This window comes from Neoarius graeffei, chromosome 15, assembly GCF_027579695.1.
Source record: "Neoarius graeffei isolate fNeoGra1 chromosome 15, fNeoGra1.pri, whole genome shotgun sequence".
Classification (NCBI taxonomy): domain Eukaryota; kingdom Metazoa; phylum Chordata; class Actinopteri; order Siluriformes; family Ariidae; genus Neoarius; species Neoarius graeffei.
Genome location: NC_083583.1, coordinates 23,116,759 through 23,253,460, shown reverse-complemented (window position 1 = coordinate 23,253,460; position 136,702 = coordinate 23,116,759). Strand labels below are relative to the sequence as shown.

The 136,702-nt window shown below is 41.5% G+C and overlaps 1 protein-coding gene across 1 annotated transcript; it reads left to right on the top strand.

Moving 5' to 3' along the window:
- The first annotated feature begins 36,020 nt into the window (after window positions 1-36,020).
- On the top strand, window positions 36,021-135,118 carry nid1a (nidogen 1a). Its single transcript, XM_060941042.1, has 20 exons — window positions 36,021-36,274; window positions 63,007-63,309; window positions 63,513-63,742; window positions 63,865-64,280; window positions 66,599-66,736; window positions 66,827-67,078; window positions 71,803-72,003; window positions 72,124-72,354; window positions 80,773-80,910; window positions 90,272-90,400; window positions 90,562-90,705; window positions 93,308-93,433; window positions 105,073-105,306; window positions 110,218-110,378; window positions 115,472-115,598; window positions 122,040-122,211; window positions 122,424-122,581; window positions 122,701-122,824; window positions 127,810-127,922; window positions 131,745-135,118. Exons 1-20 carry the CDS (start codon window positions 36,062-36,064, stop codon window positions 131,873-131,875), a joined length of 3,741 nt encoding a protein of 1,246 aa, XP_060797025.1. The 5' UTR covers window positions 36,021-36,061; the 3' UTR covers window positions 131,876-135,118.
- The last annotated feature ends 1,584 nt before the right edge of the window (window positions 135,119-136,702 follow it).

The window sequence follows — 136,702 nt, the reverse complement described above, 5'->3', positions numbered from 1 at the left end:
TAATGTGACCTATAACCTGTACAATTCAATTGAAAAACAAACAAATCTGTTCGGGGAAAAACATTTTAAAAAATGTACAATAAGCTGGTTGCATAAGTGTGCACACCCTTAAACTAATACTTTGTTGAAGCACCTTTTGATTTAATTACAGCATTCAGTCTTTTTGGGTTCACACCTGCCATCAATTAAAATGACTCTGATTAACCCCAAATAAAGTTCAGACATTTACTCAGTTGCATCCTCCAGCAAAAGCCAGGGTTCACAGAGAGCTTACAAAGCGTCAAAGGGATCTCATTGTTGAAAGGTATCAGTCAGGAGAAGGGTAGAAAAAATTCCATGGCATTAGATATACCATGGAGCAGAGTGAAGACCGTCATCAAGAAGTGGAGAAAATATGGGACAACAGTGACGTTACCGAGAACTGGATGCCCCTCCAAAATTGATGAAAAGACAAGACGAAAACTGGTCAGGGAGGCTGCCGAGAGGCCTACAGCAACACTGAAGGAGTTGCAGGAATTTCTGGCAAGTACTGGTTGTGTACTACATGTGACAACAATCTCCCGTATTCTCCATATGTCTGGACTACGGGGTAGCGTCGCAAAACAGAAGCCTTTTCTTACAAAGAAAACATCCAGGCCTGGCTAAATTTTGCAAAAAAAAAAATTCTCCCAAAAGCATGTGGGAAAATGTGTTATGGTCTGATGAAACCAAGGTTGAACTTTTTGGCCACAATTCCAAAAGGTGTACCGTATTTGGCGAAAAAACACTGCACATCACCAAAAGAACACCATACCCAGGGTGAAGCATGGTGGTGGCAGCATTGTGATTTGGGGTTGTTTTTCTTCAGCTGGAACAGGGGCTTTAGTCAAGGTGGAGGGAATAATGAACAGTTCTAAATACCAGTCAATTTTGGCCCCAAACCTTCAGGTGTCTGCTAGAAAGCTGAAGGTGAAGAGGAACTTCATCTTTCAGCATGACAATGACCCCAAAAAAGTTTTGGAATGGCCTAGCCAGAGCCCAGACCTACAGTAGTGCTTGAAAGTTTGTGAATCCATTAGAATTTTCTATATTTCTGCATAAATATGACCTAAAACATCACCAGATTTTTATACAAGTCCTAAAAGTAGACAAAGAGAACCCAGTTAAACAAATGAGACAAAAATATTAAACTTGGTCATTTATTTATTGAGGAAAATGATTCAATATTACATATCTGTGACTGGCAAAAGTATGTGAACCTTTGCTTTCAGTATCTGGTGTGACCCCCTTGTGCAGCAATAACTGGAACTAAACAATTCTGGTAACTGCTGTTCTTTCCTGCACACTAGCTTGGAGGAATTTTATCCCATTCCTCCGTACAGAACAGCTTCAACTCTGGGATGTTGGTGGGTTTCCTCACATGAACTGCTCTCTTCAGGTCCTTCCACAACATTTTGATTGGATTAAGGCCAGGACTTTGACTTGGCCATTCCAAAACATTAACTTTATTCTTCTTTAACCATTCTTTGGTAGAACAACTTGTGTGCTTAGGGTCGTTGTCTTGCTGCATGACCCACCTTCTTTTGAGATTCAGTTCATGGACAGATGTCCTGACATTTTCCTTTAGAATTTGTTGGTATAATTCAGAATTCATTGTTCCATCAATGATGGCAAGCCGTCCTGGCCCAGATGCAGCAAAACAGGCCCAAACTATGATACTACCACCACCACCATGTTTCACAGATGGGATAAGGTTCTTCTGCTGGAATGCAGTGTTTTCCTTTCTCCAAATTGGCGAAGATGTAGATATCCCTGTCGTCACAGAGTGCCAAGTGTGGAATGCTCTTCAAGGAATTAAAAAGACAGCCACAGGTCCCAACTCAATTCCTTACCCCATCTGGAAGGATCATGCTCTGTACTTGAGTTGAGGGGGGATGGGGGGGATGCCATCCCCCCTGGAATAAAAAATGGTCAAAATCATCCCCCCTCTAAAACGGGCATCCCCCCTCCCTTCCCTTGAGCAATTTTATCAATAAATGTGGACATTACTTCTATTTAACATTGGAATTAGAAATGCCATTCCACGTAGCTTTGCTGAAACTGAGCATACAATAAGCTACCGCGAGAGAGGGCACGCGCAAGCAAAGCGTTTGAGGAGGTGACATTCAGTTGTGGTTCCGTTATTTTTTATTTAATTCAGCGTCAGTGACAGCAGCGGATTGCAGCATCATGGCCAAGCGGAGTGGACAGCAAGACCTAAGCAAGTTCGGATTTAAAATCACAAGAAAAAACATTTCAGGAGGTAAGTCAAGTTACGAATATCAGTCACACTTTCTGTGAGCCCACTATCATGCTGTAAAGTTACCGATATGTAGCCTAATTTGTGGGCGGCGGATAACAACACAGCTATCATAATGAACGTTAGTTTGTAGTCTAGCCAGCTATCGATAGCTTACTCAGGTTCATGTTAACTTTGATTTCTTGTATAAGGCCATTAATTTAATCAGCCTGGACGTTCGTTTGTTATTCTTCAGGCAACAAAAAGTGTTATTCAAGACAGGAAGACTAAAATAAATGACACTAGCAGTTTTGAAGGCTTCATTGCCTCATTAGAGAGCCGGTCACAACATGTAAGGCAGAGCAGGATTGGTGTAGGACTTGACAAAGTGTCTGCTAAAATGCAGCTTTCTTTTTCTTCGTCATAGGCTCTTCTTCTGTCTCCTCAATGGGCCTTTTCCCCTTTCTAAAGAAACTTTCCAAAGATGCCTGCTTTTAACTCATTTTGCTCGCTTGTATCCAGTATGTATCAAAGTGCTGGTATGTATTGAAGCAAAGTATCAAAGTATCCAAGGCAGCTCCTTGGTAACCGTCAACGTTAAGGTGTCACGTGACCTAGATAACAGCGGGAATCAACGTTACAGAAAGAATCCGGTCATTTTTCAAAGCTCAAATCCTCATTCAGATAATAAATAAATCAGAAATAACATTATAAGTACTTTTCTTTTCTTTCCATTAAAATAATAACCGGTATGGACATGTATAATTTGCATTACTCATAAGAATAAACACAATAATAACAAAAAGGAAAAAAAAAAAAAAATGCATAATGCCTCAAACATCTTTTAGGAAGTTTAATCTGATTTACAATTTACTGTTGCTTGTTTTAGCTTATTGGTTCCCTACCTACCTCTGTATTTAACTCAATGTTCCCAATGTTGAGCTTTGAATAAAAATTCTATTGACTTGATATGAAAAGATTCAGTTGTTCATTTACATTGCCTGCTAAGGTTTTAATAAATTATTTACCAAACGATTTAAAAGGAGCCTACCATGACTATGAAGTTACACTTCAAATTTGTCATCTGCATTTCACCCTAATATGGAGAATGTGGTAGGTATGTCAGCCAGGAGAATGAGTAAATATGACACATGACATCCACACTGTGCATGTTTTACAGTAAAATACCAGTGTATTATGTTTTTTTTACAACAATAAAAAGGGTACACAGTGTATACTACACACTTTATCAGCACAAAATACTGTATGTCTGGTAAATGAACAAGGTCCACAGACCTACGTTGTGTGCAAACCCTCCTAAAAGCAAACCAGTTTCCCACCGATGGACCGACCGATGGGTCGACACGTGACTAAAAATTTCACCATCCCCCCGGTTTGATTTTACAACTCGACCACTGATCACGCTGAACTATTAACTCCGGTGATCACGAGGGTCTGGAACTTGTCTTTAAAAACACATACTTGGCCATAATCATGGAAGAGATCTAACATCAATCCACTGCCAAAAGTTGAAGTACCACTGGAGAACAATGATTATCAAGGTATTAACGTGACACCCATTATAGCTAGAGCATTTGAGAAAGTAGTCTTGCTTGCTCATGCGCGGGATGTAATGGAAGAACATCTCAGTGCTTCCCAATTTGCATATAGGCATGGGGATAGCTGCACAGATGCCTTGATCGCTATCCAAAATATGGTTAATCAATTCCTCGATAATCCGAAGTGTAAGGCTGTTTGCCTGTTTGCAATGGATTTTAGTATGGCCTTTGACACTGTTAAACATGATTTGTTGTTGGTAAAGCGATAGCAGTTCAGCCTCAATCCATATATTGTTAACTGGCATTTAAGTTTTTTTTGGAAGGTAGACAGCAGAGAATTGTTTACAATGATTTTGTGGGAAAATGGAAAGACGTTAATAAGGGGACCACACAAGGTAGCGTTAGTGTCCCGCATTTGTTCATAAATTTTCTCAATGATCTGGAGATAAGCATAGATAGTAAGCCTGTATTGTTTAAATATGCAGATGATACCAGTATTGTATCACCTGTGTGGAAAGGTAGAGACAATTCTGAGGCCTTAGTGAATCAGTTTAAGGAGTGGTCTAGTTATAATAGTATGTCTAACAACCCGACTAAGTGTAAGGAATTGATTTTTCGGAAGAGAGGTTGTACAGAGGAATTCCCAATGGTATCAGTTATACCGCAGACCAGTGAGCTTTCCATCTTGGGTGTAACGTTTAAAAATAATAGTAGATTTGATATTCATATTCATGAAAAGCTTGTTAAGGCCAACAAGTGCCTTTTTATCTTAAGATCATTACATAAGGAAGGCTATAATCAGTTAGAGATTGGTCACTTGTTCACTAGTATCATCCTTCCCAATATCACTTATGGCCTTCCTATTTATGATGCATCCAATGCTGAATTAACAACTGTCCAATGTTTCTTGGACAGATGCTATAAATGTAAATATACATCAAGAGCTTTTAATGTGCATGAATTATTAGAAAGGCAGGACAAGAGAATTTTTAAGAAAGTAATGTATTTAAGCCAAAACCCTCTAAGGGAATTGATGCCAAAGAAAAAGAGAATAAAGTACAATTGTAGAAAGAACTTCAGCTGCCACCCAAAAGTTAACACTGATCGTTTTAAGAAGCCTTATATAAACTGTGTAGTTTTTAGATATGACCTTGCACTATAAGATTAATTTTCTACTTTCAATTTTATCATTTGATATACAGTACATTGTATTCATATTTTTATTGTAGTTATATTATTTTTTGTAACATAAGATATGTATATTTTATCTTGTGGTGAAATAATAAAGAAGATAAAGATAAAGAAACATAACACTTCTCATTTAAACCAAAAAGTTCTATTTTGGTCTCATCCATCCACAAAACATTTTTCCAATAGCCTTCTGGCTTGTCCACATTATCTTTAGCAAACTGCAGACGAGCAGCAATGTTCTTTTTGGAGCGCAGTGGCTTTCTCCTTGCAACTCTGCCATGCACACCATTGTTGTTCAGTGTTCTCCTGATGGTGGACTTATGAACATTAACATTAGCCAATGTGAAAGAGGCCTTCAGTTGCTTAGAAGTTACCATGGGGTCCTTTGTGACCTCGCCGACTATTACACACCTTGCTCTTGGAGTGATCTTTGTTGGTCGACCACTCCTGGGGAGGGTAACAATGGTCTTGAATTTCCTCCATTTGTACACAATCTGTCTGACTGTGGATTGGTGGAGTCCAAACTCTTTAGAGATGGTTTTGTAACCTTTTCCAGCCTGATGAGCATCAACAACGCTTTTTCTGAGGTCCTCAGAAATCTCCTTTGTTCGTGCCATGATACATTTCCACAAACATGTGTTGTGAAGCTCAGACTTTGATAGATCCCTGTTCTTTAAATAAAACAGGGTGCCCACTCACACCTGATTGTCATCCCATTGATTGAAAACACCTGACTCTAATTACATCTTCAAAGTAACTGCTAATCCTAGAGGTTCACATACTTTTGCCACTCACAGATATGTAATATTGGATAATTTTCCTCAATAAATAAATGACCAAGTATAATATTTTTGTCTCATTTGTTTAACTGGGTTCTCTTTATCTACTTTTAGGACTTGTGTGACGATCTGATGATGTTTTAGGTCATATTTATGCAGAAATATAGAAAATTCTAAAGGGTTCACAAACTTTCAAGCACCACTGTAGTTCCTCCTCCTCCTGTTATATCACACCACTACTTTTGTCCTAATTGAATGGCTAGACATTTGTTTTAAATGTACTGACTGCAAACTCATCTGAATTAAATTTTTTTTTTTTTTATTGCGCATGGCATTTTCCTATGTCTCGCAAGAACAATATCATGCAGACAATATATGATCATTTTGATGTCCTGAGGGTCACTTTTGTCAGTTTTGGGAACATTTTCCTCCCTCTTGAGGTAAACAGTACGACTCAACGGAAATAGGAAACAGCTGAATGTGAGGAGCTTTAACTAATTAGCATAACTATGGAACTGCATTACACCAAGATGGCGATGCGTTACCAGGCTTGTAGTACTCAAGTCCGATTCGTGCCCTAATTTTAAGGACTCGTGACTCGACTTGGACTTGAGCACTGATGACTCGGACTTGGACTCATGCATTAACTGCATTAGAACTCGGAAAATGAAGACGAGGAGTCAGATTTTTTTCTTTATTTTCTTTGTAACATGCCATAATAATTTGGCAGAAGATATTTATATCTACATTAATTTTGTACTAATTTCATGTAAGAGTGTCACACCTGTGCGCCTTGGCGCATGCATCAGATAGACTCTCAGGTGTGCTCTGGACAGCGTGCGCACCAAGTGGACTCTCGCATGCGAACCATAAACGACTCACACCTGCACAGGATTAAGGTGTAATCAGTGTGCCGTTATAAAAACTGTGAAAACACACTTACTTTGTGAAGTATTGAGCTGTGTTGCTGACACATTACCAAGCCTTATTTCCTTGTTTGGTTTCCTGATCCCTGATTTCCTGTTCCTTGTCTTTGATTCTGCTGAGTCCACGATAGCCTGTTTGTGCCTCGCTTGACCTATTGCCTGTTTCACCGTTTTATGATTTTGCCTGCCGTTCTGGATTGTTTACTGTCCTCACTTGGATTAATAAACACACCTTCTGCACTTACATCCATCTCCCAACTATCTCTGATGGAATACTTCACACTCCCTGATAAAGAGAAGCACATTCACCTGTTCATACGGCATGTTCAAAAACAAACTAATGTTAATGGTGCTGAAACAGACACCATCAAATGGTGCAGTTGGAGTGTTGGACTCAACTCGGATCAATAGTGGAGTGGACTCGACTTGGACTCGACTCAAAAGTTTTTTAATGACTTGGACTTGACTCAGACTTGAACACTGGGGACTCAAGACTGGACTCGGACTCAAGGTTTAGTGACTCAACTACAACACTGCGCGTTACATTGCATTACAGGCATTTAGCAGAGGCTTTTACCCAGAGCAGCCTGGGGAGAAGTCGGGGGTTAGGTGCCTTGCTCAAGGGCACTTCAGCCATTCTTGCTGGTCCAGGGAATCAATCTTTTGGTCCAAAAGCTGCTTCTTTAACCATTAGTTCGTGACTTCCCTCATGTGTGGAAAACATTGTGACTCTGCATCGACCTCAGAGATTTTTGAGTTGCAGGGATGTAATTTGTGGTTGGCATTCACAAATAGATCTGTGAAACAGAAGATGAATATATTTTTCTCTGTTGCTGCTTTTGTGTTCTCGTTTCTTTCTGTGTAAGATCAAAACATTGGGTGTATAATTCCATACTCAGACTCACCAATCCAAGACAAGCGCTGCAAATTCTTCATCAGATTTCGTGCTTGTTTCATCCTTCAGTTGATTCCAGCAGTCAATCTGTCCCTTCATGAAAATTCTTATAGATAACTTTTGGTTTCCATCACTTTTCTGGCACACTTTCTACCTGACTGGCTTTCATATTTTCCTTTTCTTTTCTGTTGGTGGGAGAGCCGAGTCCACCATGTTTGCCCATGCTGACTTGTTTTGGTTAAAAGTAGGTCACACACACCCCACGATGGTCACATGATATTGTTACTTGCTTCAGCAATCTCTGGAATCGTAAAATGTGGGACACTTTTTATCTTGGCAAAATATTTACACACAGGATACACAGTGTGTGCAGCAGTGCAGCTCCTCAGTTTCAACTCAAATCAATTTCAAATCAATGCAAAATATCTCTAAACTCCAACAGCAATAGAAATAGAACATTTTTGCCCAGAATTCAACTTTGCAGTCAGAATCTTTCTGCCGTGCAATATTTTGTCATTGGCAAAAGACGGTCCAATAGCAAATAAGTGATGCTACTGGACCGTCTTTTGTCACTGACACAATATGCAGGTACTGCAGTTTGCCTTTGCACAGCAGCTTTAATTTATAGATTTGTTTTGGAATCACTTCATATGAAACGACTGATTTTTCACAAAAGTGTTTCCGCCTCTTGATCAGGAAATCATGAGTTCTACTTTGGTCATACCAAAGACCATCATAAAAATGGTACCTGCTGCCATCTGATAAGGCTGTAATACAGATGTGAGTAGGGAGTCAAACTCTCACAGTTACCAGAGGACCCACCCCCCACTGTAACCCTAGTTATGTAATAGGTGAGGGGCTGAGGACTATAGAAACGGATATCGGCACCGCCCGATGTGCCTGAAAGACTTGGTTAGTACTGTGGGAGACTTCCTGGGAAGACCAGGTCCTGGCACGGGAGGGGCTTTGACTTTGGCTTTCACAAAATGCTCATTCAATTTGATCAAGGTTCACATTAGTGAGTCTCTTTAGACACACATTTCCACAAACTTGAGAGAGAAAAGCAGGACACAAACAATTTTTCAAAATAGTTGGATTTTTACAAACACTGGATTTCTTGTGTAAACACTCCTGTAAATGATTTACGGATATTACGTTTTCATATTCAGTGTGATAAGTGTGACGAGGCTTTGTTTGTGGTTTAAGTGTGCTCATGAGCGCCCTCTATCTATGTGCTCGTAATGCACTGCTCAATCACTGTGGAGAACTGTAGAATACAATTTACAGATGAATGAAAGAGACTTTCAAGGACATTTTCAGCCTTACACACCCCCCAGACAGGATGTTTTTTACTATCTGGTTTGTTTAATTAAGCACCCGGAGAAAGCATTTACCCGAATCTCAAACAAATCAGAAGTGTTTATTTTTGTTCTGATTTTTAATGAAATATTAAGAAGTGTGTTACATTCCAGAAAATATCAAATCCATTGAACAAAGTCTGATTTTAGTCTCTGTGCCAGAGGGATTTCCCACAATGCACAGAGAATGTGTGTTAATTTTAGCACTAAAAAACAGTGAGTTGTTTGTCAAATGTCACAGGCAAATCCTCAGCTAGCATGAAACATTTCCATCTCCAGACATGCTGAGCTTTTCTTTTCTCCTCAATTTAACTATTCCTCTATCTCCTCTTTTAAATCCAGACTCAAAACTCACCTCTACTCACTGGCTTTTGCATCGTCTTAGCTACCCATTCCCTAGTTCTTTTTGCAGTGGGTGTTATTCAGTGTTGTTGGTCATTTGTTATTTGTGTAATTCTGGCCTCTTTGTCTATCTGTCAATCTCTGTGTTTGTAATGTGTATTTTGTTGCAGCTATTAATGCATCTTTTCTTTTGTGTTGTGTTTGTGCATTTTACTTCTGATTTCCTAGCTACCCTATGTACAGCACTTTGGTCAGTGAAAACTATTTTAAATGTGATTTATAAATTAAACTTACTTACTTACTTACTTACTCCTCTCTCAATCCTCTGCTGATTTGAGGTTAGCGTAAAGGAGTGGTCAGAATAAACACGAATAAAATTTGCCTGGCAAAAAAAAAGGACCAATTTGCAAGCCAGGCATGGACACAAGGAAGGAATTTGCTTCTGGAAGCAGTTCATTTCACTTCATATTGAGGTCATGGAAGTCATCGAGGTGATCTTTAACCTCGAAAAAGTGACAAACTTGGAAATGTGAGTGGAAACTTTGTCCTGAAAATCCAAACTAACTCGCTATCTTCTTCTTTATTATGTTTTGTACATCAGAAATATCTACATTTGTTTTTCTTTCCTGTCTCTGCAGATGTTGGATTTATCATCCCTAATCGCTTAGTTGTTGGTTACGCTCTGGATTACAATGAATACTTTCGAGACCTGAATGTGAGTTGTGTGAGATGTTTAGTGAGTCTCTGATTCAGAGAGAAAGGCAGGAAAGCTCCACTCCCACAGTGCTTTCCATAGTCAAAATTCCCACATCTCTGGTTTCTACAGGCAGATTAAACACACACACAGTGACAGCTCAGTCTCATGTGATGACTTGGTTGAAGGTCTCGGCTTGAGAGGATATCCTGGTGTTAGACTCCTCCCCTGATGCCTAGAATGAGTGAAATAGAGCAATAGTTTTCTTCTTCCCTAGTTTCCAGGCATTCCATAGTTTTCTTTTTCTTCCCTAGTTTCCAGACATCCCCTATTTTTCTTCTCTTTCCCTAGTGTCCGGACATTCCCTAGTTTTCTTCTTCCCCACCTTCCAGGCGTTCCTTAGTTTTCTTCTTCCTCTTCTTCCCTAGTGTCTGGACATTCCTAACCAGCTACCAAGCCTGCCCTCGTTTCATCTTCCCAAGTTTCCAGGCATTCCCTAGTTGTCTTCTTCCCTACTTTTCAGTCATTCTCTAGCCTTCTTCCCGAGTTTCCAGACATTCCCTAGTTGTCTTTGTCCCTACCTTCCAGGCATTCCCTAGTTTTCATCTTCCTGTCTTTCCAGGTATTTTCTAGTCTTCTTCCCTACCTTCCAGGTGCATTCCCTAGTTTTCTAGTCTTCCCTATTGTCTAGACATTCCCTAGTTTTCATCTTCCCTAGTGTCCAGGCATTCCTGAGTTTTCTTCTTCTTCCCTAGTGTCTGGACATTCCTAACCAGTTACCAGGCCTGCCCTAGTTTTCATCTTCCTGAGTTTCCAGGTATTCCCTAGTTGTCTTCTTCCCTACATTCCAGATGTTCCCTAGTTTTCATCTTCCCTACCTTCCAAGTATTCCCTACTTTTCTTTTTCTTCACTTGTGTCCAGACATTCAATACTTTTTTTTTCTTCCCTAATTTCCAGGTGTTCCCTAGTTTTCATCTTCCATACTTTCCAGGCATTCCCAAGTTTCCTTCTTCCCTGCCTTCCAGTCATTACCTAGTTTTCTTCTTCTTCCCTAGTGTCCAGACATTTCCTAGTTTTCTTCTTCCCTAGTGTCCAGATGTTCCCCATTTTTCTTCTTCCCTTGCTACCAGGCCCGCCCAAGTTTACATCTTCCCTACCTCCGAGGCATTCCTTAGTTATCTTATTCCCTAGTTTCCGGGTAATTAGCTCCCAGTCATTTCCTAGTTTTCTTCTTCCCTACATTCCAGGCATTCCCTAGTTTACATCGTTGCTTCCTTCCAGTGGTTCCCTTGTTTTCTTCTTCCCCAGTATCCAGACATTCCCTAGTTTTCTTCTTCTTCTTTAGCTCCCAGAGGTTCACAGGTTTCCCTAGTGCTTCCTGGAGCATCCACTGTACGAGTCCCTATAATTGAGCTGTTACTATGGAAACAACAATGTATTAGATTGAGTTCATTAACATATATTTGAGCTTTGCAGCTGCACTACCATCAGAGCTGCTGCTATATTACAGAAAACTAGTAGAAAATATAGTGAACTGTCATCTCTCTCTTTCTCTCTCTGCAGCACATCTGTGTGATCAGTGAAATGGGGAAGCTGAAGTATAAGTTGTGAGAAACAGACATGTAACCAGGGTTTGTTCTTACCATATCTCCTACTGACATGGTGCTTCAAACTAACAACATCTCACAGTGGAGGATCTGTGATGAGTTTATGGAATTTAGGGGGGAAAGGTGATTCACTATGGACTGTACTCAGAGTCGACTTCAGTGCATGTAATACTGAAATTACACACACTGATAATCAGACTTGGCTATAACTGCAAACTTTAGTGCTATTCAGAGGGTACGCATGCAGGGGGCGGAGTTTGTCTAAAATGGAGGCGTGTCCCAGTTTCATGTGATATCATCTTGACTGAGGAACAGGTTTAAGTCAAGCACCGCTGTTTGATTGTTTGATCTATCTTCAATATGTCACACTGTAAATTATGTTTTGGCTAAAAATACACCAAGAAACACTATGATGTCATTCAAGAACAAAATTAATACAGTAATGAAAAATATCATCCCTTTAAAGTCACTCCACAGAGCTGGAGGAGGAGACGCAGTTGAATCAGACACTGTCTATCCTGAGGACTGAATTATCTACAGTGGCTATAAAAAGTGTACACATCCTGTTAAAATGATAGTTTTTTCTGATGTAAAAAATGAGACCACGATAAATAATTGCAAAACTTTTCCCACCTTTAATGTGACCTATAACCTGTACAATTCAATTGAAAAACAAACAAATCTGTTCGGGGAAAAACATTTTAAAAAATGTACAATAAGCTGGTTGCATAAGTGTGCACACCCTTAAACTAATACTTTGTTGAAGCACCTTTTGATTTAATTACAGCATTCAGTCTTTTTGGGTTCTCACCTGCCATCAATTAAAATGACTCTGATTAACCCCAAATAAAGTTCAGACATTTACTCAGTTGCATCCTCCAGCAAAAGCCAGGGTTCACAGAGAGCTTACAAAGCATCAAAGGGATCTCATTGTTGAAAGGTATCAGTCAGGAGAAGGGTAGAAAAAATTCCATGGCATTAGATATACCATGGAGCAGAGTGAAGACCGTCATCAAGAAGTGGAGAAAATATGGGACAACAGTGACGTTACCGAGAACTGGATGCCCCTCCAAAATTGATGAAAAGACAAGACGAAAACTGGTCAGGGAGGCTGCCGAGAGGCCTACAGCAACACTGAAGGGGTTGCAGGAATTTCTGGCAAGTACTGGTTGTGTACTACATGTGACAACAATCTCCCGTATTCTCCATATGTCTGGACTACGGGGTAGCGTCGCAAAACAGAAGCCTTTTCTTACAAAGAAAACATCCAGGCCTGGCTAAATTTTGCAAAAAAACATCAATTCTCCCAAAAGCATGTGGGAAAATGTGTTATGGTCTGATGAAACCAAGGTTGAACTTTTTGGCCACAATTCCAAAAGGTGTACCGTATTTGGCGAAAAAACACTGCACATCACCAAAAGAACACCATACCCAGGGTGAAGCATGGTGGTGGCAGCATTGTGATTTGGGGTTGTTTTTCTTCAGCTGGAACAGGGGCTTTAGTCAAGGTGGAGGGAATAATGAACAGTTCTAAATACCAGTCAATTTTGGCCCCAAACCTTCAGGTGTCTGCTAGAAAGCTGAAGGTGAAGAGGAACTTCATCTTTCAGCATGACAATGACCCCAAAAAAGTTTTGGAATGGCCTAGCCAGAGCCCAGACCTACAGTAGTGCTTGAAAGTTTGTGAATCCATTAGAATTTTCTATATTTCTGCATAAATATGACCTAAAACATCACCAGATTTTCACACAAGTCCTCAAAGTAGATAAAGAGAACCCAGTTAAACAAATGAGACAAAAATATTAAACTTGGTCATTTACTTATTGAGGAAAATGATCCAATATTACATATCTGTGAGTGGCAAAAGTATGTGAACCTTTGCTTTCAGTATCTGGTGTGGTAGCTTGGAGGAATTTTATCCCATTCCTCTGTACAGAACAGCTTCAACTCTGGGATGTTGGTGGGTTTCCTCACATGAACTGCTCTCTTCAGGTCCTTCCACAACATTTTGATTGGATTAAGGTCAGGACTTTGACTTGGCCATTCCAAAACATTAACTTTATTCTTCTTTAACCATTCTTTGGTAGAACAACTTGTGTGCTTAGGGTCGTTGTCTTGCTGCATGACCCACCTTCTCTTGAGATTCAGTTCATGGACAGATGTCCTGACATTTTCATTTAGAATTTGTTGGTATAATTCAGAATTCATTGTTCCATCAATGATGGCAAGCTGTCCTGGCCCAGATGCAGCAAAACAGGCCCAAACCATGATACTACCACCACCACCATGTTTCACAGATGGGATAAGGTTCTTATGCTGGAATGCAGTGTTTTCCTTTCTCCAAATTGGCGAAGATGTACTGTAGATATCCCTGTCGTCACAGAGTGCCAAGTGTGGAATGCTCTTCAAGGGATAAAAAAGACAGCCACAGGTCCCAACTCAATTCCTTACACCATCTGGAAGGATCACGCTGAACTATTAACTCCGGTGATCACGAGGGTCTGGAACTTATCTTTAAAAACGCATACTTGGCCATAATCATGGAAGAGATCTAACATCAATCCACTGCCGAAAGTTGAAGTACCACTGGAGAACAATGATTATCGAGGTATTAACGTGACACCCGTTATAGCTAGAGCATTTGAGAAAGTAGTCTTGCTTGCTCATGCATGGGATGTAATGGAAGAACATCTCAGTGCTTCCCAATTTGCATATAGGCATGGGGGTAGCTGCACAGATGCCTTGATCGCCATCCAAAATATGGTTAATCAATTCCTCGATAATCCAAAGTGTAAGGCTGTTTGCCTGTTTGCAATGGATTTTAGTATGGCCTTTGACACTGTTAAACATGATTTGTTGTTGGTAAAGCTATAGCAACTCAGCCTCAATCCATATATTGTTAACTGGCATTTAAGTTTTTTTGGAAGGTAGCAGAGAATTGTTTACAATGATTTTGTGGGAAAATGGAAAGACGTTAATAAGGGGACCACACAAGGTAGCATTAGTGTCCCACATTTGCTCATAAATTCTCTCAATGATCTGGAGATAAGCATAGATAGTAAGCCTGTATTGTTTAAATATGCAGATGATACCAGTATTGTATCACCTGTGTGGAAAGGTAGAGACAATTCTGAGGCCTTAGTGAATCAGTTTAAGGAGTGGTCTAGTTATAATAGTATGTCTAACAACCCGACTAAGTGTAAGGAATTTATTTTTCGGAAGAGAGATTGTACGGAGGAATTCCTAATGGTATCAGTTATACCGCAGACCAGTGAGCTTTCCATCTTGGGTGTAACGTTTCAAAATAATAGTAGATTTGATATTCATATTCATGAAAAGCTTGTTAAGGCCAACAAGTGCCTTTTTATCTTAAGATCATTACATAAGGAAGGCTATAATCAGTTAGAGATTGATCACCTGTTCACTAGTATCATCCTTCCCAATATCATTTATGGCCTTCCTATTTATGATGCATCCAATGCTGAATTAACAACTGTCCAATGTTTCTTGGACAGATGCTATAAATGTAAATATACATCAAGAGCTTTTAATGTGCATGAATTATTAGAAAGGCAGGACAAGAGAATTTTTAAGAAAGTAATGTATTTAAGCCAAAACCCTCTAAGGGAATTGATGCCAAAGAAAAAGAGAATAAAGTACAATTGTAGAAAGAACTTCAGCTGCCACCCAAAAGTTAACACTGATCGTTTTAAGAACCCTTATATAAATTGTGTAGTTTTTAGATATGACCTTGCACTATAAGATTAATTTTCTACTTTCAATTTTATCATTTGATATACAGTACATTGTATTCATATTTTTATTGTAGTTATATTATTTTTTTTGTAACATAAGATATGTATATTTTATCTTGTGATGAAATAATAAAGAAGATAAAGATAAAGAAACATAACGCTTCTCATTTAAACCAAAAAGTTCTATTTTGGTCTCATCCATCCACAAAACATTTTTTCAATTGCCTTCTGGCTTGTCCACGTGATCTTTAGCAAACTGCAGATGAGCAGCAATGTTCTTTTTGGAAAGCAGTGGCTTTCTCCTTGCAACCCTGCCATGCACACCATTGTTGTTCAGTGTTCTCCTGATGGTGGACTTATGAACATTAACATTAGCCAATCTGAGATAGGCCTTCAGTTGCTTAGAAGTTACCATGGGGTCCTTTGTGACCTCGCCGACTATTACACGCCTTGCTCTTGGAGTGATCTTTGTTGGTCGACCACTCCTGGGGAGGGTAACAATGGTCTTGAATTTCCTCCATTTGTACACAATCTGTCTGACTGTGGATTGGTGGAGTCCAAACTCTTTAGAGATGGTTTTGTAACCTTTTCCAGCCTGATGAGCATCAACAACGCTTTTTCTGAGGTCCTCAGAAATCTCCTTTGTTCGTGCCATGATACACTTCCACAAACGTGTTGTGAAGATCAGACTTTGAAAGATATTTAAATAAAACAGGGTGCCCACTCACACCTGATTGTCATCCCATTGATTGAAAACACCTGACTCTAATTTCACCTTCAAAGTAACTGCTAATTCTAGAGGTTTGCATACTTTTGCCACTCACAGATATGTAATATTGGATAATTTTCCTCAATAAATAAATGATCAAGTATAATATTTTTGTCTCATTTGTTTAACTGGGTTCTCTTTATCTACTTTTAGGACTTGTGTGACAATCTGATGATGTTTTAGGTCATATTTATGCAGAAATATAGAAAATTCTAAAGGGTTCACAAACTTTCAAGCACCACTGTAGTTCCTCCTCCTGTTATATGGCACCATTACTTTTGTCCTAATTGAAGGGCTAGACATTTGTTTTAAAAGTACTGATTGCAAACTCATCTGAATTTAAATTTTTTTTTTTTTATTGCGCATGGCATTTTCCTATGTCTCGCAAGAACAATATCATGCAGACCCCTCCCAACACTTTACATCAGAAGCAAACAGGGCCGGAGTGGGCCCTGTTTTCAGTCCAGGAGTTTAATTCACATTCAGGCCACTTCGAAATGGAGGAGGAATTTGAGTACATTAAAAAAGATAAAACAAATAACTGTTCTTTCACAATGCTTTTTATTTGGTTTAAATTCAGGTAAACTTCACTTCACTTCACTTTAACAATATAGGTTATAATTCAAATTAACATAAAACGAAAGATAAAAATTAAGAATAAAAGTTGTTTGTACCGACGAACGATTTCATCTAGTATGAGACAGGGCTCCACTTAAAATTGGATGGTGTGTGGCCGCGTGTCTAATCCACATATACATTTATCTGTGTCACCAACATGTCCCAAAGTTCCTTAGTGAAAATATTTGAAAACACATCCAAAGGACATGCATCTTCAGAAATCGGCATCTTCGGCCCGGGTGTGGGAATGAACTTTTACGTCGGGGGCGAAATCCAGCTGACTGCCACTCCAAATAGCAAAGCAGCGAGTATGGCTGATTGTTTCGCGTTATTTAAGACGAATTACACAACACATTTTTAGTCACATAGTCTTAAAATAACGAAAGCACCCATCTCGCGTGCATTTGAACCAATGCTTGTGCATTACATGCCGCATACGCCTCAAAAATAATGGCAAATCAACAATGCTGGGTACTCAGCAACCGGCAGATAAAGCGTGAGGGCGCATTAGGCAACTCAAAAATGGTTAAATGAAATGTAGGCTAAAGCAAGTGTTCGATTCTGCTTAGAATATTGGCATACGCATACACCTCTTCTAAGTTATATATTTAACAACAATTATTTAACATCAAATATGACTTCTAGGCCTATGTGTTCATAACCACAATGTGTGCACGCCTGTGGAAATGCATGGTGTGACAGCGAGATGAAATAGGCTGGATGAGGAAATAACGCGCAACAGCACATTTGGGACCTGTTCATCTAAAATTGTTAATAACTGGGATGTAAAGCAATGTCCGGTTCTTCTTAGAATTAAGACATACACCACATCTATACCGTGTAAATTGCGAGATTTCACATGACATCAAAAAGCTGAATTGACATCGCAAACTATCGACACATTATAGGCCTAGCATAGACTGATAAAATCGACAAACAGGGTTATCATACTCCATATCTTTCGTAACCTACCAGCTGGTCTTGAGAACATATCTGTCAATTTGGCACATTTTGCTGCCACCTCCTTCCTTTTTTTAAGCTTCGCCCTTTCGGTTCCACCTGGCCTCTTTCTGTCCTCCATCACTGATGCACGCTGTTTCGCGCCAATGTTGTTTAAGTTCCCCGCAATACAGAGGAGGAGTCTTGGACCAAACCAACTGCAATAGAGGGGAGGGGAGAATTTCCTTATTTGGTAGCGCCTATTTAATCTGCTGCGATGCTGTCGGCGTCTGGGCTGCCATGTGAAAATGCAGAGTGCAGTTGAATTGATGATTAATGCAAGAATAAGATCAGTGACCAAAATTAGTGAAAATTATTATCCCCATGCTCCAAGCAGGCCACCATTGATGGTTTGGGCCGGGGATGGTCCTGGCTAAATATAGGGCCACCCCGGCATTGGAAGCAAAACCCCTCCCGACACTTTATATCATAACCCAACCCCTCCCAACACTTTACATCAGAACCAAAACCCCTCCCAACACTTCACATCATAACCAAAACCCCTCCCGACACTTTACATCATAACCCAACCCCTCCCAACACTTTACATCAGAACCAAAACCTCTCCCAACACTTCACATCATAACCAAAACTCCTCCCGACACTTTCCATCATAACCCAACCCCTCCTGACACTTTATATCAGAAGCAAAACCCCTCCCGACACTTTACATCAGAACCCAACCCCTCCCGACACTTTACATCAGAACCAAAACCCCTCCCAACACTTTACATCAGAACCAAACCCCTCCTAACACTTTACATTATAACCCAACCCCGACCGACACTATAGATCAGAACTAAAACCCCTCCCAACACTTTACATCAGAACCAAACCCCTCCCAACACTTTCCATCAGATCCCAACCCCTCCTGACACTTTACATCAGAACCAAAACCCCTCCCAACACTTTACATCAGAACCAAAACCCCTCCCAACACTTTACATCAGAACCAAAACCCCTCCCAACACTTTACATCACAACCCAACCCCTCCTGACACTTTACATCAGAACCAAAACCCCTCCCGACACTTTACATCAGAACCAAAACCCCTCTTAACACTTTACATCAGAACCAAAACCCCTCCCAACACTTTACATCATAACCAGAACCCCTCCCAACACTTTACATCATAAAACAACCCCTCCTGACACTTTATATCAGAAGCAAAACCCCTCCCGACACTTTACATCATAACCCAACCCCTCCCGACACTTTACATCAGAACCAAAACCCCTCCCAACACTTTACATCAGAACCAAACCCCTCCTAACACTTTACATTATAACCAAACCCCTCCTGACACTTTACATCATAACCCAACCCCTCCTGACACTTTATATCAGAAGCAAAACCCCTCCCGACACTTTACATCAGAACCCAACCCCTCCCGACACTTTACATCAGAACCAAAACCCCTCCCAACACTTTACATCAGAACCAAACCCCTCCTAACACTTTACATTATAACCCAACCCCGACCAACACTATAGATCAGAACTAAAACCCCTCCCAACACTTTACATCAGAACCAAACCCCTCCCAACACTTTCCATCAGAACCCAACCCCTCCTGACACTTTACATCAGAACCAAAACCCCTCCCAACACTTTACATCAGAACCAAAACCCCTCCCAACACTTTACATCAGAACCAAAACCCCTCCCAACACTTTCCATCAGAACCAAAACCCCTCCCAACACTTTACATCATAACCAAAACCCCTCCCAACACTTTACATCATAAAACAACCCCTCCTGACACTTTATATCAGAAGCAAAACCCCTCCCGACACTTTACATCATAACCCAACCCCTCCCGACACTTTACATCAGAACCAAAACCCCTCCCAACACTTTACATCAGAACCAAACCCCTCCTAACACTTTACATTATAACCAAACCCCTCCTGACACTTTACATCATAACCCAACCCCTCCTGACACTTTATATCAGAAGCAAAACCCCTCCCGACACTTTACATCATAACCCAACCCCTCCCGACACTTTACATCAGAACCAAAACCCCTCCCAACACTTTACATCAGAACCAAAACCCCTCCTAACACTTTACATTATAACCCAACCCCGACCGACACTATAGATCAGAACTAAAACCCCTCCCAACACTTTACATCAGAACCAAACCCCTCCCAACACTTTACATCAGAACCAAACCCCTCCCGACACTTTACATCATAACCCAACCCCTCCCGACACTTTACATCATAACCCAACCCCTCCCAACACTTTACATCAGAACCAAAACCCCTCCTAACACTTTACATTATAACCCAACCCCGACCGACACTATAGATCAGAACTAAAACCCCTCCCAACACTTTACATCAGAACCAAAACCCCTCCCAACACTTTACATCAGAACCAAACCCCTCCCGACACTTTACATCATAACCCAACCCCTCCCAACACTTTACATCAGAACCAAAACCCCTCCCGACACTTTACATCACAACCCAACCCCCGACACTTTACATCACAACCCAACCCCTCCCAACACTTTACATTATAACCCAACCCCGACTGACACTATAGATCAGAACAAAAACCCCTCCCAACACTTGACATCAGAACCAAAACCGCTCCTAACATTTTACATCAGAACCCAACCCCTCCTAACACTTTACATCATAGCCCAACCCCTCCCAGCACAAGCCCCTTCCAACACATCATAACCCAACCCCCCTTATACATGACATGATAAACCAAGCCCCCAACAGCATCATAACTTCCAAGTTGGATCTCCTGTATTAATTTATTGGATTTCTGTTCATAATGCCATTTTGAGTTTGCATACTTTACTGTAAAGATGTTTCTTTCCTGGAGGTCATTGTTAATGTGTATCACTTTCAGGATGTCTGATGAACTCCCCTGTGGAATGTTTGGGATGTATAACCCCCCGGCAGTGGCTGAAAGCCTAACTGATAACACATCACTAACACACACACACACACACACAAAAAAAAATCCTGTCCAGGTGGTCAGTTAAGGAGGAAGGAGGGACCTTGGAGTCCTGGAATTTCATGAATCTGTCTTTAGAAACTCCTCCTTGCGTTAATTATTGTAACTCACTTCCGGTAGCTATCACTTATTGCACGTTGTCTTAATTTCATGCACTTTTACAAATATGTTATTCCAAAACATTTGTCCTTTTCCTTATAAAGCACAATACATAAACTGTTCAAAATGGTGAAGGACACATGATCACTGTAGAAAACTCCATCCAAACAATGTGAAACAAATGAATATTTCCAGAAACAGTTTACATTCCAGCTGGAATGTAACAGTTCCAGCTTGCCTGCGACCCTGTAGAACAGGATAAAGCGGCTAGAGATAATGAGATGAGTTTATTTGTATCGCACTCTTAACAGCAGACATTGTCGCAAAGCATCTTTACAGAAAATTAAAGACTTTCAACATGAGGAATTGTTATCCCTAATAAATTTATTTATCCCTGATGATCAAGCCTGTGGCGATGGTAGTGAGGAAAAACTCCCTCAGACGACATGAGGAAGAAACCTTGAGAGGAACCAGACTCTAAAGGGAACCCATCCTCATCTGGGTGATAACAGATAGTGTGATTATGAATAACTCACTTCTATAACTGTGCCCTATATAGTCACAAAGTACAACTGTGTCACCAGGAAATTCATTATAGTTTTAACATGAAGTCAATTTTGCTGAAGTTATCAACTGTTCCTTGATGGAGACTTGAGTGCAAAACTGTTCATCACAACTGCAGTCCTAAAGTTATCATGCCAATTGTAGTCCTCAGCCATCATAGCAGAACCGTAAGTGTCCAGAGCATCTCCTAAGTGTGACTTTCGACTGTCCATGTGGGGCCGTCCTCCACAGGAGCAATGTGATGACACTCCAGCCAGAAGTAAGGCATTAGGATGGATCAGGCAGGTCTGAGGAGCAGAAGAGGTCATCATCTTACCAGTGTTTCAGGATCAACATGTAACTTGAGAGAGAGAGAGAGAGAGAGCACAGGTTGTTAGGTATGCCTGATGTCATCTAATGAATAAGAACAGTATATGTTTTGTGCTGAGTGCAAGCAGGGACTCCGGCAAGACTAACTATGACAGCCTAATTAAAAGGGGAGAGCCAGAAGGTAAGACAGACATGACGGAGCCCTGGGACATAACGCAGCAGCCACTCCACTGTCAACAAACCTGAGTGAGTGACTGAGTGTGTGTGGGTGACAGCATCCATACATCCCAGTTTACCAAAATACTCTATGCCTGAGGACCCTCCAGATCTACTCCTTTACCTCATAAAAACTATTAACAAAAGGCTTGACTAAACAGATATGTTTTCAGCTAAGACTTAAACACTGAGAGTATGTTTGAGTCCCAAACACTACTTGGAAGGCTGTTCCATAACTGTGGGGCTTTGTAAGAAAGGCTCCACTATTGTGGGAGAATAGCTCCACTATGTACAACCCCGATTCCAAAAAAGTTGGGAATTGTACAAATTGTAAATAAAAACGGAATGCAATGATGTGGAAGTTACAAAATTCCATATTTTATTCAGAATAGAACATAGATGACATATCAAATGTTTAAACTGAGAAAATGTATCATTTAAAGAGAAAAATTAGGTGATTTTAAATTTCATGACAACAACACATCTCAAAAAAGTTGGGACAAGGCCATGTTTACCACTGTGAGACATCCCCTTTTCTCTTTACAACAGTCTGTAAACGTCTGGGGACTGAGGAGACAAGTTGCTCAAGTTTAGGGATAGGAATGTTAACCCATTCTTGTCTAATGTAAGATTCTAGTTGCTCAACTGTCTTAGGTCTTTTTTGTCGTATCTTCCTTTTTATGATGCGCCAAATGTTTTCTATGGGTGAAAGATCTGGACTGCAGGCTGGCCAGTTCAGTACCCGGACCCTTCTTCTACGCAGCCATGATGCTGTAATTGATGCAGTATGTGGTTTGGCATGGTCATGTTAGAAAATGCAAGGTCTTTCCTGAAAGAGACGTCTTCTGGATGGGAGCATATGTTGCTCTAGAACCTGGATATACCTTTCAGCATTGATGGTGTCTTTCCAGATGTGTAAGCTGCCCATGCCACACGCACTAATGCAACCCCATACCATCAGAGATGCAGGCTTCTGAACTGAGCGCTGATAACAACTTGGGTCGTCCTTCTCCTCTTTAGTCCGAATGACACGGCGTCCCTGAGTTCCATAAAGAACTTCAAATTTTGATTCGTCTGACCACAGAACAGTTTTCCACTTTGCCACAGTCCATTTTAAATGAGCCTTGGCCCAGAGAAGACGTCTGCGCTTCTGGATCATGTTTAGATACGGCTTCTTCTTTGAACTATAGAGTTTTAGCTGGCAACGGCGGATGGCATGGTGAATTGTGTTCACAGATAATGTTCTCTGGAAATATTCTGGAAATATAAATATATGAGCCCATTTTGTGATTTCCAATACAGAAGCATGCCTGTATGTGATGCAGTGCCGTCTAAGGGCCCGAAGATCACGGGCACCCAGTATGGTTTTCTGGCCTTGACCCTTACGCACAGAGATTCTTCCAGATTCTCTGAATCTTTTGATGATATTAAGCACTGTAGATGATGATATGTTCAAACTGTTTGCAATTTTACACTGTCGGACTCCTTTCTGATATTGCTCCACTATTTGTCGGCGCAGAATTAGGGGGATTGGTGATCCTCTTCCCATCTTTACTTCTGAGAGCTGCTGCCACTCCAAGATGCTCTTTTTATACCCAGTCATGTTAATGACCTATTGCCAGTTGACCTAATGAGTTGCAATTTGGTCCTCCAGCTGTTCCTTTTTTGTACCTTTAACTTTTCCAGCCTCTTATTGCCCCTGTCCCAACTTTTTTGAGATGTGTTGCTGTCATGAAATTTCAAATGAGCCAATATTTGGCATGAAATTTCAAAATGTCTCACTTTCGACATTTGATATGTTGTCTATGTTCTATTGTGAATACAATATCAGTTTTTGAGATTTGTAAATTGTTGCATTCCGTTTTTATTTACAATTTGTACTTTGTCCCAACTTTTTTGGAATCGGGGTTGTAAGAATAGCCTTCACTATTCGAGGTACCAGCAGATAGCCTGCACCTTTTCATCCAAGTAGACGTGGTGGGTCATAAAGGACCAGAAGTTCGCTCAGGTACTGTGGTGTGAGACCATTCAGTGCTTTAAAGGCCAATAGTAGTATTTTATAATCAATACAAAATTTGATTTTAATTTGAAATTTGATTTAATTTACTCGTGTTTTATTTACAGGAAAGTCAAGTGTACTTACTGATGTGCAGAATTCCAACATGTCCAAAATACTGCAGTGTAAAAAATACTGAGGTGTAAAAAATACTAAGGTGTATGGAATACTGAAGTTACATTACATTACAGTCATTTAGCAGATGCTCTTATCCACATTGACACCCAACATACTCAGAGCAGCCTGGGGAGCAGTTGGAGGTTAGGTGCGTTGAATATTGCTGAATATAAAATCTGGAATACTGCTGGTCCAGGGAAATGAGCCGGCAACCATTTAATCCCCAAGGTGTGTCTGTAAACATTAAACCATGGCTTCTCCAAGTGTAGGGAAAACTGAAGTGCTTGGAAAATTGAAGTGTATGGAAACTAGAAGTGGCGGCATGGTGGTGTAGTGGTTAGTGTTGCTGCCTCACAGCAAGAAGGTCCTGGGTTCGAACCCAGCGGCCGGCGGGGGCCTTTCTGTGTGGAGTTTGCATGTTCTCCCCGTGTCCGCGTGGGTTTCCTCCGGGTGCAATGGTTTCCCCCACAGTCCAAAGACATGCAGGTTAGGTTAACTGGTGACTCTAAATTGACCGTAGGTGTGAGTGTGAATGGTTGTCTGTGTCTATGTGTCAGCCCTGTGATGACCTGGCAACTTGTCCAGGGTGTACCCCGCCTTTCGCCCGTAGTCAGCTGGGATAGGCTCCAACTTTGCGACCCTGTAGAACACGATAAGTGGCTACAGATAATGGATGGATGGATGAAAACCGGAAGTGTGGTGATTACTGAAGTGTATGGAATACTGAAGGGTACAGAATCCTGCACCATATGGAATACTGAAGTATAATACTGCAGTGTAGGGAATAATTCAGTTCTCATAGTAATTCCTTGTCTGTCTGAGTTCCACCTAAATCATCTCATCTCATTTCATTTTCTTCCGCTTATCCGGGGCCAGGTCGTGGAGGCAGCAGTTTGAGCATGGATGCCCGAACTTCCCTCTCCCCAGACACCTCGGCCAGCTCCTCGGGAAGAAAACTGAGGTGTTCCCAGGCCAGCCGAGAGACATAGTCCCTCCAGCATGGCCTCCTCCCGGGGGGACATGCACTGAAAAAAATGGCCTGTTAAATTAACACAAAAAAATCTTGTACATCGGTTGCACTTATTAAAATCATATCCACTAAGACCAATTAAGTCATGTTCAGTCAACAGAACATGACTTAATTGGTCTTAGTGGATATGATTTTAATAAGTGCAACCCATGTACAAGATTTTTTTGTGTTAATTTAACAGGCCATTTTTTTCAGTGTGCCTGGAACACCTCCCCAGGGAGGCATCTGAAAGAGATGCCCGAGCCACCTCAGCTGATTCCTCTCGATGTGGAGGAGCAGCGGCTCTACTCCGAGCTCCCCCCGAGTGACTGTGCTTCTCACCCTATCTCTAAGGGAGCGCCCAGCCACCCTGCGAAGGAAACTCATTTGGGCCGCTTGTATCCGCAATCTTGTTCTTTCGGTCATTACCCAAAGCTCATGACCATAGGTGAGAGTCGGAACACAGATCGACTGGTAAATCAAGAGCTTTGTCTTTTGGCTCAGCTCCTTCTTCACCACGACGGACCTTTGCAATAAATTAATTCCATCATTCAGTATTCAAGGTATTCCTCAATTAACTTGTTTTTGATCATCATACATCGTTATTTTATTTTTTCCTTTCTTACTTTCTGAATAGGGTGGCATGGTGGTGTAGTGGTTAGCGCTGTCACCTCACAGCAAGAAGGTCCGGGTTCGAGCCCCGTGGCCGGCGAGGGCCTTTCTGTGCAGAGTTTGCATGTTCTCCCCGTGTCCACGTGGGTTTCCTCCGGGTGCTCCGGTTTTCCCCACAGTCCAAAGACATGCAGGTTAGGTTAACTGGTGACTCTAAATTGAGCGTAGGTGTGAATGTGAGTGTGAATGGTTGTCTGTGTCTATGTGTCAGCCCTGTGATGACCTGGTGACTTGTCCAGGGTGTACCCTGCCTTTCGCCCGTAGTCAGCTGGGATAGGCTCCAGCTTGCCTGCGACCCTGTAGAACAGGATAAAGCAGCTAGAGATAATGAGATGAGATGAGACTTTTTGAATAAAACCCCTTTTTGTATCACTACCCTTCTAATGCACAACATGGGTCAAAAACAACCTGCATTCATTTTCCAGGTTATTTCATGTATGGCTGAGTGTTTCTATGATATACTTTTGAAATAAATTCATTTTGTCATTTACTTTTCCAAATATGCAGTAAATATCTTGTTTTTGTTTAGCACAAATCATCATTTTTATTTTTTCCTTTCTTAAGTTATGAACAAGCACAGCTTTTGTAATTCTACATCAAGTTTACACACATGGGTCAGAACCGACCCGCATGCATTTACTACAGCGTTTGGTGGGAACTGTGAATTGTGCTTGTGTCAGACATTTCACAGCTCAGCACAGCGCCCTTTGCCCATCTAATACATGGAAGTAATGTTTTTCAATTGTTCGAACATTACCTTAGAAAAAAATTGATTAGGTTTAGGTTACCTTGAGAGTGAGTAGATTACTTGTCAGAAAGTTACAAGTAATTACTATTAGCTACCGAGCTGTTGACATATTCTACTTTAGTTAGCTAATTTTATTGTAGTTGGCTTAGCTAACTACATAGTTAATAAATAAATAACTGGCCCCATTCACTGCTAAAGTAATTACTTGAAACAAATTATTATTATAGGATTAAGATATTTAATTTTAAATCACACTTGGATGACCCATGTGTAGTAATATAAAAAGTATTTTTGTTCATAAAGTAGGAAAGAAAAAATTAAATTAATGATTTGTGGTAATTAAAGACAAGATATATAAAGAATATTTGGAATATTCAATCATAAAATAAATTGATTTCAAAAGATAGAGCAAAGAATAACTCAGTCAGCATGAAATAACCTGGAAAATGAATGCGGGTCATTTTTGACCCATGTGCATTAGAAGGGGTGTGCATATGTTTTGCATCAAAGGGTTAATCCCTTTTGAGTGAGAATGCCCTGCATGCATGGTTTTATGTTGGCTTCTGGCACATCCATACAGTTTTAGATGCAATACCTACAATTAAAAACAGTTTGTTTTTATTGCACTTATTTAATTCCTGGGCTCCCATCTGTAACAGGGAGTGATGTCGCATCCCATTAATACACATTACAATAGATTATCAGATTCTAATAGAATATATGAGCCAAAATAATTGTGGATCTTTTGTAATGGGCCTTGACTCGTTACAAGTATGAATAGGTGGCCCTTAAAGTAGAAAAGGTTGAAAACCGCTGATCTTGGTGAATATTGAACATAGCAATACCAGTTACAACCGCTAGATGGCAGTCAATTACAAGCAATGGGTGAATCAGCGCGCATGCGCATGCATAAACATAAGTTGTGCAATAAACACCCGTACTGATGTAAAATGAAGAATCATGCTAATTATGATGATGGATTCTCATCTCATTTCATCTCATTATCTCTAGCTGCTTTATCCTGTTCTACAGGGTCGCAGGCAAGCTGGAGCCTATCCCAGCTGACTACGGGCGAAAGGCGGGGTACACCCTGGACAAGTCGCCAGGTCATCACAGGGCTGACACATAGACATAGACAACCATTCACACTCACATTCACACCTACGGTCAATTTAGAGTCACCAGTTAACCTAATCTGCATGTCTTTGGACTGTGGGGGAAACCGGAGCACCCGGAGGAAACCCACGCGGACACGGGGAGAACATGCAAACTCCTCACAGAAAGGCCCTCGCTGGCCATGGGGCTCGAACCCGGACCTTCTTGCTGTGAGGTGACAGCGCTAACCACTACACCACCGTGCTGCCCATGATGGATTCTACTCCTGCAAATATATAAAATATAAACTCATTATTAAACTTCAAGTACAGTACAATTACTTAGATGAATGTAAATTAATTAGCAAGATAAATAGAATAAAGTACTTACATATTGTCTCACACAGACATAGAGTACCGGTCAAAAGTTTGGACACACCTTCTAATTCAATGGTCTGTCTTTCCATCCATCCATTATCTGTAGCCGCTTATCCTGTTCTACAGGGTCGCAGGCAAGCTGGAGCCTATCCCAGCTGACTACGGGCGAAAGGCGGGGTACACCCTGGACAAGTCGCCAGGTCATCACAGGGCTGACACATAGACACAGACAACCATTCACACTCACATTCACATCTACGGTCAATTTAGAGCCACCAATTAGCCTAACCTGCATGTCTTTGGACTGTGGGGGAAACCGGAGCACCCGGAGGAAACCCACGTGGACACAGGGAGAACATGCAAACTCCACACAGAAAGGCCCTCGCTGGCTGCTGAGCTAGAACCCAGAACCTTCTTGCTGTGAGGCGACAGCGCTAACCACTACACCACTGTGCCGCCTGGTCTGTCTTTATTTTTATTAGTTAAAAGTCACTTCATGTCTTAAAGTAATGATGGATGTTGTTTCTCTTTACTTAGTTGAGTGATTCTTGACATAATAGGGATTACTACAGTTGTGGAATAGGGCTATTTACTGTATTATTATTATTATTATTATTATTATTATTGTTGTTGTTGTTGTTGTTGTTGTTGTTGTTTACTATTTACTGTTTGATCTCAAACACATTAAGAAGGCAAGAAATTGCACTAATTACAGTGCCTTGCAAAAGTATTCATACCCCTTGAACTTTTTCACATTTTTCCACCTTACAACCACGAACTTAAAAGTTTTTTATTGAGATTTTATGTGATAGACCAACACAGAGTAGCACATAATTGTGAAGTGAAAGAAAATGATAAATGGTCTTCAAAATTTTAAACAAATCAAAATCTGAAAAATGTGTCTTGCATTAGTATTCAGCCCCCTGTCCTCTGATACCTCTAAATACAATCCAGTGCAATCAATTGCCTTCAGAAGTCATCTAATTAGTTAATAGAGTACTACTGTGTGTAATTTACTCTCAGCATAAATACACTTGTTCTGTGAAGGCCTCAGTGGTTTGTTAGAGAACACTGAAGAACAAACAGTATCATGAAGACCAAAGAGCTCACCAGACAGGTCAGGGATAAAGTTCTGGAGAAGTTTAAAGCAGGGTTAGGTTATAAAAAAAAACCCAAGCTCTGAACATCTCAAGAAGCACTGTTCAATCCATCATTCAAAAATGGAAAAAGTATGGCATAACTGCAAACCTACCAAGACATGGCTGTCTACCTAAACTGACAGAGCGAGCAAGGAGAGCACTGGTCAGAGAAGCAGCCAAGAGGCCCATGATCACTCTGGAGGAGCTGCAGAAATCCACAGCTCAGGTGGGAGAATCTGTGCACAGGACGACTATAAGTCGTACACTCCACAAATCTGGCCTTTTTGGAAGAGTGGCAAGAAGAAAGCCATTGTTGAAAGACAGGCATAAGAAATGTAGGGGACACAGCAAACATGTGGAAGAAGGTGCTTTGGTCAGATGAGACCAAAGTTGAACTTTTTGGCCTAAATGCAAAGCGCTATGTGTGGCGGAAAACTAACATTGCTCATCACCCTGCACACACCATCCCCACTGTGAAACATGGTGGTGGCAGCATCATGCTATGGGGATGCTTTTCTTCAGCAGGGACAGGGAAGCTGGTCAGAGTTGATGGGAAGATGGATGGAGCTAAATACAGGGCAATCCTGGAAGAAAACCTGTTGGAGGCTGCAAAAGACTTGAGACTGGGAAGGAGATCCACCTTCCAGCAAGACAATGACCCTAAACATACAGCCAGAGCTACAATGGAACGGTTTAGATCAAAGAATATTCATGTGTTAGAATGGCCCAGTCAAAGTCCAGACCTAAATCCCATTGAGCATCTGTGGCAAGACTTGAAAATTGCTGTTCACAGATGCTCTCCATCCAATCTGGCTGAGCTTGAGCTATTTTGCAAAGAAGAATGGGCAAAAATTTCAGTGTCTAGATGTGCAAAGCTGGTAGAAACATACCACAAAAGACTTGCAGCTGTAATTGCAGCAAAAGGTGGCTCTACAAAGTATTGACGCAGGGGGGCTGAATACTAATGCACACCACATTTTTCAGATTTTTATTTGTTTAAAATTTTGAAGACCATTTATCATTTTCGTTTCACTTCACAATTATGTGCTACTCTGTGTTGGTCTATCAAATAAAATCTCAATAAAAAAAACTTTTAAGTTCGTGGTTGTAAGGTGGAAAAATGTGAAAAAGTTCAAGGGGTATGAATACTTTTGCAAGGCACTGTACGTCTTCTGCAATATTTGGGGTTCATGGATTGGGCACCTCTGCCAGTCATGCTGACAAGTGACAAATGAAATCAAGTTTTTTCATTCACACCAGTCTGGTTACTCAACCACTTCCGAAACTGTTTTTTGGCATTTCACATGCCGAGATTTTTTGATTGCTTCTTTGACAGGGCCCATAAGTTTACAAGCCTACAAACATATGACAGCTGCTGTCACCGCATGCATGTACATACTGTATGTAAGTTAATTTATAATTATTGATCTCTACCTTATGTAACATATCTTGCATGCACGATTGGTGATTTGTGTAATCATGTCAGATTATGATATACCAATGACAAGTACGCCAAAGAAAAGAAAGCATGTGCCTTCTAAAATGAAGTTTAATAAAGGGTGGTCTTTTGCATTTCTGTGTATACAGCCTGTGAAAGCAGGCAAAGCTTTCTGTACAGTGAGTATATATTATTTTTAATCAGTTATTTACAAGATCTAGGCCTAATGATTAAATTTCCCTTTATATTACAAGCTTGTAAAAGGTGGTATGGTGGTGTAGTGGTTAGCACTGTCACCTCACAGCAAGAAGGTTCTGGATTCAAGTCCAGCAGCCGGCGGGGGCATTTCTGTGTAGAGTTTGCATGTTCTCCCCGTATCTGTGTGGGTGCTCTGGTTTCCCCAAAGACATGCAGTTAGGTTAACTGGCTACTCTGAATTGCCCATAGATGGGAATGCATCTGTGAATGGTTGTTTCCCGAGCCCAGAAATGGAAAGGTTGAAGTGCATCCAGTATAAAATTATGCTCCCATTAATATGATATGTGGATCAGTAAGGTCCACATGGCCATGACCCTGCACACATAAGTGGGACGAGCTGGAAGAAGTGAGTGATTACAGGTTTGTAAAGAGATCCATATGTTAGAAATATCCCAGTGTTTTAATGTATCTAAAATCTAGATCTGCATCTGATAGACTAAGGTGGGGTATACATTAGACCGTATCAGCGGATCATCAGATTAACGTTTTTAAAACGATTCGCGTGCACACAGCAACGCCAATACACGATTCGCGTGCACACAGCAACGCCAATACACGGATACGCTCGGCTCCGCAGGCATCCTGCGCTCCAAATCACTCCGCCCTGAACAGCGAGTGCCCTCTGGAGGGTGCGCACTCCGGCCCTGCGCAGCTCACAGAGCGCGCGAGTGAAGCGCACAAGCAGTGATTCAGGACTGAGCCGCTGTGTGTGTGATCCTAGTGCATATCGGGCATGCGCGTCACTTACCACTTGCAAGTGGAAGGATGGCAAGCCTAAAGACAATCATAACTACACAATGGGCAGTATTTGCATCAGTATTTGCAGTATTTTCATACTTTTATACTCTTTAATGAAAGGTGATACAAGGCGGAAGTCCGCGCCGTTTTTCAGCAGTCGCGTCACATGACCAACGCCAGCGAATCAGGAAGGTGGATGTCACAGTGACGTTGTCCAATGACGACGCCAGCTAGAGCTCAGCACAGCGTATCCGCATATTCTCAATGTTTACACAGCACCGGACCAGACACGATCTGGATTGAATACGTGGACCCTGGCGGATTCCCGTTTCCCGGCGTTTCCAGGCGTTTTAATGTAAACGGACAGTGCATCCGCGAAGAAAACGAGACAGATACGGTCTAATGTAAACTTGGCCTCAAGTGTAGGCCTATAATAGCTTAATGTCTGTAATGATCTAAGACTAATGTGAGATTTATCAAATGTCAAGGTCATTGCCTCATCAAAATAAACACTGCTTTGTGCTGTCAGACACTAAACATGTGCTGTTATAAACTGTCAGCAGATACATGATCCACTTGCAAGTTTTGATTTTTTTAAACATTTATCTGGGGGATACCCCCTCCTGCACCCTCCCCACTTGGTGGCTTCACCACCATCGATCAGCCGCTGCACTACCTCAGCCTCCAGTATCACTTCAGAAATGGAAAGTTGGAAGATGGAAACTTGTGACCTATGCATCTGGAGTGGGGTGCAAGGCATATCGCACTATACTGATTCCTTCAAACAAAGTTGTTGTTGTTTTTTTCTCTCCTGGAGAGTTGCTTAACATGTGTTGGTCATCCCAAGCATTCAGCAGAGTCACACCATAATAAATGTCATGATGTTTTTTCTGATGCATGGCGCGTGGTGCCAAAGAAAGGAATATTTGGTGTAACTGTCACAAGACAATGCAGCAATTTATTGATGTGAAATACACTAAACTACACAATTTGATGGTTCATATGCTGTATTATTATTCTATTCTGGTTGATTTTGTGCCCTTACAAATATTTTGCTCATACACTCATCAGGAGTTCCGCTTTTACAAACTCCATTTCCAGAAAAGTTGGGATATTTTCCAAAAGGCCATAAAAACAGAAATCTTTGATTTGTTAATTCACATTTTCAGTAGTTTTACCGACCAACTTTTTAGTATTTTGTAAATATAAATGAAGTTAGAATTTGATGCCTGCAACACACTCAAAAAATGTTAGGACAGAGGCATTATTACCATTGTATTACACCACCTTTCCTTTTAATAACACTTGTATTGGATCTGAGGATACTAATTCTTGCAGTTTTGCAATCAGAATTTTTATCCATTCTTGCTTGATACAGGACTTCAGCTGCTCAACAGTCTGTGGTCACCGTTGTCTGATTCTCCTCTTCATGATGCACCATACATTCTCAATAAGAGACAGATCTGGACTGGCAGCAGGCCAGTCAAGCACATGCACTCTGTGTCTATGAAGCCATCCTGTTGTAGCCTAAGTAGAATGAGGCCTGGCAGTGTCCTGCTGAAATAAGCATGGACTTCCTGGGAATAGATGTTGCCTTGATGAACAGGTCTCTCTAAAATCCCAATATATGCCCCAATATATCAATGATACCTTCAGACACATGCAACTCACCCATGCTGTGGGCACTGATGCCCTCCATACCGTCACATATGTTGGCTTTTGCACATTTATCTGATAACAAACTGGATGGTCGTGTTCACCTTTGGCACTGAGAACTCGACGTCTGGTTTTCTTGAAAACAAGCTGAAATGTGGACTCATCTGACCACAGCACACGTTTCCATTGTCTTTCGGTTCATCTGAGATGAGTTTGGGCCCCAGAGAAAGCAGTGGCATTTCTGCATAGAATTGATGAATGGCTTCCTCCATGCGTGATACAGTTTCAGGTTGCATTTCTGGATGCAGCAGCAGACCATGTTAAGTGACAACAGTTTACTGAAGTACACCTGAGCCCATGTGGCTATATTTGTCACATTAGCATGATGGTTCCTCAGGCAGTGCTGCCTGAGGGCTCGAAGGTCATGCACATTCAACAGTGTTTTCCAACCTTGCCCTTTACACACTGAGACCAAGTTTACATTAGACCGTATCTGTCTCGTTTTCTTCGCGGATGCACTGTCCGTTTACATTAAACCACCTGGAAACGCCGGGAAACGGGAATCCACCAGGGTCCACGTATTCAATCCAGATCGTGTCAGCTCCGGTGCTGTGTAAACATTGAGATACGCGGATACGCTGTGCTGAGCTCTAGCTGGCGTCGTCATTGGACAACGTCACTGTGACATCCACCTTCCTGATTCGCTGGCATTGGTCATGTGACGCGACTGCTGAAAAACGGCGCGGACTTCCGCCTTGTATCACCTTTCATTAAAGAGTATAAAAGTATGAAAATACTGATGCAAATACTGCCCATTGTGTAGTTATGACTGTCTTTAGGCTTGCCATCCTTCCACTTGCAAGTGGTAAGTGATATGCGCTGGGATCACACACACAGCGGCTCAGTCCCGAATCACAGCTTGTGCACTTCACTCGCGCGCTCTGTGAGCTGCGCAAGGCCGGAGTGCGCACCCTCCAGAGGGCACTCGCTGTTCAGGGCGGAGTGATTTGGAGCACAGGATGCCTGCGGAGCCGAGCGTATCCGTGTATTGGTGTTGCTGTGTGCACACTAATCGTTTTAAAAATGTTAATCTGATGATCCGCTGATACGGTCTAATGTAAACATGGGCTGAGATGTCTCTGTATTTCCTGAATCTTTTCACAATATTATCTACTGTAGATTTTGAAAGACCTAAAATCTTTCGTTGAGAAATGTTCCTTTTGAATTGACTAACAATTCTTTCGCAAATTTTGGCACAAAGGAGTGAGCCATGACTCATCCTTACTGGCAACGACTGAGGCTTTGGTGCTGCTCCTTTTATACCTAATCATGATAGTAATTAACCTGCTCATTGTGGAATGTTCCGAAATGGTGTTACTTGAATATTCTATAAACTTTTCAGTCTTATTTTGCGTCTGTCCTAACTTTTGTGAGTGTGTTACAGGCATCAAATTCCAACTTTGTTTATATTTACAAAATACATTAAGTTGGTCAGTAAAACTATTGAAAATATTTCCTTTGTACTTTTGTCAGTTAAATAAAGGGTCACATGAATTAACAAATCATAGATTTTTATTGCATTTTTTAAAATATGCCAACTTTTCTGGAAACGGGGCTAGTCAACAGTGCCTGCCTATCTATCTATCTATCTATCTATCTATCTATCTATCTATCTATCTATCTATCTATCTATCTATCTATCTATCTATCTATCTATCTGTATATAGGGTGGCACAGTGATGTAGTGGTTAGCACTATCGCCTCACAGCAAGAAGGTTCTAGGTTCAAGCCCAGTGGCTGATGGGGGCCTTTCTGTGTGGAGTTTGCATGTTCTCCCTGTGTCTATGTGGGTTTCCTCCGGATGCTCTGGTTTCCCCTACAGTCCAAAGACATGCAGGTTAGGCTAATTGGTGGCTCTAGATTGACTGTAGGTGTGAATGTTTTTTGTCTCTACGGTATGTGTCAGCCCTGCAATGATCTGGTGACTTGTCCAGGGTGTACCCCACCTCTTGCCCATAGTCAGCTGGGATTGGCTCCAGCTTGCCTGTGACCCTGTAGAACAGGATAAGCGGTGGTGTAGTGGTTAGCACTGTCGCCTCACAGCAAGAAGGTTCTGGGTTCGAGCCCAGTGGCCAACAAGGGCCTTTCTGTGTGGAGTTTGCATGTGTCAGCATGGGTTTCCTCCGGGTGCTCCGGTTTCCCCTACAGTCCAAAGACATGCAGGTTAGTGAATGTGAATGGTTGTTTGTCTCTATGTGTCAGCCCTGTGATGACTTGTCCAGGGTGTACCCCACCTCTTGCCCATAATCAGCTGGGATAGTCTCCAGCTTGCCTGTGACCCTGTACAGCAGGGGTCTTCAATCCTATCCGTAAAGGGCCGGTGTAGCTGCAGGCTTTCATTACAGCCAAATTGGAGGCTCACTTGATTGTTGACTGGAGACGAGGGTGAAATGATTAAACAAGTGAAATCAGGTGTAGCTCCTGCTTGGTTGGAATGAAAGCCTGCAGCCACACTGGCCCTTTGTGGATAGGATTGAAGACCCCTGCCGTACAGGATAAGCGGTTACAGATAATGGATGGATGGAGATATATAGTAAATGCCTATGGTAAAGTAAGTTGGGGTTAATTAAAAAGGTATCTTGATGAAGCCATAAATCAGTCTGGTATTACGTCATTCCCGAGTTCTCCTCCTCAGACCCCGCCCTGTTACAATGCTAATACTCGTGACCACGCCCACCTATTAGCACCGCCCACTCTGGTGGTGAAGTTTTCTCCGCCCCAGAGTCCATTCGGGAATAAACGGAGCGCGCGCGTCTCTCTGCGTGTGTGAGGTTGTAATGATGGCGTCCTGCGCGCGCGCTGTGTGCCTCGGATTGAAGCTGCTGTTGATCGCGAGCTCGGTGTCGGTTCAGTGCGCGAGCCGGAGCGACCTGTCCGACTACGGGCTTCAGTTCGGAGATCAGACTCTGCAGTCCGGAACCGACCAGACTCACCGAGTCCGACTGGACCGAGCTGTGCTCTTCTTCGATCAGAACTTTGAAGAAGTTTATGTGAGTTTATTTTATAATTTTTTTTATTGCATTCATGAATCCACAAATTCACTTTCATATATTAAATAAAAATATTTATGCATCAAATATAGACTATTAAATATAAAATCTTAAATTATGCACTGAAAAAAAATAAACATACAATTAACCAAAAAAAGTATTTCTCTTTTAATGACGTCATGAGATCATGATCAACTCCCACCACCACTATTATAATCACTTGTATTAATTACTGAATTATTATTATTATTATTATTCATCTCATCTCATTATCTGTAGCCGCTTTATCCTGTTCTACAGGGTCGCAGGCAAGCTGGAGCCTATCCCAGCTGACTACGGGTGAAAGGCGGGGTACACCCTGGACAAGTCGCCAGGTCATCACAGGGCTGACACATAGACACAGACAACCATTCACACTCACATTCACACCTACGGTCAATTTAGAGTCACCAGTTAACCTAATCTGCATGTCTTTGGACTGTGGGGGAAACCGGAGCACCCGGAGGAAACCCACGCGGACACGGGGAGAACATGCAAACTCCGCACAGAAAGGCCCTTGCCAGCCACAGGGCTCGAACCCGGACCTTCTTGCTGTGAGGCGACAGCGCTAACCACTACACCACCGTGCCGCCATTATTATTATTATTATTATTATTATTATCATTATTATTATTATTAAGGGCGGCACGGTGGTGTAGTGGTTAGCGCTGTCGCCTCACAGCAAGAAGGTCCAGGTTCGAGCCCCGTGGCCGGCGAGGGCCTTTCTGTGCGGAGTTTGCATGTTCTCCGCGTTGGTTTCCTCCGGGTGCTCCGGTTTCCCCCACAGTCCAAAGACATGCAGGTTAGGTTAACTGGTGACTCTAAATTGACCGTAGGTGTGAATGTGAGTGTGAATGGTTGTCTGTGTCTATGTGTCAGCCCTGTGATGACCTGGCGACTTGTCCAGGGTGTACCCCGCCTTTCGCCTGTAGTCAGCTGGGATAGGCTCCAGCTTGCCTGCGACCCTGTAGAACAGGATAAAGCGGCTACAGATAATGAGATGAGATTATTATTATTATTAATAATAATTATTCTTTAAGTGGCTACTGACAGTTAAGTGAGGTTTAAAAATCTCCAGCCACACCACAAATTCCTACAGGAAGTTCTTCTTTTCTGCTCTAAAGCTCAAGAATTACCTGCAATTTTAACTAGAAGGACACTCCTCTGCCAAGCCACATATCCGGATTTGCATCAAAATCTAGTCAATTGTTCCTTGGCCCATGGCCCAGCTTTCCTCCAAATATCATCAAAATCTGTTCACTACTTTTTGAGTTACGTTAGGAACAGACAAACGAACTGAGGTGAAAACATAACCTCGTCCAGCGAAGTTGATGAAGGTACTGTAATAAAGCAAGGAAAATGTGTGTGTGTGTGTTGGGTATAAAATCTTAAACAGGCTGTAACTGTTTGAGGTTCTGCAGGTAAAATGTTCAATTTAGGGGGAAAATATGTTGAGACCAAGTGGCGCAGGGAAATAACGTTGTGTACACTTCTTGGTAAACCAAAAGTTAGAGTTCAATGGTCAATGTAGCATTTGGCAAACTTTAGACAAGAGCCAAAACAAATGTTTTGTATACTCTGACCTGGTCATGTTGTGCAATTTTTGATAATTGATTCAAAACTGGCGTAAGATCCATGTGTTCGTTCTGGGTAGATGTAGGAGCTTTTCTTTTATATCTCACTCATAATATCACTTCACACATTAATCATTCCAAGCAGAAAATCTCAACAGTGTCAGAGAGAGAGAGAGAGAGAGAGAAAGTGAGAGAGTCTGTTCCCAAAGCCTAATAGCCAACATACCAGGTCAGAATTGGGACGGACTGATTATGGTCCTGTGAGGCCCCTGGGTCCAGGCCTCGCACGCACGCACACACACACACACACACACGTATACACAAAGGCTATAACACATGCTTCAGTGGCCAGAGAGCTCAGAGAACTGAGGACATGCAGAAAGATTATTTGTTACACACAGTTACTATGAATGTTTAAGAGCTTTATGTCTTTATTAGGACTTTTCTGCACTGTTACTCATCTAAAATTAAAAATAAAAAATCCAGAATCTCTGCACAGATTTGCTGCTTTATGGAATGGATGGTCTTGTGAAGCCGACCCGAGGAACTGATCTGTTGTGTCACCGTTAAGAAAACACCACTGAGAGCTCTGTTGGCTTTCTGATATCCATGCAGGAATCTGCTGCTCTTAAACCCTTTCACATGTGTATTGATCAAAGGCATGAATGTGCTTTATGATTACATCCAGGGTCTTTCAGATCACTTCTTTCTTGGGGTGTTCTCAGCTCCAGATGTTCAGGGATCAGTTATTGTTCGCTGTATGTACCGTAAGACCTCTGTAATCTCTCGGTTTTGTGGAATGACGCATTTGTATACCACTTGTTTATTGTGCAACATTAAATTCTCTCTCTCTCTCTCTCTCTCTCTCTCTCTCTCTCTGTGTGGGTTTTCCTCTCATGAAAATGTAAATAGTGCAACAAAAAAGGGAATAAATATTTATTCTCTGTGCCAGTCCTTTCCATAGACAAAGTTATTACTCAGTGCAGCGATTTCAACACAGCTGAAGCTGTTCGTTCTGGATTCCGAGGATTTCACGGGACTAGGCTTTCTTCCTCGCCTTCCTTTTTCCTGTGTTCATTGTGTGCACTGCAAATGTTCAACCCATCACTTAGAAAGCCTTTTAAAGCGTCATTTCCTTTTCAGACAATTTGGGCTCAATCATATTATATTACAGTAATAGCCAAAGTAAACATAATTCACGACAGTATTTATAATGATTTTTTGGGCTCTGGTATGGTCCCAATTCCTGTTTTGTGTTGTTACATACTTATATTTGAAGAATGCTTTATTTTATTTTTTTATAATGCATAAAACAGCAGCACCAGTTATTCCCTCTTGGATGAGTTTTTATTGGTGGCTTAGAACCCATTCAGAACTTCAAACAGATCACCGTGGCACTCTGGAACAAACACAACATTTATTTCTGTCTCGTCAACCTACAAAATAACGAGGAATGCACAGCAGAACCAGTAACGTTCCCATTAAAAAATGGTCAGTGCAACCTGTTAATGTTTTTGAGAATCATTTCCACATTGCAGCAGTTAGAATGTGGGTTGTGACTGAGGTTTAGAAATCCTTCACAGTCTCAGGAAAACTTCAGAATGAACAAGCCACACATAGAGGCTTATATATATAGTTAGGTCCATATATATTTGGACACTGACACAAATTTTGTTTTTTTACCTGTTTACTGAAACATATTCAGGTTATACTGTAGTTATATAATGGACATGGACATAAAGTCCAGACTTTCAGCTTTCATTTGAGGGTATCCACATTAAAATTGGATGAAGGGTTTAGGAGTTTCAGCTCCTTAACATGTGCCACCCTGTTTTTAAAGGGACCAAAAGTAATTGGACAATTGACTCAAAGGCTATTTCATGGGCAGGTGTGGGCAATTCCTTCGTTATGTCATTCTCAATTAAGCAGATAAAAGGCCTGGAGTTGATTTGAGGTGTGGTGCTTGCATTTGGAAGATTTTGCTGTGAAGAAAACATGCAGTCAAAGGAGCTCTCCATGCAGGTGAAACAAGCCATCCTTAAGCTGCAAAAACAGAAAAAACCCATCCGATAAATTGCTACAATATTAGGAGTGGCAAAATCTACAGTTTGGTACATCCTGAGAAAGAAAGAAAGCACTGGTGAACTCATCAATGCAAAAAGACCTGGACGCCCACAGAAGACAACAGTGGTGGATGATCGCAGAATAATTTCCATGGTGAAGAGAAACCCCTTCACAACAGCCAACCAAGTGAACAACACTCTCCAGGAGGTAGGCGTATCAATATCCAAATCTACCATAAAGAGAAGACTGCATGAAAGTAAATACAGAGGGTTCACTGCACGGTGCAAGCCACTCATAAGCCTCAAGAATAAAAAGGCTAGATTGGACTTTGCTAAAAAAGCATCTAAAAAAGCCAGCACAGTTCTGGAAGAACATTCTTTGGACAGATGAAACCAAGATCAACCTCTACCAGAATGATGGAAAGAAAAAAGTATGGTGAAGGCGTGGTACAGCTCATGATCCAAAGCATACCACATCATCTGTAAAACATGGTGGAGGCAGTGTGATGGCTTGGGCATGCATGGCTGCCAGTGGCACTGGATCACTAGTGTTTATTGATGATGTGACACAGGACAGAAGCAGCCGGATGAATTCTGAGGTATTCAGAGACATACTGTGTGCTCAAATCCAGCCAAATGCAGCCAAACTGATTGATCTATGTTTCATAATACAGATGGACAATGACCCGAAACATAAAGCCAATGGATCAAGCCTTTGGATCATGAGCCAAAGCAACCCAGGAGTTTATTAAAGCAAAGAAGTGGAATATTCTTGAATGGCCAAGTCAGTCACCTGATCTCAACCCAATTGAGCATGCATTTCACTTGTTAAAGACTAAACTTCAGACAGAAAGTCCCACAAACAAATAGCAACTGAAAACCGCTGCAGTAAAGGCCTGGCAGAGCATTAAAAAGGAGGAAACCCAGCGTCTGGGTGATGTCCATGAGTTCAAGACTTCAGGCAGTCATTGCCAACAAAGGGTTTTCAACCAAGTATTAGAAATGAACATTTTATTTACAATTATTTAATTTGTCCAATTACTTTTGAGCCCCTGAAATGAAGGGATTGTGTTTAAAAAATGCTTTAGTTCCTCACATTTTTATGCAATCATTTTGTTCAACCCACTGAATTAAAGCTGAAAGTCTGAACTTCAACTGCATCTCAATTGTTTTGTTCAAAATTCATTGTGGTAATGTACAGAACCAAAATTAGAAAAATGTTGTCTCTGTCCAAATATTTATGGACCTAACTGTAGAACATACAGCGTACTACAAAATGTAACAGTAACAGTTATGTGGTTGTTGGTTTACCCCATCAGTTTTTCTAGTGCATTACTGACCAACACTATTGTACATTTTCATTCATAAAAATCAAAAGCTTCAGTGTTTAGAGGAAGCCTTCGATTAACATGAAGCACAACAGGAAGGATAAAGATTGGTTTGTTTATAGTCTCACTCCTGCAGATCATTTATCTAAACAGAGAGTTCCTGTCTCGCTCCCAACCTGAGGCAATTTGGAGATAAAAACCAGCCTTAAACATTGTCATCATATTGTGTTACAGATTTTAACTATTATCCTTCTTCTGGTTTAAAATGGTGTCATGTTTGCCTCATTTTCTTTCGATTTGGGCTTCCCATCCACTGGCTAGTTTGGCTATATTTACGCAACAGCTACCACGTAGTGAGGGTGAATCCTACAGTGGAAAAAATGGCATATGTGGTCAGTCAGAAATAACAGGACATTTAAGAGTTATTCCATGAAATCGAGTCGTACATGAGCTGGTAGCACTGAGTTGGCTATAAGCCGTGTACGACGAGATTGAGTGGAATGACTGTTTTATTCTATCCACATTCACTGGATTTTGAGAAACAGAGCATTTTTATTTTTATTTTTTTGCAAATTCGATAAATAAAAACTTTATACAAAACGTCCAACAAAATCATTTCCACTTAGGCGGACTTCTTATAAACCTATCTATGGCTGCACAAGTTGACTTTCATGGTTTTTTTTTTGTATAAAGTACCATCTTGCTGTCATTGTCTTGGTGGCACGGTGGTGTAGTGGTTAGCACGGTTGCCTCACAGCAAGAAGGTTCCGGGTTTGAACCCAGAAAGGCCGGCGAGGGCCTTTCTGTGTGGATTTTGCATGTTCTCCCCGTGTCTGTGTGGGTTTCCTCCGGGTGCTCCGGTTTCCCCCACAATCCCAAGACATGCAGTTAGGTTGATGTGGGGTGGCCTTGGGCTGAGGTGCCCTTGAGCAAGGTACCTGACCCCTGACTGCTCCCCGGGTGCTCTGGTGTGGCTGCCCACTGCTCTGTGTGGGTGTTCACTGCTTCAGATGGGTTAAATGCAGAGGATGAATTTCACTTTGCTTGAAGTGTGCATGTGACAAAGGTTTCTTCTTCATGCTGAGGTATAGAATAGCTTTAGACATTTATTTAATTCTTCCTTGGACATTTCAATGATGTAATTTTCAAACTTCTTTGAGCTTTTGAACCAGTCTAAAAAAATTCAACAATTTTAAAGGGGAACTGAAGGCAAATTTTTTATTATCAAAATTCTATTTATCTCATATTATTAAATACAGGAATGCATTTTTGAGAGCTATTTTGTCACTGCTATAGCAAATTATGAGTGTTTGAAATATGCTCTGTAATACATCAGTCCATATGTCAAAGCAATGGCCATAAACCAGATTCGTTGAGACCTGTGCTAGACATCGTAGGACGGAAGTAAAACGTACTGCGGAAATCAAAGTGACCGACATCTGCCAACGAATGCTGACGTAATCAAGCCGGAAGTTTTGTTTGTTTTGAGAGCGATCAGGAAAGTTTGAAAAAAGTAGGCAGTAATCGTCATTTAAACTTGTTTTTGTGCAATATTTCGTTTGGAAAACAGTTTTCAAAATGGCAGCACTGACACCTGGCTGACACTTCACGTTTCGAAGTCTCGCACAAGTCTTGTGAAGATCGCGCGGATAAGCGACGCCTGCCATGGACCAAACTAACTAAATTCAACATGGCTAAAAACCAAATAGGCCCATCTCATCTCATCTCATCTCATCTCATTATCTCTAGCCGCTTTATCCTTCTACAGGGTCGCAGGCAAGCTGGAGCCTATCCCAGCTGACTACGGGCGAAAGGCGGGGTACACCCTGGACAAGTCGCCAGGTCATCACAGGGCTGACACATAGGCCCAATCCCAATTCTAATTTCTACCCCTACCCCTCCCCCTTCCCCTTGGCCCTTCCCCTTGAAACTGAGCTACAAGGGATAGGGCTTGAAATTCAACCCTTACGTATTGGGATAGCCCTTCAACGATCGCATACGTCATCGCGTACCTCCGTCAGCGTTTACGTTAGCAAAACGCGACCAAATGCGTCATTGGCTGCGACCAGCCGCTACAGTCAGAGCCAGAGGCAGAACCAGAAATCTCTGCTGGCAGGGTGTGATTTGTTAACTAACACCACTGAATGGGATATCTTTGGCGCTTCGTGCACCACATCCGACAGAATGAGGTGTCAGAACACTCATGTAAACAATAAAAGCGAGAATAACAGAACAAAACGTACGCAGTCAAGCAACCGAAAACAATACTCACTCCCAAAGCTTTTTAGCAGCAGCTTGGATTTCAGAAATCGCTGCTCATTCTCAGCTCGAAAGCGAATCAAGCGGCGTGTTTCCTCTGGATAACAACTTAAAACACGTAAATAATGGAGAAAATACATTTATGACAATCTTTCGCCGCGGGAACCGCCATCTTTCTGAAATCCGCATGAAATCTCGCTGAAATCCGCATGGCATTGTGGGAAATCACTCAAACCCCTTCGTTCGGAGTCAGCTCCAGGAAAATCTCCATTTGGAGGGGTACAGAAGCCCTTCCCCTACCCCTCCGCGTTAACTGGGATTGGGATACCCCTACCCCTTCACGTGAACGCGCAAAATGGAGGGGAAGGGCCAAGGGGTTGGTCCAAGGGGTGAAATGGGATTCGGCCATAGACACAGACAACCATACACACTCTCATTCACACCTACGGTCAATTTAGAGTCGCCAGTTAACCTAACCTGCATGTCTTTGGACTGTGGGGGAAACCGGAGCACCCGGAGGAAACCCACGCAGACACGGGGAGAACATGCAAACTCCGCACAGAAAGGCCCTCGCTGGCCACGGGGCTCGAACCCGGAACTTCTTGCTGTGAGGCGAATAGGCCGATAAATATAATATTTAATTGCAATTAGTTGCCAATACGAGTCACGATATAAGGTTACTAAAACCGAAAACATAATTGAATAACACGTTAATTAAGAAATAAAGCAAGTTTAAAAATGACTTCAGTTCTCCTTTAATGCTTAAAGATGAAGACTGTGAACAAACCAGCGAAATGACAGTAGCAATTTGTGAAAAGTGCGATAATAATAATAATTCTTGAAAAATAAAAAAGAGAGGTTCTTACCATCATATACTTTCATTCCATATTTTGTTGATTTCTTTTGTATTTTTTTGGGTTTTGTTTTTGGGTTTGGTTTTGTTAGTCGAGTTTTTATTACATCCTCGGTTGGTTCAGCAACACGCTCCGCCATTGTTTTTCTCTACTCACGGTATATGAGCTGATAGCCTAGTAGTAGAGTAGCCAATCAGAGCGCACAATTACTCATATCGAGTGACTGTGGATAGAATAACATCATTATACTGTATAGTTTACATTAAAAAAGTTTTGCATCCAAATATGATTTCATTGCTTGTACTGAACTTAATTTAAACAAGTTTCAATTAGGTTAACTAATGTAGCATGAGTGTGATGAAGTCACAGTGTTACTATAAACTAATTACATACTGAACTCTTGCGAGGATGTCGGCACTGACAGGAACTATAACTATAGTATTAAATTAACGTAATTAAAGTGTGCAGTAGAGTTGTGCAGCTGTTGCAGAAGGCCAGTGACCTGGGTTCGATCCTCACTTCGAGTGAAAGCGAGGTGTTTGGATTTTTTTTTTTGGTGGGGGGGTGTCTTTGAAAATATACCCTCAAATTGTGTTTATGTAACTCAATTAAATCACATGGAACCACGCAGATGTACACACTTGAATGAAGGAAATTCAAGCAGCTTCATTCAATATGGCACATACTACCTCCAAGCCACGTGAAGCCACCAAATACGTTGAGCCTACTGCACTTTGAATAGAGCGCTGACTACCCTCTTCCTCATCCATGAGATGATTTTGCTGTCGTTTTTTGGATTTGTTGTTTTGTTTTTGGGTTTGTTACATTTTCTGATTTGCTGTTGCCTTTTTGCGCTTTTTTTTTTTTAAATGTCTTTTGTCCTTATGATGCCAACATGCCATGGCAGTGTTTCTCATGATCCTGTGAATGATAGAGCAAACATTCGTCTGTCGTAGCCCTCAGGAGCCTGAATCCTATAAGGAATATTGTTCTTGCTTTGATTTATTACTGTATTAGTTGTATTATGTTTCATGTGTTTTAAATTTTCAAAGATTGTGCTCATATTCTTTTATCTTTTAATTTTATATCAGGGCTCCTGCAGGTCATGGAATTTCTGGAATAATATGCATTTGTAAAAAACCTATTCCAGACATGGAAAGTCAGTGATCTGATGTGCTATTTATTTATTTATTTATTTATTTTGGGCCAAGTCATGGACTATCAAGGAATTTTGTTAGTAGCATGTTTAAATTTTAATTGCTGTTTATCAAAATGTAATACTGTTCATCCATCCATTATTTGTAGCTGCTTATCCTGTGCAGGGTCGCTGAAGCCTATCCCAGCTGGCTATGGGCAAGAGGCGGGGTACACCCTGGACAAGTCGACACACAAAGACAAACAACCATTCACACTCACATTCACACCTACGGTCAATTTAGAGCCACCAATTAGCCTAACCTGCATGTCTTTGGACTGTGGGGAAAACCGGAGGAAACCCACGCAGACACGGGGAAAACATGCAAACTCCACACAGAAAGGCCCTCGCCGGCCGCTGGGCTTGAACCCAGGACCCTCTTGTGTGAGGCGACAATGCTAACGACTACACCACTGTGCCGCCCCAATACTGTTCATGTAGTATTTAAATAATATTGGCTGGCTTTAAGTGGTATATCAGATATTCAAGCTTCAAGATTCCTTTATTGTCACTGTACCGTACAGTACAGTAAAACTGAAGCACACAATCCAGTCGGTGTATTCAAACAAACACTTAGTATTCAGGGGAGAAAAAAAAGAGTCAGATCTGTACAAGATAAACATTCAAGTAAAAAGATAGATAAGTCAATAAAAAAAGATGAAAATGTCTTTTCAAGAACTGCTTAAAAAAAGTAGTTTTATGTATCTAGGGTGTGACTTATGATACAGCGGGTTATTGCACAGTAATAAGTGAATGTATTGCACAATTAGGCATGATAATTGCACATTTGCCCATGTTGACAGAGTGCGGTTGAGCAGGAACAAGATAAATATAGGTGGCCGAGAGAATAAGGTGCATGTGGTTGTAAAAACTTATACTATTCAGGTAAGAGGTAGGCATGTAGAGGTGTAGACAGTTTGTGTTACTGTTCAGTCCTGTTTTTGTCCGTACTGCTGGCATCTGTGTAGGTGACTGGCTTTATTCAGTTCATGTATGGCACTCGGGTAAAAGCTGTTCTTTAGTCTATTTGTCCGCGATGCAATGGACCTGAACCGTCTACCAGAGGGCAGTGGTTCAAGAAGCTGGTGTCCAGGGTGGGAAGGGTCTTTTAAGATGTTGGTGGCTCTGCTGAGGCAACGGGTGGTGTAGAGTTGCTCTAGAGAGGGCAGTGGGCAGCCAGTGATCTTCTGTGCAGAGTCGATGACTATTTGAAGGGCTTTCTTCAAAATATCAGCTATATATATAGCATGATATTGAACAAGTCGAAGATGAGTTCACTATCATGCTAGCTGAATGGAATATAACTAATATACCACGAAAACAAGCCATTATTATTATTATTATTATTATTATTATTATAATACGCTCCTTTCGGATGTTCAACACATCTTTATCTTTCAAAATTCTTTCAAAATCTTCCGTATTTAATGAAGCAAACTTGGCGGCCGTGTTTGTTTACAAATTGTCACAGTCACTCGCTAGCGTGGAAGGTTTACGTCTCCGACGTGCCTCTTTTCCAGTTTTTCGATGTCCGTTGGTAGGTTTTTCTCTTGTAAATATGCGTGAAGAATATCTAATGAAGTTTTGGTAGCCTTTCAGATGTTCAGCACGTCTTTCTCTTTCCCGGCAAAAAAAGAAAAGCTTCTGCACGTGTGCAACAGAGAACTTTCTCATTGGATATTCGCATCAGCTCCGACATGTGACGTCATGTTGTCTTGACAACCATGCAATATCGTAAACCATATTCAACGCTCGTTCTCCATTGGGTAAAGTGACTTACAGTAATACATGTAGGATAAGCGATATTGCATGCTGTCAAACCGAATGAACGAAACCTGCTAGAAGGGAATAGAATACATGTTTTTATTCCATTGAAAAAAAGTGTCCTGTATGTATATTAATTCCCGATATTTCACTCTGATGACGTCACTCCCAGTGTTTTCCCGCTGACTAGATGCGCTTCTTCAAAATGGCGAACCAGTTCAAAATTAGTCTTTTGATTAACTTGTGGTTTTTCTTTGTTTGTGGATGTGTCCAGATAATAAAAAGAATGTTGCATGTTGGCTTGAAGATATGACGTTTATCTTCTCGTGTTGAAAAATATTTCACTCGTTCTCTTCAGTCACTCGTGAAATATGCTCACCACTCAAAGGTAAACTTCATATCTTTGCACCACCCTGTACTATCCTCTATTTATTGAGTTATTTCATTATGTTTAAGCAGTGAAAGTTTTTAAGTATTGTACTGAAAATGTCTGTGAATTACACAAATAAGGCTTGCAATTGATTGGTTTAAAATACCGTGGCTGGTTTTTTGTCTGCTCAGGACAAAGGCAGCCATGTTTTTCAGGGAATTTGGCATTTGACAACCATGCAATATCATAAACCATATTCAACACTCATTCTCCAATGGGTATGTATATTCTCCCTGTATATGTTTCGTTTATTCATCCATCCATTATCTGTAGTCGCTTATCGTGTTCTACAGGGTCGCACACAAGCTGGAGCCTATCCCAGCTGACTATGGGCGAAAGGTGGGGTACACCCTGGACAAGTCGCCAGGTCATCACAGGGCTGACACACAGACACAGACAACCATTCACACTCACGGTCAATTTAGAACCACAAATTAACCTAACCTGCATGCCTTTGGACTGTGGGGGAAACCCACGCGGACACGGAGAGAACATGCAAACTCCGCACAGAAAGGCCCTCACCGGCTGCTGGGCTTGAACCCAGAACCTTCTTGCTGTGAGGCGATAGTGCTAACCACTACACCACTATGTTTCGTTTACTTTTTATCTTATGTAAAGTTACCTTGTGACATTTTACAAAATGTGCTATATGAATTAAGTTGAAGATGGAGGAGTTGAGCTGAGAGACTCTCGCCGTGACCTTCTGAGTAAATGGAATGAAGAGTTTAGATTGTTGCTCTGTCTTGAAGCCTCAAGTGCTTTCATTGTTGGCAGGAAGGTGACACGATGCTCTTGCAGCCTCTTTAAGGCAGTGTTTAGTTTGCTATGAGTACTTCTTCCTGTTCAGTTGAGGAGTACTTACTTTCTTCAAAGAGTGTTTGCATTGTTGAGGCCATGTTGAGGTGTCCAATCAGAATGAAAAATCCATGTTAAAATCCCTTCTATAAGAGGATTACGTCCATGATACCTGCGTGAGTTTGGAACTCAGAGTGATTACACAAAGCACTGGGCAGCGTGATTGTCAGTGGGAAGTGTTTATTGCGGATTAAGCAGGAGGGTTTGAGTTAGCTCTGTGTTAGTGGTTTGTTGACTCGGCTTCATTTCCCCCCATAGTTCACGCAGCCGTGCTCCCTCAGCCCAAATCCTCTCCACTCTTTTCTCAATGCTGTTCTCTGCTTGCTCAGGTCGAGGTCATGTTGCTTTAGCGAGTTCCTGTGCACTCGACCTCTTCAGCTGGCTTTTGATATCGGCCTGCAGGTTCACGGGTCCACCTCCCCCACAGGGCAGAGAGGGGTGGGGGTTCGATGAAGCAGCTCAGGGTTGAATTCCTCTTATTGGGAGAGGAACAACAGAGCTAAGCATTCAGAGTGGTTATGGAGGTAAAACATGATGGGACGAGCTTATCAACAACAGGGTTAACGTATCACCCTGAAGTTGGTTATTTTCCAATAAGAGCATGTCCTGAAGTGTTTTGTTCTTCTTATACCACAGCATCTATTGATTTATTTTGAATATCAGTAAATGGTAAATAATAGAAACACAGTAAATAGCCCTATTCAACCACTGTAGTAATCCATATTATGTCATGAACCGGTCAACTAAGGCCCTGTCCACACGGCAACGGATTCAGGTGACTCCGATACAATTGCTTATCGTTTAGGCCTGGCGTCCACGCGGCACCGGCGTTTTGGGTGCCCAAAACGCAATCTTTTTGAGAACGGGTTCCAGAGTGGAAAGATCTGGCAACGTTGCCGTTGTGAAGTCGTCTGGATGAGTAGAACGGATTTGTTTACGATGACGTCACAACCACATGACTGTGAGTGCTTCACGCCGGGTAGAAGTGTAACAAACTCGATGCGAGTTGTCAACAAATCCTATAACTTGGTTTTGCCCTTACAAAATATTTTCACTGTGAATATTTATTGTGTAATGGTGCAAAGTGAGAGAGAGAGAGAGAGAGAGAGAGAGAGAGAGACTCTGCCTTTAGGGCAGAGTCAATCCCGCCAGCAAAAATAGGGGAAAAAAAAGGAGCGATCTCACCTCTTCAGATGTTGGTTTAAGTCCTACAATACATTCCTCAAAAAGGGCATAGAAGAAATTAATCCATCAACGTGTATCATTCAATTTATTCCGGACCATTAAAGACGCTGCCTTCCGCGTAGAATCATACATCATCCTCGTCGCCATATTGGATAGGTCAAAGCGGAGAATAAAGATTCATGTGCTGCGTTTAACTGTACCAACAGGTTTACCGTCCAAACGAGATCATATGGGATTACCTTTCACAGGTGAGAAACAACAAATTAATCCATCAACGTGTATCATTCAATTTATTCCGCACCATTAAAGATGCCGCCTTCCGCGTAGAATCATACGTCATCCTCGCCGCCATTTTGGAGAGGTCAAAGCGGAGAATAAAGATTAGCTGCGTTTAACTGTACCAACAGGTTTGCCGTCCAAACGAGATCACATGGGATTACCTTTCACAGGTGAGACTGGAAAAATACTTTTCATTGTATTTGGTCATTATAATGTAATTTTACAAACAGATTTTCCTGACTTTGTGGCTAATATGAAGTCTCACGCATAATAGTTTATGCGCATCCGTCCTTACTTCTTCTATTGTTCTGGTGTCTCTGAAGGGACCGTCTTACAGCGCCCCTAGAGGTGTGGCATGTGTATTGCATCGTTTTCAGCAAGCGTTGCGTTGCCATATGGACCTGATATTTTACTGATTGTTGCCCATTTGGACGCGATATATTTTTAAATAACATCTCGTTGCCGTTGTCGTGTGGATGTAGCCTAAGTAAAGAGAAACGACTTCCATCATTACTTTAAGACGCCATGGCCTAATGGTTGGAAAAGCAGCTTTAGGACCAAAAGGTCACTGGTTCAGTTCCCTCGACCAGCAGGAATGGTTGAAGTGCCCTTGAGCAAGGCACCTCACCCCCAACTGCTCCCCAGACTACTCTGCGTATGTTGGACGTCGCTATGGATAAGAGCGTCTGCTAAATGTAATTAATGTAACGTAAAAGACATGAAGTATCTTTTAATTCATAATAATAATAATAATAAAAAGAAAAAACATTGAATTAGAAGATATGTCCATACTTTTGACTGGTAATGTTATTATCAGCTACAAACAGTCATGTTTTGACGTTTATAAGACAAACCAATCCAGCTTGTCATATTACTGAGACACCAAAAGCCCTCTGTCCTGAAAACATTCTCATTATAGAAGACGTACACTAATGCACTCACACTGGAGACTCCTTCCATCAATGTTGAATGAAGGTCTCAATACATATTTCTTTTTTATTAAAGTTTATTATTAGGTGAGGGGCGGCACAATGGTGTAGTGGTTAGCACTGTCGCCTCACAGCAAGAAGGTTCTGGGTTCGAGCCCAGTGGCTGACGAGGGCCTTTCTGTGTGGAGTTTGCATGTTCTCCCCATGTCTGCGTGGGTTTCCTCCGGGTGCTCCGGTTTCCCCCACAGTCCAAAGACATGCAGGTTAGGTTAACTGGTGACTCTAAATTGACCGTGAGTGTGAATGTGTGAGGTGGGGTTTACATTAGACCGTATCAGCGGATCATCAGATTAACGTTTTTAAAACGATTAGTGTGCACACAGCAACACCAATACACGATTCGCGTGCACACAGCAACACCAATACGCGGATACGCTCAGCTCCGCAGGCATCCTGCGCTCCAAATCACTCCGCCCTGAACAGCGAGTGCCCTCTGGAGGGTGCGCACTCCGGCCCTGCGCAGCTCACAGAGCGCACGAGCAGTGATTCGGGACTGAGCCGCTGTGTGTGTGATCCCAGCGCATATCACTTACCACTTGCAAGTGGAAGGATGGCAAGCCTAAAGACAATCATAACTACACAATGGGCAGTATTTGCATCAGTATTTGCAGTATTTTCATACTTTTATACTCTTTAATGAAAGGTGATACAAGGCGGAAGTCCGCGACGTTTTTCAGCAGTCGCGTCACATGACCAACGCCAGCGAATCAGGAAGGTGGATGTCACAGTGACGTTGTCCAATGATGACGCCAGCTAGAGCTCAGCACAGCGTATCCGCGTATTCTCAATGTTTACACAGCACCGGACCAGACACGATCTGGATTGAATATGTGGACCCTGGCGGATTCCCGTTTCCCGGCGTTTTAATGTAAACGGACAGTGCATCCGCGAAGAAAACGAGACAGATACGGTCTAATGTAAACTTGGCCTGAATGTGAATGGTTGTTTGTGTCTGTGTATCAGCCCTGTGATGATTTGGTGACTTGTCCAGGGTGTACCCCGCCTCTCGCCCATAGTCAGCTGGGATAGGCTCCAACTTGCCCGCGACCCTGCACAGGATAAGCGGTTCTGGATAATGGATGGATTATTAGGTTAACATTATGTTGAGTATCTCCTATACAAGTCCCTGAATGCACTGTTACTACAGAAACAATAGCACATTATGGTGAGTACATTAAAGATAAAACTGAGATTTGCTTTATAGTCAACGCCACATGGATAATGCCTTGTGCAGTGTGTGACCATTATATATTACTTGCATGCAGGTGAGTTGTTGGAATGTCAGAGGAACCCTGAAGAACTGACACTAGCTGACACTAATCTTTTCTACTCCATAATATATAAAGATTTTTCGAATTCTTACATATTTTTCCCTTTCATGTTTAGAGCTCAGCAAGGACCAACATGCCTCAGATCAGTTCCACTTCACAAGACTGATCTGAGCAGAATATCTCCCCCTTCTTTCCGTTTAAAAGTGTGTTAAGCCTTTAATAAGAGTCGGTTTCATCATTTGCTTTCCTAAGATTGCACAAAACATGGTTTCCTCAACATGCTTCATTGTCCAAGTGACCCAGATCCACTCTGGAGGTGGCTCTTAAGTCAGATGCGCTTGTCTTTCATTAGTTGTTATTGTCGTTCAGGCATGTCATAGACATGAAAGACCTCCTGAAGACAGAAGACCTCTGTCATGCCAAGGTTTTTAGTCCTTCAGTCTATAATCACAATCACTTCAGAGCCTTCAGGTTATTAGAGCAGCAGGAACCAAGACTGTGCTGAATTTGAGATTTTTGCACATTATATTTAAGTTATTCCACGAAATCGAGTCGTACATGAGCTGATAGTCGACAAAGTGCGTAGTGCTGAGTTGGCTATAAGCCATGTACGACAAGATTGAGTGGAATAACTGTTTTATTCTATACACGGTCACTGGATTTTGAGAAACAGAGCATTTGGATTTTTATTTTTTGCAAATTCAATAAATAAAAACTTTATACAAAATGTTCGGCAAAATCATTTCTGCTTCAAATGTAAACAAACCAGTGAAATGACAGTAGCAATTTGTGAAAAATGCTATAATAATAATTCTTGAAAAAAAGATACGTTCTTACCATCAAATACTTTTATTCCATATTTTGTTGTTGTTGTTGTTTTCATTTTTTTTGGTGTTTTCTTTGTTTTAGGGTTTTTTTGGCAGTTGGCAAACCAACTTAAAAGTGCATTACTGCCACTGACTGGGCTGGAGTGTGGAGCAGGAGATATTAGGGGAGGGGGGGAACTATATTCTTTTAGCTATTTCTGTTAAATACTTGATAACAATTTTTGGGGTTTTGTTTTTGAGTACAGTTTGTATTTTATCCTCGGTTAGTTCAGCAACACCTTCCGCCATTTTGTTTTTCTCTACTCACGGTATATGAGCTGATAGCCTAGTAGTAGAGTAGCCAATCAGAGCGCGCGATTGTTCATATCCAGTGAATGTGGATAGAATAATTGTGGTTATCAGTCAGTAGTCCAAAGACTGGGTGTGTTTTTATGGACACTGTGTTGTGAAAGTCTTGTCACAGGGAGGGAAAGTAATCTCATCGCCCCCTACTGGATGTGTTCCAACCTCTATGGCAAAATGAATGGGAATATCTTTTCAAAAAATTACATTTTGGGTTAGTGGGTGGCACGGTGGTGTAGTGGTTAGCGCTGTCGCCTCACAGCAAGAAGGTCCGGGTTCGAGCCCCGTGGCCGGCGAGGGCCTTTCTGTGCGGAGTTTGCATGTTCTCCCCGTGTCCGCGTGGGTTTCCTCCGGGTGCTCCGGTTTCCCCCACAGTCCAAAGACATGCAGGTTAGGTTAACTGGTGACTCTAAATTGAGCGTAGGTGTGAATGTGAGTGTGAATGGTTGTCTGTGTCTATGTGTCAGCCCTGTGATGACCTGGCGACTTGTCCAGGGTGTACCCCGCCTTTCACCCGTAGTCAGCTGGGATAGGCTCCAGCTCGCCTGCGACCCTGTAGAACAGGATAAAGCGGCTAGAGATAATGAGATGAGATGAGACATTTCGGGTTACACTTCAAAGTTAAGACAATGGCTTCCATGTGTTGTGCATGTCGAGCAGCTCTATCGATCCTGGTGATCATACTTTATTTTTTCCACCGATTTGAATTGTTTTGAATGTTTTTTAATAAGCTGATCAAAGACTACACGGACCCGACGTCGTGTATGTGACGTCACCGCAAGTCTAGCGCCTTTCCAAATCTGTGTACATGCAACTCACCTGATTATTTCAATCCAAATCCGACATTGTTTGGGATCCTTTGGGAAAGTAAAAAATTTGCAACCATTTGTCTCTGACCGGTGGTTGCAGTCTGGCGCAAAACATAGCATGATCAAAATACACAGATCTTCCCGGTCGTGGGATCGCTAAGCCTACTGCTGACGTAATATGAGCGACTCTGACTAGACAGTTTGGTTGTAGTCCGTTTCTGACAGGTTAGGCGCAATTTCGATCTTTTAAAAGACAGCAAAATTTCACCTGATACTTTCACAGTTAGTAGATAATCCCAACATATACAACATATTTATGGGATTTTCAATAGTATGGCTCTCGGCTTAGGAACTCTACCACTAGGATCGCTGTGTTTCACTTTCCCTCCCTATTGTTTTTGTGAACCGTTCTATTCCTCTTCTATATTCCTTTTCTGTTTTATTCCTCTTCTGTTTCTTCTAAGCAATTTGCCAGTTCATTTTTATTCATTAAAGAACGACACATTATCAATTTATAGTTACATTTAATGTTGCAAAAGGGCAGCACGGTGGTGTTGTGGTTAGCGCTGTCGCCTCACAGTGAAAAGGTTCTGGGTTCGAGCCCAGTGGCCGATGGGGGGGTTTTCTGTATGGAGTTTGCATGTTCTCCCTGTGTCTTTGTGGGTTTCCCCCACAGTCCAAAGACATGCAGTTAGGTTAACATGGAGTGGCGTTGGGCTGAAGTGCCCTTGAGCGAGGCACCTAACCCCCAACTGCTCCCCGGGTGCTGTCGCATGGCTTCCCGCTGCTCTGGGTATGTATGCATATGTGTGTGCTCATTGCTCACATGTGTGTGTTCACTGCTTCAGATGGGTTAAATGCAGAGAGGAATTTCACAAGTGTATGTGTGGTGAATAAAGTTGTTGTTCTTCTCCTTAAAAGGAAAGAACTTGGTTCTGGTAATCATTTGTGTTATAGCAAATATAAACGTTCACTCTTGAAGTAAGACACACAGCATGTTACCAAGTAATGATAAAACGCCCTGTACTCCATCTAAAGAAAATAAAGACTCCCTTATGGTGAAAAGCTTTCGAGGAACAGACTGTTCCAAAACTCTGACACTGGCGATTCCTTCCAGAAGTGTTAAATAAACTACTTATTTAAAAAAATGTCAGCATATCAAAGGATATATGGATATATGTATTTTCTTTGTTAAATAGCAGCATATTTTAATCCATTTATATTAGCTAGAGTGCCTGTGCTAGAAATATGCTGTTATAAAAAAAAAAACTCCTAGAGACCAATCAGTGGTAGATTTCCCAAAAGCCTCTTAACACTAAGAGCATCTTAACTAGGAGAGAGAGTGTTCATTGTGCTGCTTGCTCTACCATTTAATGGTGATCTTTGTGCTACGATGCTTTTGGGAAACTCAGCACAGATTTGTGGATTCAAAAGTGCTGTGTTTACAAAGCTTGAGTGTATTTTTTTCCTTCATCATTCCGTTCATGCACTTATAAATAACCATTACAGTCATTTTATCCCTGAGGATGTGTATTAAAGGAACAAACATCTCATCCCTTTTATAATGTTTGTCCTATGATCTGCAATAATAAACCGAAATGCCAGAGTTTAACAGAGTTCCCTGTGGTGTTCCTCAACATGCACTATATTGCCAAAAGTATTTGCTTACCCATCCAAATTATCGGAATCAGGTGTTCCAATCACTTCCATGGCCACAGGTGTATAAAATCAAGCACCTAGGCATGCAGACTGTTTTTACAGTTTGGAGCCGGCCCCTTCCTCTTCCAACATGACTGTGCACCAGTGCACAAAGCAAGGTCTATAAAGACATGGGTGACAGAGTCTGGTGTGGATGAACTTGACTGGCCTGCACAGAGTCCTGACCTCAACCCGATAGAACCCCTTTGGGATGAATTAGAGCGGAGACTGAGAGCCAGGCCTTCTCGTCCAACATCAGTGTGTGACCTCACAAATGCACTTCTGGAAGAATGGTCAAAAATTCCCATAAACACACTCCTAAACCTTGTGGACAGCCTTCCCAGAAGAGTTGAAGCTGTTCTAGCTGAAAAGGGTGGACCGACATCATATTGAACCCCATGGATTAGGAATGGGATGTCACTTAAGCTCATATGTGAGTCAAGGCAGGTGAGCAAATACTTTTGGCAATATAGTGTATGTGCACAGTGTACGTATTTCACACAAGCTGTAAGGTAAATAAGAAAATTGTAAAACGCCCTGTAAGGCCGTAGTACAACCCCGATTCCAAAAAAGTTGGGACAAAGTACAAATTGTAAATAAAAATGGAATGCAATAATTTACAAATCTCAAAAACTGATATTGTATTCACAATTGAACATAGACAACATATCAAATGTCGAAAGTGAGACATTTTGAAATTTCATGCCAAATATTGGCTCATTTGAAATTTCATGACAGCAACACATCTCAAAAAAGTTGGGACAGGGGCAATAAGAGGCTGGAAAAGTTAAAGGTACAAAAAAGGAACAGCTGGAGGACCAAATTGCAACTCATTAGGTCAATTGGCAATAGGGCATTAACATGACTGGGTATAAAAAGAGCATCTTGGAGTGGCAGCGGCTCTCAGAAGTAAAGATGGGAAGAGGATCACCAATCCCCCTAATTCTGCGCCGACAAATAGTGGAGCAATATCAGAAAGGAGTTCGACAGCGTAAAATTGCAAAGAGTTTTATACATATCATCATCTACAGTGCATAATATCATCAAAAGATTCAGAGAATCTGGAAGAATCTCTGTGCGTAAGGGTCAAGGCCGGAAAACCATACTGGGTGCCCGTGATCTTCGGGCCCTTAGACGGCACTGCATCACATACAGGCATGCTTCTGTATTGGAAATCACAAAATGGGCTCAGGAATATTTCCAGAGAACATTATCTGTGAACACAATTCACCGTGCCATCCGCCGTTGCCAGCTAAAACTCTATAGTTCAAAGAAGAAGCCGTATCTGAACATGATCCAGAAGCGCAGACATCTTCTCTGGGCCAAGGCTCATTTAAAATGGACTGTGGCAAAGTGGAAAACTGTTCTGTGGTCAGACGAATCAAAATGTGAAGTTCTTTATGGAAATCAGGGACGCCGTGTCATTCGGACTAAAGAGGAGAAGGACGACCCAAGTTGTTATCAGCACTCGGTTCAGAAGCCTGCATCTCTGATGGTATGGGGTTGCATTAGTGCGTGTGGCATGGGTAGCTTACACATCTGGAAAGACACCATCAATGCTGAAAGGTATATCCAGGTTCTAGAGCAACATATGCTCCCATCCAGACGACGTCTCTTTCAGGGAAGACCTTGCATTTTCCAACATGACCATGCCAAACCACATACTGCATCAATTACAACATCATGGCTGCGTAGAAGAAGGGTCCGGGTACTGAACTGGCCAGCCTGCAGTCCAGATCTTTCACCCATAGAAAACATTTGGCGCATCATAAAACGGAAGATACGACAAAAAAGACCTAAGACAGTTGAGCAACTAGAATCCTACGTTAGACAAGAATGGGTTAACATTCCTATCCCTAAACTTGAGCAACTTGTCTTCTCAGTCTCCAGATGTTTACAGACTGTTGTAAAGAGAAAAGGGAATGTCTCACAGTGGTAAACATGGCCTTGTCCCAACTTTTTTGAGATGTGTTGTTGTCATGAAATTTAAAATCACCTAATTTTTCTCTTTAAATGATACATTTTCTCAGTTTAAACATTTGATATGTCATCTATGTTCTATTCTGAATAAAATATAGAATTTTGAATCTTCCACATCATTGCATTCCGTTTTTATTTACAATTTGTACTTTGTCCCAACTTTTTTGGAATCGGGGTTGTACCTGTATACACCAAGATCACAGGCAGCTGTGACTTTTATGGCATCCGGATCAACTTTTTTTTTGGAAACCCTCTTCATCATGAGTGTTTTATCTCAATACAGGTTCATGCTGATGATTCCTAAAGTCCAGGGTCATTAGTATTCCCGATTACACAATGAGCCAGTGTTTTACTTTCCAGAAAAATCCAACAAAATTTAATTTACTGTCATTTGTTCCATACATCCCAATAAAGTTGCCTCTTTAAGATGGAAGGCTGATTTTTGGATTTCTGTATTGCTGTACTTCAGTTTTAAATAATCTAGACTTCGACTTCAAGATCACAGCTTCTGCTTGAGTTCTGTAAAAGACAAGGATACATTTAAATCAAATAAATTTATATTAAAATAAATGGTATTCCATGCAATAAGTATACTGTAAAATATAACGTGCAGATAGTGCAGGGAACAGGTGGGTAAATTAGACTACTGTTAGTCAGATATATGGAAGTTCCAGACAAACCCTGTGTCCGAAACCGCTCCCTACTCACTATATAGTGAGGACGCCATTTTGTAGTGCTGTCCGAAACCTTAGTGAGGATTATTTACACCCTACAGTATATAGTGCACTCAAAGTATCCCACAATGCGTCACGAAAAGTAGTTTACAATGATGGTCACCAACCAAAGCAATATATCCCATCATGCATTGCAGTCGCGCTGAAACAAATCAAATTAAAAGTCTCAAATTTGATTTAATAAAAGGCAGTGGCAAAGAAGAAAATATTCAGCCTTGATTTAAAAAAAACTGAAAGATGCAGGTACTTTGTATTGATTAGTGTGGGAAATACGCTCAGTATAATATGGATTTATCACAAAAATACATGCATTTATTTTTTTTCGCGGTCCAGTTTCCATCAAATCGTGCGCTCTGAATGGCTCGCGAGCGGTCCGGAATCCTACGATCCGGACCCCGGTTACGGACCTTTGGCAACTCGCTTGTTCACAACAACAACAAACATAGTAGCAATTTTTTGTCAACATTTATTTTCACATTTCTCAGTATAATAGCATTAATTTTACAGCATGGATAGCGATAACGACAGTGTTCACAGCGAAACCACCTGGTTTTGTGTAGCTTGTCAAACAGGGTTTTGATGAGCTTGTAGCAGGTTTGCTCTAAATGTGGTTTCCCTTTCGGGCGCTCCAATTTCCTGTTAGAAGTTGGTAAAGAAAAAAATAAATATATTATTTACCAGCTTAAGGTCGGTCCGTATCATGAAATACCGTGACCAAAGTCTTGAAAATATTTTCAAGACCTCAGTCACGGTATTTCACGATACGGACCGACCTTAAGCTGGTAAATAATATATATTTATTAGTGCTGTCAAGCGATTAAAATATTTAATCGCGATTAATGTCGCGACAGTCATAGTTAACTCGCGATTAATCGCAATTTAATCGCACATTTTTGTCACATAAAAAAACATTGTAATTCTCTTATCAGCATAAAAAAGTGAATGGGCTTGCTTTGTACCAATGTTTTTTTTTTATTGCAAAGCATAACACGTCTTGACACAGCCACTGCAAAGTGAAACCTAAGCCGAGCACCGGCACGGGGCTAGCAAGAGAACCATGAGTGAAATGATCTACTGTTTGAGTTAGTCTACAACTCTAATCAGAGAGATAGGTTACACAGTGACGGGAGGCTTGTCATGCTTGATTATAATATAAAGTACACTATTATATTAAGTTTAAGTTGTTCGTTGATAAATATTGCATTGAATCTGATCTTTACTGTTTCAGCTCACTTAACACATTTTGTACTTTTACACTTTCTGCCTGTTGATGCGTCGCGCTGTCCAATCAGAGGCGGCCAAATTTGCATATTACAGGAAGGATTTCTGGGATAGCATTGAGTTTACAGTTCAGAGGGATCTGGCTTCTTTAGACGCTGTCTTCTTAAAACTGAATAAATATTTAAAAAGAGCCAAATTAGCCAGTCTTTTGAACAGCTCTTTTCAAAGAACGGATCACAAAGATGCGGATCCCATCAAAGAGCCATAAATCCCATCTCTACTGGTTCTTTGGGGGGGGAGGGCAGAGGACTCTGGCTGTGCGGGGCGTGGCATTACAGTCTAGCTGCTATCGATTTTCTAAGCAAAGTCTCTGTTCCAAGTTCCTGGCAGTTTCAAAAGCTTATGAAAAACCTACATCATGTCACAGAGCGTTAATCTCGCGATAAAAAAATTATCGCCGTTAAAATTGAGTCAAGTTAACGCGTTAATAACGCGACATTTTTGACAGCACTAATATTTATCTTTTGGAATTTTGGAATTCCTCTGTCTTGTTAGCTCACATGGCCATAGGCCGGTGAGCTGTTGCCATCACGTGGCGTCTGTCATTCGTCCGTCCGTCTCTCTGTCCGTTCGTCCACAATTCACAAAAATCGCTCCTCCTCCCTGAGTTTTCACTGGATTTTGATTCTGATTTTATTTGGAAGAGCTAATCAGTCTGCACAAAACTTACTCCCTGCTTTTGTGATTTCTTATTAACAAGTCGCTAATTAGTCCGATTAATGAACTTTCAGGAAAATCGCTGCTCCTCACTGAGCTTTCAATGGATTTTGATTCTGATTGTTTTGTTTGGAAGATCAAATTGTTCTAATTGTTGTCTTGAAGAGCAACTTAACTAATTATAAATGAGTCTGGTTTCTCATGGTACGGCCATGTGAGCTACTGCATCGCTGACGCTCTGGTAGCTAAAATATCTCTTCTATTAGTTTCACTGTAGTTACTATTGACTATTTATAATAGCTATTTGTGTGTGAAAACCGTTCATATGGTGAAATTTTGACATTTTCTTCTGTAGATATGTAACAATTCAATTCGATTAACGATATTGTGTTCATGATTCAATTTACCCAGAATATTTTTTATATTAAATTAAGAATTTTTTTATTACAAAAAATGCAACATTTATTTTCCTATTCTTTATCAACTTAAGTGTTCCTTTTGTTCAATTAAAAAAACCTTTTGTTTCATTTTCTTAATAACCAACAATAATTATTTACCCACATTTGTAAAGGTTGTAGTAAAATATAATAGCCTATTCATTAAAATATTCTTTTTATTAAAACTGAAAAACGTTGGCAGCACAGTGGTGTAGTCGTTAGCACTGTCGCCTCACAGCAAGAAGGTCCGGGGTTTGAGCACAGGGGCCGGCAAGGACCTTTCTGTGTGGAGTTTGCATGTTCTCCCCGTGTCTGCGTGGGTTTCCTCCGGGTGCTCCGGTTTCCCCCACAATCCAAAGACATGCAGGTTAGGTTAATTAGTAGCTCTAAATTGACCGTAGGTGTGAATGGTTGTTTGTCTCTGTGTGTCAGCCCTGCGATGACCTGACAACTTGTCCAGGCTATACCCTGCCTCTCACCCATAGTCAGCTGGGGTAGGCTTCAGCGACCCTGCACAGGATAAGTGGCTACAGATAATGGATGGATGATTTCTTGTTAAATCCATTTGTACAGTCAGTTGCACAACAGCTCTTTCCAAGTTTTAGATATGTTTTTGTGAGTTTTCATGCCATTAGAGCTGTGTTACTTTCACCTAGGGTGAAGTCAAGTGTATTTTATGTTCTTGCACCCTTTGCTGTCTCAACAACGGAATTACATCAAGGAAAAACTAAGTTTACACAGCCTGATAATAATCATATACATTTTTTATTTCATCTGTTCGAGTCATCATCAAATTGCATCACAATTTATTGTCGCATGATATATCGTTCCATGCCTAGTATACAGTGGTGCCAGAATCTACAGTGTATTCCCTACCATTTATGGTTTTTAACCCCTTGTTTCAGTGATATGGAAATTTCCAGTTTTCAGGGTTATAAGCAAAAAATAGCTACTGTGTATTAAGTAAGGAATAAAGCACAATGGGGTGTACTGGTATAAGAAAATAGTGACTCATGCACTGGTGTAATGCAGTTTGATGTGAAGTGAAGGGACATTATCAAATCCATCCATCCATTATCTGAAGCCGCTTATCCTGTTCTACAGGGTCGCAGGCAAGCTGGAGCCTATTCCAGCTGACTATGGGCGAGAGGCGGGGTACACCCTGGACAAGTCGCCAGGTCATCGCAGGGCTGACACAGAGACAAACAACCATTCACACTCACATTCACACCTACGGTCAATTTAGAGCCACTAATTAACCTAACCTGCATGCCTTTGGACTGTGGGGGAAACCAGAGCAGCCGGAGGAAACCCACGCAGACACGGGGAGAACATGCAAACTCCACACAGAAAGGCCCTTGTCGGCCGCTGGGCTCAAACCCAGGACCTTCTTGCTGTGAGGTGACAGTGCTAACCACTACACCACTGTACCGCCACATTATCAAATCAAAGCTGATAATTTTCCATTAAGAGCATATGTTAATTCTCCTTATATCACAGTAAGATGCCAACATTTTAATTTTTTTTTCATTAATTCATGAAGTGAGTTTTGAATTACAGCCAGAACTCCTGTCAGATCTGCTGAACAATCAGATTCAAGAATTTATCATTGCTATGGTACAATATATGAGAGAAATAACTGCTTGAACCATATCAGTGACCCAGAGGACAGAAATCTGGACAATGCTTACATGTGGAATAAAGAAGAGAATGACGGATACACTTGAGCATAAAAAAGCCCACCCTCAGTCCCTACTCTGCATGAAGTATGCATATAAACAGATGGTTGTGTTTGACCTCCGTCTCTGTCATATCTTTAATAGTTTTGTCTTATTCTAAAGCTGTGGCTTTGACTAATTCGGGTATTACCTTTCTTTGGCAGGTCAACACCAATGGCTTTGTGTCCGTGGCAAAGCCTCCACCTGAGTCAGAGTATTTGGGTAAAATGCCCGCCACCTTTGGCATGATTGCTGCTTTCCTTGGGGACTTGGACACCAGCGACAGTGTTGGAAAAGTCTTCTTCAGGCAGGACACCAGCCCAGAATTGTTGCAAAGGATTGGCGAGCAGATCAGCCACGCTTTTCCGGATGAGAGCAAGATTGAGCCGACTAGTGCCTTTGTTGTGACCTGGGAGAATGTGGCAGCTCAGGGAACACCGGAAAGAGGATCCGGATCTTCTAAAAAAGCAAGTCTCTTTACAGTGAATCAAGGATGCTTGAACACTTTCTATATAGGTTCCTATCAGTTTCTTTGATCAGCTCTAGAAGAACCCATTAGGTTATCTGGCTTCCTTTATTCATGTTATGCAATTAATTTTCGTTCAAATATTTATGTATTGTTTCCGTATTCGAAAAACAGCAATAATCCTATTTATTTGTATTTTTGCAGAGAAACACTTTCCAGCTTGTCTTAGCATCAACAGAATTGAACACTTATGCCATCCTGGCCTACCCAAAAGACGACATGCATTACTTCTCCACTCCTGTAGGGGGTGAGAGTCGGGCCATTGAGGCTGGCTTCAGCCAGGGTCAGATTAAAAGCTGGCTGTGGACTACACAAGGCCTTTATTATCGCATCCCCACTAATGTCGAGAACCCTGATGTCAAAAAACTCACAGAGTAAGTGTTAATCCTGAGGCTGATATATATATATATTTTTTTTTGGTGATTCTGAGGTAAAACAAGACTGGACATGAGATATGTGAAATATATCTGCTTACTCTTATTCTTCTGCTCCTCAGACTAACCAATTCTGGCACACGTGGTGTGTGGGTTTACAAGATTGGTTCCTCCTCCTTTTTCACTAATATCATACCTGGCCGTGTCACCACTGTAGAGGAGAATGCGTTTCCTCAGGAAGTCACTGAATACCCAGAGCCAAGGTACTCTGGAAGGGGTGAGTTCATAGAAGATGAAACCACCACACCAGAAATAAGCATACCAGAAACCATCCCACCAGAGCCAACGGTATCAGAAACAACCTTTCCACAGTTGGAAGTCAAGCCTGTGATCCATGATCAGTCTCAACCAGAATATAAGTACCAACCACCCCAGGCTAACAACCCTCACAAAGTCTACCCGTTACCTCGAGGGCCCAGGCCAGTCAACCCTGAGATAGTGGTTGTGGATGAACAGGATGAAGACATAAATGTTAACGGTAAGATATTAACTGTATGTAATGAATACATTAACTTACTTAAAGGGGTGGCTCACCCTTCCCAGAATCCAGTTCATTGTTTTTGTTTTGAAAGTACATGACTGCTGTCTATTAGCTTCGGAACACATTTTGAACTTTTTCTTCATTTATTTGTCATACGTGGAAGCTTTGAATAAAATATACCTTACTTTTTTTTTCATTCGTGGCTACTCGTGAGACTGCCGAGGCCGATTTGGGTCCATTACAACTACATGGACACGGAATGGATCTGTGGAAAGAATTTCACATATAGATCAGAGATGTCTACAAGCGACGGCGACCGGCGGGTTTCTCCGCCTACACAGACGGTCTGCGCCGGCTACTCAATCCCAGGAAAAAAAACCCCCTTGCCTTTCAATGTTCAAGTGATTGATATCGTCTCCACTGCCCATCATTTGCTGCAAATCCAATTATTCCACCACAAAATTGTCTTCGATTCAGGTCTAACATGACCGAAAGCGACGCCATATTTGTTGAGCAATTTTCACGCTCTGATTGGCTGAGCTGGACCACGTGACAACACTGTAGCGTTTAAGTGGTACTTAAAAGTTTATGAACCCTTTAGAATTTTCTATATTTCTGCATAAATATGACCTAAAACATCATCGGATTTTCACACAAGTCCTAAAAGTAGATAAAGAGAACCCAGTTAAACAAATGAGACAAAAACATTATACTTGGTCATTTATTTATTGAGGAAAATGATCCAATATTACATATCTGTGAGTGGCAAAAGTATGTGAACCTCTAGGATGATCAGTTAATTTGAAGGTGAAATTAGAGTCAGGTATTTTCAATCAATGGGATGACAATCAGGTGTGAGTGGGCACCCTGTTTTATTTAAAGAACAGGGATCTATCAAAGTCTGATCTTCACAACACATGTTTATGGAAGTGTATCATGGCACGAACAAAGGAGATTTCTGAGGACCTCAGAAAAAGCGTTGCTGATGCTCATCAGGCTGGAAAAGGTTACAAAACCATCTCTAAAGAGTTTGGACTTCACCAATCCACAGTCAGACAGATTGTGTACAAATGGAGGAAATTCAAGACCATTGTTACCCTCCCCAGGAGTGGTCGACCAACAAAGATCACTCCAAGAGCAAGGCGTGTAATAGTCGGCAAGGTCACAAAGGACCCCAGGGTAATTTCTAAGTTCTGTCCATGAACTGAATCTCAAGAGAAGGTGGGTCATGCAGCAAGATAACGACCCTAAGCACACAAGTCGTTCTACCAAAGAATGGTTAAAGAAGAATAAAGTTAATGTTTTGGAATGGCCAAGTCAAAGTCCTGACCTTAATCCAATCGAAATGTTGTGGAAGGACCTGAAGCGAGCAGTTCATGTGAGGAAACCCACCAACATCCCAGAGTTGAAGCTGTTCTGTATGGAGGAATGGGCTAAAATTCCTCCAAGCCGGTGTGCAGCACTGATCAACAGTTACCGCAAACGTTTAGCTGCAGTTATTGCTGCACAAGGGGGTCACACCAGATACTGAAAGCAAAGGTTCGCATACTTCTGCCACTCACAGATATGTAATATTGGATCATTTTCCTCAATAAATAAATGACCAAGTATAATATTTTTGTCTCATTTGTTTAACTGGGTTCTCTTTGTCTACTTTTAGGACTTGTGTGAAAACCTGTTGATGTTTTAGGTCATATTTATGCAGAAATATAGAAAATTCTAAAGGGTTCACAAACTTTCAAGCACCACTGTAGTTATGTTACAGAGCCAGGCAGCGTACTGCAGAGCGTAACCGAGAAAGCCAAGCACACACACACACACACACACACATCTGGAGGGAAATTTCAGACATATTTTGCAAGCATTTTACAGGGAAATGGAGAGTAATCTATTAGTTGAGAGTGCACCAGACGCCACCAGAAGGCATGTAAATTTAAGCATTTTCTCTGGGGGAATGCCCCCAGACCCCCCTAGCATTAGCGTGCCTTTGGTGCGCCGTGGCAAATTCCAGAGCTGCCTAGTACTTTTTTTTTTCAGCCAGCTACTTCAGATTTTCTGGAGAACCCTGCAGATACTTTGACAAAATCTCTTCAATTTCACATTGCAGTTTAACATCTATGGCCTAGCATATCACTGAATTGTTGCGGATTGTTTTTGGAATATTGCTAGCATCAAAAATGTCAACTCGCTACTTGGCGCAGAGAATTCTGGGAAGGGTGATCCAGCCCCTTTAAATTGCACAATTCTAATTGCACAAGTCTTTCGCATTTTCTGTTTGAAATATTAAAAACTTGTTGGTCTTTCTTCTTTTGCAGTGTTTTCGTATCGTGAGACGTGTGCCAACAACGGGCACAAGTGCTCTAGTTTTGCAGATTGCCGAGATTATGCTACAGGTTACTGCTGCCATTGTAGACCTGGATTTTATGGCAATGGGAAAGATTGTGTTGCTGAAGGTACGCTTATCTCATGAATTTATATTTACTCATTTCCATCCGCTATATTTGAACCGCATTGACTGAGTGTGCTTGTTGCTTGATCTCCAGGTAAACCACAGAGGATGAATGGGAAGGTTAATGGGAGAATCTACGTTGGTAGCTCCGGTTCCCCGGTCGAGCTCTCTAACAATGATTTGCACTCGTATGTGGTAGTGAATGACGGACGAGCCTATATAGCTGTTAGCAGTATCCCAGAGAGTGTCGGCTACTCCCTGCAGCCTCTCACCTCAATCGGAGGGGTCATTGGCTGGACCTTTGCCCTGGAGCAGCCGGGATACGAGAACGGCTTCAGCGTTATTGGTAAGAGAATACCATATGATGTAAATAAATGTATGTAGACGACTAGTCAAAAAGCTTGGGCAGACTGGATTGAATACAATATCCATCCATCCATCCATCCATCCATCCATCCATCCATTATCTGTAGCCGCTTATCCTGTCCAACAGGGTCGCAGGCAAGCTGGAGCCTATCCCAGCTGACTATGGGCGAGAGGCGGGGTACACCGTGGAAAAGTTGCCAGGTTATCGCAGGGTTGACACATAGACAACCATTCACGCTCACATTCACAGCCACCAGTTAACCTAACCTGCATGTCTTTGGACTGTGGGGGAAACTGGAGCACCCCAAGGAAACCCACATGGACACGGGGAGAACATGCAAACTCCACACAGAAAGGCCCTCGCCGGCCGCTGGGCTCGAACCCAGGACCTTCTTGTTGTGAGGTGACAGTGCTAACCACTACACCACCGTGCCGCCCCTCGAATACAATAATTCAATATAATTTATTTGTTGCCTTTAAGACATTTTACTTAAAGCTTACGATCGAAATTTATTTCTAAAGACAAATCTAAACCATGAAGTTGATGCTTATTTCTCAAAAATAATTTCTGAGTCAAAATTGATTTATTATAATGTTTTTGCTTAAAACGAGTAGTTTACTTAGGCTGTATGTATGATGAAAACATTTAAATAATATTGGCTGACATTTTTTCGTGGTATATCAGATATAGTCCATTCAGCTAGCATGATATTGAGCGAGTCGAAGATGAGCTGAATGGAATATATCTGATATACCATGAAAAAAGGCAGCCAGTATTATTATTATTATTATTATTATTATTATTGGCAGCACAGTGGTGTAGTGGTTAGCGCTGTCGCCTCACAGCAAGAAGGTCCGGGTTCGAGCCCCGTGGCCGGCGAGGGCCTTTCTGTGTGGAGTTTGCATGTTCTCCCCGTGTCCGCGTGGGTTTCCTCCGGGTGCTCCGGTTTCCCCCACAGTCCAAAGACATGCAGGTTAGGTTAACTGGTGACTCTAAATTGAGCGTAGATGTGAATGTGAGTGTGAATGGTTGTCTGTGTCTATGTGTCAGCCCTGTGATGACCTGGCGACTTGTCCAGGGTGTACCCCGCCTTTCGCCCGTAGTCAGCTGGGATAGGCTCCAGTTTGCCTGCGACCCTGCAGAACAGGATAAAGCGGCTAGAGATAATGAGATGAGATGAGATTATTATACACTCCTTTTGGGTGTTCAGCACGTCTTTCTCTTTCAGAATTCTCTCAAAATCTTCTGAAGAAAACCTGTCGGCCATGTTTGTTTACAAATTGTCACAGTTGCTCGCTAGTGCAGAAGTTTTACGTCTCTGACGTGTGACGTCATGTTGTCTTGACAACCATGCAATATCGTAAACCATATTCAATGCTCATTCTCCATTGGGTAGAGTGACGTAATACACGTAGGATAAGCGATATGTTAACAATATTGCATGCTATCAAACCAAATGAATAAAACCCACTAGAAGGGAATAGAACACGTTTTTATTCCATCAAAAAAAGTGTACTGTATGCATAATCATGTACTTTATTTCAATAAATCTATAGTCCTCCTCTCCCATAGGCTACCATTATATAATTGATGATAATATCTTTCAGGATTTTCTAGCATTATCATATTACGCAACAGCATAATATATACCGTAAAATACCAAATAATAGCCCGGGCTATTATTTGTCTCAATCACGTAAGAGACCCGGCGCGTATTAGAGACTAGGCGGCTATTTGGAACAGGCGATTAATTCCTTCTTCACAAACACCTTCCCCAAAATCTACCTCAAAACGGGGAAAAAATCATTCTCAGATAGGCCTACTTTTAACCAGTATAACTTACAGTTTGTTTAGAGTTAGATTACAGATAGCACGGTGCCGACTTCGGGGAATTTTGAAGACGCAGAATGCATCTTCGCATGGCACAGTCGGGGTGGATAAAGGATAAATCACACACCTTTTCCTGTTAATGACTAGTTAAGCGCATGCTTTACAAAATAATCAAGAAACCACACCATTGTCTGTGCGCAGCACTGTGATTTAATTACTCTGCAAAGTTATGGTCACTTGCTATCACCCTCACCCATGCAGCCTCCACCCTTTGCGCTTCGCGATGTCTGTCAATCTGAAATTGCATGGAGGGCGCGACGTTGAAGCAACATAATTAGGGTGCGAAGTGTCAAACCAAAGGGTTTTTTCTTATGCTGAAAAATAAGTGACCTGCAGTGGCTACATACTGTCATCTTGCATTCTCACGTTTCTCTCCAAGACGTCTCCCTATTTGGCCGATATGAGCCTATTCCCCGAGTGAGTTGGTACGGTGGCTCGACCCCGTAGAAAACTTAAAGTTCGGATGAAAGTTAGTTGAATAGGTTACTGACTTGTAGGCCTACATGTTGCCTGCCTGACGCGTGCTTCTGCCCAACTTGCACGACAGATTACTTGTTGAAAAGGCCCCTTGGATTAGATTGGCAGCAAGCAGACTGAAATGCATGTTAGAACGCTCTCACCTTTTTTGTAAAGCGTCTTCCAGATCCGAATGGGTAAGGGCAAGTGAAATGGTATAAGGTCTTTAATAAAACTCAGTGTGTGCTTTGACGCATGCATTCGGCAATTTAGGTCGTTTAACAGAAGCAGCAGTCCAACCTTGGAAACCCGCAGTCCTCAATGTCACCACACACGCTGGCTTTCGTTGGGTATACCCAAAGGGGTGGCTAAGACATCTGTCAAAAGTTACGGAGTTGCATTCCTCAAGAAATATTACGGTAGACCAAGATTATAACATTGAAATGGCATGTTTATTATCACGTAACAAAATGTTGTAAACAGTATTATAGAAATAATTTCATTCATTCATTCATTCATATTGTTTCGGTAGAAAACTATGCAATGCAAAATCGTTTAAACACCAGAAAACCAGAAAAGTGCTGGGCCTCAAGATTCTAGATAGAACGTTCGGACGCTTTTTTTTTTTTTTTTTAGACCCCGGCGAGTATTCGGAACCGGCCTTTATTTGTCACAACACACGCGTACACCCGGCCGTTAAAGGGAACTCGGCGGTTAATTGGAACTCGGCTATTATTTGGTATTTTACGGTATATATAGTTTATAATATTACCTTTCACAATATACTCTTTTTAATATACTGTCTTGAAAACAGACTGGGACCAGTTAATGGACAGTATGATGTCCAGCAAGGTTCTGTATTAAACCTGCTTTTGTTTTTGTTATACCCCACTGGCCGAAAGGCCCGAAGGGGGATTATGTCATGGCATTGTCCGTCCGTCCCTGGAAAGGTGCTCACCTTCTGAAATCAACTCCTCTCACAATTTTTGGAGGAATTTCACGAAACTTGGCAGGATTCTTTTTTATATGTCACTAATACGCATATTGTAATTTCGTTCAATTCAGTTACATTTTACCAGAGTTACAGCCCTTGATTAACAAAATTATACTTTGACAATTTCATGAGAGTGTGTTTTCCTTCTGAAATCAACTCCTCTCACAATTGTTGGAGGAATTTCACCAAACTTGGCAAAAGGCATTGTTATATGTTGGTAGTATGCATATTGTAATTTTGTCCAATTCGGTCACCTTTTGCCAGAGTTGTGGCCCTTGATTAACGAAATTATAATTTCACAATTTCATGAAGGTGTGCTTGCCTTCTGACATCAACTTCTCTCACAATTTTTGGACGAATTTCTCGAAGCTTGGCAAAAGGCCTTGTTATATGACGGTAATACGCATATTGTGATTTAATTTTGTTTATGAAAATTTTACCAGAGTTTTGACCCTTGATTAAATAACTTGTACTTTGACAATTTCATGAGGGTGTACGTTCTTCTGAAATCAACTCCTCTCACAATTTGTGGAGGAATTTCACCAAACTTGGCAGAAGGCTTTGCTATATGACAGTTATATGCATCTTGAAATTTCATTTAATTTGGGTAAATTTTACCAGAGTTATGCCCTTGATTATTAACAAACTTGTATTTTGGCAATTTCATCAAGGTGCGCTTGCTTTCTGAAATCAACTCCCCTCACAATTTTTATCCCCCGCTGGCCGAAAGGCCCAAAAGAGGATTATGTCATGGTGATGTCCATCTGTCCATCCTGGGAATGGCACTCAGCTTCTGAAATCAACTCCAGTCACAATTTTTGGAGGAATTTCACAAAACTTGGCAGGATTCTTTGATATATGTCGTTAATATGCATATTGTAATTCCGTTCAATTCAGTCACATTTTACCAGAGTTATGGTCTAGTTGCCAGCGGGGGATATTGTGCTGTCAGAGCACTCTTGTTTTGTGTTGTTTATATCCAGTGTCTTGAGCATGTAATTCACAAACATGTTAGTTTTCAATTCGACTCAGATGATAAAGGTTTATACTTACCAGTTTGCCAAGATTCAACACCATCGCTCTGCAAAATGGATTCTGATAAAACAGACTTTTTTCTTAAAATAGCAGAAAATATTGACTTGTGCAGATTCTCTTCATTCCTCAGTACCGTTTATATTCCAGTGAAGGTGCCTGTGAGTTCATTTCATTCTCTTTTCCTAAGCGCAGTTTTCAAAACACTTCCAGCTGACTCCTCATCTCTCAAAACCTGACTTCTTTAAAGTGAAAGCACATGTTTGAAGTCTGAGATGTCTCTGATGTTCTGGCTTCACTCCCTCGTCCCTCTCTGTTCCTCTGCCCACAGGAGGGGTTTTCACTCGTCAGGCTGAGGTGACCTTTCAGCCAGGCGGAGAGAAACTCACCATCAACCAGGAGTTCAAAGGAATTGATGAGCACGACCACCTGGTAGTGAGCACTCAGCTGGAGGGCAGGATCCCAGAAGTCTCAGCTGGCGCCAGTGTCCAAATCGACCCCTACTTTGAGATCTACCAATACGCTAGCAACCGTGAGTCGGACTTTTACAGGCTGCGCCAGGCTGATCGTCTCACTGCAGCTGCAGTCATTTGAAGCATGCAAGTAAAGTAAAGCATTTCTGTCTTGTCTTTTTGCTCTTTTCACTCCTCAGTGATCACATCCTCCTCCACCCGGGAATACACAGTAAGCCCCCCTGATGGTCCTGTCAAGACTCTGAGCTATCTATGGAGGCAAAGGATCACATACCAAAGCTGCCCACATGATGAATCAGTTCGCTCCTTACCAGCCAGTCAGCAGCTCAGCGTGGACCAGGTGTTCGTCATGTACGACTCGGTCAACAACCTCATCCGCTATGCCATGACCAATAAGATCGGCCCTATCAGTGAGTGTCATATTCTAGAGGATCGAAGGATTATAACAGATTTCCTGTCCAAGAAAATTGCTCATGTTGCAGTTGTGATCATTGTTAGTGTTGAGGAGGGTTTTGTAGTGTGGTTCACTCCATCATCTTATATCATTTATTATTCTATCCACATTCACTGGATATGAGCAATTGTGCGTTCTGATTGGCTACTCTACCACTGGGCTATCAGCTCATATACCATGAGTAGAGAAAACCAAAATGGTGGAGCATGTTGCTGAACCAACCGAGGATGAAATAAAAACTCTACTCGAAAACAAAACCCCAGAAAATACAAAAAAAGCAACAAAATACGGAATGAAAGTATTTGATGGTAAGAACGTATCTTTTTTAAAATGTTTCAAAAATTATTATTATTATTATTATAGCATCTTTCACAAATTGCTACTGTCATTTCGCCGGTTTGTTTACATTCTAAGCAGAAATGATTTTGTCGGACGTTTTGTATAAAGTTTTTATTTATCGAATTTGCAAAAAATAAACATAAAAATGCTGTGTTTCTCAAAATCCAATGAATGTGGATGGAATAAAACAGTTATTCCACTCAATCTCGTTGTACGTGGCTTATAGCCGACTCGGAGCGATGCGCCTCATCAGCTATCAGCTCATGTACGACTCGATTTTGTGGAATAACTGTTAAATATTAACAGGGTTCCAAATTAACACTATCTTTATTAAGCCAGTCTGGCTATTTGTCAAAATAATATATATTATATACCTGCATACCACGGTGCCACTGAATTTTCAATTTTAATACGTCAAAATTACGTTGATTTTATTTGTAACCGCACAGGTGTAATTTTAATACACTATTGTTTCTATAGTAACAGTTTACATGTCAGCTTGTACAGCCAGCACTCCACATAAACAGATTTTTTATTTTTTAACAGATGTAAGTAATCATTGATTTGGTGAACTTTTCTGTGAGCAGATCTTTATTGAACATTTTTAGAAGGAGTCTGTAATGTCAGTGCTTTGTAACAGTCAGAGGTAAAACTGTAATTTTAGGTTTTCGGACACAGGAGCAGAGAGATTAGAGTTTTGCAGTGTCCTGGTGGCATGAAAAAATGTCTTGTTGTTGAGTGAGACCAAAGGAGAATGGTCAGACTGGGAGACTGGGTTGAGCTCACAGGAAGAAGAGAAGAAGGCTTTATTTTTGTCACATGGACACTCAAGCACAGTGAAATTCCTCCTCTGCATTGAACCCATCTGAAGCAGTGAACACACAACTGAGTGGGCAGCATCCACATGCATGCTACAGTGCCCGGGGAGCAGTTAGCGGTTAGGTGCCTTGCTCAAGGGCACTTCAGACGTGATACAGAGGGAGGAGACTCAACTCCCCTCCCCTTGGGCGGCACGGTGGTGTAGTGGTTAGCACTGACGCCTCACAGCAAGAAGGTTCTGGGTTCGAGCCCAGTGACTGACGGGGGCCTTTCTGTGTGGCGTTTGCATGTTCTCCCCGTGTCTGTGTGGGTTTCCTTCGGGTGCTCTGGTTTCCCCCATAGTCCAAAGACATGCAGGTTAGGTTAACATGGGGCGGCCTTGGGCTGAGGTGCCCTTGAGCAAGGTACCTGACCCCTAACTGCTCCCTGGGCGCTGTAGTATGGCTGCCCACTGCTCTGGGTGTTTGTGCGTGCGTGTGTTCACTGCTTCAGATGGGTTAAATGCAGAGGATGAATTTTACTGTGCTTGAGTGTGCATGTGACAAATTAAGGCTTCTTCTTCTTGCGTTTTTCCTGCCGGTCACGGGAATTGAACAGGCGACACTTTAAGCCCAAAGCTGCTCCTCTAACCTTGATGTCCTGCTGGTCCCTAGTTAACGTTGGCAACGTTAACACTAATAACCACTCTTTACAACCATGGTGAGCTGAAAAGCATCTCAGGCCAAGTTTACATTAGACCGTATCTGTCTCGTTTTCTTCGCGGATGCACTGTCCGTTCACATTAAAACGCCGGGAAACGGGAATCTGCCAGGGCCTACGTATTCAACCCAGTTTGTGTCTGGTCCGGTGCTGTGTAAACATTGAGGATACACGGATACGCTGTGCTGAGCTCTAGCTGACGTCGTCATTGGACAACGTCACTGTGACATTCACCTTCCTGATTTGCTGGCGTTGGGATCACACACACAGCGGCTCAGTCCCGAATCACTGCTCGTGCGCTTCACTCGCGCGCTCTGTGAGCTGCGCAGGGCCGGAGTGCGCACCCTCCAGAGGGCACTCGCTGTTCAGGGCGGAGTGATTTGGAGCGCAGGAGGAAGCGCTGAGCCGCACTGAGGTTTATTTACACATTTCAACCTCCTTCAGGCGCTTAAACTCAGTGAGAACATGAACATCACAGCCAGGTGTGTTTATCTGCTGGAGAAGGTGTTCACTTGCCATCCTTCCACTTGCAAGTGGTGAGTGACTTGCGCATGCCCGATATGCACTGGGATCATGTGACGTGCCATCTAATTAGTCATGTGATTAGCGTATCCGTGTATTGGCGTTGCTGTGTGCACGCGAATCGTTTTAAAAACGTTAATCTGATGATCCGCTGATCCGATATGCACTGGGATCATGTGACGTGCCGTCTAATTAGTCATGTGATTAGCGCATCCGTGTATTGGCGTTGCTGTGTGCACGCGAATCGTTTTAAAAACGTTAATCTGATGATCCGCTGATTCGAAATAATGTAAACAGGGCCACAGAATGCACATGTAGAACCTTGATAAATTGCAACAGCACAAGTCCAAAATCGGGTTCCACGCTTTTCAGAGAAGAGCAGGAATCTGAGACAAAAGTGGGCATGGACATTTGAAGACTGGAAAAATGCCAGGTAATTTTTTCTTCCCACTCCAACAGACATGTTGGATATATGCACATCTGGGTCAGTGAGTGCATCTGTATTTGTGTGTGTATATATACACACTACCGTTCAAAAGTTTGGGGTCACCCAGACAATTTTGTGTTTTCCATGAGAAGTCACACTTTTATTTACCACCATAAGTTGTAAAATGAATAGAAAATATAGTCAAGACATTTTTCTGGCCATTTTGAGCATTTAATCGACCCCACAAATGTGATGCTCCAGAAACTCAATCTGCTGAAAGGAAGGTCAGTTTTATAGCTTCTCTAAAGAGCTAAACTGTTTTCAGCTGTGCTAACATGATTGTACAAGGGTTTTCTAATCATCCATTAGCCTTCTGAGGCAATGAGCAAACACATTGTACCATTAGAACACTGGAGTGATAGTTGCTGGAAATGGGCCTCTATACACCTATGGAGATATTGCACCAAAAACCAGACATTTGCAGCTAGAATAGTCATTTACCACATTAGCAATGGATAGAGTGCATTTCTGATTAGTTTAAAGTGATCTTCATTGAAAAGAACAGTGCTTTTCTTTCAAAAATAAGGACATTTCAAAGTGACCCCAAACTTTTGAACAGTAGTGTATATATGTGTGTGTGTGTGTGTGTGTGAGAGAGAGAGAGAGAGAGAGAGAGAGAGTGTGAGTGCCATCACATGGTAGGAGGATGAGCTCGAGAGGCTGTAGGGGTATGTTTCTGGGAGTGGGGGCAGGTTATGTAAGCAGGCCTGGCTCAGCTGGAGTTTACAGCTAGAGAGGACTAACATCTGTGCAGTGCTTCCTGTCAGATCGAGCTCTCACTTCAAACGCTAATGAGCAGCTGTCTCTCTCAGCACTGGGGTGCCTGTGAGCCTGATGGTTTGAGGCTGGGATGTGGGCAAGGCTGTAGAGTGAAAATGAGATTTCAACCAGAAGGATGTCATTAAGTTGCTTAGTTTTTGTTATCGAGTGGGTAATGCTGAAGTAGGTAAAATATTCATCGTCTATCATTTTAGAGGTGAGGTAGTGGGGAGGGGTTCGCTGGTAGGCTATAAACAAGAAACAGTATAAAACAGTGTGGATTTTTAAATCCTGGTTCTACTACTGTAGTGACAGTCTACAAAAGCAAATATTTGTTTGGTTGAATTCATAACAGGGTGGCACGGTGGTGTAGCGGTTAGCACTGTCGCCTCACAGCAAGAAGGTCCGGGTTCGAGCCCCGTGGCCGACGAGGGCCTTTCTGTGCGGAGTTTGCATGTTCTCCCCGTGTCTGCGTGGGTTTCCTCCGGGTGCTCTGGTTTCCCCCACAGTCCAAAGACATGCAGGTTAGGTTAACTGGTGACTCTAAATTGACCGTAGGTGTGAATGTGAGTGTGAATGGTTGTCTGTGTCTATATGTCAGCCCTGTGATGACCTGGCGACTTGTCCAGGGTGTACCCCGCCTTTCGCCCGTAGTCAGCTGGGATAGGCTCCAGCTTGCCTGCGACGCTGTAGAACAGGATAAAGCGGCTACAGATAATGAGATGAGATGAATTCATAACTTCTTGCAAAGCTGCGGTACACATGGTCATAGTTTAGGAACTCCTTATGTGTGTGTGTGCGTGTTTTTTTAAATTTGTTTTTGTTTTCACTTTCATAGTTTTACTGTGTTTCGTAAGTGCTGCATGCAGAATCTGGAAGTACACTTCAGAACAGAGTGTCAAATAAAACTCCTTCAGTCATATTAAACATTAACCAAAGTTCAGCATTAAGCAATGTGAATTAAGAAACAGCCGTAATCTTTAAGAAAAACCTTCTGCTATTTTTTCAGCTGATCTAACGCTCGTTAGAGTTTGTACGATGGGACTTCAAAAAGTTCTTGGCCTCACTCAAAAAGTGTCATAGGAGAAAGATTGCTCTTGCATTATTTTTCACTATAGTCTTCTTTAACTTCAATGCACTTGGTCCGCCAGTGTTCAAGCTTCACTGACTTTTTGTGGAAGAAGGTCACATCTTGATCCACCAGGTACTCCTCAACAGCATGGATGACTTCATCATTACCCTGATAATGTCAAGTCAAGTTTCTTTTTATAGCGCCTTTAACAATAGACATTGTCGCAAAGCAGCTTTACAGAATTTTAATGACTTTAAACATGAGCTAATTTTATCCCTAATCTATCCCCACTGAGCGAGCCTGTGGCGATGGGGGCAAGGAAAAACTCCCCCAGATGACACGAGGAAGAAACCTCGAGAGGAACCAGACTCAAAAGGGAACCCAACCTCATCTGGGTGATAATAGGTAACGTGATTATAACAACGTGATATAACATAATGGCAAACGCTCAAGTGGGATTTCAGTTTGGTAAACAGATAAAAGTCAGACGGTGCCAGGTTGGGTGAGTAAGGAGCATGTGGCAACAGTTCAAAGCCACATTTGGCTGCTTCTGCCCCTGCTGCCTGTGCTGTGTGGACGGACACATTGTCCTGTCGCAACAGCATGCCAGCTCGAAGCTTTCATCTCCTTTTTTGTTTGATTGCTCCTTTCATTTGTCGCAATTCTGAATTTTTGTGGACAGTGATATATCACTTTATAGGCTTTATAATATGCAGTTATGCCCCAAAAAGGGAGTTATGTCCGTTGTTTCTGGGTGAGGTCGAGACCTTTTTGAAATACCCTCGCATAACCAACGACAGTCGAAAATCACTCAGGTGGGCACATTTATACACTTTTTTAAAGTTTATATAACCTAGTAAACGTGCTTATTAGAGTAACTTTATTTAATAAACTCTTGAAGGAACTGCAGAACTTTCATCCAGCCAAGGTATTTGGCTTTTATTAAACTGCTGAGAAGCCTCTGATGGCTGTGTGCATTTGTTAAGTGATCTGGAGTACTATTTAAAACGCAGGAGGGGACATTTTTATAAAAACATTTGCTCTTTGGAAACTTTAAAATACTATTTGAAAAAAAATTTAAACTTAGGGTAAACTATCTGGCCAGTGGCACAATGGATAATGCGTCTGACTACGGATCAGAAGATTCTAGGTTGGACTCCTGGCTGGCTCAGAAATTTGGGGCAGCCATGGCCTGAAGGTTAGAGAAGCAGCCCTGGGCCCAAAGGGGTGCTGGTTTGATTCCTGGGACCAGCAGGAAAAATGTGAGGGGAGTTGAGTGAATGAACAGCACTTTCCCCTCCTTCCATATCATGGCTGAAGTGCCTTTGGGCAAGGCACCTAACCCCCAACTGGGTGCTGTAGCATAGCCGCCCACTGCTCTGGGTATGTGTGTGTATGTGTGTGTGCTCACTGCTTCAGATGGGTTAAATGCAGAGGAGGAATATCACTGTGCTTGAGTACATGTGTGATAAATAACGGCTTCTTCTTCTTCTTAAAATGTTACAATTTCATTGATAAGTTCAGTTTTAGTTGACTGATACTTTTGCTTTTTTTGAAAATAAGAACAGCCATATGATCTGTGTACTTTAGAGAATTAAAAGGCTAAAACTCAATTTATCTCTTAAAATTAAAAGAAAACTAACCACCTTGCATGTTGATCTTTATAATCTTGGTGATCTTCAGTGGTGTTGAAGTCTTTTTATGTCAGGATCAGACGACACAAATTCAGCCTGATTTTGACAAACTTTCAGTGTCAGGCCCGAATGTGAACATCAGGAATGATGAACGAGCCTTATAGTGTGACATAATTGAAGAACAGCCATGTGGCGTCTGGGACGCCCCACAACACCCTGAGGAAAAGTCTAGCATGTCAGAGGTTTTTATTTTCTCGCCAAGTTTGACAAATCCTATGATGTGTTCCTTGATAGCTGTGATTGACAATTTCTTGATCTGCCTCCCCAACGACACGCAAGGACATGAATGATGATTAATCAGGGTTGAACTTATTGTGTTGCCAGTCTCTGGTTCAACACGCGGCAAGAATTTATAATTTGAAGACTTGCTCAAATGCATCAGCTTCCATTGCTGCAATTTTCATGGGAAAAACTGAGTCACCACCATCATTTAGATCGGTAACTATCCGAACCGACTCTCTGCCTTAACACTGCTGCATTGTGTTCTGGAACTTTCAGTCCAAATGTTGCAAATTTATTTCTACACTGAATTTCTCATTACTATGAATGATGATTAATCAGGGTTGAACTTATTGTGTTGCCAGTCTCTGGTTCAACACGCGGCAAGAATTTATAATTTGAAGACTTGCTCAAATGCATCAGCTTCCAGTGCTGCAATTTTCATGGGAAAAATTGAGTCACCACCATCTTATAGATCGGTAACTATCCGAACCGACTCTCTGCCTTAAAGGAACAGTCCACCGTACTTCCATAATGAAATATGCTCTTATCTGAATTGAGATGAGCTGCTCCGTACCTATCCAAGCTTTGCGCGACCTCCCAGTCAGTCAGACGCAGTCAGACGCGCTGTCACTCCTGTTAGCAATGTAGCTAGGCTCAGCATGGCCAATGGTATTTTTTGGGGCTGTAGTTAGATGCGACCAAACTCTTCCGCGTTTTTCCTGTTTACATAGGTTTATATGACCAGTGATATGAAACAAGTTCAGTTACACAAATTGAAACGTAGCAATTTTCTATGCTATGGAAAGTCCGCACTATAATGACAGGCGTACTAACACCTTCTGCGCGCTTCGGCAGCACATTGATACGGAGCTCAGATATCAATGCGCTGCCGAAGCGCGCAGAAGGTGTTAGTACGCCTGTCATTATAGTGCGGACTTTCCATAGCATAGAAAATCGCTACGTTTCAATTTGTGTAACTGAACTTGTTTCATATCACTGGTCATATAAACCTATGTAAACAGGAAAAACGTGGAAGAGTTTGGTCGCATCTAACTACAGCCCCAAAAAATACCATTGGCCATGCTGAGCCTAGCTACATTGCTAACAGGAGTGACAGCGCGTCTGACTGCGTCTGACTGACTGGGAGGTCGCGCAAAGCTCGGAGAGGTACGGAGCAGCTCGTCTCAATTCAGATAAGAGCATATTTCATTATGGAAGTATGGTGGACTGTTCCTTTAACACTGCTGCATTGTGTTCTGGAACTTTGAGTCCAAATGTTGCAAATTTATTTCTACACTGAATTTCTCATTGCTATGACATTACTGACAACTGGTAGGTGAGAAAGGACACTCTGACCATTTGAGATTGCTGCTAACGATAATGACATCCCCCTGTGACATCTGACCAGCAGACAAACACCAATGTCTCACAGGAATAAGAGACATATGGCACCAACAAACAAATCAGTTGCAGAATCACTAAACACATCACATATATTTCAATATATGCATAATTAACGTGGGGTGGAGTTTTCCTTTAACACTGGTAATCTTACCATATTGAAAGTTCTGTAATGTTTCCTTTCAGACTGATATGGATTGTGGAAAGGATAGAAACAAGACAAGATTAATTCCAATGTTATGAAATTAACCACATTATTGTTTTCTAATGGCATATTGTTAACGTCATCATGTTCTGTAGGAGACGACACTGATTTTGAGGTTCAGATTGGCTTCAAACGATCCTGTTTATTATTTTCAGGTGGAACCCCACAGCAGAACCCGTGTTACACTGGGAGACACGGATGCGACACCAATGCAGTCTGCAACCCTGGTCAGGGAAACCAGTTCACATGTCAGTGCGCTTCAGGCTTCACAGGCGACGGGCGCACATGCTATGGTGAGCCTCATAACTATTCGACATATAAACAAGTTTTCTGGCTTTCTTACAAATCACAGTCATTTATAAATAAGACATTACAAACTGTACATTCTGGACAAAACCAATGGGTTTGTGTTATAATTTACATGTAAGGTGTGTAAGATTTTGTTTAGAATTCGAGCACTTAAAGCACTTGTATGTTTATGACCAACCGAGAGAAAACGTCTGGGTGAAATTCTCTGAAAATCAAACGTTCTAATTAAACACCAGAACAATCTACAGTACCAGTCAAAAGTTCAAACATAACTTCTAATTCAGTGGTTTTTCTTTATTTTTATGAATTCAAAGTCACTTCATGTCTTAAAGTAATGATGGATGTCGTTTCTCTTTACTTAGTTGAGCGGTTCTTGACATAATATAGATTACTATAGTTGTGGAATAGGATTATTTACTGTATTTTTATTATTTACTATTTACTGTTTGATCTCAGAGTCATTAAGAAGGCAAGAAATTGAACTAATTAACTTTTGACGAGGCACATCAGTTAATTGAAAAGCATTCCAGGTGACTCCCTCATGAAGCTGGTTAAGATAATGCCAAAAGTTTACAAAGCGCCATCAAGGTAAACGCTGGCTACTTTCAAGAATCTAAAATATCAAAATTTAGGTTTTTTTAAACACTTTTTTGTTTACCACAAAATTCCATATATCTTCCATATGTTATTTCATAGTGTTGATGTCTTCAGTATGAAAAACCTCTGAATGAGTAGACAGAGTGCACAGCTGTTTTTTTTTTTTTTGTCCTCTGATAATGGAAAGAAACTAGCATCACAATAGAAATATGACGTTTGTGGTTGATTCATTTTTCTTCAGTAACTGCTTTATCAGTGTCGCAGTGATATTTAATGTTGTTTTCGATTGGTACCAAATTTACCATTATCCATCCATAGAAATATACAGTAGTGCTTGAAAGTTTGTGAACCCTTTATAATTGTCTATATTTCTGCATAAATATGACCTAAAACATCATTAGATTTTCACACAAGTTGTAAAAGTAAATAAAGAGAACCCAGTTAAACAAATGAGACAAAAATATTATACTTGGTCATTTATTTATTGAGGAAAATGATCCAATATTACATATCTGTGAGTGGCAAAAGTATGTGAACCTTTGCTTTCAGTATCTGGTGTGACCCCCTTGCGCAGCAATAACTGCAACTAAACGTTTCCGGTAACTGTTGATCAGTCCTGCACACCGGCTTGGAGGAATTTTAGCCCGTTCCTCCGTACAGAACAGCTTCAACTCTGGGATGTTGGTGGGTTTCCTCACATGAACTGCTCGCTTCAGGTCCTTCCACAACATTTCGATTGGATTAAGGTCAGGACTTTGACTTGGCCATTCCAAAACATTAACTTTATTCTTCTTTAACCATTCTTTGGTAGAACGACTTGTGTGCTTAGGGTCATTGTCTCGCTGCATGACCCACCTTCTCTTGAGATTCAGTTCATGGACAGATGTCCTGATATTTTCCTTTAGAATTCGCTGGTATAATTCAGAACTCATTGTTCCATCAACGATGGCAAGCCGTCCTGGCCCAGATGCAGCAAAACAGGCCCAAACCATGATACTACCACCACCATGTTTCACAGATGGGATAAGGTTCTTATGCTGGAATACAGTGTTTTCCTTTCTCCAAACATAACGCTTCTCATTTAAACCAAAAAGTTCTATTTTGGTCTCATCCATCCACAAAACATTTTTCCAATAGCCTTCTGGCTTGTCCATGTGATCTTTAGCAAACTGCAGACAAGCAGCAATGTTCTTTTTGGAGAGCAGTGGCTTTCTCCTTGCAAGCCTGCCATGCACACCATTGTTGTTCAGTGTTCTCCTGATGGTGGACTCATGAACATAAACATTAGTCAATGTGAGAGAGGCCTTCAGTTGTTTAGAAGTTACCCTGGAGTCCTTTGTGACCTTGCCGACTATTACACGCCTTGCTCTTGGAGTGATCTTTGTTGGTCAACCACTCCTGGGGAGGGTAACAATGATCCTGAATTTCCTCCATTTGTACACAATCTGTCTGACTGTGGATTGGTGGAGTCCAAACTCTTTAGAGATGGTTTTGTAACCTTTTCCAGTCTGATGATCAACAACGCTTTTTCTGAGGTGCTCAGAAATCTCCTTTGTTCGTGCCATGATACACTTCCACAAACATGTGTTGTGAAGATCAGACTTTGATAGATCCCTGTTCTTTAAATAAAACAGGGTGCCCACTCACACCTGATTGTCATCCCATTGATTGAAAACACCTGACTCTAATTTCACCTTCAAATTAACTGCTAATCCTAGAGGTTCACATACTTTTGCCACTCACAGATATGTAATATTGGATCATTTTCCTCAATAAATAAATGACCAAGTATAATATTTTTGCCTCATTTGTTTAACTGGGTTCTCTTTATCTACTTTTAGGTCTTGTGTGAAAATCTGATGATGTTTTAGGTCATATTTATGCAGAAATATAGAAAATTCTAAAGGGTTCACAAACTTTCAAGCACCACTGTAATTGATGAGCTCAGCTGATTTAGATCAGGAGCTCTGAGAAGGATACAAACATTCTCTTTGAACTAATAGGATTTTCATGAATGTCATGTTTCTTCTATAAATGCTCCTGTGAATAATTATTGATTATTCTATCCACATTCAGTGGATATGAGCAATTGCACATTTTGATTGGCTACTCTACTACTAGGCTATCAGCTCATATACCATGAGTAGAAAAAAACAAAATGGCGGTGCATGTTGCTGAACCAACTGAGGACGAAATAAAAACTCTACTCAAAAACAAAACCCTAAAAAATATTTTAAAAAAGCAACAAAATATGGAATGAAAGTATTTGATGTTAAGAACGTATCTTTTTTTTTTAATTTTTCAAGAATTATTATTATAGCATTTTTCACAAATTGCTACTACGCATGTGTGCAATTTGTCACATGTCCACAAAGCAGAAATGATTTTGTCAGACGTTTTGTATGAAGATTTTATTTATCGAACTTGCAAAAAAAAAAGTAAAACTCTTTTATAAAGTTCTGTTTCTCAAAATCTAGTGAATGTGGATATACAGTAATAAAACAATTATTCTACTCAGTCTTGTCGTACATGGCTTATAGCCAACTCGGAGTTACACACCTCGTCAGCTATCAGCTCATTTACGACTCAATTTCATGGAATAACTGTTAAATATATATACACACTCCTTAGGGGGGAAAAAGGACCAAATCCAATATTTTTCAATCGGGCTTTGGCCCGTTATTTTTTGCCCAGGAGTGTGTACATTTATATTATGCGGACATGAGTGTTTTACTGGGAAATACATCACTCGTATTTTTCATACAAGCTACATCCGGGACATGGAGAACTAAAACCGTGACATAAATCTCTGTACGTCACTCGTGAAGAAATTGATGACTTGTTTTGATAAATTTGGGTACTTTTTGTTTGTGAATTTGTCTATATAATAAAAAGAAAATCACACATTGGCTTGAAGATATGAAGTTTATCTTCTCATGTTGAAAAACTCTCATTTTTCATATGAAATATATCGCGGATCTGAGTGACGTATTTAAATAATATGGGCTGGTGTTGAGTGGTAAATCAGATATATTCCATTCAGTTAGCATGATATTGAACGAGTCAAAGACGAGTAGCTGAATGGAAAATATCTGATATACCACTCAGTGCCAGCCAATATTATTATTATTATTATTATACGTTCCTTTTGGGTGTTCAATGCGTCTTTCTCTTTCAAAGTTCTCTCAAAATCTTCCGTATTTAACGACGCAAACCTGGTGGCCATGTTTGTTTACAAATTGCCACAGTCGCTCGCTAGTGCAGAAGTTTTATGTCTTTGACGTGTGACATCATGTTGTCTTGACGACCATGCAATATCGTAAACCATATTCAACGCTCATTCTCCATTGGGTCAAGTGACATAATACACATAGGATAAGCGATATGCTAACAATATTACATGCTATTGAACCAAATGAATGAAACCTATGAGAAAGGAATTGAACACGTTTTTATTCCATCAAAAAGTGCCCTGCATATGGGGAAGAGGATGGGTATAACAATACCGAAGTCTTCAAGGTTGTGCCTGTTAGGGGATCACACAGAGCTTCTGAAGGCATCAAAGTATGACCTTGCAGTAATAAAAGTGGGGGCTATAACAGCTAGCAGAGTGATTCTCAGACTATGGAAAAGTACCTCCCCCCCAGAATTTAGGCAATGGTTGCAACTTATGTCAGAGATAGTATCCTATGAGGACATGTTGGCAAGAGTCAATAATGAAAATGAGAACTTTAAGAAGTCATGGGACCACTTTTTTGCCTATGGCATTGTGGGGATGTTATGAGAAGTAAAGGTGCTACTACGGTTGCTGAAACTATTTATCATTGGTATGTATATGTAGATAAAGATTTCTTTTCCCTTTCTTTTTTGGCTTGATACTTGACTCAAAAAGGGGACATATGACCATACACTACCAATGCTGTCTGTTCTATGTTGTTATATATTATTACATGTTTTATACATGTAAATCAAATAAAAAGTTGAATTACAAAAAGTGCCCTGTATGTATAATAATTCCCAATATTTCATTCCGATGACGTCACTCCCAGTGTTTTCCCGCTGACCAGACACGCGTTGTCAAAATGGAGAACTGGTTCAAAATTAAAATCCTTTTGATGAACTTCTCATCTCATTATCTCTAGCTGCTTTATCCTTCTACAGGGTCGCAGGCAAGCTGGAGCCTATCCCAGCTGACTACGGGCGAAAGGCGGGGTACACCCTGGACAAGTCGCCAGGTCATCACAGGGCTGACACATAGACACAGACAACCATTCACACTCACATTCACACCTACGGTCAATTTAGAGTCACCAGTTAACCTAACCTGCATGTCTTTGGACTGTGGGGGAAACCGGAGCACCCGGAGGAAACCCATGCGGACACGGGGAGAACATGCAAACTCCACACAGAAAGGCCCTCGCCGGCCCCGGGGCTCGAACCCAGGACCTTCTTGCTGTGAGGCGACAGCGCTAACCACTACACCACCGTGCCGCCCTTTGATGAACTTGCGTATTTTATTTTTTGTTGTAGATGTGTCCATATAATATAAAGAACATTACACGGTGGCGTGAAAATATGCAGTTTATCTTCTCATGTTGAAAATATTTTCACTCGTTCACTTTGCTCACTCATGAATATGTTCACCACTCGAAGATAAACTTCATATCTTCGCACAACTGTGTGATATGCTCTCTATATCCGGTTGGATAAATGAGGTCCAGTGTGTATTTTACTACAACCCCGATTCCAAAAAAAGTTGGGACAAAGTACAAATTGTAAATAAAAACGGAATGCAATGATGTGGAAGTTTCAAAATTCCATTTTATTCAGAATAGAACATAGATGACATATCAAATGTTTAAACTGAGAAAATGTATCATTTAAAGAGAAAAATTGGGTGATTTTAAATTTCATGACAACAAAACATCTCAAAAAAGTTGGGACAAGGCCATGTTTACCACTGTGAGACATCCCCTTTTCTCTTTACAACAGTCTGTAAACGTCTGGGGACTGAGGAGACAAGTTGCTCAAGTTTAGGGATAGGAATGTTAACCCATTCTTGTCTAATGTAGGATTCTAGTTGCTCAACTGTCTTAGGTCTTTTTTGTCGTATCTTCCGTTTTATGATGCGCCAAATGTTTTCTATGGGTGAAAGATCTGGACTGCAGGCTGGCCAGTTCAGTACCCGGACCCTTCTTCTACGCAGCCATGATGCTGTAATTGATGCAGTATGTGGTTTGGCATTGTCATGTTGGAAAATGCAAGGTCTTCCCTGAAAGAGACGTTGTCTGGATGGGAGCATATGTTGCTCTAGAACCTGGATATACCTTTCAGCATTGATGGTGTCTTTCCAGATGTGTAAGCTGCCCATGCCACACGCACTAATGCAACCCCATATCATCAGAGATGCAGGCTTCTGAACTGAGCGCTGATAACAACTTGGGTCGTCCTTCTCCTCTTTAGTCCAAATGACACGGCGTCCCTGATTTCCATAAAGAACTTCAAATTTTGATTCGTCTGACCACAGAACAGTTTTCCACTTTGCCACAGTCCATTTTAAATGAGCCTTGGCCCAGAGAAGACGTCTGCGCTTCTGGATCATGTTTAGATACGGCTTCTTCTTTGGCAGCGGCGGATGGCACGGTGAATTGTGTTCACAGATAATGTTCTCTGGAAATATTCCTGAGCCCATTTTGTGATTTCCAATGCAGAAGCATGCCTGTATGTGATGCAGTGCCGTCTAAGGGACAGAAGATCACGGGCACCCAGTATGGTTTTCTGGCCTTGACCCTTACGCACAGAGATTCTTCCAGATTCTCTGAATCTTTTGATGATATTATGCACTGTAGATGATGATCTGTTCAAACTCTTTGCAGTTTTACACTGTTGAACTCCTTTCTGATATTGCTCCACTATTTGTCGGTGCAGAATTAGGGGGATTGGTGATCCTCTTCCCATCTTTACTTCTAAGAGCCGCTGCCACTCCAAGATGCTCTTTTTATATCCAGTCATGTTAATGCCCTATTGCCAATTGACCTAATGAGTTGCAATTTGGTCCTCCAGCTGTTCCTTTTTTGTACCTTTAACTTTTCCAGCCTCTTATTGCCCCTGTCCCAACTTTTTTGAGATGTGTTGCTGTCATGAAATTTCAAATGAGCCAATATTTGGCATGAAATTTAAAAACGTCTCACTTTCGACATTTGATATGTTGTCTATGTTCTATTGTGAATACAATATCAGTTTTTGAGATTTGTAAATTATTGCATTCCATTTTTATTTCCAATTTGTACTTTGTCCCAACTTTTTTGGAATCGGGGTTGTACATTGTAATAGAAGCTAAAACCAAAACATTTGCTTCATAGCTTCAGGCCAGAGTTAGAACCTGGCACCTTTCTGTTTTCTAGGCACAACCAATCAATCATAAGCTTTTCTGTCTTTATTACATTGAAGTAAACTCTTATGAGGTTTTTTTTTTTTTTTTTGAATCATGCTGTCTGGTTTCTCAACAACACAAAGTAAAATTCGACAGATCTGATTCAGGGAGGTACATTGATGCAGTTCCTGGATTCTTGATTTTATCCTGAGCTCAGGTTGCTGTCTCTGTGGGTTTTATTTGTTTGTGAGTTTATTTGTTTTGTTTTTACTTACTGAATGTACGTGAATGATCTATTCAAATGCGTCCATAAAAATATAAACTATATGCCATGGCAAGGTTAGGAATTAAATTAGATGCCCAGAATGAAGTTACGTTCAGTTCTTGTGGACGTTACAGACCCTGCGCTTGGTGTTTACTGGACTCCTGGGTGAAGGAGGTTGTTGGAACATTAATGTGAAAAGCTGATCTTTATCATACCATGTGTTTTTGCCATTTTATCTTTTCTCTTTTTTTCCCTTGTGTCCTTCATGATTGCCTTTCAGGCTAACCGTGTCAAAAACAACTTCTTGGCTAGAAAAATAAACATGACTTTTGTTATTTCAGCCTTCAGACACATTTATTTTCATTTCAATGATTAGCAGAACTGCTAAAATTGCAGAATATTGTTTTTTAAACTGGGACAGTAACTGATTAGAGCCATCAGTGGTGCTTGAAAGTTTGTGAACCCTTTAGAATTTTCTATATTTCTGCATAAATATGACCTAAAACATCATCAGATTTTCACACAAGTCCTAAAAGTAGATAAAGAGAACCCAGTTAAACAAATGAGACAAAAATATTATACTTGGTCATTTATTTATTGAGGAAAATGATCCAATATTACATATCTGTGAGTGGCAAAAGTATGTGAACCTCTAGGATTAGCAGTTAATTTGAAGGTGAAATTAGAGTCAGGTGTTTTCAATCAATGGGATGACAATCAGGTGTGAGTGGGCACCCTGTTTTATTTAAAGAACAGGAATCTATCAAAGTCTGATCCTCACAACACGTTTGTGGAAGTGTATCATGGCACGAACAAAGGAGATTTCTGAGGACCTCAGAAAAAGCGTTGCTGATGCTCATCAGGCTGGAAAAGGTTACAAAACCATCTCTAAAGAGTTTGGACTTCACCAATCCACAGTCAGACAGACTGTGTACAAATGGAGGAAATTCAAGACCATTGTTACCCTCCCCAGGAGTGGTCGACCAACAAAGATCACTCCAAGAGCAAGGCGTGTAATAGTCGGCGAGGTTACAAAGGACCCCAGGGTAACTTCTAAGCAACTGAAGGCCTCTCTCACATTGGCTAATGTTAATGTTCATGAGTCCACCATCAGGAGAACACTGAACAACAGTGGTGTGCATGTCATGGTTGCAAGGAGAAAGCCACTACTCTCCAAAAAGAACATTGCTGCTCGTCTGCAGTTTGCTAAAGATCACGTGGACAAGCCAGAAGGCTATTGGAAAAATGTTTTCTGGACGGATGAGACCAAAATAGAACTTTTTGGTTTAAATGAGAAACGTTATGTTTGGAGAAAGGAAAACACTGCATTCCAGCATAAGAACCTTATCCCATCTGTGAAACATGGTGGCGGTAGTATCATAGTTTGGGCCTGTTTTGCTGCATCTGGGCCAGGACGGCTTGCCATTATTGATGGAACAATGAGTTCTGAATTATACCAGTGAATTCTAAAGGAAAATGTCAGGACATCTGTCCATGAACTGAATCTCAAGAGAAGGTTGGTCATGCAGCAAGACAACGATCCTAAGCACACAAGTCGCTCTACCAAAGAATGGTTAAAGAAGAATAAAGTTAATGTTTTGGAATGGCCAAGTCAAAGTCCTGACCTTAATCCAATCGAAATGTTGTGGAAGGACCTGAAGCGAGCAGTTCATGTGAGGAAACCCACCAACATCCCAGAGTTGAAGCTGTTCTGTATGGAGGAACGGGCTAAAATTCCTCCAAGCCGGTGTGCAGGACTGATCAACAGTTAGCGGAAACGTTTAGTTGCAGTTATTGCTGCACAAGGGGGTCACACCAGATACTGAAAGCAAAGGTTCGCAAACTTTCAAGCACCACTGTACCTTGCATATTAGTTAAACTGTAGTTACTGCTGGATTAATACTATAGTAGTTAATGAATACTGTGCTGTATGATTAATATCTGAATGATGAGATGGAACTTTAAGGGGTTAAACAAGTTTTTAGGATTGTCTTATGCTTCCCATGTAATACAAATCCAAAGATAGCTTTACTGTGGGAAATGTATTATGTTTATGTGGGTGAACATCCCCCACTTAAAATAGCTAACATTAATCTTTCTTTTCTCTTAGATATTGATGAATGTGCGGAGACCCCACGGATCTGTGGTGCTCACGCCATCTGTAATAATCATCCCGGGACTTTCCGATGCGAGTGTATGGACGGCTTCCAGTTCGCCGCCGATGGCCGCACCTGCGTCCGTAAGTGCAGCAAATAGTTTGCGTCACTCTGTGCGTGTGCGTGCGTGTTTTCTCATTTTACAAACAACTGCAGGAAAGTCGACTGCTGCTTAAATAACCCAGACAGGAAGTAGCTTGTTCATTCTTGTCTCAACAGTGTGTCTGTGTTTGTTCCGTTGTAGAAGTGCACTATGACATCGATCACTGTCAGAGGGGGACACATAACTGTGACATCGCTGAACGCGCCCGCTGTACCTATACCGGCGGATCGGCGTACGTGTGCTCCTGTCTGCCTGGCTTCACAGGAGATGGCAGAACATGTCGGGGTAGGGTGTCTGCTTAAGAGTTGTGTGTTTGATGCAAAGTTTATCTTCAACAGCTGGCTGAAAAAAAAAAGAAAAAGTAGGACACATACCTTTACATAATTAATCGCTTTCTCTGCAATGGAACTCAGCAAAAACAAGTGGGTATGTTGTTAAATTCACCATAATCTTTATTAAACAAAAAGTTCATGATTAAATCATTATCTGGGAATTAATTACAGTAAGCAACATTTTAACAAAAACAGTGGAGCTGAAAAACTCTGACAATATGGCACTTGTGATGCACTGGCTTTCCATCCAGGCTGTATTCCCTGCTTATGCACAGTGTTGATGGAACAGACGCTGGATTCATCTCAACCCAAGACCAGGATAAAGAGCTTACTCAAGATGAAAGTACACCAGCTTAAGCGTAACGTCAAGTAGCCTTATGATAGGTTATGTTAGGTTATGGTATGTTATGGTTATGGCTATGTCATGTTAGGTTATGGTTGTTATGCTATGTTATGGCTATGTTAGGTTATGGTTATGCTATGGTTAGGTTATGGTTATTATGCTATGCTATGGTTATGTTACATAATGTGATGGTCATGCTATGGTTATGGTCAGGTTATATTAGGTTATGGTTATGTTATGCTATGTTATAGTTATGTTACGATTATGCAAGGTTATGGTTATGTCATGGTTATGTTAGGCTATTATTATGCTAGGTTATGGTTGTTATGTTAGGTTATGATTATGTTAGGTTATGGTTGTTATGTTAGGTTATGATTATGTTAGGTTATGGTTATCTTAGGTTATGGTTATGGTTGTTATGCTATGTTATGGTTATGTTACGGTTCTGCAAGGTTATGGTTATGTCATGGTTATGTTAAGTATGATTATCTTAGGTTATGGTTATCTTAGGTTATGGTTATGGTTGTTATGCTATGTTATGGTTATGTTACGGTTATGCAAGGTTATGGTTATGTCATGGTTATGTTAGGTATGATTATCTTAGGTTATGGTTACCTTAGGTTATAGTTATGGTTGTTATGCTATGTTATGGTTATGTTACGGTTATGCAAGGTTATGGTTATGTCATGGTTATGTTAGGTATGATTATCTTAGGTTATGGTTATGGTTGTTATGCTATGTTATGGTTATGTTATGGTTGTTATGTTTGGTTATGGTTTTGTTAGGTAATGGTTATGTTATGGTTGTGTTATATTAGGGTTGTTAAGTTATGGTTATGTTATGGTTATGGTTGTTATGCTATGTTATGGTTATATTAGGTTAGGGTTGTTAGGTTATGGTTATGTTATGGTTATGGTTGGTATGCTATGTTATTGTTATGTTATTGGGTTATGGTTAGGGTTATGTTATGGTTATGTTAGGTTATGGTTATGTTATGGTTGTGTGAGGTTATGGTGATATTTTATGTTATGGTTGTTAGGTTATAGTAATGCTATTTTATTGTAATGTTATGGTTACATTATGCTTTGTTATAGTTATGTTATGGCTATGGTAGGTTATAGTTGTGCTATGTTATGGTTATTGTTATGCTATGGTTAGGTTATGGTAATGTTATGTTATGGTCATGTTTGTTAGGTTATGGTTATGTTATGGTTATGTTATGCTTTGTTATGTTTGTTATGTTATGGTTAGGTTATAGTATGTAATGGTTATGTTATGGTTATGGCTATGGTTATGTTAGGTTAGTTTATGGTTATGTTATGTTAGGTCATGGTTATGTTAGGTTAGTTTATGGTTATGTTATGTTAGGTCATGGTTATGTTAGGTTAGTTTCGTCTATGCTATGTTATGTTAGGTTATGGTTATTAGTTATGTTATGGCTATGTTAGGTTATGGTTGTGTTATGATTATGTTATGGTTATGTTACCACCACTTATGTTATGTTATGTTATGTTATGTTATGTTATGTTATGTTATGTTATGTTATGTTATGTTATGTTATGTTATGTTATGTTACCCTACCACTTTGAGACAACTTTCTTGCTGTTATTACTCAAAAATAATAAAATCATGCTTGAGAAACTGAAATAATAATAAAACAAAACCAGATCTTGGTATCGGACTTTTGTAGACAGTGTACTTTTAAGGCCAGTCATAGAAAACCCTTTTGCCGATCTGTATCCTAATCAGCGCAGTAATACATGGTCCTGAAGCAATTGGGGCTTTATATGGTATGCACCCACGCTCCAGTGGGAAAGGAAATGCTCCGACCCCAGGCCCCACAGCTGCACTCGTCCCCCCCCCCCCCCCCCCCACACACACACACACATCCCCCTTCAGTTGTCTCCTTTCTGCATTCATTGCTGTAGTAAAAATGCTTTTGGACTGATTCTAAAGTGAAATCACAACTCTGTAAAGCAAGTCTGCATGGTCTAACCCTATGTTACAAAATTAAATTCCTGTATAAGCCCTTGGGAATGTAATGCGAGCTCGAGGATGTTTTAACAGATGTCCACTGATTGTCTTTGCATCACATGTGGTGTTTCCATTGACCAGGAAATAAAAGTGATACTGCAGCGAAGTGTTTGTGTCTGGAATTTTGTACATATTTATACAGGCTTTACTTTCTTTTCTTTTGCTGTGTTTTTTACAGATATTGATGAATGCCAAACTTCCCGTTGCCATAGAGACGCCGTCTGTCACAACACACAGGGCTCTTTTACCTGTCGGTGCAATGTAGGTTTCTACGGCGATGGCTTCAGCTGCACGCCTGATTTAGGTAGGAATTGTGTGTGTGTTTAAAAAAAAAAAAAACATACTGAGGTGGACAAATCAGAAATCAGTCTTATATCCTATTTCCGGGAAGGAACATCTAATGAAAAACCCAAACAAGAATTCTCAGGGTGAAGCTAAGTACATACAGTAACAAATTATAAACGAAGATAACATCATGGATAAACATCCGGAAATAGTTGCTGGTTGTGTAAAATGGCGGACAGGGAGGCTCTGTGCATCTGGTGATACGAGACCACCCTAAAGGCCGCAGGGAATACAGGCTGCTTTTCTGTTTCTTTACTGTTTGGAATGGTCTCTCAGTCCTTTTACTGCGAGTTTCTGGATCACAGTGAGACTGGGGTTTGTGTAAAAGACCTTTCAGTTAATTACAGCATTTCTTTCCCTATTTCAGTGTACCAGCCTTCAGCTGGAGTGATCCACATATGGTAGGATTTTGATAGCACCGCTTGTATTTTCCAACAGATCTCACAGAGGATTGGGAAAACATTGGCACTGTTCTGAACAGATTGTGCAGCTGTTCTGGAAAGTTATTGATTTTGTCATGTCCTCCTGGAATTGAGTTGTTTACCAACATCATGACCATTGTCCTGTTACATCTGACCACTCGTTGAGCTTGCTTATAGTCATGATATTAGTTTAACCCTTTTGATGGACTGTGTAAAGCCTGTATACAGTGGTGCTTGAAAGTTTGTGAACCCTTTAGATTTTCTATATTTCTACATAAATAGGACCGAAAACATCATCAGATTTTCACACAAGTCCTCAAAGTAGGTAAAGAGAATCCAGTTAAACAAATGAGACAAAAATATTATACTTGGTAATTTATTTATTGAGGAAAATTATCCAATATTACATATCTGTGAGTGGCAAAAGTATGTGAACCTCTAGGATTAGCAGTTACTTTGAAGATGTAATTAGAGTCAGGTTTTTTCAATCAATGGGATGACAATCAGGTGTGAGTGGGCACCCTGTTTTATTTAAATATCTTTCAAAGTCTGATCTTCACAACACGTGTTTGTGGAAGTGTATCATGGCACGAAGAAAGGAGATTTCTGAGGACCTCAGAAAAAGCGTTGTTGATCATCAGACTGGAAAAGGTTACAAAACCATCTCTAAAGAGTTTGGACTCCACCAATCCACAGTCAGACAGATTGTGTACAAATGGAGGAAATTCAAGATCATTGTTACCCTCCCCAGGAGTGGTCGACCAACAAAGATCACTCCAAGAGCAAGGCGTGTAATAGTCGGTGAGATCACAAAGGACCCCAGGGTAACTTCTAAGCAACTGAAGGCCTCTCTCACATTGGCTCATGTTAATGTTCATGAGTCCACCATCAGGCGAACACTGGACAACAGTGGTGTGCATGGCAGAGTTGCAAGGAGAAAGTCACTGCTCTCCAAAAAGAACACTGCTGTTCGTCTGCAGTTTGCTAAAGATCACGTGGACAAGCCAGAAGGCTATTGGAAAAATTTTTGTGGATGGATGAGACCAAAATAGAACTTTTTGGTTTAAATGAGAAGCGTTATGTTTGGAGAAAGGAAAACACTGCATTCCAGCATAAGAACCTTATCCCATCTGTGAAACATGGTGGTGGTAGTATCATGGTTTGAGGCTGTTTTGCTGCATCTGGGCCAGAACGGCTTGCCATCGTTGATGGAACAATGAATTCTGAATTCTATCAGTGAATTCTAAAGGAAAATGTCAGGACATCTGTCCATGAATATGAATCTCAAAAGAAGGTGGGTCATGCAGCAAGACAACGACCCTAAGCACACAAGTCGTTCTACCAAAGAATGGTTAAAGAAGAATAAAGTTAATGTTTTGGAATGGCCAAGTCAAAGTCCTGACCTTAATCCAATTGAAATGTTGTGGAAGAACCTGAAGCGAGCAGTTCATGTGAGGAAACCCACCAACATCCCAGAGTTGAAGCTGTTCTGTACAGAGGAATGGGCTAAAATTCCTCCAAGCCAGTGTGCAGGACTGATCAACAGTTACCGCAAACGTTTAGTTGCAGTTATTGCTGCACAAGGGGGTCACACCAGATACTGAAAGCAAAGGTTCACATACTTTTGCCACTCACAGATATGTAATATTGGATCATTTTCCTCAATAAATAAATGACCAAGTATAATATTTTTGTCTCATTTGTTTAACTGGCTTCTCTTTATCTACTTTTAGGACTTGTGTGAAAATCTGATGATGTTTTAGGTCATATTTATGCAGAAATATAGAAAATTCTAAAGGGTTCACAAACTTTCAAGCACCACTGTAGGTTTTCATCTGCCAGTCAGTGGACACTGAGTCACTGGTCGACTTCCATCCATCCATCCATTATCTGTAGCATTTTATCCTGTCCTACAGGGTTGCAAGCAAGCTGGAGCCTATCCCAGCTGACTATGGGTGAGAGGCGGGGTACACCCTGGAGAAGTCTCCAGGTTATCGCAGGGACAAACACATAGAGACAAACAACCATTCACACTCACATTCACACCTACGGTCAATTTAGAGTCACCAGTTAACCTAACCTGCATGTCTTTGGACTGTGGGGGAAACCGGAGCACCCGGAGGAAACCCACGCGGACACGGGGAGAACATGCAAACTCCACACAGAAAGGCCCTCGCTGGCCGCTAGGCTGGAACCCAGGACCTTTTTGCTGTGAGGCGACAGTGCTCAAAATTCATGGTTTATTATTAGCTCATCTGGCCATAGGCCAGGCCAGATGAGCTTATGCGATCACGTGTCGTCTGTCGTTGTCCGTCGGCTTCGTTGTCTGTCCACAATTTACAAAAATCGCTACTCCTTCTGTAGGGTTGATCGGATTTCGATCAAACTCACATACAATGTTTCCCAGGTGGGTGTGCATAAAAGTTGTCAAGATGGTGGCACCACCTGTCATATTTATAATTTTATGGGCATCTGAAATTTCAAACTTGCACACAACAACAGCAACCGGTATGAGCTACAGCCTCACTGAGGCGATTTTCAGTCATATACAATGTATATCTTGAAATCAGTCAAGTTTATTTGTATAGCGCTTTTAATAATAAACATTGTCGCAAAGCAGCTTTACAGAATTTGAACGACTTAAAAATGAGCTAATTTTATCCCCAATGAGCACACCTGTCGCGACGGTGGCAAGGAAAAACTCCCTCAGACGACATGAGGAAGAAACCTTGAGAGGAACCAGATTCAAAAGGGAACCCATCCTCATTTGGGCAAGAACAGACAACATGACTATAACATTAACAGCTTTAACATGAAGTCAGTTTCGTTGATGTTATAACTCTTCATTGATGGAAACTTGAGTGCAAAACTGTTCATGACAACTTCAATCCTAAAGTTAGCAAGTCAACTGTAGTCCTCAGCCATAAAAGCATTACTGTAAGCGTCCAGAGCGTCTTCCAAGTGTGACTTCCAACTGTCTACATGGGGCCGTCCTCCACAGAAGCGATGTGATGAGACTCCAACCAGACACAGGATACCAGGATGGCTCAGGCAGGTCCGAGGAGGAGGAGGAGAGGTCAGCATCTCGATCCCAGGACCGACATGTAACTCAGAGGGACAGATTTTGGGAGGGTGAAGAGAAAACACAGGTTGTTAAGTATGCCCAATGTCACCTAAGTAGGAACAGTATACATATTGCACTGAGTACAAGCACGGACTGCGGCAAAACTAACTATGACAGCATAACTAAAAGGGGAGAGCCAGAAGGTATCACAGGCATGAGGGAGCCCCGGGACATAAAGCAGCCAGCTACTACACCGTCAACAAATTCGAGTGAGCAAGCGAGTGGGGGACTGACAGCATCCATACATCCCAGTTTACCAAAACACTCGATGTCTGAGGACCCTCCAGATCTACTCCTTTACCTCATAAACACCATTAACGAAAGGCTTGAATAAACAGATATGCTTTCAGCCTAGACTTGAACGCTGAAACTGTGTCTGATTCCCGAACATTACTTGGAAGGCTGTTCCATAGCTGTGGGGCTTTGTAAGAAAAGGCTCTGCCCCCTGATCAGGTGAACCTAGGTAAGTCTAGATTTACGTAGGTGAATTAGGTCGACATGCTTAGAAGGGATTTTTTTTTGGAGGGGGGACTCATCTCATCTCATTATCTCTAGCCGCTTTATCCTGTTCTACAGGGTCGCAGGCAAGCTGGAGCCTATCCCAACTAACTACAGGCGAAAGGCGGGGTACACCCTGGACAAGTCGCCAGGTCATCACAGGGCTGACACATAGACACAGACAACCATTCATACTCACACCTACGGTCAATTTAGAGTCACCAGTTAACCTAACCTGCATGTCTTTGGACTGTGGGGGAAACTGGAGCACCCGGAGGAAACCCACGCGAACACGGGGAGAACATGCAAACTCCGCACAGAAAGGCCTTCGCCATCCACGGGGCTCGAACCCGGACCTTCTTGCTGTGAGGCGACAGCGCTAACCACTACGCCACCAAGGGGGGACTCATCTCATCATCTCTAGCCGCTTTATCCTGTTCTACAGGGTCGCAGGCAAGCTGGAGCCTATCCCAGCTGACTACGGGCGAAAGGCGGGGTACACCCTGGACAAGTCGCCAGGTCATCACAGGGCTGACACATAGACACAGACAACCATTCACACTCACATTCACACCTACGGTCAATTTAGAGTCACCAGTTAACCTAACCTGCATGTCTTTGGACTGTAGGGGAAACCGGAGCACCCGGAGGAAACCCACGCGGACACGGGGAGAACATGCAAACTCTACACAGAAAGGCCCTCGCCGGCCACGGGGATCGAACCCGGACCTTCTTGCTGTGAGGCGACAGCGCTAACCACTACACCACCGTGCCGCCAAGGGGGGACTCATTTAAAAAAAACAAAAGGGGGGGGCTTGGATGAAAGAGCTGTCTTTAACCCCTTTAGTGCCCTTGGACGAGTCACGTACGTCATGAAATCTTTTACCGCTGTGCCTTATGACGCACGCTACGCGTCATAAACACCTCCTTTTATGTACCTTACATGGCACATTACTTTTACTTCACAGTGGCACGTTGGCCTAGTGGTTAATGTGTCCACCTCTCAATTGTAAGTTCTATTCATGGACCAAAGACCATCATAAAAATGGTACCCAGTTACTTGGCGTACATTGTGTTTTCAAGTACTAGTAATTCATGTTTATGGACAGGTTCTCATTGACAAGACCTGTTGTCTTGTTTTTGAAGTTGTTTTCGATTACTAAAGTTATTTTTATTCTACAACAGTGTTTTTTGTGATTTTTCTATACAAATACAGCGCCCTCCATAATTATTGGCACCCCTGGTTAAGATGTGTTAAAAGCCTTAAAATAAATTCAATTTTTATTGCAGAAGCATAATCTCACACTGAAAATTGTAGAAAAATGTAACTCTTATCTCAAGTGAATTAAAAAAAAATCCCTGACTAAGAAATAATTATTTTTCATAAAATCACATGTTCCACAATTATTGGCACCCATAACAATTCCTAGAAAATAAATGTAATTGAAGCATTTTTGTCATTTCTGCTGTAGTTTATAAAGTTGATCAGAGTATCTAGGAACCTTTAATTAGTAATTCATCACATTCTGTTTCCCTGGGGTATAAATATGATGCGGCACAGAGGCCTCGTCTTGTCTCGTCTCGTCTTCTTCCGCTTTATCCGGGACCGGGTCGCGGAGGCAGCAGTCTAAGCAGGGAAGCCCAAACTTCCCTTTCCCCAGACACCTCGGCCAGCTCCTCGGGAAGAATACCGAGGCGTTCCCAGGCCAGCCGAGAGACATAGTCCCTCCAGCGTGTCCTGGGTCTTCCCCGGGGCCTCCTCCCGGGGGGACATGCCTGGAACACCTCCCCAGGGAGGCGTCCAGGAGGCATCCGAAAAAGATGCCCGAGCCACCTCAGCTGATTCCTCTCGATGTGGAGCAGCAGCGGCTCTACTCCGAGCTCCTCCCGAGTGACTGTGCTTCTCACCCTATCTCTAAGGGAGCGCCCAGCCACCCTGCGAAGGAAACTCATTTCGGCCGCTTGTATCCGCGATCTTGTCCTTTCGGTCATTACCCAAAGCTCATGACCATAGGTGAGAGTCGGAACGTAGATCGACCGGTAAATTGAGAGCTTCGCCTTTTGGCTCAGCTCCTTCTTCACCACAACGGACCGGTAAAGCGACCGCATCACTGCGGAGGCTGCACCGATCCGCCTGTCGATCTCGCGCTCCATCCTTCCCTCACTCGTGAACAAGATCCCGAGATACTTAAACTCCTCCACTTGAGGCAGAACTTCTCCACCAACCTGGAGAGGGCAAGCCACCCTTTTCCGGTCGAGAACCATGGCCTCGGACTTGGAGGTGCTGATTCTCATCCCAGCCGCTTCACACTCTACTGCAAACTGCCCCAGTGCATGCTGAAGGTCCTGGTTTGAAGAAGCCAACAGGACAACATCATCCGCAAAAAGCAGAGATGAAATCCTGTGGTTCCCAGACAGGATTCCTTCTGGCCCCTGGCTGCGCCTAGAAATTCTGTCCATAAAAATTATGAACAGAACCGGTGACAAAGGGCAGCCCTGCCGGAGTCCAACATGCACTGGGAACAGGTCTGACTTACTGCCGGCAGTGCGAACCAGACTCCTGCTCCGTTCGTACAGGGACCGGACAGCCCTTAGCAAAGAGCCCCGAACCCCATACTCCCGAAGCACCCCCCACAGAATACTATGGGGGACATGGTCGAATGCCTTCTCCAGATCCACAAAGCACATGTGGACTGGTTGGGCAAACTCCCATGAACCCTCGAGCACCCTATAAAGGGTATAGAGCTGGTCCAGTGTTCCGCGACCAGGACGAAAACCGCATTGTTCCTCCTGGATCCGAGGTTCGACTATTGGTCGAATTCTCCTCTCCAGAGGATAGGCCTCGCACAGAGGCCTATTTCTCTTATGCACTCTTCAACATGGCAAAGACAAGAGAACACACCATTCAAGTAAGGCAGATGTGTGTCGACCTTCATAAGTCAGGCAATGGCTACAAGAAAATAGCTACTCGCCTATACCTGCCCATATCTACAGTCAGAGGAATCAAGAAGTTTAAAACAACTGAAACAGTGGCAAACAAGCTTGGACGAGGATGCAAGTTTATCTTGCCACCACGCACAGTGAGGAGGATGGTAAGAGAAGTTCTCCAAAGCTCACTGTTAGAGAACTGCATCAAAGAGTAGCATCTTGGGGTCACAAAGTCTCCCTAACAACCATCAGGCGCTATCTACATGCCAACAAGCTGTTTGGGAGGCATGCACGGAAGAAAAAGCCTTTTCTCACTTACAAGCATAAACATAAACGTCTGGATTTCGCTAAGCGGTACTGGGACTTCAGCTGGGACCGTGTGCTTTGGTCAGATGAGACCAAGATAGAGCTTTTTGGCAACAAACACTCGAATACATCACAAAAGATGAGTATGCGGAAAAGCAGCTCATGCCCACTGTGAAGTATGGGGGAGGATCGGTGATGCTGTGGGCCTGTTTCTCTTCCAAAAGCCCTGGGAACCTTGTTAGGGTGCATGGCATCATGAACTCTTTGAAATATCAGGACATTTTAAATCAAAATCTGGTGGCCTCTGTCCAAAAGCTGAAGATGGGTCGTCACTGGGTCTTTCAGCAAGATAATGACCCTAAACATGTGGCCAAATCTACTCAAAAATGGTTCACCAGACACAAAATCAAGCTCCACCCATGGCCATCTCAGTCCCCAGACCTCAACCCAATTGAAAACCTGTGGGGTGAGCTGAAGAGGAGAGTGCATAGGAGAGGACCCAGGACTCTGGATGATTTACAGAGATTGTGCAAAGAGGAATGGTTGAAGATCCCTCTCTCTGTATTCTCCCATCTTGTGAAATGTTATAGGAGAATATTAAGTGCTGTCTTGTTGGTAAAAGGGAGTTGTACAAAGTATTAACATCAAGGGTGCCAATAATTGTGACACACATGATTTCATGTAAAATAATTATTTCTTAATGTGGGATTTTTTTTCCCACTGAATAAATGCACTTGAATTAAAGGTTGGATTTTTCTCTTTTTTTGCATTGTTGTCCTATATTATTAAAAAAAAAATGAATTTATTAGAAGCCTAAGAACATGTCTTAACGAGGGGTGCCAATAATTGTGGAGGGCGCTGTATTAAAAATATAAAAGTTCTGAAGAAGTTAGAGAAAGATTATCAAAATATCCCAATTTTGACCTATTTTTGTTTTATATGCCCGGCCCATTACAATTAATTATGGGTGGCAGCCAAGGGGTTAACACCTTTCTTTCCTACTTCTTTCATGCCTTCTTTCCTTTTTCTTCGTTTCTGCTTGTGAATGTGTGTGTGTGTAAAGTCAATGGGAATTAAATTTAAAAGCGATCCACACTACTACATTAGGTGTAACTATGTGATTCTGTTTGAGAATAAAAAAAAAAGCCCAAGAAATTCGATAACATAACTCCTGTTGTGAACTGGCGTTCCTTTATACAGATGGTAAGACCTCCTGGAAAATGAGGCTTTCAGTCCTGCCTCCCTTTCTCAGATCACAACTATGGCCTTAGACTGCTTCGAGCTGTGATTGGACAGCGGATGCATTTCAGTGACACATCTGCAACACATCAATTACCTTAAAACGCAATAGGAACAGAAATGATGAGAAATTATAAAGGCTGTTCTTTTATATGGATGTTAAAGCCACCTTGACAATGATACGTTCATCCTTCTCGCCTTCTAAAATTACAGCCACGCCCCTGAGTACGGCTTAGAGCTGTGATTGGACAGTTATTGCATTTCAGTTTGGCACTACTGCTTCACATGATGAAAGTGAAATGCAACGCAACAGGGATTTATGAATATTTCTGATGCGGTCAGCGTTTAATTCTTTAAAGGATATAACTGTGGATGTTTTTTATAACTTGGACATACAAGCAATGGAGTGAAGGTTTTGCTTTTCAGTGGAGTCCATTTTCTGCAGGTCAGTATTAAATATAGAGGTTGGATATTGTATTTAAAAGGTATAGCTAGGTTCGAACCTGCCAGTACAATGGGAACCTTTCTGTGTGGAGTTTGAATGTTCTCTCTGTGCTTCCTCCGGGTGCTCCGGTTTCTTTCAGCAGTCCAGAGACATGAGGATTAGGTCAACTGGCTACTCTAAACTGCCTATAGGTGTGAATATGAGTGTGAATGGCTGTCTGTCTCTGTGTGTTCGCCCTGCGATAGACTAGTGAACTGTCCAGGGTGTACCCCGCCTCTCACCCAGTGTCAGCTGGGATTGGCTCCTGCTCACCCGCGACACTGAATGGATAAGCGGGATGGATGGATGGATGTTTTTATTGGTGTGATAGATATTTGTACCTGACTTTTCACTCTGGCATGGAATTATCTCCGTAGTATACCTGGTTAATACAGGCTTTGCACCATCATGTGACCTCAAAGCAAGCTTGTAGTACTCGAGTCCAGGACTTGGACTAAAGTCCACCTCATGCCCTAATTTTAAAGACTTGACTTGGACTTGAGCACTAATGACTCGGACTCATGCATTAACTGCATTTGGACTCATAAACTGGAGACGAGGACTCTGATTTTTTCTTTATTTTTTTGTAACATGCCATAATAATTTGGCATAAGATATTTATCCATCCATCCATTATCTGTAGCCGCTTATCCTGTTCTACAGGGTCGCAGGCAAGCTGGAGCCTATCCCAGCTGACTATGGACATGAGGCAGGGTACACCCTGGACAAGTTGCCAGGGTATTAAGATATTTATGTCTACATTAATTTTTGTACGAATTTTGTGCAAGAGTATCACACCTGCGCGCCTTGGCGCGTGCATCAGATAGACTCTTGGGCACGCTGTGGACAGCATGTGCACCGAGCAGACTCTCATGCACAGGCCGTAAATGGTTTCACATAAAGGCAGCAACAGCCACCGTCAAATGGTGCGGTTGGAGTCTTGTTCTCGAACTTGACTCAGATCAAAAGTGGGCTCGACTCGAAATTTTCTTTAATGACTCGGACTTGAACACTGGGGACTTGAGACTGGACTTGGACTCGAGGTTTAGTGACTCGACTACAACACTGCCCCATAGCAATGGTAACTATGCCGCCATGACAGGGGGCACGCTTGTAGTGCGTCATTCAGACGAGTTAGTTGTGACTGATCAGTATGGGAAGGTTTTGCTACGTTTTTGGACATGCAAATCGTTTTGAACGAAACAAAGACAGATTTCTTAAAAAACTAGAAAAAATAGAGATTTCTAAATGTAGAAGGGAAAATGGGGGGGGGGGGGACATTCAGCAGGACTCGGTATCGAAGAGAGAAGTCAAAAACCCTATGGTCTGCTCACTTCACTTCCACAAAGGTAAGAATTCCAAAAAAATAAAAAATAATTTCACAACTGCAGTGCGGTGCTCATTCTTATACAGTGACGTGAACATGAACATCAACACAGCGGCTCTGCAGAGCCACTATGACCGAGGTGCATTTACATTCGTGGATCCTTCGGAGCATGTTGTATGCGTGCTTGGGACCCAGTCATTATGGGAAACACCTGATACTGATTTGAGCGTAATCAGCACGCTGTTTTCACACAGACTTTGTGTTGTATTCTGTTAGGTATGTGACGGTAGAAGGATCTAAGTGCAGGAAGAGTGTTTATTAGGTGTTTTTTTTTCCCCATTTTCCTGACTACGTTTGGAAATTTCTCTATTTCTTTCCCCCCAGTGATGAATTACTTTTGGTAAATTAAAAACATCTGATGTCTTTGTTTCGTTCAGAAAGATTTGCACATCCAAAAGCGTAGCAAAACCTTCCCAAACCAGTCAGTCAGAACTAACTCGGCTGAAGCACTACAAGCTGCCTCCTGTCATGGCGGCGTAGTTACCGTTACTATGGGGTCACGTGACTGTGCAAAGCCTCTATACCACATGCAGTACATTCAAATCTTAAAATCCATAAAAATCAATAGTTTCACCAATAAACAGGTTTCTGTTCGAGAAAAAAAATGTAATAGCATGAGTAATTTGAATGAGACCACAAATATAGCCCCAGGAATTGTTGCAATGTTCAGACATAAAATTCAGGCCTTGTTTGCTTTGTCTGATTTCAGGGCTGGTATTTCCACAGGGACGCCTTGACAATTACTTCCTTCGCCTGAGGTTTTTTGTTTTTCTTTTTTTTTTAAGACTCCTCATGGAAGAGGCGTTTCTTCTTTCTGTACATCTTTGTGTGCCCTTGTGCTGCTGTACTGAAATCACTGGATTTAATTAGGTCTCGTACATATACAGTATTCCTTCTTAACTTTGTACTTGATTGTCCGCATATTGAGCTGGCCTGTGTGAACTGTAGAGAATAGGATGTGTGTGATCATGTGTGGATAATTATGGCAGACTGTGTTAGGGAGATGGTTGTGTTGTGACTGGAATGTGGTATACCGCAGAAGGTCTGGAATAGTGAGTCAGGCAGAGTGATTATTTCAAAGCGTCTGCATATTTTGAATCTTACGCATCTGCTTACATTTCAATCTTTATTGTGTTTGCTCAGCAATTTACCATTGCTTATTTCTTTAAAGCAGCTTGTACTGTACTTTATTCCTGTGTGTATGTTTCAGTGCGTGAGAAGACTGCATGTGAGCAACATCGAGAAAGAGCCCTGGCAGCCACGTCTCCCGGTGGATATTTCTTCCAGCCACGCCCAGTGGTGGGCCAGTACATCCCTACATGTGACCACAATGGAGAGTACACGCCTATGCAGTGCCACGACAGTATCGGTCAATGCTGGTGCGTGTACCCCAATGGCGAGGAAGTGGCTGGGACCAGAACCGGACCAGGCAGCAGACCCACGTGTAAGTCAGACTGTTTAAAAAAAAAAACCCAAAACCGACACACAAGCTCCTGGGTTGGTGCTCTGTTGTGAAAGTTCAGTGTCTTAAAGGGGAACTGAAGGCACATTTTTTATCATCAAAATTCTATTGATCTCATTTTATTAAAATACAGGAATGCAGATTTGATCGCTATTTTGTAGCTGCTATAGCAAATTAAGAGTGTTTGAAATACGCTATGTAATATATCAGTCCATATATCAAAGCAATGGCTGTAAACGAGATTTGCCGAGACCTGTGCGAGACTTCGTAGGACAGAAGTAAAACGTACAGCGGAAATCAAAGTGACCAACATCTGCCAACGTTGTCGAAAGACACCCTCCTTCGAATGCTGATGTAATCAAGCCGGAAGTTTTCCCTGTGTCTGAAATCGCTCCCTACTCACTATATAGAGCACTATATAGTGTGGACGCCAGTGTGTAGTGCTGTCCGAAACCTTAGTGAGGATTATTTACACCCCATATAGTGCACTCAAAGTATCCCACAACGCATGGTCGCTAACCAAAGCAACATATCCCATTATGCATTGCGGTCGCTCTGAAAGAAATCAAATTAAAAGTCTCAAATTTGATTTAATAAAAGGCAGCGGCAAAGAAGAAAGTATTCAGCCTTGATTTAACCCCTTCAATGCCCTTGGACGAGTCACGTACGTCATGAAATCTTTTACCGCTGTGCCTTATTACAGAAGAATGTTTTAGGCATTGACTGTAATTCATATGTACCACTGTGAAGTAAAAATAATGTGCCATGTAAGGTACATAAAAGGAGGTGTTTATGACAAGTAGCGTACGTCATAAGGCACAGCGGTAAAAGATTTCATGACGTACGTGACTCGTCCAAGGGCACTGAAGGGGTGAAAAGAACTGAAAGATGCAGGTACTTTGTATGGATCTCATCTCATCTCATTATCTGTAGCCACTTTATCCTGTTCTACAGGGTCGCAGGCAAGCTGGAGCCTATCCCAGCTGACTACGGACAAAAGGCGGGGTACACCCTGGACAAGTCGCCAGGTCATCACAGGGCTGACACATAGACACAGACAACCATTCACACTCACATTCACACCTACGGTCAATTTAGAGTCACCAGTTAACCTAACCTGCATGTCTTTGGACTGTGGGGGAAACCGGAGCACCCGGAGGAAACCCACGCGGACACGGGGAGAACATGCAAACTCCACACAGAAAGGCCCTCGCCGGCCACGGGGCTCGAACCCGGACCTTCTTGCTGTGAGGCAACAGCGCTAACCACTACACCACCGTGCCGCCCTTTGTATTGATTAATGTGGGAAATGCTCTCACTATAATATGTATTTATCACAAAAATACATGCATGTCTTTATTATTTTGAAAACCCACCAGCTGAATGATTTGGCACGTTTTAATTGTGCGACAGTGATGACATAAATACCAGCGTGATGGACTAGTGTCCGAAAGCGTTTTTTTCATTTTACCAGTGGTTCGAAGTCGTATGGAATAATCTCCATCACTAATGAAGCTGGCAAATCTCAAAATTAATCTAACTTGGAATGATATGGCGATCTGGCCGCTGTGTAAACAGCTTTCAAAATGGCGGCGCAGTGGTGTAGTGGTTAGCACTGTTGCCTCACAGGTTCTGGATTCAAACATCATGGCCGACGGGGGCCTTTCTGTGCGGAGTTTGCATGTTCCATTCCGTGTCTGCGTGGGTTTCCTCCGGGTGTTCCGGTTTCCTCCACAGTTCAAAAATATGCAAATTAGGTAAAATACCCAGCCACTGGGGTTGTACAAGCCAGTGTCTGTCCCAAACCTGGATAGATTGGGGAGGGTTGGTTCAGGAAGGGCATCCGGTGTAAAACCTATACCAAATCAAATATGTGGAACAGATCTGCTGTGGTGACCTCGAAGGTACGGGAGCAGCCGAAAGAAGAAGAAGAAGGAGGAGGACACATGGTGTCAAATAGTCATATTAAGTGAAGTCGAGAGCCAATGGAACGGCATGATGATGTCGAATCTAAATTGTATCGCTCTGTCGCACCATTCCATTGGTTCTCATTATGGTTCTAGCCAATCGGCAATGAGGTCAGATACTACAACAAATCATGTCAGTGTTTGGAAAAGAAAAAAACCACTCCGGTGATCATAAATAATGAATTCTCCAAAGAAAAAAGATTTGCTATGACAATAAGTTCAAGGCGACTTGGTCTTTGGATCATCAAAGCATCGAGGCAAGGTGAGAAGCAGCATTATGTGAAGTATGTTGTATGATTTCTCGATCAAATTTCTTCAAATATGGCACTCAGGATGCAGGAGAATGCATCACTTACATTTACAGTACAGATGTATGCTGATGACACAGTTCTTTATGTACATGCAAAAAACAAACAACAAGCTGCAAGCAAGTGAACTGCAGCCTTGGTCCATGTTTCTGAGTGGTTAAGAAACTCATGCTTACATTTAAACATAAATAAAACAGTTTGTATGTTCTTTTCACAGAAACACGCTAAGACACATCAACCTGATGTTTTAATTGGTGGAGAAAAGCTCATGGTTGTATCTGATTTTAAATATCTTGGAATCATTTTAGACTTGGGTGGCATGGTGGTGTAGTGGTTAGCGCTGTCGCCTCACAGCAAGAAGGTCCTGGGTTCGAGCCCCAGGGTCGGTGAGGGCCTTTCTGTGTGGAGTTTGCATGTTCTCCCCGTGTCCGCGTGGGTTTCCTCCGGGTGCTCCGGTTTCCCCCAAAGACATGCAGGTTAGGTTAACTGGTGACTCTAAATTGACCGTAGGTGTGAATGTGAGTGTGAATGGTTGTCTGTGTCTATGTGTCAGCCCTGTGATGACCTGGCGACTTGTCCAGGATGTACCCCGCCTTTCGCCCGTAGTCAGCTGGGATAGACTCCAGCTCGCCTGCGACCCTGTAGAAGGATAAAGCGGCTAGAGGAGATGAGATGAGATTTTAGACTCTAACCTAACATTCAAAAAACACGTTAAAAAGGTGATCAACACCATTAAATTCAACCTGGCAAATTTTAGACACATACGACCATATTTAACAATAGAGGCAGCTAACCTCTTTATGCATGCCATGATCTTTTCTTACATTTCATATTGTTTCATAAGTTGGTCTCAAGCTAATAAGACAACTTTGAAACCAATAGAGGTCCTATATAAGCAAAAAGTTTTTGACAAAAAAAACAATCAGCTATCACCACTGTCATATTGTTAAGAAGTACAATTTATTTAATTTTGATAGCTTTTTACTTGGGGGAGGCATGGTGGTGTAGTGGTTAGCACTGTCGCCTCACAGCAAGAAGGTCCGGGTTCGAGCCCCATGGCCGGCGAGGGCCTTTCTGTGTGGAGTTTGCATGTTCTCCCCGTGTCCGCGTGGGTTTCCTCCGGGTGCTCCGGTTTCCCCCACAGTCCAAAGACATGCAGGTTAGGTTAACTGGTGACTCTAAATTGACCGTAGGTGTGAATGTGAGTGTGAATGGTTGTCTGTGTCTATGTGTCAGCCCTGTGATGACCTGGCGACTTGTCCAGGGTGTACCCCGCCTTTCGCCCATAGTCAGCTGGGATAGGCTCCAGCTTGCCTGCGACCCTGTAGAACAGGATAAAGCGGCTAGAGATAATGAGACGAGATGAGTATTTTACATTTTTTAGATGCTTGTCTAATTTTTAAGATATTACATGGGCTTGCACCTCCCTCATTGAGTGAATTTGTGAAGCAGATGGATGGTAATGGCAGGGTAACTACAGTAGGGCAACCACCCGAGGAGACTGTATGATACAACGCAGATATAGTAAACTTGGGCATACAGTCTTTTCAGTAAGGGCTTCAAACTACTGGAATAGTAGACCTTTACCTTGTGAGGTAAGGGAAAGTTCAAATTATACAACACTACCTCATCTTAACAGCTGCTAGTTTGTTTATACTGCTTATTTCATGTTTCATGTTTACCTGCTATACCTCAAGTGCCCTTGACTGTTTGGTTATTTGAACCAATTTATGTGTGTGTGTGTGTATGTATATGTATGTATATATGAGTGTTTAGTCTACGTCTAGTTCATATCTAGAGTGTTTATATTGTCTGTTTGAGTGTTTAGTCTGTGTGTAGTTCTTATCTAGTGTTTACTCTGTTTATATTGTCTGAGTGTTTAGTCTGTCTTGTTCTTATTTAGTGTTTATACTGTTTATTTATACTGTTTATATTGTTTGAGTGTTTAGTCTATGTCTAGTTCCTATCTAGAGTGTTTATACTGTTTATATTGTTGTTTGTTTTTTCAATTATTCTATTTTTATTTATTGCATTGCCTGTTTGCACCGTGGGTCAGAGAGGACTGATATTTCATCTGTGCTGTATGTCGAGCATGCATAGCATATTTGATAATAAAGTTGACTTGACCTGACTTGACTTAAAACCAGACTTAAGAGATGGATCAAAATTAACCAGTCTTGTAACCATGAATAGCCCTCAGGTCACACATCACTCTTATACAAAATTACTCATTCTTGGGCTGGGTGCTTGTATTGTTTTTTGTTGTTTTATGTTGCTGTATTGACCTGCCAAGGGACTACAGATGAAAATTAGCTAATTTGCTAACTCTGGCACATTTACATTTTTAATTCAGATGGAGATGTTGATTAATGTGCATTGTCCCTTTTAAATAAACGAAAAAAAAGAAAAAAATAATTTTACGCCATTTTTGTCAAAGATTTTCCAGGGGGGCATGCCCCTAGACCCTCCAAGAAGGGCATGACTGTGTCACGCAATCTAATCTACCGCTTTTCATTCTCTGGGGGTTGGCAAGTACACAGGATGTACATTTTGAGATCATAATACAGTGCTGCTTTTTTGTCATACAGTTTGTTCATCATCTTGTTGCCTGCATCTAGGTGGGGATCATGTTCCTGTTGGCCCCACCACTAATCCAGATGTCAGACCACCACCTCCAGGAGCTAATCTTCTCTTTGCCCAGAATGGCAAAATTGATCACATCCCACTGGAAAACAGCAACATGAAGAAAGAGGAAACTAAGACCATGCTGCATCTCCCAGTGAGTTTCCACAGCTTTGAGAATGTTTTGGGGCTCGTCAGTTTGCTGAAGTGATACAAATATATAAATCACTGTGAGCTAGCTTGCCAGCTAGTTGGTGTGCTATAAAGTGAGTTTTTTTTTTTTCTTGGCACAAAGTAAGTAGGGGCGGCACGGTGGTGTAGTGGTTAGCGCTGTCGCCTCACAGCAAGAAGGTCCTGGGTTCGAGCCCCGGGGCCGGCGAGGGCCTTTCTGTGTGGAGTTTGCATGTTCTCCCCGTGTCCGCGTGGGTTTCCTCCGGGTGCTCCGGTTTCCCCCACAGTCCAAAGACATGCAGGTTAGGTTAACTGGTGACTCTAAATTGACCGTAGGTGTGAATGTGAGTGTGAATGGTTGTCTGTGTCTATGTGTCAGCCCTGTGATGACCTGGCGACTTGTCCAGGGTGTACCCCGCCTTTCGCCCGTAGTCAGCTGGGATAGGCTCCAGCTTGCCTGCGACCCTGTAGAAGGATAAAGCGGCTAGAGATAATGAGATGACAAAGTAAGTACAACAGCATTCTGTCTCATCTGACATCGCTGAAATAATGTATGACCACAAGTTAAAGGTCCCCTTGCATCGTTTTTTCATTAATTGTGCGGTGGTCTCTAGTATGAATGAATGCCCTGTGAGCTGGTTTTGGTGAAAAAAATGCTGTGGTTCTCTTGTTTCAGGCTGTTCTAGTTTGGTGGAGGAGTGGGCGGCGGGAGAACGACAGGATTTCAGCTCTTACTCATTAATATTCATGACATGTAAACGTGTTACCTCTGATTGGCTAACAGCAATCAGTAAACGTGTTACCTCTGATTGGCTAACAGCACTGTGACGCTACCTCCAGTGGGTCAGAACAAGCGGATGTGGGTGTCTTTGTAAAAACTGTTTTGATTGGCTATTATGGTCTCGACATCAATGTTTTGACCAATAACAATGGAGATAACACGAATTTTACATCACATTCAACGAGATTTAAACGAGACTAAAGATGGCAACTTACAAATAATGTGTAAACATCATTGGAGTTAATAAAGTTTGAACAGCATGAAGGAACATACCCCAACCCCCCGAAATTAATAAAAACTAGACAGGGACACTCTAACGAGTGCAAACCCCGCCTTTTCCCTATTAAAATACATTGGGCGAAAATTTCGAAGTTCTGCCATGACCTTGACCTTTGACCTTTGACCTCCAAAATTTAATGGTTTCCTTCCTGGGTGATTGGCAACACATGTACAAAATTTGGTCCAAATCGATCCATTGGTTCTTGAGATATCTTGCAGACACACAGACAGACAGACAGACAGACAGACACACACACACACAGACTGACGCAGGTGAAAATAATAACCCCTCCGACTACTGTCGGCGGGGTTAATAATAACCCCTCCGACTACTGTCGGCGGGGTTAAAAATTCCCAACGGATTTGGCATAATATAAAAAGGTCGGTTTTTTTTACTCAGAAAAAGCGGGAATCCGCCGAAAAGCGGAAAACTCTCATCCCTGCCTAGCTTGTGACCATGTCATGCATGCTAACGTGGAGAATATGAACATGCTATTTTGTAACAAAAACCTTCGAACAAAAAGTTCATGTTTTACTTCGAGCTTGTGAGCTGGTGGTCGACAGATCCAAGTATTAAAAACAACCTCGAAGCAAAACCACTACTGAAGGCACAGAAGTTTGAAAAGTCACTGTGGTTGAAATGATCAGAACACAGTACTAACGTTGCATTATACTTCGCTGATGGTGTTCCAAAGATAAATTCCAACCATTTCTTCTTCAGCTCTTCTATCTTGCAACGTTGCTCCGCTTAGGTTTCGTTTCTGTTGGCGGCTCCAGCCCGACTTTGGACGCTTGTAACTCGGGCAGGGGAGGTCCCAGCCTCCCCAAACTTGGCAGCCAGCGACCTCTGCCCTCTCCCCAATGAATCAGCGCTGCCAGGGCGGGCTAGCCCCATGCCTCGGGACGTAATTCGCCCCGAGGCGAGACGTGGCGCTCCGCTTAGGTTTCATTTCTGTCGGCGACTCCAGCCTGACTTTGAATGCTCGTAACTCGCGCAGGGGAGGTCCCAGCCTCCCCAAACATGCAACGTTGATGTGTTATTGCCACAAATAACACAGGCACGAACTTGTTCAGACATTTTTTCAACTTGCTGTTAGGTCCTCTTCATTAGCTACTGACGAGATGGGCTCTGCTATCGCTCCTTGCGCTTAAATCCGAACTTTCTTTCCGTGGGCGGTCGCAAGCCAAGGTGGGCGAGGCCATGAATACTAATTTTCGAAGTGACGCAAGTTCATAGGGATTTTTCAGATCCGCTTGTTTTTCCAACTATTTTCTTTCATAAGCTAATACAGGGAATGGGAGTAGAATTACATTTTCACATGCAGCATGCATATGCAACTCAGAGTGAACTATGGTATTTCAAAAAGAGCCAGTATTAAACGTTTTGGGTGGAAGGGCACCTTCAATACCCGTATATCATGGCCATAAGTTAATTTTGTGGCTGCGAAGTTCTTAACTTGTGGCAACTGTTGTACAGTATTTTGAAATGACAGACAGAGAAATCAATGGAAATAGACCATTGCTGCTTCAGGAACCTAATCATGGACATGGGTAATAATATTGCACTTCAATCTTAGAATAACTCATAAAGACAAACTGGAATCACTGGCACTGTGCCATGGATACACCATTAGCTCAGAAGTGAATTTTCAAAGCAGATAAACTTTTTTATACCCATTTGTGCCAAATAATCACCTGGTGGCCATGTGTTAAGGGTGACATTCCTATAACATATTAAACCGTGGCCTTAGGTTACGCACTTCATGGCTACGCCTAGTCTCCTCAGAGTTTATCCCTTTAGGTTTCTATTTTTTCCCTACATGCTGAAGCAGAAGCGCTCAGCTCTGCCCCTTTTCCTCACAGGAAATGCACAAGGGTGTGGGGTCAGCTGGCAGGAAGAGGAAACTTGATATTGTTCGTTGTGATTGCAGTTCAACTTACACAGTAAAGGAGACTAAAAATGACAAACTGCAAGCATGGTTGCGCTCTGAACGTGCAGTAAATCTTAAAAAGATATTATTATTGACAAAAATAATAATTTTTCAATATTCAATCAAAGAAAATGCCCATTTAAAAAATAATATATCTAAAGCAACCGTAGCATTTCTTCACTAGGTTTATTTGCTGACAGGCTGCATTTTGCTCTTAAATGAGCTTAAAGAGCAAGGTTGAGTTTTTAGCAGAGAAGCAGGTTTAATGGACATTAATGTGAATCATCAGAATGCCCTGAAAGTTTGGGGTCACAAGGACTTTCAAACTGACCTTATAAGTCAGTACCACGATATCATTGTTAAAATAAAAAAAACATACTTTTCCTATTCCCATGATCTTCAGGAAACTTGGATGATGCAACTTCTTGTTGAACATGTAACTTGTGGAACGTTGCAGATATTCCATAGGGGTGAATGGGTTTCGGAAAAAAGATGAAGGGAACGTTACTGATCTAGAATGTTGGACATTGCAGAAGTACTATAGATCAGTATTATGGTTTTAAGTTATTCATCTGAAACATGCGTGAAGAGTGCCATGGACATTTTACTTGTGCTTTAAAATGCCTTTTTAGCATTACTTTATTTGCATATTTGTAAATGTGATATTGGTGGGATACAAAAGGCACCCCAACAGTGGAACTGGCCACATTCTGGGTATTGCCGACAAGTCTGTGTTCAGTTCCTTACTTCCTGTACAAACTGACCCCCATTATTGCCACAAGCAAAGGAAATCCATGTTTATCTCATTATCTCTAGCCGCTTTATCCTGTTCTACAGGGTCACAGGCGAGCTGGAGCCTATCCCAGCTGACTACGGGCGAAAGGCGGGGTACACCCTGGACAAGTCGCCAGGTCATCACAGGGCTGACACATAGACACTGACAACCATTCACACTCACGTTGGTTAGGCTAATTGGTGGCTCCAAATTGACCATAGGTGTGAGTGTGAATTGTCCAGGGTGTACCCCACCTCTCACCCATAGTCAGCTGGGATAGGCTCCAGCTTGCCCGTGACCTTGTAGGACAGGATAAGCAGTGACAGATAATGGATGGATGGATGGATGGATGGATGGATATACAGTCCGGTGCAAAAGTCTTAAGCACATGTAAAGAAATGCTGTCGTCCAAAAATGGCTTGAAAAATAATGAAATGTTTCAACATGATTAAAACAAACAAACAAAAACTATAAACAGCAGTAAGCCATAATAAATCAATATAACAAAAGTTAATATTTGGTGTGAGACTACCTTTTGCTTTAAAAAAAAAAAAATAGTAGTCTCGGGTACAGTGAGTGCAGTTTGATAAGGAAATGAGCTGTAGGTTTTACTGAGCATCTTACAGAACCAGCCACAGTTCTTCTGCACACTGTCACACTCGCTTCTTCATTTTGCACCAAAACCCAATAGCTTTCATTATGTTTTCTTTTTTAATCTGAAAAGTGCTCTCTTATGTCATATGCTGCTCAGATATGAACATTTTTTTCCCTGTAACATTTAATTTTGTGCTGGAAAACAAATATTTGGACTCTAAAATGTTTTTGTACTGACTCGATAATGTAGAAGTCGTCAGAAAATAGAAATCTAGAACAAAGTTTGGATGAAAGAAAAAAAAAGAGGGGGCCCAAGACTTTTGCGCAGTACTGTATGCATATATATATATCACACAGTATATATGTGTGTGATCAATGCCAGGCTGAATCATTTGGCAGATTTTGTCTTTTAATGGTTGACCAAAATGCCACTGAATTTATAACACCCACTCTAGAATGCCTTAAATTCCTCTCACACAGACTTGCTATTCTGCAGTTACTGCATAATAGACACACATGCCTGCCTTTTTTTTATTTAATAATTTTTTTTTAATGCCTGCGGTTACACCGAAATTCTGATTACACAACTCAGCCCTTAGAACAAACATGGTTGATTAACCAAAGGCATGCTTTGGATTTATGATGCTAGGGTAGCTAATGTTAAATATCCTTGTACTTATACACAATCATAAAGCTTGCAATGCTGCTGTGTTATGCAGGATAACGTGGTGATTGCTGTGGCCTACGATTGCGTGGACAGGATGGTGTACTGGACCGACATCACGCAACCATCCATCAGCAGAGCCAGCATTCAGGGAGGCCAGCCAACGGCCGTTATCACAAAAGGTCACGGATTTATTTATTCACATTCAACCGAGAAACGTTAAAAGGCTATTGGAATAAAACAGTTTCACTCAAATTCATTCCAGAAACACGATATTGATAGCAACAACCCCACCCTTGCTGTTACATTATGAATTCTTACAACTTTCTACCATAGGTTCTTCTCAAGAATTCTTCGTTAGGAACTTCAATGGCACGTTTCCTTTTTTGATACATGTTCTTATTGCAAATATGCTAATATTTTATAGATTATCCAAATATTGCCAGTAGTCGCTCATTGGGTTACTGATCAGGGCTGGGTTTCCCAAAAGCCTCTTAATGCTAAGAGCATCTTAACTAGGAGAGAGAGTGTTCATTGTGATGCTCACTCTACCATTTAACTATGATCTTTGTGTTACGATGCTTTTGGGAAACTCACCCCTGAAGGTTTGAGGTTCAAGCCCCAGCAACTCTTAAATCCTACTTCCTAACAAGCTGGGATAATGCAAAGAAAAATAATTTCACCATGCTGTAATGTATACATGACCAGTAAAGACTTCTAACTCTAACTTCTGCTTCTCCTAGACGTATTTGCAAACAGCTGATGTTTCAACTCAAGCTTCTTAGCTACCCTTATCAAAAAGTAGTTCATTTTATTAAGTCTACTTAAGTATATTTCCTTAAGTATACTTTTGTGTACCAAGTATACGGATATCAATGTACTTACAGTATACTTGTAAGTGAACTAATCTAATACTTCTTGGGACTAAATTGGCCCACTTTTAGTTTATAAAAAATATACTTTAAGTCTAAGAGAAGTAAACTTTGAGAATACAACTAGTATTTTTTATTTTGTACTGCAAGTAAACCACAAGTAAACTTATATACTAATAGTTTACTAGTTCTATATTTGTAGTCCACTCTTTAGTTTACAAAAGCATACTTCAAGTTCATAGTATACTGGAAATATACTATGAGTTTACTTGTTTTATACTTCTAGTCCACTTTTTAGTTTACTAAAGTATACTTTGTAGTATACTGGAAATATACTATTGGTTTACTCGTTACACACTTCTAGTCCACTTTTTAGTTTATAAAAGTATACTTTATAGCATATTGGAAATATATTACTAGTTACTGGTTATATACATCTAGTCCACTTTTTAGTTTATAAAAGTATACTTTATAGCATATTGGAAATATATTACTAGTTACTGGTTATATACATCTAGTCCACTTTTTAGTTTTGAAGTATACTGCAATTACCCTTCTAGATAGTGTATACTATTAGTTTTCTAGCCCTAACCCTTACCTCATGCACACTACCAGTAGACAACTTAAGTGTTTTGTACCTTAAAGCAGATACGCAGAACCTTTATTTTTAAATAAATTTGAGTGGATAGTATCTCCATCCTTGACTCTTGTATGCTGCATAAATGGGAATAAAATATATATATATATATATATATATATATATATATATATATATATATATATATACACAGTTGTGCTCAAAATAATAGCAGTGTCTTTAAAAAGGCGAATAAATGTCAAAATTCTTCAAATAAATTGTACTTTAATGAACACAAATGCATTGGGCATACTGCACATTCTATTTCAAAGCAAGAAAATTGGAAAAAGTAATTACATTTCATAATATTTCACAGAAAGTCAAGAAATGTAATATTCAAAAAAATAGCAGTGTTGACATCTTTCTTTGGAAACTCAAAAATGTACCATACAAACTAAGAAATTCTTGAAAATTCAACTTTGCTGAGTATCCTAAACTAATATTTTGTTGCATAACCATGGTTTCTGATAACTGCTTCGCATCTGTGGTGCATGGAGTCGACCAACTTCTGGCAACGGTCAACAGGTATTGCAGCCCAGGTCAATTGTACTACGTTCCACAATTCCTCTGCATTTCTTGCTTTTGCCTCATGAACAGCATTTTTTATGTCAGCCCACAAGTTTTCTTTGGGATTGAGGTCCGGGGATTGTGCTGGCCACTCCATTAGTTGGATGCTGTTTGTCTGGAACCATGATTTGGCTCGCTTGCTGGTGTGTTTGGGGTCATTGTCTTGTTGAAACACCCACTTCAAAGGCATTTCCTCTTCAGCATATGGCAACATGACTTCTTCCAGTATCCTGATGTACTCAAACTGATCCATGATCCCTGGTATGCGGTAAATAGGACCAACACCGTAGTATGAAAAACATCCCCATATCATGATGCTTGCACCACCATGCTTAACAGTCTTCACTGTGTACTGTGGCTTGAATTCTGTGTTTGCAGGACGTCTGACAAACTGTCTGTGATCCTTAGACCCAAAAAGAACAATCTTACTTTCATCTGTCCACAAAATATTACGCCATTTCTTTTCAGGCCAGTCAATGTGTTCTTTGGCAAATTGTAGCCGCTTCAGCACATGTCTTTTCTTTAACAATGGGACTTTGCGGGGGCTTCTTGCTGGTAGATTGGCTTCACATAGACGTCGTCTGATTGTACCAGTACTCACAGGCAAGTTTAGATCTTCTTTGATCCTCCTGGAGCTGATCATTGGCTGAGCCTTTGCCAGTTTGGTTATTCTCCGATCCATTCGAGAAGTTGTTTTTCTTTTTCTTCCTCGTCTTTCTGGTTTTGGCTGCCATTTTAAAGCGTTTGATATCATTTTAGCTGAACAGCCTATAAGTTTCTGCACTTCTTTGTAGGTTTTCCCCTCTTTTATCCATTTCTTGATTAAAAGCCGGTCTTCATCAGAACAGTGTCTTGAATGACCCATTTTACTTGGTTTTTCAGGACCAATGCAGGACAGACAGCATATGCAATGTCAGTTGCCTTGATCCTTAAATAAGGACCACCTGTTAACACCTTTTTTTTTCACAAAATCAATGCCCTCCCTAATTGAACTCACCACTGCTATTTTTTGAACACACCCCTTTCAGGTAATCATTCAATTTCACAGAATCAGTAGCATGCACGACAGGCCTGTTGGGTCTGTTGGTTTTCTATACCTTTACTATACCCTCCAGAAACTTGCTTGCGGTGTAAAGGTTGAAATTTTAACAAAAACAGTGATTTATCTTGCTACTGTTGAGGGACTGCTATTATTTTGAACATAACTGTGTGTATATATATATATATATATATTTTTTTTTTTTTTGAGAGAGAGTTAAAATCGGCATTCGAGCTGCCCCGCTGAGCCAGCCAGCCCTGGGCGGGTGACATCATAGCGGGAACCGGTGCTATAGACCAAAGCCAGACTTGGCAAGTGAGAGTGGTTGCAATGGCCTCTTCGTTTGGATTTATTGGAGATTCTTCGGATTCCTCAGATAGTAATACATCTGACTGTGATAGTCCTGAAATTGGAGTGTCTGTACATGCTACTGCTATACACGTAGAACCGTATCGGTTCGAACCATCGGAAAGTGAATCCAATAGTAACACGTTGGCCACGGAGGCCCCCACCTTATGAAATAAAGCCAGAGAACAAAGCCGTCTAGAGGATTGGATGGAATTGAACTGACAGTCTCATGTGACTCTCATTAAAACAGGATAGGGTGTTATAACTTATGCAACAGACATGTACATGCATGCATTTTCACTGATAAAACATAAAAGGCTAATTAAATAATCAGATGAACTGGGACAATCACATTCTGAAGCAAATTAAATAATCTTATACCGGTAACTTAAATACACAATACAAGTTACATGTATTAATCTAAATGCAGGTAAACGACGAGTGTTTTTTTGTTGTTATGTAACTAAATGAGAGTCGCATCTTACCCGTCTGTGTTCTCTCTTCTTGAAGGCCGATTGTTTCAAAACAATCTGACTTTCAGTTCTTCGTTCATTCACTTCTTCCACGTAAGGGCGAGATATTGCTGCTGAGGCAAACATATCCAGTGGAGAAATCTGACGACTGGTCCACTCATTCTCCATTTTCTCCATACTGAGTACTCCGCCATTACTGCTCGGCTCACACTCCGGGAGAACTGGTGCAACTGAACTTACTTTCCTTTTCTTGTAGTTTTCTTTTCCTTTAATTGTTGGTACTGCACCCTCTTTCAATACGGGCTTAGAGCCAATGCTCCTCAACAGATTAGAGGTTTCATACGAGTCATCAATAAAATGTGCCTGTGAATTTCTCACAAAACGCATCCAAATCTTTGCAGTTTGAACATTCTTGGGCCATGAATGCAACATAAATCCACCTTCTGTCGTGTTGCTGCACTGACCAGCAACACATCTATGTGGCATGGCGATAAATTAGCTCAAAATGGAAGATCAAAGTTGCAGTTAGCTCTGTGTTTTAGTTTAGCAAAAATGGCGATGAGACCGATAGACTTCTTGCTGTGACGTCACAGATGTCAAGGTCATTCACTTGGACCGCTACCTATATAAATCATTTTAACCGTAAAAATTACTATATTTTGATTTATTGTTCACGCTTAAAACTATTTCTGTGCCATTCTTGAGGTCTCAAGGCATTTATAAACAAAAAGTGACACCATGGTTCTGCGTATCTCCTTTAAGTTACAATGGAGTTATAAAGGTAAGAATTCACAAAATAACAACAGATACTCAGGATTAAGAACATATTCTCATCTCATCTCATCTCATTATCTGTAGCCGCTTTATCCTGTTCTACAGGGTCGCAGGCAAGCTGGAGCCTATCCCAGCTGACTACGGGCGAAAGGCGGGGTACACCCTGGACAAGTCGCCAGGTCATCACAGGGCTGACACATAGACACAGACAACCATTCACACTCACATTCACACCTACGCTCAATTTAGAGTCACCAGTTAACCGAACCTGCATGTCTTTGGACTGTGGGGGAAACCGGAGCACCCGGAGGAAACCCACGCGGACACGGGGAGAACATGCAAACTCCGCACAGAAAGGCCCTCGCCGGCCACGGGGCTTGAACCCGGACCTTCTTGCTGTGAGGCGACAGCGCTAACCACTACACCACCGTGCTGCCCCCCCACCTTAAACATAAGGCACAAATATTTTAATACTCATGGATGCAAACGGCGCGCCTTTAGGCGGATGCCGCCTTTTTCATGGCTGTCTGGGGGACTTGTGTGAATCGTGCAGATCTGATGAGGTTTTTTTTGGGGGGGGGGGGGGGGGGGGGGGCGTTGGAGTGTCTGATTATAATTTCATCAAAGTAAATTTTTATTATTATTTTTTTTGGGGGGGGGCTTTTTTCACCTTTATTGGATAGGACCGTGTAGAGACAGGAAATGAGCTGGAGAGGGAGGGATCGGGAAATGACCTCAGGTCGGAATCGAACCCGGGTCCCCGGATTTATGGTATGGCGCCTTAGTCGACTGAGCCACGACACCCCGTCAAAGTAAATTCTGTATTAAAATTACTAAATAAGCAAATGCCGTTACAGTCCATGAAACATAGGAAGTATAAGTATAAGAAAACAGTAAATCAGAAAGCTGCGCACGTAAAGCCACTTACGTAACTTGCGTAACTTACATTGGACTGATGGAAATCCTTGCGCGTGCAGTGAAGTGCAGCCAGCAGCAGATAATGGCGCGCAGCCAATTGGCTTTACGTGCGCAGCTTTCTGATTTACTGTTTTCTTCTCATACTTATACTTCCTATGTTTCATGGACTGTAACGGCATTTGCTTATTTAGTAATTTTAATACAGACTTTACTTTGATGAAATTATAATCAGACACTCCAACGCCCACCCCAAAAAAAAAAAAAACACCTCATTGGATCTGCACGATTCACACAAGTCCCCCAGACAGCCGTGAAAAAGGCGGCATCCGCCAAAAGGCGCGCCGTTTGCATCCATGAATACTGTAATTAGACTTTTGTTAAGTATATCTTGATCAAAAGTTTAAGCTTAATATACTTCGACTTTTCTATATACTTTTCAGTATAAGCCAAGTATACTTATGTATAACTTTATTAAAGGGTGGCACGGTGGTGTAGTGGTTAGTGCTGTCACCTCACAGCAAGAAGGTCTGGGTTTGAGCCCTGTGACTGGTGAGGGCCTTTCTGTGCAGAGTTTGCATATTGTCCGTGTGGGTTTGCTCTGGTTTCCCCCAAAGACATGCAGGTTAGGTTAACTGGTGACTCTAAATTGACTGTAGGTGTGAATGGTTGTCTGTGTGTCAGCCCTGTGATGACCTGGCGACTTGTCCAGGGTGTACCCCGCCTTTCACCCGTAGTCGGCTGGGATAGGCTCCAGCTTGCCTGTGACCCTGTAGAACAGGATAAAGCGGCTAGAGATAATGAGATGAGACGAATAACTTTATTAAGTACATCTCTGATAAGTAAATTAAAAGTAAACTGAAAGCATACTCTCTTATTTTTTAGTTTAAAAGAAGTATACTAGAAGCACACTTGAATAAACTTCTTTTTTGTCAGGGTAGTTGGTGTGCCAGATAAAGATACCGCTAAAGATATGTTCTCTCCCTTCATGCTAACAGATTTAGGAAGTCCTGAAGGAATAGCAATCGACCACCTGTCTCGAAACATGTACTGGACAGACTCCGTTTTGGACCGGATCGAGGTGTCTCTGCTAGACGGACAGCATCGACGTGTGCTGTTTGACACTGACCTCGTAAACCCCAGGGCCATTATCGCTGACCCTGTCAATGGGTATGCGCCGAGTTCAGATGCCTATAACCTCTGAAACTGATGCTGTATGATTTTTTTTTTGTGGGCCAAACATATTCACCACTATTTAATGAGAAAGGCATATTAACGAAAGACTAAATATTTGTCATGCTTCTTTATACCTGTCAAACTGAATGAGCAAACCATGACGGTCATACAAAAAGTTCTTGTTTCTTCCTTCTCGCTTTTATCAGACGTCTATACTGGTCGGACTGGAACAGAGACAGCCCCAAGATCGAGATGTCCAACATGGATGGTACAGACAGGACTGTACTTGTGAATGATGACATCCAACTCCCTAATGGACTGTCCTTTGAGCCTCATACCAGGCAGCTGTGCTGGGCAGATGCAGGTTGGCGATTTCATTTGAATAACCCCAGGCATTTAGCTCGACTAAAATCACGTAATCTATTCTTTCAGACTGAAGTGACTGGGATAATTAGATAATAATAATTAGTGTGTATGTCACAGGGATACGTAAGGTGGAGTGCGTTAATCCGTACACTCGGCTGAGGAGAAAGGTGGTGGAGGGACTGGAATACCCCTTCGACATTGTCTCCTACGGAGGAAACCTTTACTACACAGACTGGAGAAGGTACACATGCATACAAAGACCATTTTTTTGTTTGATACTTTGAGTGAAAATCTCTATTATTATTTTTATTTGATTTGACTTCACTGTGATCCATGTACAGTCTTAGGCACTCTACTTTTTTTTTCATACAAACTCTGTTATAGATTTCTATTTTATGACGTCTACATTATCGAGTCAAAACATTACAAAAACATTTTAGAGTTCCAGACATTCGTTTTCCAGCACAAAATTAAATGTTACAGGAAAAAAAATTTTTGTATCTGATAGGGATGGGTATCATAAGAATTTTTGTATCGCGATACATGATCAGCGTATCGTGCTACGTATCATGATATTTTAGTGTAAGAATGGCATTTCGTTTCTTTAAGCAAAACAATTATGTAAGGAAACAAATGTAATCATTATTAAACAAATCTGATTTATTAACCGCGTGGGTTTCCTCCGGGTGCTCCGGTTTCCCCCACAGTCCAAAGACATGCAGGTTAGGTTAACTGGTGACTCTAAATTGACCGTAGGTGTGAGTGTGAGTGTGAATGGTTGTCTGTGTCTATGTGTCAGCCCTGTGATGACCTGGCGACTTGTCCAGGGTGTACCCCGCCTTTCGCCCGTAGTCAGCTGGGATAGGCTCCAGCTTGCCTGCGACCCTGTTTTTTCAGCAGAGATAAAAACCAGAGGGGGGGGATGATCCCCACCATCCCCCCCAGCAAATCGCACCCAGTGTGTATATATATATATATATATATATATATATATATATATATATATATAATATGAAATATAAAATATAAAGTGCATATGGAATGCAAAATATAAAGGTAGAGTGAAAAATGAAGATAACATTTAAAAAAAAAGGAGAGGCAAACAAACAATGTGCAAACATAGAGGTTTATTATGTTTATAGTATTTTTTTTAAACGCTGAAACATTTCATTTCATTATTTTTAAGCCATTTTTGGTCGACAGCATTTCTTTACACGTGCCTAAGACTTTTGCACAGTACTACGAGTCTGCTAAATATCTGCAAAAAAAAGAATGCATTATTGTAGTAATATGCAAGGAATAAAACACAATGGGATGTGTTGTTAAAGAAAAATAATCACTGACAGGGTGAAATGATGCAGCCTGATGTGAGGTAGAGTTACTTTTACCATCCACAAGTTGAATATTTTCCAATAATTGTATGTCCCAAAGTGTGGGTGGTAGAAATGGGCAACTGGACTTGCTTGAAGATTCTTGAAAACGTTTCACCTCTCGTCCGAAAGGCTTCCTCAGTTCTGTCTGACTAATAGGATCATTCTGATTCTGATCCAGGAGAGGATAAATATCTGATACTCCCTATTAGTCAGACAGAACTGAGGAAGCCTTTCGGACGAGAGGTGAAACGTTTTCAAGAATCTTCAAGCAAGTCCAGTTGCCCATTTCTACCACCCACAGTTTACTATGACCTGGATGATTGAGAATCTTCACAGACATATGTCCCAAAGTGTTTTACAGCTCATATTGCCAACCACTGAACATTCAAATGTGTTTAAATGCTAAAAATATAGTTAAAGCGAGACGGCCTTTCGATTTCATAAAATCGGTGAAATTTAGTTCCTTCTGAAATTTGGTCATTGTGAGATGTTTATTTCTGTAATATCTCAAAATATATCAGTCCATTCTGGGGCTGGGAAGTTTAATTTGAAAGGATTCCCGAGCAAATAATGTGCATGAAATCGCTCGCTTTGCACAGTCAAGCAGACAGAGGAAGTCCACGTGCGCATGTGCACGGACGGTCACGTCATTCTGTCGCTAAACGAACAGCTGATCACACCGAGGTGCTCGCTGACTGCCGATATTTATTAGTTTGGTCCTGCGTTTCCTTTCCTTCGTATAGAACATAATGTCTTTTCTTCTCGCTTTCCGTTACTGTAGTCGGTCTTTCACGTTTCATTCGCGTCCTCCATTTTTCTCTCCTGTTTCAAATTTGTATCCCACAATGCCTTGAGTGAATGGGGAAAGCCCACCATGTGATGCATGACGTAGTGTCTTGAACTGGGTCATGGTGAAGCAGGGAAAAATAGCGGAGAATTTAGGGCCACATGGCCCCAAGTTCATTAATTGTTCTGTTTAAAAAAAAACACGAATAAAATTGGAAGTCTGTGATTCAAATTCAGTAGCTTTCGGTCCACTAAACAAAAATAATTGGGTGTCGGGGGGAGGAAATTCTTTTTATGACCTGAACTTGAAAAATCTGAAAGGCAGTCTAGCTTTAAACTGATTGCTGGTTCTCTCCCAGATAGCAAAAATCAGTTGAATCAACATTGAAATAGTGTTTGACAGAAAACATTGAAATAATGTTGAAATGATATTGAAAGTGTCCCCTTGAATTTGGGTTGAATGAACGTTGAATTTTCAACCCTATCAGCATTGAATCAATAGTGATTCAACCATCATCTAAATAAAAACTTACATTTAAATTTCCGTTGATTTCATGTTGAAATAATATACTGAATCAATGGTGATTCAACCATCATCTAAATGGAAATTGACATGTCACGACACTGAATCGATATCTGTTTGACCATTATCTAAAAGGTACATATGCTAATAGAGTATAATTACTTTTATTATTCATTCAGAGTTACTTCATGGGTGTCTATCAGCCTACACAGACAGATCAAACACTGCATACAACCACATACATACATACATATTTGTCAATTACTGAATGAAATAACAGAAGAGGGATTGTTTGTTATTGTTGTTTTATTGTGTCAGTAACAACGGAAAAAAAAAAGACTTCAATCCTGAAGTGGGGCGGCACGGTGGTGTAGTGGTTAGCGCTGTCGCCTCACAGCAAGAAGGTCTTGGGTTCGAGCCCCAGGGCCGGCGAGGGCCTTTCTGTGTGGAGTTTGCATGTTCTCCCCATGTCCGCGTGGGTGTGCTCCGGTTTCCCCCACAGTCCAAAGACATGCAGGTTAGGTTAACTGGTGACTCTAAATTGACCGTAGGTGTGAATGGTTGTCTGTGTCTATGTGTCAGCCCTGTGATGACCTGGCGACTTGTCCAGGGTGTACCCCGCCTTTCACCCGTAGTCAGCTGGGATGGGCTCCGGCTTGCCTGCGACCCTGTAGAAGGATGAAGCGGCTAGAGATAATGAGATGAGATGAATCCTGAAGTGGAGGCTGTGGGAGAAGCAGAGGCAACATTTATGTCAGTGCTCATGATAGAACGTTTTGCAGACAGCAAATACTACAAATCACCTCTTACTTTTACAAAACAGCAATTTAGGAATATCAAGTTCACTTACATCTAGTTCCTTTTCTTTCCCCCCGACACGCCAAGGGGCGTACCGAAGCCAATTTTTCACCAATTCGCTGAAGGCCTGCTGGGTAAGCCGCGGAGCTCGAGCTCTTCTGAGAGACGGTTATTTGGACCATTCCAAATAGCGGCCGGTACGGTAGAAAACGGAGACGTTTGTTTTTCTGTTCGTTTTTTCCTTACATGTTGCACACACAAGATTTGCACATAACCATAAATAATAATCTATTCTTCATAGTTCCTTGTGCTCTATTAAAATTCTAAATTAAATAAATGAAATTCAATGAAATATAGGAAACCCCCCTCCCACAAAATGGTCTCACCCAGAGTGCACCCCAGGCTCCCGTCCAGTGGTGCAGTGTACAGTATGATGACAACAAAATCAACATATATTCAACATTGATCAAATGTTTCCTTCAACCATTACGTTGATTCGAACACATTTTTTCAACTTTTGATTTTATCAGTGGTTGATTAATGGTTGATCCACCATCAGTGTTCAACTATAACTGTAAATCAACCATCTTGACCAAATATCAACATTGAAATAACATCATTTGCTATCTAGGCTTCGATCATAATCTATCTCTAAAGGGTCAGATTACTAATTGTTGCAAAGCGTCTTTTATGGCTTTGAGTAACATTGCTAAGATTCGACGATATCTGGATCAAGACCAAGCCGAAAAGTTGGTCCATGCTTTTGTCACCTCTAGAGTGGACCACTGTAACAGCCTGTTGTATGGCTTACCTGCTTATGAGATCAACAAGCTTCAACGGGTCCTGAATGCTGCTGCCAGAGTTGTTGCAAGACCAAAGCCTGATGATAATATCCAAGATATTCTGAGGAGGTTACACTGGCTTCCAGTTCAAGATCGAATAATCTACAAGATCCTGTTACTGACATATAAAATACGTAATGGCCTTGCACCTCAGTACCTAACTTGTCTCTTGAACGATTACTCTACAACTCGATGTCTGAGGTCCACTACGAAGAATCTCTTGGCTGTTCCGCGCACATACACAAAAACTTATGGAGATCGTGCTTTCTCTGTAATAGCACCAAAGCTCTGGAATGCTCTCCCTGCTGAGCTTAAAGACTCTCCTTCAATAGATAGTTTTAAATCTAAAGTTAAAGACATATTTTTGTTTAAGTGATTAACCACCATGATTATTATTTTTTTATTAGCTATTCGTATCTTGAGTATTTTTTATGATTCTTACTGTAAAAAGCATTGAGATTTCTACTTGAATATGCGTTTTTAAGAAATAAATTATATTATTATTATTATTATTATTGCCCTCGGCTGTAGAATTGAAGTGTTGTTGTTAAAACAATTATACACTCATGTCTGATTATAATATTGTTTATGCAGTATAGAAGGTTTCAGAAGAAAATTCCCTAGAATCAGAAGTTTTTTTTTTAAACAAATCCTAGAGGCTTCAGTCTAATGATCGAGTCTGCTTTGCTATTTCTTATAATGTACAGTTTTGCTGACAGTCAGCCACATCTGAATGGTGGCTCTTATGTCCGTTCCGACCTCTTAGGAATTCCGTTTGCTCGCACTGGAATGTGCTGCTTCACTTGACCTTTAACCCACAGATCAATGTTCCTCCACCTCGACTGCTCAGTTAACACTGCTCTACATGGTCATGACTGAACGTTTGTGTGTGTTGCCTTTCTAGGCAAGCTGTGGTATCTGTGGACCACGTGGCAGGGAAGGAGGTGGATGAGTTCCTGCCTCAGAAGAGATCACGCGTGTATGGCATCACCACCACGTACCCACAATGCCCTCAAGGTTTGGCTTTTTCAGTTTTTATTAAGGAGAGACTGATATTCAAGAACAATCGTCATTATCCTTCCTTTTATTTTTATGATGAAATATTGCAAAGAGTCAAAATATACAGCTATGGAAGAAATTAAAAATAATTTTAATGGTGGCCTCTTATTTTTCCTATAGCTGTATACCATCGTATATGTAAGAAATCAGTGACATCACAAAGCAGGGGTACTGTTACTACACTGAATGTGATTATTTTCTAATAACAGCATGTCCAAAAGTGTTTTATTCTTCTTATAGAACAGCAATTTGCCAATGATTACAATTTTTAAATTTATTCAGGAAAGAGGATTATAGTTTCTGTTTAGTATTGGTTTCTAGGTAAAGTGTCTTGGTTATTATTCACCGATATTCACTGAGCCGGAGGCAAATAGTTGTTTTAGTATAAATACACAGGTGAGATATATTTTTTTAAAATCGTATTAAAAAATAATTTATTTCAAACTTCAAAAGCAGCATGCAAATGTAATAAAGGCACAGCACAGACTTGCCACTTATCAATGCCGAGTCACATACAGTGGTGCTTGAAAGTTTGTGAACCCTTTAGAATTGTCTATATTTCTGCATAAATATGACCTAAAACATCATCAGATTTTCACACAAGTCCTAAAAGTAGATAAAGAGAACCCAGTTAAACAAATGAGACAAAAATATTATACTTGGTCATTTATTTATTGAGGAAAATGATCCAATATTACATATCTGTGAATGGCAAAAGTATGTGAACCTCTAGGATGAGCAGTTCATTTGAAGGTGAAATTAGAGTCAGGTGTTTTCAATCAATGGGATGACAATCAGGTGGGAGTGGGCACCCTGTTTTATTTAAAGAACAGGGATCTATCAAAGTCTGATCTTCACAACACATGTTTGTGGAAGTGTATCATGGCACGAACAAAGGAGATTTCTGAGGACCTCAGAAAAAGCGTTGTTGATGCTCATCAGGCTGGAAAAGGTTACAAAACCATCTCTAAAGAGTTTGGACTCTATTAATCCACAGTCAGACAGATTGTGCACAAATGGAGGAAATTCAAGACCATTGTTACCCTCCCCAGGAGTGGTCGACCAACAAAGATCATTCCAAGAGCAAGGTGTGTAATAGTCGGCAAGGTCACAAAGGACCCCAGGGTAACTTCTAAGCAACTGAAGGCTTCTCTCACATTGACTAATGTTAATGTTCATGAGTCCACCATCAGGAGAACACTGAACAACAATGGTGTGCATGTCATGGTTGCAAGGAGAAAGCCACTGCTTTCCAAAAAGAACATTGCTGCTCATCTGCAGTTTGCTAAAGATCACGTGGACAAGCCAGAAGGCTATTGGAAAAATGTTTTATGGACGGATGAGACCAAAATAGAACTTTTTGGTTTAAATGAGAAGCATTATGTTTGGAGAAAGGAAAATACTGCATTCCAGCACAAGAACCTTATCCCATCTGTGAAACATGGTGGTGGTAGTATCATGATTTGGGCCTGTTTTGCTGCATCTGGGCCAGGACGGTTTGCCATCATTGATGGAACAATGAGTTCTGAATTATACCAGCAAATTCTAAAGGAAAATGTCAGGACATCTGTCCATGAACTGAATCTCAAGAGAAGGTGGGTCATGCAGCAAGACAACGACCCTAATCACACAAGTCGTTCTACCAAAGAATGGTTAAAGAAGAATAAAGTTAATGTTTTGGAATGGCCAAGTCAAAGTCCTGACCTTAATCCCATCGAAATGTTGTGGAAGGACCTGAAGCGAGCAGTTCATGTGAAGAAACCCACCAACATCCCAGAGTTGAAGCTGTTCTGTACGGAGGAACGGGCTAAAATTCCTCCAAGCCGGTGTGCAGGACTGATCAACAGTTAGCGGAAATGTTTAGTTGCAGTTCTTGCTGCACAAGGGGGTCACACCAGATACTGAAAGCAAAGGTTCACATACTTTTGCCACTCACATATATGTAATATTGGATCATTTTCCTCAATAAATAAATGATCAAGTATAATATTTTTGTCTCATTTGTTTAACTGGGTTCTCTTTATCTACTTTTAGGACTTGTGTGAAAATCTGATGATGTTTTAGGTCATATTTATGCAGAAATATAGAAAATTCTAAAGGGTTCACAAACTTTCAAGCACCACTGTAAAATACTTTGTTCTGAAATAGATTAAATAAAATCACAATTCCACCTTTGAACAGTTTTCGACCAAATTTCGTAGCATCTTTAGTGCTTTTAGGAACAGCATTTTCTTTCATCATTTATAATTCTTCATGTACAGTGACGAAGCAACTGGCTGCCATTTTGCCGAGGCGTTCGAGGTAATTATCGAGAAATAGACCGCCTCTCTCGACCAATCAGCACGTGCGATTTCCTACAATCACCTCCATATTTATACTAAATATTAAATAATCGTTGTTGGGCATTTTTTTTTGTTAAATAGCAGCACATCAGTTTATTACTAAAATAGACCAGATAATGTGGCATGTCTACCACACGAGTCTGTGAATTGTTACTAGAGAAACTATAACACATTACAACAAGCACATTAATATAAATTTGTGATTTGAGTAACAGCCGGTACATTTACCTTCAAAGAGGGGAAAAAAAAGATGAGCTGATGAAACATCTGTTTATAGGTGTTATTACTGAAATTCCCCAACATTAAGCATTAACTATAAGTGAATGAAATGTACGAATTAATAATCAAATTATTCCACAAAATCAAGTCGTACATGAACTGATAGCCGACGAGGCGCATAAGCCATGTACGACGAGATTGAGTGGAATAACCGTTTTATTCTATCCACATTCACTGGATTTTGAGAAACAGCATTTTTATTTTTTGCAAATTTGACAGATAAAAACTTTATACAAAACATCCGACAAAATCATTTCCGCTTAGAATGTAAACAAACCGGCGAAATGACAGGAGCAATTTATAAAAAATGTAATAATAATAATATTCTGGGGCGGCACGGTGGTGTAGTGGTTAGCGCTGTCGCCTCACAGCAAGAAGGTCCGCGTTCGAGCCCCGTGGCCGGCGAGGGCCTTTCTGTGTGGAGTTTGCATGTTCTCCCCGTGTCCGCGTGGGTTTCCTCCGGGTGCTCCGGTTTCCCCCACAGTCCAAAGACATGCAGGTTAGGCTAACTGGTGACTCTAAATTGACCGTAGGTGTGAATGTGAGTGTGAATGGTTGTCTGTGTCTATGTGTCAGCCCTGTGATGACCTGGCGACTTGTCCAGGGTGTACCCCGCCTTTCGCCCATAGTCAGCTGGGATAGGCTCCAGCTTGCCTGCGACCCTGTAGAACAGGATAAAGCGGCTAGAGATGAGATGAGATAATAATTCTTGAAAAAAAAAAAAAAGATACGTTCTTACCATCAAATACTTTTATTCCATATTTTGTTGCTTTTTTTTGTATTTTTTGGAGGGTTTTGTTTTCGAGTAGGGTTTTTAATTTCATCCTTGGTTGGTTCAGCAACACGCTACGCCATTTTATTTTTCTCTACTCACGGTATTTGAGCTGATATCCTAGTAGTAGAGTAGCCAATCAGAGCGCACAATTGCTCATATCCAGTGACTGTGGCTAGAATAATAAATATCCATAGGCTGTGATTTAAGAGGAATAAAACACTTCAAAAACATCCTGAAAAACTAAAATAAATGTTATTTGTCGTCGATTGCTTTCCTATCACAGCACATCCAGTCGTGCTGTGCTCCTTACATAATCATGCGACACTATTTTTGACACTCCTAATCCACGCCTGTGTTAATTTTGTGGTTGCACTTTTCTGCCAGGTGAAAGGAACTACTGCTCAACCAATAACGGCGGCTGCTCACACTTGTGTCTGCCGCGGCCGAGTGGCTTCACCTGCCGCTGCCCTGACGCTCGGGACCCCACATGCATCGAGAGGGACCGGAACATCTGAGAGCACTCGAATGATCGACACACAGGTGTGTTGATGAGATGTGGACAAATCAACACCTGTGACACATGATTCAAGGACAAAAAACACTGCGTATTGTAATTAGGGAGAGATGGTCCATTTCCTATCAGCCGCTAAACCCCGCCCCCATCACTAAAGTCCTGGGACCCTGCAGATGTGATGTAGTAATGTGTGAAAGAGGAATAAATCAAGTTCGACATGGATAGGAGTCCTGTTTAAACTGTGAGAGGAGGAGGAGGAGACCTCAGGATAAAATGAAAGGAAGAAAAGAACACAGAGCTGGAATGGACTGTACAAGGAAGGAGTCGTCAGTATGGTGCTTTTCAAGCTGCGACCAAAGGAGGGTCCAGGGACCCATGAGCCGGGGCAAGAAGATCCAAGTCAAAACTGATCCGTTTTGCATCTCAATTGTTGTCTATTGTTGAAATATTAAATCTTTATAGTTTATCTTTATCAGTATACTATTAACTGGTTATGTGGCAATTAAGTGATGTTTGTACTTGCCAGTGACTATGACGTACTTGTAGCAACAACATCACGTGTGAAAGTCCTAAGTCACGTGGAAACAAAATATAGCCATACAGTACATCCGCATTTTAACGAGCAAGTAAAAGCCACGTTTTTTGTTGTTTTCCGGTGTTAATATATGACTGTATATGGGGTGTGGGATGGATATGGGAGGGATATTATATCATTATATTAATTATTTACATACACCAATATAATAGTTACAATTATTTTCCAGTCTTGTTCTTTGATTACCACGTTTTAATTGTAAAGTAAAAGCCTGATATAGTCACAATTTAAAAAAAAAATTTCAGGTTAATAGGAACAGCCAAAAATGAAATTTACACGCTTTCCCTCTCCGCCCCCAAATGTAGTCCATCAACCAAGATGTTGTTTCTTTTTTATTACTATAAAACAAATGTTGCTAACAAGTGAGCGTGTAGCCATACAGCCTCCAGTTTGCATTATACGAGTCTCTCAGAAGCTAGATTTCAAACGTGCACGAGAGAATCTAGGAGGAAAAAAAAATTGCCAAGAACCGCCTACTTTACAGAAAGAGCCAATTAGATGATGGTAGACGACCACAGACCTTTTGCTTCAAACAAAGCTCTTTAATATCTTGGCTGAATTTAGACAACTTTTGCCAGTCCACTGACTGCCTCACTCCGAAAAGCTCGTCATAGTGGTCAAAAGCTGGAAGGCAGAACTGTAGCCTTGAAATTCATGAAGCTTGTGGCTAGAAAAAACGTGCAAAAGATATCAGAAATGATGACGCGTCTGTGGCTCCACCCACAACTCACAATGCAGCACAGTGTACAGTCCGAAGACGTGCAGTGAGGTTAACTGGCTACTCTAAATTGCCCTTAGGCGTGAATATCTGAGCTGCGTTCTGTGGTCAGACGTGAGTAGTATGGCGCCTTTGCATGCCTTCGTCTCGGCCATGTTGAGCTGCGTCCTTCGTAATTCAGCTATTCAGATGCAAGAAAGGGTGATTAGCCACCCCCCAACTTCAACTTTTGTACACTTTTCTGGCCACAAGCTTCAGGATCTTGTAGGTTGCAATCTGACTGGCTGTTGGCACCTCTGGTTTCAGATGGGAAAACAAACTTTTGAACACAGTGACGCAATCAGTATTTTGGAGCAAGACAGTTACTATTTATTCTATCCACTTTCACTGGATAGGAGCAATCGTGCGCTCTGGTTGGCTACTCTACTACAAGGATATCAGCTCATATACCGAGAGTAGAGAAAAACAAAATGGCAGAGCGCATCAAGTCAGATACATCACTTTATCAAGTATTTAAAAGAAACAGAAATGGCTAAAAGAATAGTTCCCCCCCCCCCGAGATCACCTGTTCTACACTCCGGCCCAGTCAGTGGCACTAATGCACCTTTAAGTTGGTTTAACAACTGCCACAAAAACCCTAAAGAACAAGAAGAAAATGGCGGCGCGTGTTGCTGAACCAGGCGGCACGGTGGTGTAGTGGTTAGCGCTGTCGCCTCACAGCAAGAAGGTCCGGGTTCGAGCCCCGTGGCCGGCAAGGGCCTTTCTGTGTGGAGTTTGCATGTTCTCCCCGTGTCCGTGTGGGTTTCCTCCGGGTGCTCCGGTTTCCCCCACAGTCCAAAGACATGCAGGTTAGGTTAACTGGTGACTCTAAATTGACCGTAGGTGTGAATGTGAGTGTGAATGGTTGTCTGTGTCTTTGTGTCAGCCCTGTGATGACCTGGCGACTTGTCCAGGGTGTACCCCGCCTTTCGCCCGTAGTCAGCTGGGATAGGCTCCAGCTTGCCTGCGACCCTGTAGAACAGGATAAAGCGGCTAGAGATAATGAGATGTTGCTGAACCAGCCGAGGACGAAATAAAAACACTCGAAAACAACCCCCCCCCCCAAAAAAAAAAAAAAATACAAAAAACAAGCAACAAAATATGGAATGAAAGTATTTGATGGAAAGAGCACTTTTTTTTCAAGAATTATTATTATTATTATTATTATTGCGTTTTTCACAAATTGCTACTATCATTTCGCCGGTTTCTTTACATTCTAAGTGGAAATGATTTTGTCAGACGTTTTGTATAAAGTTTTTATTTATCAAATTTGCAAAAAAAAAAAGCTGTTTCTCAAAATCCAGTGAATGTGGATAGAATAAAGCCGTTATTCCATTCAATCTCGTCATACATGCCTTATAGCCAACTTGGTGTTACGTGCCTCGTCGGCTATCAGCTCATGTACGACTCGATTTCGTGGAATACCTAAATACTTAAAATTAAAAGGATTATCAAACTATGTACAAAGTAATAAATGTGCCTTATACGTGGTTATACCAAGCGCAATAAGCTTTTCTTACTTAACGTCATTGGCCGTGAAGTAAATTTTAGATATCGGACATGTCTTTCTTCATTTATTGACTACACTTGAGGTAAATGGGAAACTGTGTTAATTTCATTACTGTTGAACTATTTAAAGATGTTCACGTTTACAAGCTTTAAGCTAATCGGGGTAGATGCTGAGGTGCGGTCCATCTGGATTGAGCACCACTGGGGAGTGCGTTGGCCTTCCTGACCTCATCCGCCATATGGGGCTTCACTCACTCGCCAATTATGCAATAGACAAAGTTACCATGTACGTGTTGATTATGCAGCTGGGGAGAGGAGATGGGAAACAAGGGATCATTTCTAATTCATACAGCTGTCTAATAAAAAAAATCTCCCTTTTTTAAGACTGGAGTACATTGTATTTTTTTTTTTTTTTTTAAATCTTACATGGTTTGAGGTCCGTGCCTGTGGCTCTGACGGCATGGGTAATATCGTGAGAACCAAGTGGAATAGGAAAGTGTGTGTTTGATGACTGGCAGCTGCTGGAGCATGAACAGTCTTACCTCCCATCCCTGCTTTATGTTCACTGCAGCTGTTTTGAAAAGCAGTGTATATTGCACAGCTGCAGGTCTTCCACTGCTTATCCATCCATCCAAGAACGATAACTCAACCCAGGCCGCATGTTTCTGCTCAGCCTGCCACATATGAATGTACACTACAGCCCATGGGATTGAGCTTCCTCTTCAAATGAACGCATCTTGGCTTACGCGCACACATTTTAAAATGGAAAACCAGCAAGAAACAGCGAATCTTCTCGAAGACAGCAGATTTGGTGCTCATTTTAAATTGTATTAAACATTGAAATAATATCGGCTGGCGTTGAGTGGTATATCAGATATATTCTATTCAGCTAGCATGATACTGAATGAATCAAAGACGAATTCAATATCATGCTAGCTGAATGGAATATATCTGATAGCTCATGAAAAAATTATTATTATTGGGCGGCACGGTGGTGTAGTGGTTAGCGCTGTCGCCTCACAGCAAGAAGGTCCGGGTTCGAGCCCCGTGGCCGGCGAGGGCCTTTCTGTGCGGAGTTTGCATGTTCTCCCCGTGTCTGTGTGGGTTTCCTCCGGGTGCTCCGGTTTCCCCCACAGTCCAAAGACATGCAGGTTAGGTTAACTGGTGACTCTAAATTGACCGTAGGTGTGAATGTGAGTGTGAATGGTTGTCTGTGTCTATGTGTCAGCCCTGTGATGACCTGGCGACTTGTCCAGGGTGTACCCCGCCTTTCGCCCGTAGTCAGCTGGGATAGGCTTCAGCTTGCCTGCGACCCTGTAGAACAGGATAAAGCGGCTACAGATAATGAGATGAGATGAGAGATTATTATTATTACTATTAATACATACACATGCTCTTCATATCAGCATTCTCAAAGGCCAATGCAAGCTTACCTGCGACTCGGTGCTGTTTGTGCAGCAGTCCAGTTAACTTCCAGCTGGCGTAGCATTCAGCAGTAGCGTTAGCGAAGGCTAATCTGAGCTTACCCGCAACTCGGTGCCGTTAGCATGGCAGTCCGGTTACCTTCCAGCTGGTGTAGTGCTAGTGCAGGCCAGCTGATTATTTTTTTTCCCTGTGTAATTTGCTTCGTTACTTTTAAAATCAACATTGACAGCTACACACAACGGAGTGACCTGGCAGCTAAAATTCTCTCAAAATCTTCCACTTTTAACGAAGCAAACCTCGCGGCCATATTTGTTTACAAACTGTCACAATCATTGTCTAGCATGGAAGTTTTACATCTCCAACGTGCCTCTCTTCCAGTTTTTCAATGTCCGTTGGTCTGTTTTTCTCTTATAAATATGCATGAAGAATATCTAATGAAGTTTTGGTAGCCTTTTGGGTGTTCAGCGCATCTTTAGTTTCAGTTTCCAGTTTATTTATTTAGTGCTTAAACCTAGCACTGGATTAGCCTCATCTTCTCTCTT

Bases quoted from the DNA above. Each gene is read 5' to 3' on its own strand.
- nid1a (XM_060941042.1), top strand. From the start codon at position 36,062: ATGATGGCGTCCTGCGCGCGCGCTGTGTGCCTCGGATTGAAGCTGCTG. The intron at 80,911-90,271 runs GTGAGCCTCATA...CTTTTCTCTTAG, and splicing joins CGACGGGCGCACATGCTATG to ATATTGATGAATGTGCGGAG. The intron at 90,706-93,307 runs GTAGGGTGTCTG...TGTTTTTTACAG, and splicing joins AGATGGCAGAACATGTCGGG to ATATTGATGAATGCCAAACT.